Genomic DNA, 144,179 nt, shown 5'->3' on the forward strand with positions numbered 1-144,179 from the left:
AAGTAGTGTTAAGTATTGTTCAAACATAACCCTTTGAAAACGTAAGGCTATCCGACCAGATTTAGGATTTTCAGTGATCAGTACTGGAGTTGTGTCAGTTCCATGCGGCTCGCCCTTGTGCATCCCTCAAAGCCTTTTGATGCGTTGTATTCATTATTTATGGCTGTTGTTTTCTTTCAGTTTGGGTCTGGTTTGGTTCTGGGTTTCATTGATTTTGCACTGGTACAGTATTTTCAGTTCCTAATTTCTTTTTCTTTATCTTTGTATGATTTCTTCCCTTTGTTGAGCTTTGCTTTTTATGTTTTTCAGTTATCAGTTCTTTTGGTGTTGGACTGCTGTTGTTTGTATTCTTTGTGGGAAGCATTTCTAGCCTCTGATTGTGTCATTCTTTCTCTCTTTTCCTTTCTAGGAGGGGAATTAGTCATCCCCGTGCTAGTTGAGGACCCCATAGACATCCCCTCTGTATCCACTCGCTCTCCCTTCATCCCCCTCCCTCCAACCCTCCGCCCCGTCCTCACCATTATTGAGACCACCAAAGAGTCCCTGGCCATGGCCACTGAGGCGGGGGTACCTTGCTTGTCGGACCGAGGCAGCGATGATTGTGGTGATGGTGATGGTGGTGATGATGGTGATGATGATGATGATGATGGCATGGTGATTTCGGGGTTTGGCTCTGGCGAAGCTTTCGACTCTAGCCTGCCCCCGACTGACGATGAAGATTTTTACACCACCTTCTCCCTGGTAACAGATAAGATCTTGACCACATCGGCCTATGAAGGCGGCTACAAAGCACTCGCGCCCAAGTGGGAGGCCAAGGACTTGAGGCCTAGCAAAGCCTCCGAGGCGGGTAGGACTACACCCACCCCGCCTCTACCCGACATCCGGGGCACGCCGCCGGCGGCAGTCCCCTCAGACACGCTGCCCAAGCTGCCCGCCGGGAAAATGAACAACCGTGAGGTCAAACCCCCGCAGCCAGACATTGTCCTGCTGCCCCTCCCCACGTCCTTTGATCTGGACGGCACCAAACCACGGGGCCCCCTTATCACCTCGCCCATGCTGCGCACGGTGCCCGCTGCCTTGCCCACCGTGCCCGGCGTGGTGCGGCGGGTGCCGTCGGGGGCCTCGGAGGTGATCCGGGAGTCCAGCAGCACCACGGGCATGGTGGTGGGCATCGTCTCAGCTGCTGCCCTCTGCATCCTCATCCTCCTCTACGCCATGTACAAGTACAGGAACAGGGACGAAGGTTCCTACCAGGTGGACGAAACACGCAACTACATCAGCAACTCGGCGCAGACCAACGGCGCCGTGGTGAAGGAGAAAACGCCCAGCGGCAGTGCCAAAGGCAATGCCAGTAGCAAGAGACCAAAAGACAAGGACAAGGAATATTACGTATAGGAAAAAAAAAAAAAAATCATTTCCCAACACATAATGAAAAGAGTAAAACTGTGTGGAGCAATGGAATAAACGTTTTGACAGTACCATATTGGCAACTGTGATTGAAAAAGGAGAGAACTCAGAACTTCCTGAGTCACTGAAACATTTTCAGAAAGAACTGCGTGGCTCACAGAAGCGCACTTGCAAGGAAAAGCATTATGGAGAAACAATGCAGTACAACTGATAAGGACTCTACAAAAGACCTTTTCATGGAGTCCCCCTCCCCCCCTTTGCCCTCCATCACAGACATTTGGCAGTGTAAGATAACATCACTCTTACATACTCACTATCCCAAGTGACTGTCAGAGGTGTGTGGTCCTTGGAGTACTAATGACCTTGTCCATTGTAACCCTGTAAAATACGATCGCTGTCATTTCGGCCATTCTGAGCATGCATGTGAGGTGTATGTGACGTGGTGCTGGCGTCTGTGTAAATGAGGGACCAGAGGAGACAATGATTGTCGGGAATGTTGGAAGTCAAAACATGATTTGCATTAGAAACGGTTTTGTTAATGGTACCTTTCGAGGATGTGATGTGATATGAGGTAAGGTAAATGTATACTTCGAGGTGTCTTTCAAATTTGCTTTTTTATATATTTAATTGTTTTGGGTTGGGGTTGTTTTTTTTTGTTTTTGTTTTTTTTCTCGTTATTTTTGGTACATTTCTTTTTTTAGGGATGATATCCAGTCAAGGTTGACTAGGCGGTTCCCACTGAATGCCCAGCTGAGGGTATTACAGCAATGTATCTCTGTTTGTTTCTCTCTGTTTGTTTCTCTCTCTCTCTCTCTCTCTCTCTCTCTCTCTCTCTCTCTCTCTCTCTCCCTCCCTCTCTCTCTCTCTCTCTCTCTCTCTCTCTCTCTCTCTCTCTCTCTCTCTCTCTCTCTCTCTCTCTCTCTCTCTCTCTCTCTCTCTCTCTCTCTCTCTCTCTCTCTCTCTCTTCCCCGGGTATCAGCTAAGGATTGGAAGTGACATGACATCCACATTGTAGATGGTGTTCAAGCGTACTAGAGTGGCTCCACCAGGCAAAATGCTCCACTGTTATTTCTTGAATGTTAAATCTTGAATAGCATTTTCACCCTTCTGGTTTTTTTTTTTCCTTCCCAAGCTTTCTCATAGTCCAGCAGTTTTGGCCATTCATTACATTTTATGTCCAGTTTTCTTTCCGTCTCTGGAGTCTCTGCGGCAAATGCATTGCCATAATGTGTGTGTGTGTGTGTGTGTGTGTGTGTGTGTGTGTGTGTGTGTGTGTGTGTGTGTGTGTGTGTGTGTGTGTGTGTGTGTGTGTGTGTGTGTGTGGTGGAGATGGATCGGTGCAGGCTGAAGGAGAACCGGGCTGAAGACTCATTCCAGTGTGAACAAGTGTGAATTTTATCTGTTGTCACAGTTGACTGTGTCAAATACTGCAAATATGTTTACATATTTTATTACATCATAGCCGTTGTACTTTGCAATTCAATACTGTACATAACATTTTGGTTTCTGTTGCGTTATTATCATATTTTTATTTTTATCATTTTACTAGCGTACGTTACATGAAGAAAATCAAGTCTTTGTTCCCCTGCCAGGAAAAGCCTTGGTGATGAAGTGATGTGCACTGGAATACTTTGCTGGAAAAACCAAGAGAAACAACCGCTGTTAGATTAGAAGTGTAGTCTCTCTGGATGGTGTTTCTCTAAATCGCATGAATATTTGACTACTGGGAGCTGTCAATCAAACAGAAAACACCAACCTAAGATCTTGTCTAAGGGACTCCTCCTTCTCAAAATTACTTTTATGTTGTTTATTTTTTATTGGAGATTTAAAAAAAGAAAAGAACCTACAACGAGAGAATAAAGAGAGATAATGATGGCTTTGGAGAGCTATTGCTGGCACCTTACTGACTTAAAGCTGTGTTTACCCTCCCTTTTTTTGTTTTTTTTACTGTGATGTCATTGTTCCTGTCTGTTTATTCTTACTTTATTTATTTTCCTGTTTTGTGTATCTTAATTTCGATCCTCTTGTTTTTGATGATAGTTTCTTCTCGCAATACGGTGTTTTTTATTTATTTATTTAATTAATTATTTATTGCTCAAAATTATTTGGGTTCTCATTCATTCTGCATTCATTTCATGAAAATTGGTAAGTGTGTGCGTTCACTTTTCTTTGTGTTGGTACTTGACTTTTCAGCCCGTCAATTACTGTTTTATGCTCCTTTGACTCCAAACTATTCCCAAAAATAAAATGTTGTTCCCAAAGTTTTCAATGTTAAAATGCGGGTGGCTGCCTCTCATAATTCACGTTTAAGGACTGGGGAAGAGGGAGAGGATAATGCCTCTGCGAGACACACCTGAAGAAAAGAGCACCGTCTCTGCTGAATTCCCTTCCCGAAGGCTGAAAAAAGTGTTCATCACCTCTGATATCAGTTCAGTGATTTTCTTTTTATACCCTAAAGTAGGATCATTTCCATTCAAATGAAGTTCCAAGCACAGTAATCGCACACTCTATCACTTACCTATAGATGATTATGCAAATTCATAAACCGTTCATTGGTGCACTGAAAGAGCGAGAGAGCGAGCGAGTGAGTGAGTGAGTGAGTGAGTGAGTGAATGAGAGAGGAAAGGCCGGAGAAGAGAGGAAGAGAAAAGGTTATCGAGAGCATTCACAACTGTAGAGGAATCGCTTCAAGTGTCCGATGAGTCAGGCCTTTTGTGAGAAGTCACAACCGAATGAGATTCTTTGACCATAAGGCCAGGTTACGAGACACTGAGTTGCTGCTGCACCTGATTTCCCACCCTTTTTTTTGCACCGGCTATATTATGTGCAAATGGGCCTCCACAGAGCTGATCATTAACTTGCAATAGCCCGCTGATGTAAGATATCAGCGCTGCATGTGAATATATTCAGTTACCACAAAGAGTACATATGAACTCATTCATCCTGCCACAGGCAATGGGAACAACAGAGCCTAGACGAATTTTTGCCACTGCAAGACTATTTTTACATTCACCATAGCAGCCGATATGGTGCTTTTCAAGATTCAAAATCCATGTTACTGTTCACCCATGTGAAAAAAAATGGTACTGCTCAGGTCAGCAGGATCAAAACACATACGATCAAAGTGAAAACCATGTCGAAGAAGTTCATTCATAAAAATTTGATGACAACATACTGATGCAGACTATCACTCCAGTAACATTTAATCCACAAAATACCGCCTACAGTGATGTAGATCTATTGCATACTTGCATTGCATACTCTGCAAAGATAAGTAAACCTTGTAATGTAGTTCAAAAGAATTTAAAGCTATCAACACAGTCCAGTTGTTCATCCTCCAGGACGAGCACTCCTTGTCCAGCTCCTTCACTGATATTGCTCAGTATTCGTTTTGTTTTTTTTCCCACAGCTTTAGAGATTACATTGTGTACCAATGGCAAAGTCAGCACCTCAAAGTGAACTTCATCATAAAAAAAACCATCACCATTAGGTCCTCCTTTGTAAGTTGCATTGTTTTCCAAAGCCGTTTGTCAGAGACACTTTGCAACAGCCACACGGCATCAGCATATTCCTCTTTTTTTAGTTGTGTGCTTATGTTAATGGTCAGGTTGCTGGTTAGGTGGTGTTTGTCATTTGGATAATACCAAAATCCAACCCTGACGCGGAAATCCTTTGCTAACATGTAAATGATCCCATGAAATATTAACTTGATAGTGCGAGTTCGTCCATAATTGCATCTTGGTAAAAAGTAAAAGACCCAATCTTAGAGCAAGACAAAAGGAAGGAACGACAAACGGCGCGCTCAGTATACGACACACAGCAGCAAGGAGGGACGTTACAAACTAAACTGGTGTTTTTCCTATTGTAGCGAATTCGGGGACCAATCACAGGAACAGCCGCAGCCGGGACGCGAACCCTATTTCCTGCACCGCGGGAGACGTCGCTGACCGCTCGACTAACGGGCCTGAAAATTAACGTGTCTATTTATCCATTCACCTTACACTATGTTTATTTAGTGGGTTACCGAAGTATTTCCAAAAATCAAGTATTTCCAACCCCCCCCCCCAAAAAAACAAAACAAACCATACACCTAGACACAGTGGTGGGCTATCAGGGCCTTCTTTGCTGGCCCTGTCAAAATCATAATTTGTTTTTCATAGTTAAATTGAAGTGTGCCTGAAATGTGTTGGAATTCAATTACTTATTTTCCCCGTGGGCTGAACAGGGAATTCCTATGTCATCCAAATGCGCCACATGTTCTTGGTGCAGCACAATTGTTTATTGTTTGCCAGCCTTCTTTTTTTTCTCATGGTGCCGTGACTGACGCTAGCCCTTCTTTTTGCTAGCCTTCCATTGAAGCCGCAAACTGATTACTTTGAGTGACCGTATCATCAGCCAATCAAACGTTGATGTGTAGTGACAGAACGCCCCGGGGCCCTGCGACGTATCGGCGTTACACCTCAGCGTTATCGTCAACTTTGACCTTCAGCCTTTGGCGGGTTGTGAACGAGCTAAACGCAATGGCTGCCATATTCGCAGCTACGGGCGATCATGTTGCCGATCTACTTCGTGTTTTCTGCGAATCTGGTAGGATTATCTGCATTGTTTTTACACTTTTTCCCAAACGGACTAAATTACGCGACGAATTTTGTGAGAGAAGGCTGCCACGGGTTTCTCGGTTGAGGCGGAACTTCAACTGCAGGTTGGTGAGCGTTTCCTTACTGAACCAGAGGCGGTGCGTTTATCATACCGTGAGTTTGCGCGAGTGACTGGTGAACACTACATCCACTTGTTTCTTATCTCCGCCGGTAGTTTGGAGGGGATTGTGCATTTGGTCGCGCATGTGTTTGTGTGTGTGTCTGTCGACGGCTACCGGACCCATCAGCCTATAAATATATTTATGTGCACAGTTATGACCATGATCAAGAACTCTCGTGGTTGCGGTGATTAAAAACGTTTGTCCTCACTATCGCAACTTCCGCCCCTCATCCACTCTAGCGCGCTCGACCGACGCTGCGTCCTGTCGCTGCTGTGGCGTATTGCAACAGCTGCACGCATCACGCATGCGCACTGTTGATTTAGCGCTGGCAGCGACAGTGCCCGTTATGCATATGGGTTGAGTGCTGAAAGTAAACGAGATGTCGGTCGTATTTCTCAAATCAGCAAATAATTCACTGCTGATCTCAGCACAGTAGAACTGGAGGAACACTGGGTGAACCAAAAAATAATTCGCTTTATTCACCCCGCTGCCATGTTTGTTTAACAGACATCATGAGGGGGATTAGACGCGGAGGTGCCGTAGACTCCAATGTTAAAACTCCGCTATAAAAAATAGTTTCAGGAGTAGGATTAGTCTGTCACAGCTGAAAATCACCCCAGTAGCTACAGTAAATTATGAGCTATGTGTTCGTACCGTTGTCTTATTGCTTTAGAATAAATGAAAGTCATTCGACTACATTCATTTTATATCATGAGAACAGCGACGTTTTAACACATAAGGGCCCTTTTCCCGGGTAGACGTGAAAAGAGGTGGTTTGTGGCCAAGTGGGAGCACCGGAGAAGGGAAACGCGCCTGGCGGAGATCCGCGCTCTGCTGAGTGCGCTCTTCTAGTTGTGTTTGTTTCCGGGCCATGTGGTGAGCGTGTGCGATCTGGTTGTTGAGTGACATAAAGGAAGATCTGATGGTGATGCTTCAATAGCTGCTGTAGTGCACAGTGGTGTGCGTTGTGGTTGCTGAAGATCAGCTGTCTTGTAGGTGTTGATCCAGTAGTGCATATTGTGCGTGATGGTGTATTTTGTATGTGGCTGTATTGGCTGTATCGGCACCAGTATGAGAATGGGTGTGTGTGTGTGGGGGGGGTGCAGTTCGTCACTGAAGGTCCTGCCGGAAACCCCACGGTATGCTACTGCACACACACACACACACACACACACACACACACACACACACACACACACACACACACACACAAGAAAGAAACATGCACTATCCTACACGGGTGTATGTTTGGAATTTCACTGCGATCCTACTGAAGTGACCTGATGAGAACAGTTCATGTACTCAACATTCTTTCCAACCAAAAACTGGAATTAAAAACGGGCGCAGACATGGAAACACCACTGAAACCGGCTCGTCTCAGTACTGGCACAGACCCTGAAAAAGAGAGTAAGGTAGAAGTTTTACTGTACTCACAGCCATTAATCACATTCACATCTGCAATACCATGGTGCCAGAGGAGGACGGGTATCCATTTGATATTCAAGGCCCATTTGCACTCGGTTGGTGGCTGACAAAGTTTAATTGATCGGGTTTTATACGCACAAGCTACTTTTCCTTTTAGTCAAATTAGCGGCAAGCAGATTACATCAATCGTGCCGATGCAAGTTGGATAATGTATATCTTAATTGACAGAAAAACAGTTTACATCTGCTAATGGCTCCACCAAATGGATCTGTGTGTGTGTGTGTGTGTGTGTGTGTGTGTGTGTGTGTGTGTGTGTGTGTGTGTGTATACACTATGCCTTCTCTCTGTATAAAGGACCCTACAGTACCAACAACAAGGAGAGCTGTATTTTCCTCCATGTACGTTTTGTGGTTGCAGGTCAAATTTGAATATTACCAAGACTCCTAAAAACCATCATTATAGTTCACATAACGATACACGTTATAAGTATAAGGTAAGGGTGCAAACTAAAAAAATTATCTAGAATATTTACTTTTAATTATAAAACTGTGGTTCAGAAAACATGCTTACTTTACAAAATGCCAAATCAGATACATCATTTTCAGTAATGATGACAGGAAGACAGGAAGGGGAATACATGTTACCAGTATAAGACAAGATAAACTGTTCAAGGCTCGATCCCCCCCCCCGCTTTATTTATTTATTTATTTCATATCTGAACATGATCGGTCATATTGACATCTGTGATGTTGCACATTCAGATTGCTCTGCGTAAACCCAAAGTAAAACAAAAACAAAAACGCATAATGTCACAGTTTATTTACTAAATTAAAACTTTATTTTCGCTCCAAATAACAAAACGCATCTCACAGCAGACACCAGTTACAGAACTAACGCTTTGAAGAATACCTCAAAGGTGTGTGTGTGTGTGTGCGCGCGCGTTCGTTCATCTACATGCTCACACACACACGGATCACGCAGCGTTTGTTTGCATGAGTATTCCTTGCAAATATTTTACATCTGTAGTGAGCAGAGCTGTACTTTTGTCCTTGTGTGTGGGACCCCCCCCCCCTTCTCTTGCTTCCGGTTGAAGGTGCGCTTGAAGCAAACTCACCAGACTGGCAGAGGCATGGGGTTGAGGGAAGATGCTGATGCATTCCTGTGTTTAGATTCACCGGAGCACTCCCTGACTGTAGAGTTTTGCAACACGCTGTCTGGTGTTTATTTCAATCCACACCACAAAGGTGTGGTACTCCAAGACATCCAGGACATGATAAAAGATGGCCAATGGCCTCCGGGCTGTCAGACTTTTGTGTGTTTATGTGACAGTGACCTTGTCTGGATTGTCAACCCCCCTGCTTTGTTGTTGTCCTAATCCAGGATAACAACTGGCTTTATGTCCTCCCTGTTGCTCACTGCAGCGGAGTCTACTCATCATGATGACATTTTTGTTTTCCTGAGGACAGCATGACTGTCCCTTGTCCCGAGTGATGCAGGAAGAACCCCAGGTTTGTTTTTTCCTGATTGTCTCAAATGTCTGCCTCTTCTGCAGCAGTTGTTGGCTGAAGGCAGATATAAAAAAAGTGATCATGTGATGTTGTAGCCCACTCCCAAAGATCCACCAAGCACCAGACGCATGCGCTCATTATTTACGGCCATTTTACTGACTATGTATACTTACACTACATTTCCCAAGCTTAATTGTTCTTTGCATTACGTGCTGTCCAGATTTTAATTTCATATTTTTCAAGTTTACTTAGCTTGAGTTCCCTGAAAGGGCAGCAGCCTCTGCAAGCGACCAGCTTTTCATCTGCAGTGACGTCGGGCCCTCAGTTACAGATAGGTGGTAGGCGCTCCACCCATTTGTCCCATTCGGAGCAAGTTTGTCTTTGTGGTGACAGTCGGCTCTTGTTTCATTTTGTGAAGACTTTAAGTGACAGTCTGACCTGACTTGGCTTCTTAAAAAGCTGCAGGCAGCCTCATTACTGGATCTGTAAGCTCCAAGAAGCAAAAAAGACGCATGCAACCCTGTTTGCTTGAGCCCCTTCCAACTATTACCAGACATCCGTCTCCCTTCCATGTAAATCATCTCAAGCAGGATTTTTTTTCTAAATAGTCTGTGATATATATATATCTATATCTATCTATATCTATCCATATCTATCTATATATATATATAGCTATATATATATAGCTATATATATATAAACTCAAAGGCAGACTGTTGTTTAATTATTTATTTCAGACATAAAACGTTGCATTTCTAGTGGGGACTTATACTGAATATGTCTTCAGTTCTGTTCTCTGCCTTGCCTTTTATAGGGGGTTGCCGACCGGGATTTTTTTGGGGGAGGGGATTTTCCCCCCTCTTTTTCTCTCCAATTGTACCTGTCCAATTACCCCACTTTTCCAAACCGTCCTTCGCCGCTCCACTCCCTCTATTGATCCAGGGAGGGCTGCAACTACCACATGTCTCTTCCAATACATGTGAAGTCGCCAACCGCTTCTTTTCACCTGACAGTGAGGAGTTTCGCCAGGGGGATGTAGCGCGTGGGAGGATCACACTATTTCCCCAGTTCCCCCTCCCCCCTGAATAGGTGTCCCAACCGACCAGAGGAGGTGCTAGTGCAGTGACCAGGACACATACCCACATCCAGCTTCCCACCGGCAGACATGGCCAGTTGTGTCTGTAGGGATGATCGACCAAGCCAGAGGTAACATGGGGATTCGAACCGACGATCTCCGTGTTGGTAGGCAAAGAAACAGACCACTACGCTACCCGGACGCCCCCTGACCATGATATTTTGCCATTGATTGCATGAACATCATTCCTTTGAGTCCCTGTCTCATTAGGGCCCTCCTCCTCATCATGCGCATCATCAGAGCTCTCTTCATCATAGTCAGCATTCGACCAAACATCAAATTCCTTTTCCACCTGCTCTGTCTTCTGTGCCATTGTCATTATTAAAATATCAATAATCTAACAGCGAATATTTTGCTGTTGCTATAAAAAGAGGTAGTATGATATGAAACCTGGCCAAGATCTTAAAATGAGCGTTACTACTACTAGTGTCAAAAGAAATCGGTGTGCTGTTGTTCGTGCCATCTCCCATGCCACAACACTGTGCTCGTCTTTGGCCCAAATCCTTGCAGTCAGTTGGTGTAATGTTGAGTTGGAAAGAAAACCTGCATAGGCCTAATCCTATGTGCAAACAAACCTGCATCACTCGATCATGTGCATGCTCTCCATGGCGTGTGGTTGAACACCATTGGTATATTGGGACTTTGCAGCTGCCGTTTTTTTCCTCTCTTTCAAAAAGCTGTGGGTAAAGCTTCAAGAGAACTGCAGTATCCTCCAGGGAGAGCAGCTGTGAAGACGATGATGATCAGTCCTGACAGGTAAAATATGAGCCCACTGACCTTAACTCCTCGATTATGAAGGGCAAACACGTGCGCGCACACAGACATACACAAACCTTTTCAAAAACAACTGACTGGGTCTGTCTGAGGCTGCGTGAACATTTGACGTGTTAAGTCCTGCGCCCACATCCACAAAAACAGTGTTTACACTGTGTGGGTGTGATTATATTGGTTAAACGTGCAATTTATATCATGTTGTGCTATATGTGCATGCACAGATACACATTTTCAGGGTGGGCACATTCACGTAATTTACTTTTTGTGTCACCCAAGAAGGAACGCGCTCCCGTCTTATTGTTCCGCTCCGTCACTTAGCAGCCAAAGCTTCCAGTTTATCTGCCCGGCTCTAATTAACTGCCGAGATATGAGCACTCTAATCTGGCCTCAAAATCTTCACTTCCACTGACAAAAGCTTTTACAGGCACTTACAGCTGCATGACAAACAGTGATGGCTGCTTTTTTCCCATGTAATGGACACAGTGCCATCTAGGGACTAGGTCTAGCAGCTCAAGGATTCGCAGGGCTGCATGGATGCAGGCTTGCATTTTTTTTGGCATCATACTGTATGTATGCATACTGCATGTGCAGGACACTACTTTTATGTATATTAAACCAATGACATCTTAGTAGACTGTAATTTTCAAGCAATAATTCTGAGTATTTGTTTTCATTTACATGACATGGTTTCAGCTTTCCAAAGTACAATACAATTTTGGAAAGTTGTAAAAAGGTTCCAGTGATATTGTCTTCTAAGAAGAACTCGGGTTAGTCTAAGCTCGTGTGTTTGGGGGGGTAAGAATGAGCTGCACACCATAACACCACAACAGTAGTGTTTACTGGTGCTCTGCAGACAGAATGACAAACAGGGTTGGGAGAAGAAAAATAAAGGTCTGTATGATGTCTTTGGAGGGTGAACGTGTATACATCACTATGTCTGCAACTGTCTGCGTGCTTGCGTGCGAGTGTGTGCATGTGTATGTCTGTATCTGTGAGTGAGTGATGCTAAAAATCTTTCTTTCTCCATCCCTCTCCCTCCCCTTGTGTGTGTGTGTGTGTGTGTGTGTGTGTGTGTGTGTGTGTGTGTGTGTGTGTGTGTGTGTGTGTGTGTGTGTGTGTGTGTGTGTGTGTGTGTGTGTGTGTGTGTGTGTGTGTGTGTGTGTGTGTGTGCATGCGCCTGGCTTGTCGGCCACCTAGGAAGACAGCTATCTATCCTGAACCTGACTCTGCAGTTGGATCCAATGAGATTCCCAATGAACCAATAAGTACCTCTGCAGCAGCTTGCTACTCCCAGGGCCCCCAGTACAGGCTCACCCAGCCATAAAGGTTCACACGAGATGGAAAATGAAACGTTATTGTGATCCATGAATGAAATTTGGAAGCAAAGTTCACCCGTTTCTACTGGTGTGAAGGTGACGGTGCTGCAGTTGCATTAACAAGTCTAACAGTGAAATCTTGCGATCATATGCCATTGTTAATTAATGAGGCTATTTTGCAAAGACGCAATGGTTCAATAGTGCCTTCCTTCATCAGAATTTTAATCAGTATCTGTGTTTTGGCCAAATAAGTTTACAGAAACTTACCCCCGTGGATTGCTCACACAGAAGACTAAATCTACATAATTTATAAAAAGAAAATGTATGCAAGTAAGAAAGCAAGCTGAAAGGATTTTGAAAATAAATCGGCTCTTCTATAAAGTAATCAAACGGAGGATAAAAAAAAATCTGTGAGACTATGCGTGGAAGCGATATCGTCAAATTTACAAATTGCAAAACTTAAGTTTACAGCAGTGAAAATAAATTTAAATTAGTTCTTTGATACACCATGTGGCGCAACCTATACACATCGTCAGTAATGAACCTGGGGTCATCCGGTGTTTCAGGTCTTAACTAGGGATCGACCGATTATCGGTCTGGCCGATTATCGGCTTAGATATTTGTCATTTTTCATGTTATCATTATCGGCATATTTTTTTTTAAGTCACACGTTGAAAGTGTTTATTATTTCCTTACATACAGAAAAAAGGTTTTGAAACAATCACATGAAGAGGAGAGATGTGAAAACTGGAGAAAGGGGAAACTTGTAGAAAAACGGCAAGCAAGAATGGTCAGGGTGTAGGGTGTGTGTGTGTGTGTGTGTGTGTGTATGTGTGTATATATATATATATATACTCAATGGTAGGGAAAGTGCTAAACAAATGAGCAAAATAATCACTTGACTCACTGGAATTTATATATATATATATATATATACATAGTATATATACATAGCGTTTTGTGCAACATAAATTGTATGTTTTTCTTTGTTGAATCACATTGGCAGCTGATGTGTGCGTGACGCACAAAACAAGCTTGTACTGCTTTAAATTAAAAGTTTTTTTTCCCTACATCTATATTGATATATGAGAAGTTAGCATACATACAATTCAAGAAAAAAGGAGGCAAACTAAAGTTTTTGGTTAATTTACACATTTACATATCCGTGTATTCCTGTACTCAGTGATGGTTTTTGTTATTTCTGTAATTGTTATTTATTTACATATGGTTGCGTGTGTTAGTAGGCCATGAAAATATATATACCACAAGGGTGTATTTTGTTTTTGTATATTTTAGATACTGATTGTTGCATTTGTGTCTGATATGGTATCACACTCAGGTTTGCTTTGTTTTAACTGGCAGTGGCATGTAAGCCCATGTGGGCTGGGCGTCTCAATGATGTAAGACACTAACATGAATGAATTCAAATTCATACAGCATACGGTAAGTTAAGCTGTGAAATATTTACTGTACAGCTGCACAGTTGCTGCAAAGAGTGTAAATTATTGATGAAATGACAGAGGAAGCAGGTGTTGGCAACAAGTCCCAGTTAATGGGGCTGTGAGAGAGAAAGAGAAGGAGGGTTAAGATAGAGAGGGGAGGGCAATAAATTTAGGGGAAGGCAATAAATTTATGGGGGGGTCACCGTTCACAAGAGGAAACTGTTGTTGCTGGTGGTTTTACTTTTTACTGTCCAGTTTTAGAGGAATTTGGAATGTAGGGTTGACCAGACTGAGGGGGGAGGGGGGGGGGTCAGCTTTCTGTAGTCATGGAGGTCTTGATGGGGGAGGTTGTACTATATGATCTTCTCTGTGATGCGCAGGCTCTGTCCTATGAGATGACAGACCTAAGCCAGGCAGTGTCGGAAGTGATGAAGATAACTTAATGATTGCTGTGCCCAAATCAGATCATCATAATTTTGTCCGGCAAGCTGAATTTCTTTTTAGCTGCAGCAGGAAGTACTGCTGAGCCTTTGGGATAGTAATCGCTTTGGAATTATTATTTTTTTCTCCCGCCTTACGCTTTGGGTTTTAGGGACAGAGGTTTCCAGAGACTTGGATGATTTCACACTGCTAATTGTCGAGGGGGAGTGGAGAGGGAGAACTTAAACCATTATCTCCATCATCTCCGCTGTCTTCAGAGTATCCATTCTCAGATAATTGCGCTGTAAAGATGTACTGCTGGTGGTGAAGATGTAGAAAACATCAGAAGGGAGTAACCTTTCCAGCCAATTTGCGGCAGACAACAATTTTGTTGGTGTTCGCTGAACAGCTGTTCACACACAGTCTGGCCTGATAGGTGATTTACCCAAAATATCCCCACCGTCTTCTTTTGGCAAAACTGATAATTAATGATGAGTAAACATCGTCACATATACATAAACAAACTTCAAAACTGCTTCTTTATTGTTTGTGTGTGAGTGCGTGCATGAAATCCCTTATCGTGTGGTGATTATCGATAAAGTAACGATAGACCGCCTTTCTAAATCTGCACCAGTTGTAGGTGTGTCAGTCAATTTTGTTCCCTTGTATGTATGAGACATGTATATAAGGCAATGACAACTAAAAGCGGTCTAAGTCTAACCGGGTAATAATGTTCCAGCTGGCTGCCGGGAGGCTCTTACGGGGCCAAGTGATTCAACACAGATCTGTGAGGATATGTGATGACAGTCAAGTGTCACATACGGGCTGTGAGATTGCACTTCCCTCCTGCCACAATGCCAGAATCACTTCTTCAGATTTGCCCTTAGAAGGACAATTTTATTATCGGTGCTGACAGGCCAATCAATTAGTCCTCCACACCTGCACGCCGCTGCAAATGGAAATCAGTACCCGCAAGTTACACCAACTCATCCATGAGGAGACTCGACTTGCCCAGCCCCCTTCCAGCTCTGTTGTGCTTTGTGAATCCTTTCTTCGTTTCCTTCAAGTCCAAATTGGTTCTATCGACCAAATTTTCTCCTCCTTTAGTCTTCCCTTCCATACTTTTCTTCCCGAGCACTGTTTCCTTTCATTCTACCTTTACACCCATCAACCCCTCCTCTACCACAGTTTCTCATTCAAATATTTGTCCCTTCTCACGCTTGTCTCTGTTTTATCTCACCATCTTCTAAATTATTTTTGTCTTGTTTTGTTGTCATGTTCCGATTGTCGCTGCTTATGATGTTGTGTTATGTTGATACTACTGCTAAGCGACCTTGAGCTCTGGAAAGGAACTAAATAGATAAAAATTATCATTATTATCATTACTCAAATAGCACGGTATGCTACTGCCGGTATTAAAAGCGGCACAAAAAATAGCAGAAAATAGCTTTTTAAACCACAGCTAAACTGAGACTAACACAAGGATAAGCCACAATAACCCATTCGCCCACAGAACAACAGTGGCTGGATGCACCCCGAGCCTCTGGGCCTAAACGAAACACAGCAAGGCTGTCTGACTGAATGGGTTTGTAATGCAAGCCAAATAGGTCCGTTCTGATGGGACCGAGCCTCGGTGACGGTTGCAGCGGCTTATGCCAGCACAATAACGGCACTGAGCTGCAGCAGCAAATGCCCCATCAATGTTTGATTGGCTATGAGAGGCAGAACCAACGTAAAGGGATGGCTGTGTTTACTGATGGCCTGTTTTGGCTGTGAATTATTCAATGAGCCTTGACTTCAGGAATCACCATGTTAGTGGAGAAGGCTTTATCTCTGTGTGTGTGTGTGTGTGTTTCTGTTTCCAGCTGGGTGTTGTGAGCCAAATGTCCCCAGAAGAATAGAAAAGGCAGTCTTTCATGTCCTTGGCCATTCCTGGCTGTCTGTCTGGGGCTCAGACTCCTGCGACAGCAAGCATACACTTGGCTGATGTGTCTTTGAGCAGGACACTCGAACCAAAAAATTATTTTCACCTTGTTGAGTTATCAGAATCTCAGAAATAAATGGGCGTGTCATAAGGAGGGATTTTTGAGAGAAGCCGTAGGATGAGTTTTAAATTTGATGGTTTGGAGTTTAGACCAGGCTTGGATTTAAGAGTTATGTTAAGGTTATGATCAAGGTTAAAACCACCCTCATTCATGGGGCGTCCGGGTAGTGTAGCAGTCTATTCCATTGCCTACCAACATGGGGATCGCCGGTTCGAATCCCCGTGTTACCTCCGGCTTGGTTGGGCATCCCTACAGACGGACGAGAAGCTGGATGTGAGGGTGTGTCCTGGTCGCTGCACTGGCGCCTCCTCTTGTCGGTCGGAGTGCCTGTTCGGGGGGAATGGGGGAATAGCATGATCCTCCCACGAGCTACGTCCTCCTGGCGAAACTTCTTCTTTTCACCCGACAGGGTGAAAAGAAGCGGCTGGCGACTCCACATACTGGAGGAGGCATGTGGTAGTCTGGAGCCCTCCCCGGATCAGCAGAGGGGGTGGGGCAACAACCGGGACAGCTCGGAAGAGTGGGGTAATTGGCCAAGTATAATTGGGGAGAAAAAGGGGTGAAAAATCTGTGGCATCACTGATCTCAGATTAAAGGCATCTGAAAATGTTGGATTCAGAAAGGACATTTTTCTGACATTCTCTCCATCCTGGCCTTGTAAAATCGAGGCAGAGAGGCCCAAGGGACTCGGTGAAGTATGGTGAAGGTTAAAAAATTGGTTAGCGATTCAAAATACATGTGAGAAGAGGGTTGAGCAATGAGATAGCTTATCAGTAGAGCAGAGGATAAATTCAGTGGTGATATCAGAAGATTACCGGGGGCCAGGTCACGCCGGAGGTTAAGGTTTAAAGAGTGAATTGAATTCAAGCATGATAATGACACAAGGCTGTGTGTACACACATGTTTATAAGAACAGAGTACATTTCTGCGTTTTTGTGTTAACGGTGTATTTGTCAGTTTTGCAGGCAAGCCACTCGGCTGACGTGATTTCTCAGCAATCTTATGAAAATAATAGGGTCAGGGAACGGGACATTTCACAGGAGTTCCTGAATACATTTGAATACCATTGCAGCGTTTTACATCTTTGAATGTCATGCAGCGATACATGAAGCCCAGTTTAGACAAGATGTGAATAGAGTTTTTCATTCAGGCACAAATGCAGATTACACCCCCCCACCCCCCAACTCCTGCAAAATAAAACAAAAACGCACACAAACTACCAGAAAGCTCTGAAAATATTCAACGCCATCTCTCAATGTGACAAAAAGGAGTAAACCTAGAATAATGATGGGGCAAAATGTAAATGTAAAACCACTCCACCAGGTACATCAGGGCTGATATATGGGTTTGCTTCTTTTTTATTTTTATTTTCTTTTCTTTTTTTTAATCTTATTTTGCAACCTGAAATAGCTTTGATAAGTAGATATTTTGCCCTTGGCTGTATAACAAAACCACATTAGTGGACCAAGGTTATGCATGTGAGTGGGTTCATATGAGTAAAAAAGTGACACAGCGAGTGTCAAGGCTACCCTACAGCTGTGAACAGGCCTATAGAGGCAGATTTTGTGAATGTGGTTTTATTCATGCAAGTGCAAACATATCAATAATAAAATAAATGCAGAAAAAGCAACGCCTAGAAATTGCTCTGAGACCATCATCAGCCATGACTCTGAATAGGTGCCAGCCCCAGCAAGGGACAAATGTTGCAGCTAAATTTGCTTTAACCCAGTCTGTAATTTAACATACCATGTAAAAACGTTGGCATTGTTTGCATAGGAAATTCTTCCTGTCCCCATTAATCTAGAATAGGGAAAAGCAGAGACCAAATTGTCAAATTTCCAAAGTCATTTTTGAATTCCTGTCTTCCATTTTACATGTCTAATTACACGTGCCTTTTCTATGCGCTAGTTTTAATATTTTGTTGTTTGTGTTTGCTGCGACTTTTGGTATACCCATCAAGTCATATTGCTTGTGTGTGCAAACGTAGTGGGCCGATAACTCTTACAGACTCTGATGCCTGTAAAAATGTGTGTTAACTGTGGATTTCTCATCTAATCTTCTTGTCACACCTCTCCAGAGCTGCACTAGAGGAGGTTCTCCTGGAGCGTTTCCAGTCTCTGCCCATAGGCGGAGTTTGACCTTTTGTGGGGCAAACATTTTTTAACTGACGTCGTAGACAGTCCAACTATTGCGTGGCCAAACAACACAACGGGTGTAGTAATACCGTTATTTATATAGAACTTTTCAAAACAAAGTTACCAAGTGCTTTACAAGACAACCATAAAAAAACCATTTTAAAAGTTTAAAAGTTAAACAACTTTGGGAAGTATAAAAGAGGAGCTGCATATGAGGAAAAATAAGTACAATAAAATCATGTGAAATAGTTGAAATAATCAATAATAAATGGTAATAAAATATAAACTATATAAATTCAGACCACAAATCCTGAATAAGCACTTATAAAAGTATGTTTTTTAGAAGGATTTAAGAAGATAAGGAGCTCCCTAGTCTGATCTTCTCGGGGAGGTTGTTCCAGAGTGTAGCCTGGGCCCTAACAGAAAAAACGCCCGGTCACCCTTGGTCCTCAGCCTAGATTGTGGAATGGCTAGCAGAGCCTTTGTTGAAGACCTCAGGTTGCAACCGGGCACTTATGGTATCAGAAGATCTGAAATGTACTTGGGTGCGAGTCCAGAGTGGGCCTTAAAAGTTAATAATAGCTAGGGATGTCCCAATCCGATCTACTGCATTGGTATGGGGTCGATACTGGCACATAATGCTGGATTGGAGGGGAGGAAAAAAACATGATCCGATACCTATCCGATACAATCCATGGGGAAATCTAGCTTAAACCATTGCCTAAATGCTTTTGAATTATTTCTTCTTCTTCTTCTTCTTCGTCTTTTCCTTCTTCGGCTTCTGCTTCTTATTCTTCTCTCGGTTTACTGGCTGATCGCAAACAACTTTAAGGTGCATACCGCCACCTACTGTACAAGAATGTATAACAACTTCTTTCTTTTCTTGTTTTTTATCTTCCTTTTTTGGATCCCCCTCTTCTTTTTTCCACTCCAATTGTACTTGGCCAATTACGCCACTCTTCCGAGCTGTCCCGGTCGCTGCTCCACCCCCTCTGCCAATCCGGGGAGGGCTGCAGACTACCACATGTCTCCTTCAATACATGTCGCCAGCCGCTTCTTTTCACCTGACAGCGTGGAGTTTCGCCAGGGGGACGTAGCTCGTGGGAGGATCATGCATTGGGAGGATCGTGCATTGTTTTGACTTTAAACTTGTTCGCTTTAAGTACTGCAGTACCTGTTTTGTTTTGTTTTTTGGTAGTGTTTGAATAAAGGGTGTCAGTCTTTCATAACCAACTGTTGTTGTGGACTATACACTGGGGAAGTATTTGTTTGTTCTCCAGTTCAGTGAGATGTTTTTAGGTTGGTAATTGGCTATCATAAGCAAAGTGCTTCTGTACTGAATTCGGGGAACAGCCCGGGAACCGCTGTAGCCAGGATGCAAACCCGGATCTCCCGCACCACACGCGACAACGTTAACCAGTCAACCCATTAGCCAAGGGCTAACGAGTCTGTTTATCCATGCGCATTACACTACCCCCCTCCTTCGGGAAGCACATCCCCGCGCTTCAGCATATCAGCTCCCTCACGCCTCTGGGCCCATGCGCTTCCGATGGCCTCAACGTCTCACCATCCCACTTCTGACACCAATGTAGCAAATTCAGGGTGCAGCCCGGGAAACACCACAGCCAGGATGCGAATGCGGCTCTCCCGCACCATGGGTGACGCCATTAACCAGTCGACTAAAGGGTCTGACCCGTTAGCAGCCGGGACACGAACCCGGGTCTCCCACACCACGGGCGACTACATTAACCAGTCGACTAAAGGGTCCTACCCGTTACCCAAGGGCTAATGAGTCCATTCATCCATGGTTGTTATGCTTCCCGACGGAGGGGGTTAGTGTATCGGCTCCCCCATGCCTCTGGGCACATGAGTTTCCGATGGCGTCACGGTCTCACCACCCCACTTCTGACACCAATGTAACAAATTTGGGGGACAGCCGGGAACCGCCGTAGCCAGGACGCAAACCTGGATCTCCCGCACCACGGGCGACAATGTTAACCAGTCCGACCCATTAGCCAAGGGCTAGCGAGTCTATTTATCCATGCATGTTACACTTCCATGTATTTTATTATTATTATTATTATTATTATTTGTACATGCAGGTGGCTGGCATGACAGGACAGGAAGAGATGGAAACAGATGAGCTGCTGTGGTGACCCCTTACGGGAGCAGCTGAAAGTAATAGTAGTAGTAGTAATAGTAGTACAAGAGTAAAACAAAATATCGGACTGATCTCAATATCAGCACATAGCCAAAGCTGTGGTATCGGTATCGGAAGTGAAAAGTGGTATCGGGACATCTCTAATTAACATGTTAAAATCAGTTTCTAAAATTTAGTGGGAGCCAATGAAGAGAAGCTAAAAGAGGAGTAATGTGCTCTCTTTTTTTGGTTTTGGTGAGGATTCTGTCTGCTGCATTTTGGACAAGCTGTAATTTACATAGACTCTGTTGACTCAGACATGTGAAGAGGGAGTTACGGTAGTCCAAACGAGAGAAAATAAAAGCATGTATGATGGTCTCTAAATTTATACTGGATAAAATTAAGTTCATCTGATTCAACTTCATGTGATTTCCTTACCTGGATTATTGAGTATGCATAAAGTCACTTTTCAAGGAGTGATTTCCAGTATGCCAAGTTCCGCCTGTCCAGAATTGTGCATAGCCTGTTATAATTTGTAGCAGAGCAGTGTCACATTTCGATGCGGTTTGTTCACCTGTGCTTCAAATCAGTGTTGATTGGAATCAAATCCGTTTTATCAGCTCATACTTTATTTGATCGACTTTATTGAGTGAATTTGACACCCCACTTTTCTGCATTTAAAAACCCCATTTTGGCCTGGCAGCCTGTCCAGGGTGTCTCCCTGCCTGCCGCTCAATGACTGCTGAGATAGGCTGCAGCATCCCCGCGACCCTGACAGCAGGATAAGTCGTTTGGATAATGGATGGATGGATTGATTTTAGTATAACTATCTGAAATGCTGTGCTTAAAAGCACATGGACAAATAACCCTGATGAGTTCATCCTAAGAAATATTGAGAGGTTAATCAAGGGAACCTTGTAAATTTCAGACCAGTTGTATCAAGTAAATACGAGTACTACTGAGTTTAATAAAACATTGCGTCTAAACTTTCAAAAACTATAAACTTCACATCATTTATCGTCATTGATGTACCTGATGAAAAAGATGACATTGTTTTTAAACCGTACTTTGCCTTAAAAATCATTACAATGGCTGGTAGTTTTCCCTGTACGCGCTTCCGCAAGTTATGTGTACTTCTTGGCAGGCAGGCAGAACTCGACATAAGCTAACTGTCAACTAAGATGATTCTTACTGTGATTTTGTTTTTTTGTTTTTGCTTGTATTCGCTCATTTTTTCTGTATATTGTGGACTGTAATAGTCCATAATAGTCCAAAAGAAGTCTAAGGAACATTTCCTGGAGGGGATTTTGTTAACAAAGGCTGTGTCGGCCTCCTCTTTTCAACAGGTCAATGTTTACTAAACCCTGAAACACTTTTGTAAGTTTTAATTTTAGGAGTTCTTCACATTTAGCCACGTGACAAGTAAAAAATAAAAAGGAAAAAAATTATTAAATTATTTTGCTGTGGAAGTGATAAGTTGAATAGACAAGTCCTATAGGTCCCATAACAGGTTGTTTAAAACCTTATAAATACATTTTTTAAAAGTATGTATACATAGTAAAAGCCACTTTATTTTTTTCTTAATTTTATATGTATATATGTACACTGCTCAAAAAAATAAAGGGAACACCTAAAAACACAATATAGACCTCGATGAATGAAATATTTCAGCTGAAAATCTTTATTTATTAGACAGAGGAATGTGTTTAGAGCAAAATAACCTAAGAATGATCAATGGAAATCAAAATCATTAGCCCATTAAGGTCTGGATTCAGAATCATACTCAAAATCAAAGTGGAAAATGAGAACATAGGCTGATCCAACTTCTGTGGAAATTCTTCAAGACGATTCAAAATGAGGCTCAGTAGTGTGTGTGGCCTCCACGTGCCTGTATGCACTCCCTACAACGTCTGGGCATGCTCCTGATGAGACGACGGATGGTCTCCTGAGGGATCTCCTCCCAGACCTGGATCAGGGCATCGGTCAACTCCTGGACAGTCTGTGGTGCGACATCGCGTTGGCGGATGGTACGAGACATGATGTCCCAGAGGCGCTCGATTGGATTCACGTCTGGGGAACGTGCAGGCCAGTCCATAGCATCAATGCCCTCGACACACAGGAACTGCTGACACACTCTGGCCACATGAGGACGAGCATTGTCATGCATGAGCAGGAACCCAGGGCCCACTGCACCAGCATATGGTCTGACAATGGGTCTGAGGATCTCATCCCGGTACCTAATGGCAGTCATGGTACCTCTGGCTAGCACGTAGAGGTCTGTGCGGCCCTCCAAGGATATGCCTCCCCAGACCATCACTGACCCACCGCCAAACCGGTCATGCTGGAGGATGTTGCAGGCAGCAGAACGTTCTCCACAGGGTCTCCAGACTCTCTCACGTCTGTCACATGTGTTCAGTGTGAACCTGCTCTCATCTGTGAAGAGCACAGGGCGCCAATGGCGAATCTGCCAACCAAGATGTTCTCTGGCAAAGGTCAATTGGGCTGCACGGTGTTGGGCTGTGAGCACAGGCCCCAATTGTGGACGTCGGGCCCTCATACCATCCTCATGCATTCTGTTTCTCACTGTTTGAGCGGAAACCTGCACATTAGTGGCCTGTTGAAGGTCATTTTGTAGGGTTTCGGCAGTGCTCCTCCTGTTCCTCCTTGCACAAAGGACCAGATAGCGGTCCTGCTGCAGGGTTGTTGTCCTCCTGCAGCCCCCTCCACGTCTCCTGGTGTACTGGCCTGTCTCCTGGTACCTCCTCCATGCAGTGGACACTGTGCTGGGAGACACATCAAATCTTCTTGCCACAGCACGCATTGATGTGCCATCCTGGATGAGCTGCACTACCTGAGCAACTTCTGTAGGTTGCAGATACCGCCTCATGCCACCTGTAGTGGTGAGGGCACTAGCAAAATGAAAAACTAACCAAAGATCGGCCAGAAAAGATGAGGACAGGCAAATGGTCTGTGGCCACCACCTGCAAATCCATTCCTTTTATAGGGGTTGTCTTGCAAATTGTCTAATTTCCACCAGGTGGAAATTAGACAATTTACCAACAGGTGAAATTGATTCACAAATCAGTGTTGCTTCCTAACTGGACAGGTTGATATCTCAAAAGTGTGATTGACTTGGAGCTACATTGCATTGCTTATGTGTTCCCTTTATTTTTTTGAGCAGTGTATTAACAGCATACACAAATGTTGAAATTTCTACATCCAAAATAATGTCATATCTAGCCATTTTAAAATACAAAAGACCTAAAATATGGAATAAAATTATATTTTGCATGTTTAATACCATACCACTATGATCAGTGACCATATGACTGCGACTGGGTGTCCTGAGGTAAGGGATGAAGGTTATGCCTTCACATTTAGAATTTAAAGGAAACGAATTGGGAATTAAAACGATAAAAAGTAGGAAAATTATTCCAGATAGAAGGCTCCTTACATGATGATGGCACATTAAAAAGATCAAACTGGGCATTCCAAAAGGACGACTGTTGAGCAGTGTAATAAAGTTCTCCTTTAGTCAAAGGTATGACTGACACCGCAGAGTCCTTTCAGGGCCACTCAGCACTTCAGAGGCTCCAAAGTGAACTTAATGACATTCTCAGAGAGTACATTTCATCCCATCTACCAGAGTATTTGCTAGATCTGTGCTTTTCAATCCAGTTCTCAGCAACCCACAGTACTGCTGGTTTTCTATTCTGCCAGGTTAGTTATCTGTACCTGTTTTGTCAGGTATTCAGAAAACTGGATCAACAGGTGAGTGTATTTGACTACCTGAAAGAATAGAAAACCAGCAGTATTAGAGGACTGGATTGACATCTCTGTAACAGTTTGTCTAGTCATCCACAAGGAGTGCGCGTTTTGAAGAGCATTTGGTTCTTTATGCATGCACAATAATCCAGGTAAGGAAATCACAGAAAGTTGAGTCAGTTTCTCTGGACACAACATTTATTGGGAGAAACATTTCATCACTCATTTAAGTAACCTCTTCAATCTCAAAACCTCAATTCTTTTACTTACATAATGCTATGGATGGTACACATTCTTTGTCGCCTCAATAGGGAGCAATCCTTATAGCTAATGATGAGAAGGCATCAATCAGTTTCATATGCAAATATGAATGAATGCATATGAAACCGATCATTGTTTTCAGTCGTTATGCCACTGTATTGTTTATAAGTGTGGGAATACCTGCAGTCAGTTGAGACTGAATAGGTCACTTAGATGAGTGATGAAACGTTTCTCTCTCAATAAACTTTGTATCCAAATAGGGCATCCGGGTAGCGTAGCGGTCTATTCCATTGCCTATCAACACAGGGATCGCCTATCAACACAGGGATCGCCGGTTCAAATCCCCGTGTTACCTCCGGCTTGGTCAGGTATCCCTACAGACACAGTTGGCTGTGTCTGTGGGTAGGAAGCCAGATGTGGGTATGTGTCCTGGTCGCTGCACTGGCGCCTGTTCGGGAGGGAGGGGGAACTGGGGGGGAATAGCGTGATCCTCCTATGTGCTACTTCCCCCTTGCAAAACTCCTCACTGTCAGGTGAAAAGAAGTGACTCCACATGTATCGGAGGAGGCATGTGGTAGTCTGCAGCCCTCCCGAGATTGGCAGAGGGGGTGAAGCAACGACCGGCATGGCTCAGAAGAGTGGGGTAATTGGCGAGAAGGGGGGGGGGGCATTGTGTCCAGATAAACTGATTCAACTTTCTGTGATTTCCTTACCTGGATTATTGAGCATGCATCAAGACATATTAGGTTTATGTCTTTGAGGTCTACCAGTAAATTAAAAAACATCCTTTAGTAGGGAGGGAGGCTCTGAGTAGCCTTCTCCGGTGAAGGACTGTGGATGCTGGGCAGTGGGTATATCAACACAACCAGATGAAATTTAGAGGTTGCTGTAAAGCAAAAATTCAAATTGCTTCTGTAAAACCCAGACATTTAGCTATATGGAGATTTTATTTTTAGTCTATATGCATCCTCTACATTTCATAAGAAATATCCATTTATTGCAAGTTTTTGTACAAATACTGCATGAAGCAAAAGCTATAAAGTCAATACTAAAATAAAAGCAGTTGGAAGAGCTGTTAAAAACACAGCTGATTTGCTACAACTGTTCCATAACAAGCACAATACAATCCATATTGAATATAAACTTCAAAAGGCACAAGAGCTTTCAGAAAAATATAGATAAACTATATATTGAACCAAGTTAGCACAATCACATTGTCGTATAACATCAGAGCATTCATTGTTTTAAAAGCTAAACAGTTGATAAAACTACTTGTATAAATAGACAATTGTAGACTTTTTGCTAATTTCCAAAATGCTGAGTTTGTTGAGTGGTTAAAAATTGTGTAACAATGGTTAAAAAAAAATACAGTCCAGTAAAAAGAAAAATCTGTTAAAATGGCCACGTAGATGTTTTGGCGCCCTACTGAGTAACATTAAATGTGTCACTCTATTACATACATTCACATCAAGTTCTTATAAATAACATTTCAAATTCCTACAGGTCCTCCCTGTACTATCAGAACTTCACATTTCCCCCCATTTAATTAGTTCTGATAATGAGCTATTAGCGTAGCACCTTTAGTGTTTGCCAGGTTGAGGTAGTCCGGAGGATTCTGTTAAGTGCAAGACCTTTTGGTGAATTCAAGCTCTTTTTTGTTTTGGACAAGCACCAGGTACACAGTATCAGGTTTGGCTGTAAGCAGTGTCTTTAGGCATTTGGAAAGAAGGATGGGGGGGGGGGGTTCAGTTGAGATGGTCAGTGAAGGTCTTGCCCCCGTTGACGAGTGAGACGTCCAATTCTAGGCTGCCATGGTGTTTGTGAGAAGCTGAGTCAGATGGTTCAAGAAACAGAAAATGAGACAAAGAGTAAGATAGAAGGTGACAGAGACACAGAGAGCAATTAGCCTCTATGCTGTTAGAATCTATTAAACTAATTACTGACCATATTACTGACCATCTATCAGCTGGTCAGAGTAAACGGTGTAGAAAATGCCCACTCCTGTTTTCATAAGAATAAGTGCTATATTGTGAACAGCTGTTAATGCCACAACAACTTTTGATTTTTATCATTCATTACAACTAATTCATGGAGGTGGTACAGACAGCTGCATTATATAGGCAACTCACATATTGAGCCAAATATCAGTAAGCAGCTATAGAAGTACTACAATTGATCCTGGATATGATTCACTGAAGTAGAGCTAACAGTGCCACAATGCTAACTTTCCCTGACAAGTATTGGAGGCAAATATAACACTGATGAAAGTTGGCCTGTGTATAATTGTATATATCCTGATCAACCTTTTGGAATGTTAGAAAGGCATTATTTAATTTCCTTTAGTCTGTTGCAATTAAAAAGTCAGCATACTGACATGATGAGCAAAAAGTGAAGGTAATTATTTTTACTGCCCCAAATCTGATCATTTGGGGATAAGAGATTTTAATAACCTGGGGTTTGAGCCATAATCATATAGTCTCTACTATTGCATGATACCAAATATACCAATGTTTTCATGTAAAGTAAATGGCCATTAACAGTATTTCATGTAAAAAATTACATGGGTCACTATTGTAATATGACATTTAGAGCACTCTGTGCTATGGCTCAAGGTTTTTCAGTTTCAGTATTACTACAAATGAGGACTGTGTGACATTTAGTTCTGCGTTCATATGATTGATGTGATACAGCCATATAACCAGAGATTACTAACAATGCGGGACTGAACCGAGCAGTACTGTCAATAAAATCAGCAATGTCTGTTTATGGCTTTTTATTATACTTATGGAATATTCATATGTACTCACATAGTGTGTCAGACATCAGTGAACTACTAAGAAAAGTGCTCTGGCTTTTAATGGAGGACGAGAGGGCAGCCAGTTTCAGGCTCCTTGAGGTGGCATCCAACTTCTCGTCCTGAAAGACAGAGGCTGTACTGACTTAGGAAGAAAAAAAACACATTTCACACAAAACCAAATTACAAAAGTTTTTTTTATGTTTTGAGATTTATCTCACAATGTAAAAAAAACAAAACAAAAAAACGAATTGTTGACAGCCACCAAGTTTCCTGTGTTTTTTAAAGTACACATGCAAATGCAGGGCTGCCCCTACGCAGGACCTAAGGGCCGAAGATGGCTCTCCACAAAATATATTGTGGTCTTCTCAACCACTAAAAAGAATAATAAAATATTGTTGGGGAACTGTAAGAGGAAAAAAACTACAAAACACTTGTTGACTGAACAACAACGATTTTGTTTCCTGAACACTTTTGGGTGTAATTTATGGATTTTGGGCTGCTGATCATGAAAATCGCCTTAACATTTTCCTATCACATACCTATTTTTGTGATTTCCTGCCATATTTTATGTATATGTATACTGGTGTATTGCCCACAAAGCAAGCTGCCTTGTTCAGTCCAAGCATGCCTGGGCATGCTCTCAGTGTAGGTGCTATGCAAATGTTATCTTAGGCATGCCTGGGCATGCTTAGTCAGGTTAGATGCTGGCAGACAGGCTATAAAAGCTGCTCACATTTACAGATGCTGTTTGGATGCATGCTGATGCACATGTTCTTCAGGCAATGGCATAGTGAGTATACTTAACAATAGGATTTATTGTCTTCAGGACGATTTAATTCAACAGAAATGTCTTGTCAATGTTACAACAGCTGCGATACATTCTGTTACATCTGTGGCGAGTATACGCTTAAGGCTCCAAGACGCACCATGACTGCACTTATTAAGCAAATGCCTATGAGCTCTATTTTGGATATAAAATTGGTGACCAAGAGAAACCCTGGGCTCCTCAAATTTGTTGTGCAGCATGTGCAGTAGACCTGAGCACTTGACTCGGAGGTACTCAGAGGTCTGCCATTTTCAGTCCCAATGGTATGGCGAGAACTGAAGGATCACATGACGGACTGTTACTTCTGTCTGACCAATGTATCTGGCTCCTCTACTAAGATTAAGAAATCTACTGAATACCCCAATCTGCCTTCAGCCATGAGACTAGTGCCACATGATGACAGTTTGCTTAGACTTCTTTGCAGCACTACTTGGTTCAAGATTGCAAGGATGGGGTTTGCTGTCACCAGGTACAAAAATTTCTATCTTTCGGAACCGTCAAGAACATTTGACAAACTTATTTATGCAGGTTGACAACCTCCGTTTCTGCACTGACATTGATGGATTGTTCATGGCTTTGGGTTGTGTGCATGACCCACAACAATCTACTACTACTTTTGGCTGCTCCCGTTAGGGGTCGACACAGCAGATCATCCATTTCCATTTCTTCCTGTCCTCTGCATCTTTCTCTGTCACACCAGCCACTTGCATGGCCTCTCTCACCAAATCCATAAACCTCCTCTTTGGCCTTACTCTTTTCCTCTTCCCTGGCAGCTCCATATTCAGCAGCCTCCTCTCAATATACTTGTTCCTAATTCTGTCGTCCTTCATCACTCCCAACGAAAATCTTAGTCTTCCACCCTGCCACCTCCAGCTTCACCTCCCGTCTTTTTGTCAATGCCATTGTCTCAAAACCATCTTGTAAACTTTCCCTTTAACTCTTGCTGGTACCCTTCTGTTGCAAATCACTCCTGACACTCTTCTCCACCCTGCCTGCACTCTCTTCTTCACCTCTCTTCTGCACTCCCCATTACTTTGTACAGCTGACCCCAAGTATTAAAACTCATACGCCTTCGTCACCTCTACACCTTGCATCCTCACCATTCCACTGTCCTCCCTCTCATTCACACGTATGTATTTTGTCTTGCTCCTACTGACTTTCACTCCTCAGTAACTAAATAATAAAAAAAACTGCATGACCCACAATGGCATCTTTTTATAGATTTGCCAAAGTTAAGCCTGAAAGCTGTGCTGTTACACAGTGGCAATGTCCACCCTTCAGTACCCACTGGCTATGCAGTATACATGAAAGAAACCGACAATAACATGGAACTGTTGTTGAAACACATACAGTACAACAATTACGACTGGAACATCTGTGGTGATCTAAAAGTATTGGCACTGCTACTAGGAATGCAGCTCGGATATAGAAAGTACCTTTGTGAATGAGATAGCCGTGCTGCAGAGTCACATTACATTAAAAAGAACTGGCCGCTCCATAAGCATTTCATTCCAGGGCAGAAAAGTGTGGCGCATAAACCACTTGTCAACCCAACAGACATTTCTGCCTCCTCTTCATATAAAACTTGGATTGCTGAAAAATGTTGTGAAAGCAATGAACAAAGAAGGTGATGGATTTTGCTATTTGAGACAGATGTTTCCAAGAATAACTGATGCCAAGATTAAGGAAGGCATTTTTGTTGGTCCACAAATCAGACAGGTTATCAATGACAGGCTGTTAGAAGATCTGCTAGTGGGGCCAGAGAAAATGGCATGGAAGGCATTTAACACTAGAACCACCAGATGTTTTTGAGAATTTTCTTGGCAACTACAGCGCACCAAACTACATTGAGCTGCTTGACAACATGCTTATAGCATACATGAAGTGCAACATGTCATTGAAAATTCATTTTCTTCATTCACACTTGGACTTCTTCCCTGCTCATCTTGGTGCAGTCAGTGACAAACATGGTGAAAGGTTTCACCAGGACATTGCGACCATGGAAAAGAGGTATCGGGGCAACTGGAATCCATCAGTGCTGACCGACTATTGTTAAGACACTGACATGAGACACCAGATGCTGAGTACAAACGAAAATCACATTTTTAAGCTCAGTTGAACTAATGCAATGTGTCAGCATCATTATGCAATTAAACGTGTTAAATTCAATAAAAGTTATTTTATTGTTTCACCAAATTCCTACGTGATACAGCAAATCTGAAATTATTTTTGTGTTCAGCTTGACACTGTCTATCATAATCTCGTCTTCTTTTTTTTCAGGAAGCAAAACGTTTGAAAGAATTTGTTGTCCAGTGAAATTTAAATTACATAATCATTGCCTAAGCCATATGTGCATGTGGGATGTCTCGGCCAATATCCCCACTACATCAAGTATAGCTGTTCATGATCTAGCAAAGTTAAGAACTTTAAAATGGGTACCGCTTGTAAATCAATGTCTTAAATTCTAGCATTACCAGAAGAACATCATCAAATACCACCCTGTATTTCAGCCATCCTTTTTACTAAAGCAAATGTCTGGTAGGCAGCAGCTATTAAGCTAATGCACTCGTCACTTATCACTCGAGATGGGAGTGATTTGGCAAACCGATAGAAGAATCTGGCTGATTAAAACTGTTTAAAAGCGGCTGTGTCTCTGTTCAGGGGCGGTGTCAAACTGCTGATGGCAATCTGCTGTCAACAGTGATGTCTTGATGTCTCCCGTGACTGAGGAAGGGAGGGTGGAATGACAATTGTGTCAAATATTAGTGACTGGTAAAATTAAGATTCTATGTGTCTGTGAATGATTGAGTCAGGTTTCTTTCGCTCCACTAACTGTCCTTCACACATTATAAGCACATGCAAAAAATATTGATCAATTTATACAAGTTGCAAATTGGGTGCTGCAGTGCCAGTTGTTGACAGCAGACACATTGGCACTAGAGTGGGAAAGCTGGATTGTGAACAGGGTGATTTTATCCATATCCAAGACCCTGCTATATGAACAAAGCAGTGCAATTACACAGTGAAATAGAATTGTGGTTGTTGTTCTGGAGCAATGGCTCTTGTAATGTTATAAAACTATATTCTCAGGCATAAATCAATGGATTTGCAATTGTGTGTGCTCGGGCATGTGTTTTTTCTGCTTACTTTGTACTCTTGAGTCCTGCGTTTGGACTCATCCAGCTTGTGCTGCAGGTCCCAGACAATCTCTTTCGATTTAGTGTAGCGCTGCTGCATTATCTCGTTTTGCCGCTGAGACTCCTGGTGGCACAAAATGGAGGCCATGTCAAAACTCAACAGACACAAAATGGCAACAGGCATTGAGTTAACCATGTTTCTTATTACAGAGGAAAGGAAAGGAAAAAAAATCCATGCAGCTGTTTGGACAAAAATATAAACAAATGCTGCTTAAACATACAGAACAGAAATGTATACGCGTATATTTTTATGGCACTTTGGTACAAAGCACAAAGCATCCACCTTTTTGGGTGTAGGTTATGTTAAATTTTTAGTCTGAAATATTCCAAGAATATTCCATGTCATTTCCTGTGATTTTCATCAGCCATTCCATGTCTTGTCACCTGTTCACTTAATGCACCTTATAACGCATATTTTCTTGTATTTTGTCTGTTTCAAATATACAGTGGCTTCAGAGATTATTCACCCTTCAATTTGTTTTGCTGAGATTTGACTCCTTTGAAAGTAATTCTCTATAATGTAAAAATTAATTTAGAATTTAGATGTCATTAGTATTACATTAAAAAAATAAAACCGGAAAATACTTAATTCCAAACTATCCATCTCCTTTTTTATTAACAACTTAAGTTGGGCCAGGTGTATTCAATCTTCTTGAGATCCACATAAAGGTACTGACTCTAGGTGTCGAATGCTTTTTGTAAATGAGAAATGTTTAAAAACAATATCGAATTAAAAAAATATTTTAAAAAATGTTTCAAAAGATTAAAATCCAGAGGTGTTTAAAAAAGTGAAGATAATTTATGGGGGCTAAAAATCTATGTATTGTGTTTTAAACTTTGCTGCAACAACGTTTCCCATTTGAGTCAAATCAATTTTTCAACTTGTCCTTGAAATATTCTTTCTTAGGCATAATTTTAGCTGTAAAATTAGGTTGGCTTTGTCATTTACTTATTAAAAAGAATTTCATTCTACAAGTGCAATTCACCTCGAGATCCTTGAAGTTCTCCATGAGACTTAGTTTCTCTGGCATTGACTCCAGGTGGTCTAGGGCTACTTTGGTGCTCTGATAAAAAAAAAACACACACATGCACGGAAGACAAAGCTATTAGACTAACCTGGAATTAAAAGGTATTTAGCTGTAGATTTTCACAAAAACAATTTACAATAAGTGTTGTGGTTGAAAAGGTCAGGCACTCATGCACAACAATAGTCCCAATAAACCTAAACCCATTTAAGGCACTGCCATGGATCATGGGCTAAAATTAAATTCTAGGAACTAAAATGGAGATAGACAAAATGTTTTAAATGGGTGGTAAAATCAGTTCAAAGTGATTGCCTTTCATATCAGGTCTACAGCAGACACCGCCATGACGTGAACATCACAAGGGCCATGATTAATGCAGATGACTGCTGGACAGATCATCGTCTCATCCGCTCCATGATGTCCATCAAACTCAAGAGGAAGAGGAGGGTTCAAAAGAAGCAGATCTGGCCAAAACTGAACATTGAAAGCCTGAATGAAACTGCCACCCAGCAGTGACTTCAGGCCTCTCTTGGGGAAACCCTTCAACAAGAATATCCTGATGATATCGAGAAGCACTGGAGCCTGCTCAGGTCCACCATCCTTGACTCCTGCAAATCACCCTTGGGTACAAGTCCAGAAAACACCAGCACTGGTTTGATGAGAATGACACAGAGATGGAACAGCTCATCTCCATGAAAATGAGGGCCTTTAGTGACTGGTAAAATTATGTGGCCTGCAAGGCTAAAAGAATGGCTCACTCTAGAGCCAAGGTGGACATCCAGAGATGGGTGAGAGAGCTTAAAAACTCTTGGTGGACAGGAGGAAATCCAATGACTGGCAGACTCGGGTGACACCAGAGGCTTTTTTAGCACCACTAAAGCTGTCTATGGTCCAAGCAACCATGGCTTAAACCCCCAGTGCTCAAAGGACGGGCAAGAGCTGCTGAAGGACAATGAGTCCATTAACGCCCAATGGAACTCCCCAACCACAACAGCACAGCTGAACCAAACATTGCCAGTCACATTCCCCAGAGTCCCATCAGAGAAGACATTGGGGAACCTCCCACCACGACAGAAGTTCAAGATGCCATCAGGAACCTTAAGAACAACAAGGCTGCTGGTCCAGATGGGATCCCAGCTGAAGGTGGACCAGAGGTCTTGTACCACATCCACACCCTCCTCTTCAAGGTCTGGGAAAAAGAACTTCCCTCAGAGCTCAGGGATGCTCTAATAGTGGCCATATTCAAGAAAGGGGACAAGGGGGAATGTGGAAACTACAGGGGCATCTCACTCCTGTCAACATCAGGCAAAGTCCTTTCTCACATCCTTACAAACGGACTGCTACCACAGGCTATATGGAAACTACAGGGGCATCTCACTCCTGTCAACAACTGGCAAAGTCCTTGCTCACGTCCTCACAAACTGACTGCTACCACTAGCTGAGGAAGTATTCCCGGAATCTCAGTGTGTCTTCCGCCCATCCAGAGGTACAGCAGACATGATATTAACAGCACACCAACTCAAGGAAAAATGCCGTGAACAAAGGTAGCCATGGCTTTCATAGACCTGACAAAGGCCTTTGACTCTGGATATGGCTGCCCTGACAAATACATCAGAATATTGAGGCTTCTACATAATGGCATGTCAGTCACAGTGCTCAGCAACAGCAGCTCTGAGTCAGAACCCCCCCTCAATCCTATACAGAACTGATGGCAGGCTCTTCAACCTTAATGGGTTCAAGGCCAAGAGCAAAGTCTGCAACACTACCATCATGGAGCTTCAGTATGCAGACAACAACACCATCGCAGCACACTCCGCAGAATAGCTCCAGGACATTTTGAATGCCTTTGCCAAGGCATACACAGCCCTGAGTCTAGCATTAAACATCAAGAAGACCCAGGTCCTATATCTAACTCCACCCAACCAGCCATCTACCCAGCCCACCATAAAAGTGGACAACAAAATTCTTGAAAACATTTGATCACTTCCCCTACCTCAGCAGCCTTCTCTCCTCAAAAGTTAACATTGACTCTGAGGTCAACCATCGCCTGAGTTGTGCCAGTGGCGCTTATGCCAGACACAGGAAGAGTCTTCGAAGACCGAGACCTAAAGGCCCAAACAAAACTTATGGTCCACAGAGCTGTTGTTCTCTCTACCCTGTTGTATGGAGCAGAGTCATGAACCACCTACAGCAGGCACCTGAGAGCCCTTGAAACAATGCCACCAAAGAGCCTTACAAAAGATCCTGAGGATCAGCTGGAAGAACAGATGCACCAACATCAGCTTCCTGGAAGAAGCCAACATGACTAGCATCACCACCACAATAATCCAGCACCAACTCGATGGACAGGCCATGTCATCTGCATATCCAACACACGTCTCCCCAAACAGATCCTGTACTCCCAGCTGAAGGAAGGTCAGCGAGCTCCCGGCAGGCAAAAGAAATGTTTCAAGGACAATATCAAGACCAGTCTGAAGAAATTCAACATCACATCGAGCAACTGGGAACACATTGCACTGGATATGCACTCCTGAAAGAAATCCGTGCAGGAAGGAGCTGCATGTCATGAAATGGAACTCATCTGTGCCGCAGAGAAAAAGTGACAGCACCGCAAGGAGAGACAGAAAATGGCTCAACCACCACCACGTTCCCCTGTCCACACTGCACCAAAGTATGTGGATCGTGGATCGGCCTCTACAGCCATCTGAAGACCCACAAGCAGACAGCCCAACTGAGAGGTCAGTCATACTCGCTTCGAGTGATCACTGGTGATGATGATGAATTGCAGCATTGATTTACATGACAGTGTTTAACACGGATTCAGGTGTGGGCCTAGTTTTGCATGACTGGTGTGAAATGGGCATCACACCAGACATGCAAACGCTTCGCTGTCATTCCGCTGGCTCCTTGTTGTGAAATGGGCTTTACAATCACTCATGAATAAGACCCCAAGATACTTAAACCCCAAGATACTTAAACTCCTCCATTATCAACTAGAAAAACTATAAAGGATATCAAAAGTAATGCCCCTCCACTCTAATAAGAGATGAGCATTTTAAAGTCTGAATGAAAATTTTATGTGTGGAACTAACTGAGGGCCAAAAACTGCAGAATAATGTGAATAATTGAGAGAAAGGAGAAAATAAGTGGGCTGGCTACTTGCAGCTAGCCGACTAATTGTTTGAAAAAGACATGGAAACATCAAGGCCATATGTGGGTGTAGCACAGTTAAGATTTAACTCTGTCTTGCGTAGTTCAGTCTAATTCTAAAGACGTGGTATAAATGGCTCTTCTTTTTTTTTTTTACCATCACATAACACATTCAGGCTATCTTTCATGGAGTCACATAAGTCCCCGCCCTGTGCTATTCCATTACTGATTACAGACCCGTATAGATAGGGTTTTTAGACATCAAAAGAAAAGGCCGTTACAAGGCATTACAATGATTGCTGTGTCAATGCAAAAGTAGAACCTGCTGATTGATGATTCCCTGGCATCGATGACGGGACATGGTGGGCTGTGTGTGTTTGAGTCGATGTGGCCTGCCATTCAGGTGCTGTGGTCAGCAGAAATGATTTGAACTGAGGGCGGTCAAAGCCCCCCTCCCACACTCTACACTACCCTACAACTTCACCTGTCTTTCACATAACAGCTAATTGAAGGCAAAGCGGTGGAACGTGCTGCGTAAATGAGATGAATCGACAACAGTCAGAACCCTTAAATTCTCCTCTTGTCAATATGGCCTTTCAATAGCTTTAAGTAATACTTGGCATTGTTGCTGATGTCTAATAGCTGATTATGGATGACTGTGATGGACGTTTACATTTTGGTTGCCGAGGTCAATCTTGTGTTGTCAGTGGAGCCTAGTGAATAATGGCTCTTTAGTTCTTAACCTCATAAGCAAGATTTATGATGATTAAACAGAGCTCTGGGCCTTGATTGAAGCAATCGTTCCCAACCCACCTTTCCATGAGTGAGTCCACATGGATTCTTAAATAAACATGGCCTATGTTGAACCTGCTTACACGACTACACAGGTGCTTGGGACTTGCTTTGAATGGCAATATAAATTAATAACTCTATGGCACTTCAGAATATCACTTTTTCAGAATCTCAATGTAAACAAACAAAAAAATGTACAGTCAATAATCTAGTTCATTTTAAATTAAAGCAATCAAATCTTACCATTTCAAGATCCAACACACGATCCTGTTGAATAATAGATATCACAGGGTTACCTCACATGCCATCATATAAAGACTAAAAGTCAAGCCAAAGTAAGTGAACAAGAGCTCAGATGTATGCGTGAGTCAAGATGAGTGCTTAAAATGACTGCTTAAAGGAGAGAGATGAGAATGTGAGAAAACCGACAGTACAGAGGAGTAACATACTCAAATAAATGGGTAACAAGGAAGAAAAAAATGAAGACTACTGCACACACCAGATTTCTTATGACACACACAAAATAGACAAACTCAAGCCCAGTGTCTGATTGACATTCCGCCTCTAACGATGCATGAGTGATGCATGCCCCTTATGTGCCACTCAGTGGGACACCTGCCAGATTTTCCTGTTTCGCTGGCCATCTTGTGCTGCTTGTTGCTAGGACATTTGACCATATTATACCAATTCTTGCCTCCCTTCATTGGCTTCCTATCCATGTTAGATCAGAATACAAGGTGCTTCTGCTGACTCATAAAATTCTAAATGGGCTTGCCCCATCTTACCTGTCTGATCTCCTTAAACTGTACATTCCATCTCGAGCTTGTCACTCTCAAAATACAGGGCTCCTGTGTGCACCCAAAGTTAAAAAGAAGTCAGCTGGTGGCTGACTTCTTTTTAACTTTTTCTTTCGGGCCCCGTTCTTGTGGAATAACCTGCCTGCTGCCATCAGACAATCAGAGTCTGTTCAGTCCTTTAAGTCGAAACTTAAAACTCATCTTTTTGCCTTAGCTACAATTAGTTGCCTTTAAGTTGAGTGCTTCACAACCTGTACTGCATAGCGGGTCGGTTTCTGTCTCAATGAATTTACCAACCACTGTTCTGTCGATGAGATTATAGCGTATAGATTATGACTCATTGATGACTTATTTGATTATGACTATTGCAAACTGTTCTCTTCTCTCACATGTCTTTTCTCTCTCTGAATGAAGTCTTCTCCTTTCTCTTTTTCTGTGTGAATGGTGTCATGTCAGTCTCCCTTGTGTGCACATACAGTCGGTCCTCCCAGGTCTCCGTGGTGATGGTGATCACCACCTGGATGCTGCTTGGCATTCCTCTCATCACATTTTCTTTTTATATATCTTATAAATCCATCTAATTTTTTTTTTTTTTTTTACATGGTGATTGATGGTGGTCGCATGGCTTGGGTCCTGGGCTGTTCCGGTGGCGTCTGGGCACCGCTTGGCACCCTGTGCATCATATTCTTCATAAATTTTATAATTCCATTATCTTCGTTCAATGTTGTATTGTGTAAATTGTGTAAACACAACATCCATTGCATGTTCTCCATCTTAGGAATGAGAGCCCTCCTCTGTTGCTGTCCCTGAGGTTTCTTCCTATTTTTTCCCCCTGTTAAAGATTTTTTTTGTTTTTTTTTGTTGGGAGTTGCTCCTTATCCTATGAGAGGGTCTAAGGACAGGTTGTTGTGTTGCTGTAAAGCCCACTGAGGCTGTGTTTTGCACCGCTGGTTTGGCCAATAAAAATGGGGTTATCTCTTTTAATCCTCTTCCATACCTTTATGTGCATCTACTTCTCCCCCTATTCTTGCTTTTTTAATTTTCTGCTCATTTGTATTTACGTCCCTATTTTCCCATTTCTCTTTACATCCTTGATGATTTTAAAGCTTGCTTGATCGAGTTTGATAAAGCTGATTAACTGCACACAAGCTCAGGCAGACGTCATCACACAACCACAGATGGCCCAACACCCGAATGGGGCAACACACACAAACACACTTTGACTGTTTGTACAGGGTTTTGGAAGAGCGGCAGTCTGGAGAGACATAATTTCAAGTGCGTTTTGCTGTTTAATGGTGACTAAAGGGCCAGTGGTGCACTAGGGGCCAGTCCACTCCAGACTAGGTGGGTTGATGGCCTGCCAGCAGTTGATGGTGGCATATTGGGAGACAGAAAGCACGGTTTATAGCATTTTTTATTTTTTGTTGCAGTAATTAAGTACTTCTCCATACTGATGCAAAGCAGAGCTAGTTAGTATCAAGAGGCCAGTAATGATGTTTATACCACTGCCCAGCTATCAAACTAAAAATATATTAAAAAATAAAGACAATTTTTTTTCCACACAAGATGTGAAACAGAAAATATCCAGCAGCAGATGACAACCAGTGGTAGAAACCAGGCATTGAGCACCAGTCAGAGCAGGAGTATTGATCTGGTAAAATATGGAATATAAAAAAATGGGTTTCATAAACTGACTTGAAGGCTCCTCATCGTCTCCTCCTTCCTGCGACTCCTCTTCAATAGCTCTGGAAGAAAACGATAAAATTTGAGAATTTAGAAAAAAAAACCCACTGGCATTGAAGACTAGGACATACAAACACATACACATGTATCTGGGAGACCGTGGCAGCAGGTTTAATTAGTCCAATAAAAAAAAGAGCTAGTACATTGATAACAGGGTCACAGGTGAGTGCTTACCGGGTATTTTGAAACAATCAAACACAACCTTGGACCTGAAATCTCATTTTTGAAATTTATAACATCTTCTGAGACAAGCTAAACTAGAATGTCGGGCAGAAAACTCTTTTTTGCCTGAAACCATTTTTTGCCTGAAACCATTTAAATCTAACTGTCTGGGAATGTCTCCACATGTGTAAAGTTCAACAGACTGCAGTCATTGCCGTTCCATTTTTCTTTCTGTCTCACTCTCCGTTCTTAAATTCGATATTGAACAACCTTGGGATGACTGTGTAGCGCCTATTTGGTGATGATGGAGGTTGACATAATGCAAGTGAATGAGGACTAACCTCACAGTGAGGCGTTTAATACTAATAACAAACTAGAGCCAAAACTATTCAATAGACAAAGACAAAGCCCACAGTTGTATTTAAGTTATCGAATTTGCCCTTTTTAGAAAAGAAATTTGAAAATTTGCTCTGACTTTTTTAGAGCTATAGGAAACCCCGCTAGCATGGGGTAATTGCGAAATACAGTTGTTGGTTTTCTAAAATGTGTTATACGCCATTTTCTGTGAGCCTTTGATCAAATAATGCCTCATACCATATGTTGATTATTGGATTAATGTACTAATTAGCAATACATTTGGAAAGCTAACTTTTTATGCCTTCTAACCATATAGCATATGGTAAAATAAAAAAAAGTATGATGTTGCTGTTGTGAAATATCCAGTTGGCTGCCTAGAAGCACACCTTATGACAGACAGAAATAGGCTTTTACAGACCGTTTCTTTACCATGTCATGACAAGAAAGCTTAGGGTCTCAGCTTTTCGAATATACAGTGCTGCTTGAAAGTATGTGAACCCCTTGAGCTGTTTTACCATGATTTTCTTATTTTATCATCACCAGTTTTTATGTATGAAATGTCAGATATATGTTTATCAATTGCATGTACTTGTTTAAGTAGCCCAAAAACTACATGAAACATGGAATCAGTGTATGTGCAAAAGTAAGTGAACCCTTAGCTGCATTGGTTAAGTCAAGCAGGTAACAGACTCAGGTGAAACACATCTGGGTGCTTAATTAATCATTTAAGCAGACCAATGAAATGAGACATCCTTGGGAAAGGGTTTGGCCTGCACTAATTAAAAGAGAGAGGAAACCAACCAAACCACTGTGGTCCCATACAAATCAACAATGCCGAGAGCAAAGGAGGTATCCGAGGACATGAAGAAGAGGGTAGTGACAGCCCATCAGTCTGGGGAGGGCTATAAGACCATCTCCAAAAGATTCCAGCGCCATCCATCCACTGTAAGACAAATAATTTACAAATGGAGGGCCTTCAACATGACAGCAACTCTGCCTAGAAGTGGACGCCCATCAAAACTATCACCCAGAAGCACCAGAAAAATAAATCAGGTAAAGCAGCATTTCTCAAACCTCTCCTGGCGGACCACTTGTCCTGCTAGTTTTGTTGTTAGGCAGCTTCGGGAGATTATAACGAGTTGATCATTTGAATCAGCTGTGTTGGAGCACGGAGAGATCTAAAACATGCAGGACAAGTGGTCTGCCAGGAGAGGTTTGAGAAACGCTGAGGTAAAGGCCAACCCACACATCACCTCTAGAGAGTTGCAGACCTCTCTGGTAGCATCTGGGATAAATGTGCATACGTCTACAATCAGACAAAAGTTGAATAGCCATGACATTCATGGGAGGGTTGCTAGAAGGAAGCCTCTGCTCTCAAAAAAGAACAAAGCTTCCCGTTTCAACTTTGCCAGAGAGCACTTGGACAAACCAGAGGCCTTCTGGAAGTCCATTCGCTGGACAGACGAGTCCAAAATAGAATTATTTGGTCACAATCAAAACCAACATGTTTGGAGAAAAGCCAACACTGCATATGAAGAAAAGAACCTCCTCCCAACAGTGAAGCATGGTGGTGGAAATGTGAAGGTCTGGGGCTGCTTTTCTGCTTCTGGACCTGGACGACTCCATATTATCCAAGGAACCATGAATTCTCCAGCATATCAACAAATTCTTGACCAGAATCTCCTGCCATCAGTCAGGGAGTTGAAGCTGGGACGAAAATGGATTATGCAACAAGACAATGACCCAAAGCATTCCAGCAAAACTACAAAGGAATGGGAAAGAGAAAGAGGATTCGTACTCTGGATTGGCCCAGTCAAAGTCCGGACCTTAATCCAATTGAAATGTTGTGGCAAGACCTGAAGAAGTTGGTACATACCAGATGTCCCTCCAACCTCTCTCAACTGGCTGAGTTCTGCAAGGAGGAGTGGGCAAAAATCCCCATAAGCAGATGCGAGAGACCGGTTAGTGGTTACAGAAGATGTTTGGTTGAAGTAATGACTGCAAAAGGAGGAGCCACAAGCTACTAATGCAAGGGTTCACATACTTTTGCACGTGTTAAATTTTCAGTTTTTGTGAAATAAACCACCTTTGTTGAATTAAATAATGAAAATATATCTCTTTTGTGTGTGTGTCTATTATTTGGAAGGTGTGCTTTACAAATTGGGATTTGGATGTATTTATAATAAGCTTATTTTAATGTTTTTTACAAAAACAGTGACCATGGCTGGAGGGTTCACAAACTTTCAAGCAGCACTGTACACAAAAAGTAGGTTATTTGGATAATGAATGCAGCAGAAGGCATGTTTAATCATAGGGTCACAGAATTCAACAGATCACAGATTTTGGTGCGACATCCCCGGCAAGTCGCCTCATCTCACACTGTAATTTGAGCGATCTACGTACTTGTAAGTTTCTACTCCTGAGTTCAACTTGACAAGAATGGACTCCTCAAAAGGGAGAATTTGTATTTGGCGTGCTTGATGTTGACAAATATCCAGTTTAGCAGATTACCAATATTTATACACCATTTGTAGTAAACGAGCAAAACGAAATCCCGGACATTTTTAATCATTTTAATAATCTGGGCCAGACCGAAGCCTCAAAAAGAGGACGTATCTGGGAATAAGAAGGACGGGTCAGCCTAGTCTTTGCCATTGTGCCCCCACCATCACTACTACCCCCACCCCCACACACAAATAACAAGGTAAGTGGCAGAGAGGTGTCAGTGGGCCATTGTAATTGCCAAAATGCTCCTTTCACACAGAGCCACACATCATCTCAAATCTGTGCTGCAGTCGGTCACAAAGGGCAAAGTTGCTGTTCATTTTGTTTTGACAGCAAAGCCCAATAGGGTATTATAGAACAATCCTAAAGTTAGGAAAAGATCTGAAAGACATTAATAGGGCATACCAGTACCAGGGTAAAGGTGCTGGGAGATAATAAAATGTTCCTTTTGAAATCCAAATTCCAGGTTAAAATTTTGATTCAAATAACAGTTAATCTAATGTAACCGGGATAGTTAGCAATGTTCAATATTTATCATTCTACTGCTTGTTTGGGTGTGTTTTTGTGAGGGAAGCTGACGCTGTGTTCTTATGCATGTTGGTAAGCCACTGCTGACCAAATGTCATCTAAAATACAGTTTCCAGTACCTTGTTCAATCTAATTGAACTGGACAGATGTCAAGGAACTGCATTATTGAGGCAAACTGCGTTTCAAACTGGAGCAGATTGAATCCTAACCCCCACAGAGAATTGAAACAACTGGATTGTGTTGTTGTGAAACACAGATCATTCTTAAGCCTAATTACTACAAAGATCATAATGATGCTTCAGTCTGCAGTGCAAATAGACAGAGCTACTTCTGTCAAACGGCAGAATGGGTCCAAAGGTGATTAGTTAGCTATCCATGCATTTCCCAGTGGCATGAGGCGGTTATCATTAGATGCTGCGCTGAATGATGCAATGCTCCATCACTAAAACCACATAACAGAATGATGGAAAGCCTATTTTATCTTTATCTTTCTCTCTCCCTGAGCTCACTCAGCCTGTCTCTCTTTAAATGGACTATCTTTTCACCTCTCTCTATGTTAATGGGGCCCAAATTAGGCCGATTTCCCTTCATTGTTCAGTTGAAGCGCTTAAAACAAGCTGTTCTTCCTCCGGCAGTTGCAACTCATTACGAAAAATGAAGACGAAGAATATATCGGCATGGGAGGAAAGACCTTTTACTGAGACCTGTGGATGTCCTACAGTTCTCACACACACACACACACACACAAGTGCATGCGTGCACATGTAACATTTTTATCAAACCCAGGCACACCGCTGTTATGCGCTGCATTTAATTAAATGTTCCTCACTGTGACAGCATGATTAGATGTGAATGAACATGTCTCGAAGCAAACTCTATGCTTGGCTGCGACACGGCTAAAATTGACTTGCAGAGAGGGGGAGAAAGGAAGAGAGAGACAGAGGCAGATTATGTGGCTTGGTTTAACTAGGCTGTATCATTGTAAAAGGCATCACGAGGCAGTTACTGACTTATCTGAAAGTATTGCCTCTGTGAGTGCGATCATGTGCATGAGCATTACGTGTTGTTCCCCCAATTACATTCAAAAGTCATGGTGAACAACAGAGCCAGAATGCTGCCAGCACTAGCAGAGGAAATGTGAAACCTGGTCCCCATCAGCAGCGGCTGTGTGTGTGTGGTTTCTGAACTATTTGTGGCTCCCAAAAGGATGCAGTCTGTGTGTCATACTGTAAAAATTACCAGTGTTCGCACCTGTCTTCTCTGTGCTAAGGGAGTGCAGTAGCTTTTCCTGCTGGTCCAGGCGCTGTAGCATCATGTCCTGGTCAGAGTCCCAGCTCTGTGTCAGGGCCTTCAGCTCATCCCTGGTCTGCTGATGTTGCTTCCTCAGCCGTAGTTCCCGTGTCTCCCGTTCTCTCACCTCCTCGCAAAGCCAACGTAGCTTGAGCTATAACGGTTCCAAAAAAAAGTTGGGTTTTATCTGATGCAGAAACCACAAGCTATCTGGATGGAAAGTGTCTGCACAGGCTAAGATACTACGTTAAAGGTTTTACCCGACATCTGAGGTCATGATCTAAGGAGAGGGTTGCTTAATCTAGTTGATAAAATCACTTAAACCCACAGCAACAGACTATGCAAGTTTGCCCTTATTAAGGTCTGATTTTACCATCACACAATTTTCATATTGTGAACAGGGTGCATAATTAGAAAGGACAAATAGCACGGTATTTGATAAGTAACAGTATATGCTACATTGATTATAGTAGTAATATACTGACTTAGTAGTAATGTATTGCCTGGAGGTCAGCTGGCCATCAGCTACGTAGTTCACAGCCACCAATCACACAGTAAAACAGGCTTCGAGTTGTCAAGTCTGACTAGTCCCTCTGATTTCCTTTTTTCGTCCCATCTCACATGCTATAAACACAAAAGACTGTTAAACTCACACAGTCTGTAGAGGGCTTAAGGGAATTTTTTTGTTTCTTTAAAGTGTAACTTCTCCAGCCTTGCGCCTAACTCCACCCACTGCATAATTTTGAAAAATGCTAAAAAGTGGTCAAGGGGCTGAGAGGAGGGTGAGGGAGGGTGGATGTGTGAGGCAGGAGTAGCTGAGGAGATCTGCGAGAAGGGCCCAGCGTGCGTCCAGTCACCACCTCACACCACTGTACACACCCCTCCACCAGCTCGCTTTCTGGTACTGCGTCGAACATCACCCCACAAAGACGCACCACGGAGGTGGGCCGGCCACCTCTGATTAGATGGCGTTAACTTTTTTTTAATTTATTTTTTAAGTTTCATGATATAGATAAGTCCCAACTGTTCAACTCAGTCAGCATTGGCGTGCTGAGCAATTTTCAAACCACGAAATTCCAATTTTTATAAATTTGGTAAGAAATGTCAATATTAACACCAGCATTGATGTGTTTCATCACCATATGTTCATATCATTTAGTTTACAGCTCAAAAAACATGTTTAAGTGTTTAGTACTCCTTTAAAGTTTTACTTTTTTGGCTTTAAAAAGCATAGGGGCTTGCATTTATGCACATCAGAACAGACAAAAATGTAAAGGCAAGCAACAGCAAGGTAAATAAACACATCAGCACAGCATCCCAATATCAGCTGTGATACGTTTCTCTTGGGAGAAAGAAATCAGTGACAAAGTGATATATCCACCACATGGGGGAAAAAAAAGAAGAAAAAAAAACCTAACAAAACTTTTTTTTTTTTTTTTTTTAAGATTTTGCCCCCTTTTTCTTCCCCTTTTTGTATTCGGTCAATTACCCCACCAAGCCGTCCCAGTCGCTGCTCCATCCCCTCTGCTTATCCGGGGAGGGCTGCAGACTACCACATGCCTCCTCCGCTACATGTGGAGTTGCCAGCTGCTTCTTTTCACCTGACAGTGAGGAGTTTCGCCAGGGGGACGTAGTGCGTGTGAGGATCACGCTATTCCCCCCAGTCCCCCCCCCAACAGGTGCCCCCAACCAACCAGAGGAGGCGCTAGTGCAGCGACCAGGACACATACCCACATCCGGCTTCCCACCCGCAGACACGGCCAATTGTGTCTGTAGGGACACCCGACCAAGCCGGAGGTAACGTGGGGGATTTGAACTGGCGATCCCCGTGTTGGTAGGCCACGGAATAGATTGCTACGCTATCTGGATGCCCGCCAAAACTACTCTTACAAAACAAGATATTGTGATTACATTGTGATATATATAGATTTTAGTCCAATTAAAAAAAAAAACTTGCGAGCAAATTGAATCTTTGGTTAATAAAATCATAAAACATATGCTGGCTTGAATGTTTATCTGTTGGAGATTAAAACGCTATTATTAAAGATCAGATGACAAATTTATTTTCCAAATTTTTTTTTTTTTTTTTTTTAGAAGAAAACACTTGCAAGTGGATTTAGGCTGGAAATGATTGAATTCTTGAATTATTTGGGAAAGCACTGTAGCAGTCTAAATTCATGTTAGAGACATCTTTAGAAAAGAGCCTTCCTATCCGTTCCTATTTTCAAACTTCTAACTACTTCTTTCCTTCAAACGGCTAACAACTTTTTTTTTCCATCAAACAACTTTCAGCTGTGGCAATTGGTGCCGACTGAGTTTTTTACCGAAGCCAGCCACGTTGCTGGCTTGGTTCAAGCTAAGAGCTCTGACAGAAAGAGTACAATAATACACTAGTGAAATTCTAGTGGGCCGACCAGGCGAAACGGCATGGTGTACACATCCGAAAGAAAAGCTCCTGAGGGATGGGAATTATGTTATAATGTTTCATACTATAACGAGCAGTTGCAGCCGAGCAAAATCGATTGGTTAACAGGCATTTAAACCACGCTTCATGAGACTGCAAAGCACACTTGTGTTTTGCTGAGATAACGAGAGATAACTAGGGAGCTAATTATCTTCCTTGCTAATTTCACTTGTGTTTTATTCTTGTACATACAAGGTAACTTGACAGTAGACTAATATGCTATGAGTAATTATATTTTAAAGTTATTAAATCAAACAGAGAGCATTCTCTTTGTAATTATACCTTTTGCTCATCACTGCCATAGCCAATACTTTGTGATGAAATCATTTCACAATTAAGCGCCTATATTATTTGATATGTGTTTCCTCTTCTGAGACCATGTAGACAGCAAGTTAGATTAAAATTGCTTCTGACGTCCGCGGTGGCGTAGCGGTCTAAGCATAGGCTTGGTGTCGATGCAGTTGCCCACTGGGGACTGGGGTTCGCGCCCCGGTCTCTTCAGATCCGACTATGGCCGGACTCGATGAAGCAGCAGTCATTGGCAACGCTGTCTTCGGGAGGGGGGCGGAGTCGGCTTGTGTTCGTCATGTGAATGCGTCTCTGTGTGTGTCGGAAAAACAGTGGTTCGGCTTGGATTCGCCTTGTCACGAAAGTGGGGAGGCGCTTTCCTTCGAGACTGCCGGCCGGAGAGATGCAGTTGGCGAACGCATGCAATACGAGGGTGGGTGTTTGAATTAAAATAGGGATCAATTGGCCACTAAATTGGGAGAAAAAAGGGAAAAATCAGAAATAAATTAAAAAAAAAAAATTGCTTCTGACAACTCAGCTGATAAAAACAGACTCAGAATCTGGTGCTGGTGTAGAGTGAGAGGAATGTAAATTGACATTAACTTGAGTTGCACCTCTGAGGGCAAGATAAAACACAAGTGTCATTGCCAATGTAAATACTAGTGGTGACCACTAACAAATCTGTCTATCTGATACACACGTAGGACTCAAAATATATTCACTGCTGTGTGTCTGCTAGCCCAACTGAATAAACTGCTATTGGATCTTTTTTTTCCCCTTCAAGTAAAGACTGTTTTTAACAAACCTACAAAAACCTATTACAAATTCTGCAACTCAATAATTTTGTGGTTATAATGGCAAAATAATAGATTGTTCACTGTTCTTAGGTTTATCTGAAAGCAGTTTGCTCAGTTCTAATTTAATACACTTGATTTTGCTTTACTTTTTCTTTGGACCCCCCCCCCTTTTTCTCCCCAATTGTACTTGGCCAACTACCCCACTCTCCGAGCCGTCCTGGTCGCTGCTTTACCCCCTCTGCCAATCCGGGGAGGGCTGCAGACTACCACATGCCTCCTCCGATACATGTGGAGTCACCAGCCGCTTCTTTTCACCTGACAGTGAGGCGTTTCACCAAGGGGACGTAGCGCATGGGAGGATCACGCTATTCCCCCACAGTTCCCCCTCCCCCTTGAACAGGTGCCCTGACCGACCAGTAGAGGTGCTAGTGCAGCGACCAGGACATATACCCACATGCGGCCAATTGTGTCTGTAGGGATGCCCAACCAAGCCGGAGGTAACACGGGGATTCGAACTGCCAATCCCCGTTGGTTTTGCTTTCTGGCTAACAATCAAAAGTTTGGGGTTTTTAGGCACGCAAGCAGATTTTATTTCTATCCAGCAGAATGTGACCCAATTGAATATTTGGTCAAAAGAAAGTCTGGAACATCATCATATTCATCTGCCAGGTCATTTTACAAATATCAAAGTTGCGAGCTCTCAGCTCTCAACAGGATAATTGGTTAAAGAGAACAAAAATCTATCTGGGGATCAGAAACTGTTGCACATTAGGCTCATACCTTCGTTTCTGCTAGCCATCGATGAGGATCTTTGACCAGCTCAGGTTTCTGGGAGATGGCCTGTTATAACAGAAAAGAGAGCCAACCGTGTATGTACATTAACAGTTGTGTGTGTGTGTATGGTATGTGGGGGGGTGTTTAGAATAAACAGGGAAAGGAGTCTAAAACAAGAGCAAGATGAAAAGTGGTTGCTTACTGGGGGACAAGCCAAAAAATAACTGCGAATGTCAAAGCCTAAACTTTTGTAAGGAACTTCCCAACACTGATTAATCAAACTTAAATTGGTGTGAGTGTATGTGAATTAAACACACAGACAACAACGACACCACATACATGTGGGACAGCATAACCCCCCCCCCCCGCACACACATGAAAACATGCCTACTAGGAGAGCTAGTGTGTGTCATGAAAAATGAGCCGAGTATTCCATCCTTCTAAGAAAAGCATATTAGGATCAACAATACAAACTGACGACTTCTAACTGCTGACACACGCATGTGCACAGACTTAAGTAACCCATGCAGACAAAATAACACACAAAGACACAGACATGCATGCGCATGCACAAATACACACACGATCATATACAAAACAGGATGGCCTGGAGGTTCAGAAGATCTTCCCTGAATTGGAGGGCAAGGGTTGGATTCCCACACAGCCATGTCTGTCAGAGTATTCATGAGCAAAATACTTAACCCTACCCCCGCCCAGAGCCCAGGCACTGGCTGGCTGTCCAAGACAACCATTTTGCCCCCTTAGGGGATTCATAAAGAAACAACAAAAGCAGCTTAAACTGACAGAATATCCACGACAACATGAGTACAGCACACATATTCCCATGCACACAAAACAGTCCCAAGAATAGACACTACATAAAAATACCAACCATATTTACATTAGGTAATATGTATACATTTGGTGCAAAATTGGCCCCTTTCTATGCAAATGAGCCTCATTGCAAAAAAAAAAGTCCGGTTCACAAACACCAGCGCTAATAGCCACATGCAGTTAGAGTGAAAATTATTAGCATCTTCAGAGAGCTGGTGGTAACTGACACCCAGACTTTCCAGTGATCATGGCAGCAGTGACTAGCCAGGCGAAGGCATCGTTATGCCAGGTGTGCTTGTGAGCAGATATTTTGCAGAATACCAGTTATTGATTTAACTGAGACCGAAATCATTTACAGATACAAGTTGCCGGGTCAAACGATTCTTGCAACACTTGATGACATCAAGGATAACATGGAGCCTGCCTACTGTGTTCTTGGCACAAAGCCACCATTTATACTTTGCCACATGGATAATTGCAATCAGATGCAAAACAAGGGAAAATTGCACTTGACTGCTAAACTGTATGGGCGTGTTTGCGCTGTAATATCATTCACGCGATATATTTGTAAATCGCACCTTGAGACAGGGAAGATAGCGGTTGCAAGTAATGCGCAATTCATGGTGCTATCAGTAGCCACAATCCATTCTTTGTGAATTCATCTGTCGAAACAGAGTGAGTCTTATAAAAATGAGAGATATCCACAGATAGAAACAGATGGTTAACCGATAATTAGAATAGTTAAGAATAGGCTCATCTCATCGTCAGCTGCTTCTCTGGGGTTGGGTCGTGATGGCAGCAAGCTAAGTAGGGCACTCCAGACGTCCCTCTCCCCAGCAATGCCCTCCAGCTCCTCCTGGGGGATCCCAAGGCGTTCCCAGGCCAACTTGGACATGTAGTCCCTCCAGCGAGTTCTGGGTCTACCCTGGGGTCTCCACCAAGTTGGATGTGGCCAAAAAACCTCCAAAAGAAGGTGCCCAGGAGGCATCCTAATCAGATACCCAAACCACTTCAACTGGCTCCTTTCGACGCGAAAGAACAGCAGCTCTACTCCGAGCTCCCTCCGGATGTCCGAGCTTCCCAGAAGGCTGAGCCCAGAAACCCTACAGAGGAAACTCATTTCAACCACTTGTATCCACGATCTGCCCTTTTCGGTCACTACCCAAAGCTCATGACCATAGGTGAGGGTTGGAATGAAGACTGACTGGTAAATTGAGAGCTTTGCCTTCCAGCTCAGCTCCTTCTTCACCACAACAGTCCAGTACAACGTCCAAATTACTGCTGATGCTGCTAAATCTGCCTGTCAATCTCCCGTTCCATACTTGAACTCCCTCACTTGAGGCAACAACTCATCCCCAACCTGGAGGGAGCAATCCACCATTTTCCGGTAGAGAACCATGGCCTCAGACTTGGAGGTGCTGACTCTGATCCCGGCCATTTCACACTCAACTGCAAACCACCCCAGTGTGCGCTAGGTCGCCCTCTGATGAAGCCAACAAAACCACATCATCTGCAAAGAGCAGAGATGCAATTCTGAGGTTCCCAAAACAGACACACTCCTCACCTTGGCTGCACCTTGAGATCCTGTCCATGAATATCACAAACAGAATCGGAGACAATGGACAACCTTGGCGGAGTCTGACACCAACCGAAAACGTGTTTGGCTTTGTGCCGAGAATGCGGACACAGCTCTCACTTTGGTTATACAAGGACCAGATAGATGGCTTGTAGCAACTGCCCCAGTACCCCATACTCCCACAGTACCCCGCACAGAGTGCCCTGGGGTACAAGGTCGTAAGTCTTCTCCAAGTCCACAAAACACATGTAGACTGGCTGGTCAAACTCCCATGCCTCCCTCAGCACTTCCGCAAGGGTAAAGAGTTGGCTTGTTGTTCCACAGCCAGGACGGAATCCACATTGTTCCTCCTGGATCCGGGGTTCAACAATCAGTTGGAGCATCCTTTCCAACATCCTAGAGTAGACTTTCCCAGGCAGGCTGAGCAATGTGATGCCCTGACAATTGGAGCACACCCTCTGGTGTTAACATAAGAATAGTTATGATTACAATTGAATTAAGTTCTCATTCAAATCAAACATCCCAAGATATAAGTAGAAAATATTGTTCTTGCAACTGCATTTATAGCCTTTTTTTCCCCTAGTCAAATGTAGCTTAACCATGTCATGTGATATGCTACTTCAGTACACTTTTTAACAACAAATATTACTGGGACCCCTACAAAAAATTGCAGATGAACATGTTATATCCAGGAATTCACATTATAGACATTACCACTGACTATCCCTGTAACAAATTGGCCACAATTTTTCGAACATTGACCACACACAGTCCAGCTATATACTAGGTTTTGACCTAGTCTTGTTTTTAACTAACGCTTGTAGTGTGTTGTTGGTAAGCGTTTCATCAACAGAAGGGGAGAGCGCGCACACAGCATGACTTTTGGGGGCACTTTCTGTTGCATATCCGGCAAACAATACTGAGCTGTTACAGAGTTGCTTCAGAGGTGTTAGGCAACTTTATTTTTCTTCTATTAACCTGTCAGTCAAAGTCAGTTTCAAGTGAAGTGAATTTCCCAAGCTGTTGCCACAGCAGCTCAAATTATAGCAATGAAGAACTGCTTTGCAACAGCAGTACCCCCCACCCCTGTCCTCTTTGAGCATGCAGATGAGTGACAGTGCTTATGACTATGCGAGGGATGCAAAATGCTATTCCTCTCTCTTTTTCTGTCCCTCTACTCTGTCTTACCATCAAAAGCTGCTCAGCACCCATGCCAGATGAGTGGGGGTGGGGGGAAGAAATTGTAAGTGATGGAAAAGTGAACAAGTGGACTGGGAGTTTCAAGCACTGTCTGCAGGGATGAAGTGAAAGCAACATACTCTGCAGCAATGTGACGTATCTATCTGTTGCCGATTGTGTGGTTTTATGTAATTGTCTTTCTTTGTGTGTGTGTGCGCAGGTTATGATTGTGGAGTTGAAACCACAAACGGCTATTTGTTTGTCGTCACCGCCTGCTGAGAAAACTGAAAAGAAGTGGAGGTTTTGTGAGGGGTTGTGTGATGAGGTAACTGGAATCTAATACACCCTTTAACTGTTAATGATTCCCCTCATTAGGCCAATCATGAGCCAAGTCTCACTTTCTTTTTTGGTTTGACAGATTACAGATGAGGGGAGGCGTTGGCGGGGATGCCTGTCTGCTGCACTGTCGGACCAGATTGGGAAATCCATATGAGCAGATAAGAGCAGGCTGGGTTCATTAGCCTGGAGCAATGGAGGAAAACCAGCAGTGGTTTTGTGCATGCACGTGTGTGTGTGTTCTTAAGCAGCAGTGTTTCTGTGGTTACAGAGACAATCCTGCAACTGGAAGGCGTCATGCTCCTTAAAGACACTATGTCCTCTCGATGAGCCCTTGGACTAACTACCTGCACACTTTTCGTGTGTTGCTTTGGTCAAGAAAGTCAGCTAAAATGCTTGACATTTAAAATGTGTGCAAGTCTATTATGTGATACGTGGAATAGATAAGGGTAACAAAAAGTAAGTATGGAATATGGGAACTTTTGTTAGCTTGTAATTGGGTGTTTAACAGTGGGGGTTCCTACTTACTATCTATCAGACAGGTGTGTGTGTAGTTATGTGTATGTGTAAGCCGTAGTGCTGTCAAAGTAGTAAAACTGCTATTGGTGCACAATAGCATTGTGCCACAGTTTTAACACTAAAATGAGGCTCATAAGACAAACGGTAAATTAACTTGCAATATTCAAGTACACTGATTGATTGTACAAGCAAACTGTGTTTTAGACTGTTTAATACAGCCTCATGTGTGTATATAAAATATAAATACATTTTACAACAAACTTCATTTGAGAATGTGAATATTATACAGGCTCAGAGCAATAGATGACAGTGTAAAACACAATAAAACTGAGCAGCAAATATTCAAGTATCATTTCATAAGAGGATGCCGTTTTTAATTCCGGTGCATGCCTTTTCTCAGTACCAGTACACTACACAACTAAGCACTGCAAGCTAACCAACTGCTGAAATCAGGAACACAAATGTAACACCCTGCAGCATATACTCATTGAGCTCCCTACATTTTCCATATATTTCTACATACCCTCGTGCATTTCATACTATTGGGGGAAAAAAACTCATACACACTTAGGATCAATGGGATTTTCATATTCAATGCAAGCTTTCAGTCAATGTGACCTTCAGCACAGCATGAGTGTGGAAGCATCCATGCTCTGATGAGGGGAAGTGCTGGTTTGTATACAGATGCATGGGCTGTCATCATGCATCGCTTTATGGATTTGATAGATTGTGTGCTACTTCGGGTACTTTAACAAAGTCCAACCAGGAGAACAACGAAAGTAGTAGCAAGGGTTGGTGAAATGGTTAAGATTTCTACATCTTAAACCACATATATCCCTGCTAGCCTTGAGTCAAATACTCGTGTCCTGACTTTGGCTGCCCACTTTTTTGAAAATAAAGAAAAATCAGAAATTAATAAGATTAACATTCCCAGCATTCTTTGCTGTATTTTTACCTGCAGTTTGTCTTCCCCACCTCTAGCCAGGCTGCGGCACACTGCGTCTAACTCCTCCCCTACAGAAGAAAGGACCGTCTCTTGCTCTGCCTCCAGTCTCGACACTTGCTCCTGCAGCATGATAGATTCCACCTCCGAACCACGTTTCCACTCATATCCTGACCTGACCTGAAGAGTTAGGGAACATTTAGGGTGTTTGAGGGGTAGACAATGAAACTTACCCACTTTTCTCTCTCTCTCACACACACAAAATCATACACATTTGCATGTGGGTAAGACAGCTATGCAGAGAACCTTGGTTAAGAGAGCTTCGTTCCGTGTCTCCTCACACAAAACTGAAAACATTCAAGTTTCCCTTTTCTTCATCTGACCAGCCCTATCAATAGTTTCAGGGTCTTTACCAGGACACAGTGAATCAATATGGCCGTGGCACAGGAACCACCTGATCAGTGCTGCCCAGGGAGCGTAGATCATTACCCTGTCCCTGCAATAATAAACCACCCATGTTGCATTAATAAGGGCCCTTTTTACTCTTTACACCTGCCTTTAAATCAATACATGGATCCCCTAAAGAGCTTCTACAATTAATCAGGGACCTGACAGTGTGGTGAATCGGGGTTCAATACCTCATCTGCTGGTATAAAAACCCCGGGGCCATATTGATAAAGCCCCTTAAAAAAAGGAGTGCTGATTAGGCACCACTTAACCTTTGCAGCTGCACTGAATTCTGTATGAACACATGACCCCACCAGATATCCTAGATCAAGCTGTCATCAAGGAAGAAAGAAAAAGATAGAAGACCTTGTGGAAATGATGTTCAGGTAAGCTGAAAGGTTAAAAGATTTTAACAAACAGTTTGTAAATGGCGAGATGTGTAGGTTGGCCCTCTAGCTGGTTATCTGTGATCAGCCAAATGTTAACTTTGCATTTCTCATTTTGAGCCATTTAAAGTGATAAACATTACACTTAAAGGCCTAATATCTAAATTTAATTGCGTATTGCCAGCACTTTGAATACTGACTAGGCGAACTAAATGTTTTTTTTAAACAAATTATGTCTCATCATTCAATAAAAGTATTATCGCTTGTTTTCTTTATCAATATTGCTGTCCATTTGAAAGTGTCCTTGATAGTATTATCTGGTTTGCAATGTTATAAAATGTGAGACAGACCACTAGAGCATGCACTTACAAATTAGCTCACATTTGCGTTGTATGTTTGAGAGCGATACTGTTAAACTTGGTTAGAGCTTGTCACTGCTTCAATAAAGAGCCATTCTATGATCAGAGATCTGGAGTCATTGGAAGCTCTGACAGCACCGAATGAAACAGTCAAGACATGTACAAAACACGGCAGAGGAGACGGAGCTTACTTTGTCATCCAGTTCCTGTTTGAGTTGCTGGTACATCCTCTGGAGAAGTGTGTGCGCTTCCTCTTTGGTGCGCAGCTCCTCCATCAGCTTGTCGCACTCCTCCTTCATCTTCTCAAGCTTGACACGCAGTGCCCTACACAGTTCCCTGTCTGATGCGGCATCCACCTCATAGGGAGAAAATGCATTTAAAGCCATTTTTCTGCAGAAAGGTGGATGTCACTTTGCCAATTACTATGACACTGTTGTTTTTTGTGTCGAGTTCCTTTTAACCATTTGTGATTTTTGACTGGTTTTTTTCAAATCTAATTAATTTCCATCCCTGCTGATGTCAACACTACTGATATCCTGCGCCTCAGACGCTTGCATGTGCACGACTAATCATATATATAATATATATATGTACCCCACAGCACTTATATATATATATAGAGAGAGAGAGAGAGATTTATTTCTGATTTTTCCCTTTTTCTCCCAATTTATTGGCCAATCAATCCCTATTTTAGTTCAAACACCCACCCTTGTACTACATGCATTTGCCAACTGCAACTCTCCGGCTGGCAGTCTCGAAGGAGACGCCTCGCCACTTTCGTGATACGGCGAATCCAGGCCGAACCACTGCTTTTTCCGACACACACACAGACGCATTCATGTGACGAACACAAGCCGACTCCGCCCCCCTCCCGAAGACAGCGTTGCCAATTATTGCTGCTTCATCGAATCCGGCCATACTCGGTTCTGACGAGACCGAGGCGCGAACCCTGGTCCCCAGTGGGCAACTGCATCGACACAAAGCCGATGCTTAGACTGCTACACCACAGCACTAAATTTAACGATATGTTTGCGTCCACTGGTAAACATGGAAAAGAGTGAAAATCAGATTTGAAACTAGACACTTCATTTAGTAGAGGGTAGATCTAAGGATAGACGGTGTTGTGCATTATCATTTCCTCTATTTACATCTGTTGGAGGATGCAATGTGATTGTAAAGCCCCGTGGGGCTTAACTGTGATTTGATATTCAAATAAATTGGACTTGACACTGGACTAAGGGCTATTTGGTAATTAATCAGTTATAAAGAGTTTTATATTATTCAAATGATTGAAGTGCCACCTTACGAATCATATGTATGACGAGTTGAACGGTGAACCCACACAATTGTGAAAATGCCTTAGCTCAGAGTCTTTGAGGTATAAAGGTTTGCCAAAAATCAATATTAAATCATCCATCCATCCACCGCTTATCCTGCTCTCAGGGTCGCGGGGATGCTGGAGCCTATTCCAGCACCCTGGACAGGCCACCAGGCCATCACAGGGCCCACACACACGCACACACACACATTCATTCCTAGGGACAATTTAATACGACCAATTCACCTGACTTACATGTCTTTGGACTGGGAGGAAACCGGAGCCCCTGGAGGAAACCCACCCAGACACGGGGAGAACATGCAAACTCCACACAGAGGATGACCTGGGATGACCCACCAAGGTTGGACTACCCTGGGGCTCAAACCCAGGACCTTCTTGCTGTGAGGCGACCGCGCTAACCACTGCGCCGCCCAATATTAAATCAAACAGACACAATTCGCAATACCTGGAATCGGCCATTCTTTTCAACATTAAGAATGGGAAACTTCAGAATAAGTAGATCCCAATGTCAAGGATCAAATGGTAGTTTGAGCCCTTGCAAAAATGTAGAAGTGCAGTAGACATCAGGATTCAGCCAAATCCTTTAAGCACCATTTAGAACGGGTGGGCAACCTTATCCAGAAAGGGCCGGTCTGGGTGCAGGTTTTTGTTTCAACCAAGCAGTTACACACCTGATCCCACTAATCAACCAGTACAGTCACTGCTGAGGAACCTAATTAGGAGACACAGGTGTGTAACTGCTTGGTTGGAACAAAAACCTTCCCCCACACCGGCCCTTTCTGGATAAGATTGCCCACCCCTGATCTAGAATCATTACGTATCATCATGCAAAACTACAGATATGGTAAAAACAAAGAAAATACAGAACTAAAAATGAGGACTCAAGGGTGCAGAGGAGAAAGGGGCAAAGACAGCCTGTGTGTGTGCGTGTGTGTTTGTTGAAAAAGATCTTTGGAAGTGAAGGTAGAGGAAAAAGATCTTTGGAAGTGAAGGTAGAGGAAAAAGATATTTGGAAGTGAAGGTAGAGAAAGGAAGTTTGAAAATACAAAACTGGAGGGAAGGAGAGGGAAGAGAGCGGGGGATTAGGACAAAGAGTGAGGCAGAGAAAGAAAATAGAGGAGAAACGGAGAGTAAGAGGACAAGGACAAGAAAAGAATATTTTAAGTCAATTTCTTGACAGTTGAACATATCAGAATCACAATATAGCCTTTTGGCTATGCTGTATGGATATTGGGTGGGCTTCTTAGGGACATCTGCAGCACCCGCAGGCTAGCTATTTAAAAACATTCCACCAAATGCCCTTGTCCCCACTGCACTCTGAAACGACACCATTACAATGAGCTATGTCAGATATTAATGCTATTCTGCGCAGCTAATGGGCTAAACTCAACCATATCAGGGAGGACCATGCCCCTTAAGAAACAACGTACCCACAGGGGCTCATCACTAGAGATATGGGGGTTGGGGAGTGCCGAGGGTGGCGGTGTGAGGGTTGGGGGGTGAGTAAGTAGAGTACAGTCCCGTATCTCCACCGCTGCCTTGATGAGGCTTCTGGAGAGGATGAGAACTGATATCAGAGTTTTTAAATATTCAAGCCTGGAGCTTTGGAGAGGCCACAAGGACTCATGGGGCACCGTACAGCTCAGTTGTCCTCGCTTCACCCCTGCTCAGAGGACGGAGGCCCGACCAATGAGGAAAATTAAACTAAATGAGAATTTAGTCTGTGTGTCGCTGACTCGGAAATTTGCCAGATGTTTGGTGGCTGAGGCGTGTTACCCAGTGCAGACTTTCAGATATGTGCCAATGATACTTAAAATGTCAATTACAGTGCACCAAGGTCTGTGATCCATACTATGGCGGAGAGGGGAAAAGAAACTCTCTTTGGTTGACTTCTGACATTGAAATCTCCTAAGACTTTAAGAAATTAGAGAAGATGTCATGCATAATACATAAACCATGGGTTTAAAAGCCCCACTGCAAACAGTGCCCCAAGGTATGATTTTGATTTAAATTTTCCATAAGCAGCGGGTGTTTTCAAAGTAGCACATTTATAGAAGGGCCCCACCTTGACCTCCTGGATGTAGGCTTGCATCTCATCCCGCTCCTTCCTGCAAAGCCTGAGTGTCTCCTGCAGCCCGTGGTCCCTCTTGGCCTTGCTGTCCTCTACCATGGCCCTTAGGCTATCCAGTTCCTTCTGGTGTACCTCTCTCTCCAGCTGTAGCTGCTGGCCCAATGAGGCTCTCTCCTCCTGGGCAGCAGTCAGTCTGGCCCGTAGCTCCGACATGCCCCTTTGGAGCTCCTTCCTGGAGCTCTCCTCCTCAGACAGCTGCTGGGCTAGCTTGGCTCGAGCTGAGGTCAGCTCCTTCAGGGTGGCCTGAAGCTCAGCCTGGGCCGCCTGGTCCTTCTGGGAGCAGTGGGTCTGTTTGGCAGCTTGCTTGTCCAGCCTTTGGTTCTCTTCCCTAAGCTGTGCCTGGATGACAGTGTGACGCTGGGCCTCCTCTTCTAAAACTGCTGATGCTAGCCTCACCTAGTGTTAGGGTCACTGTTAGGGCTATTAGGCACTTTGGTGATTCTACATCTGATAGAATCTGACCTCTTTCGTTAGAAAAGAGGAAGAGTTTCATATGACAACCAAAATTGTTCATTCTGTGTTCTATTTTTCTGAAGTAGCTAATACAGCATCATAGTCATCCCTATTGAATAGGAAACGAAATAGCTGTTGGTTAATTTTTATCCCAAGGCCCTCACCTCTTGGATTTCCCGCTCTATTGACAGGTGACGCTGCCTGGTCTCAGACAGCTCCATATCCTTGCGATGGAGCTCCTCCTCACGCTGGGCCAATCGGCTGAGGACGTCAGTGAGCTCCCTGTGGACTGCCTCTGTCTGCAGACTCAGCGCCTTCAGCTGGGTCTGGGAGCTCTCCTTCTCCTTGGTTGCCTGAAGGGAACATTAGGAGGGGAGGGAGCATGGTAACGATAGAGAGAGAGAGAGAGAGAGAGAGAGAGAGAGAGAGAGAGAGAGAGAGAGAGACAGAGAGAGAGAGAGAGAGAGAGAGACAGAGAGAGAGACAGAGAGAGAGACAGAGAGAGAGACAGAGAGAGAGAGAGAGAGAAATTCAAGTTATGGATAAGGAAGGAGAAAGTGAGAAAAGAAAGGAGGGAGAAGGGGTGCAAGGAAGAGCTATCAGAGATAGTGATGAGAGAAAGTAAGAGGAAGAGAGACAGAGAGAGAGAAACATATGCAGTACCAGCTCTTGTGCTGATAGGAAAATGCTAGCACTCAGCTCCCCGATAAGGGACAATGGTCAGGTCTGTTCAAGGCAGATTGGTTCTAATACGCAAGCTTTGACTCGAATCTGCAAAGACTTTCTTGGAGCTCAGCGCCTAATCATTTAATTGAGCACTTAATTCTCCCTCCTAATTCATTAAGGGACCAGAAATGATTTTTGTAATTAATTCGCCTCACGTCGAGTGTGCCAGGTGGGAGTCTGTCCGTCTGTCTGTGAGGCGCATGGCTGCTGACTGTGAGTTTGGAGGTGACTCTTTCACTTCAAATGGAATGGCACTCAATGAGAGGTGACTTTCAAGTTAATTATAATAGGCAAGTTGTTAATAATTCAGCTACTGTAAGGACAACCACCATAATATGAATAAAATTGTATTTAAAGGTGCTACATACAAACTTTCGAACACTAATATAGCAGCAAACAACTATTTGCTATGTAAAGAGATAGTGGAGTAATGGCGTCCTGAGCAGAGAGTGACGTCACTCTCCCTCTGTGTGTGTTATAATCCCGAGTTTCTCTGTTCTTGTTTCACAGGCCGGTCCGGCCACGGGGGGGGGGGGGGGGGGTTCGTTTTGGTTTGGTCTGAGATGCTGGTGCCTAATCATAGCACCTTTAACAAGTCTAGCTGCACTAGTGCTCATTACTGTTGGTGCAGAAATGAAAAGGCATCATTAGATAAATGAGCAGAGGCATGGATGAAAAGAAAAATATAAACTCTTTCAAAGGAAAAGAGTGAAGCACTGATGGAGCCTCACATTGTGCATTCTTCTGCGTGGAGTTAGTGATACAGTTTTTTCAGGTTACACTATGACTGCTGATGTCCCTTCAGAACAGCAGTATAGCTGTGTTGCTACAGTATATAACAAATATGTAGCATTGGTAATATGAGACACTTAATATAGTATAGACCAGTGTTTCTCAACCCAGTCCTCAAGGAACCCCTATCCTGCATATTTTCTTTGCAACCCTGAATAGGGACCTGTTTGTAGTTATTTAACCAATCAGCAATGAATTTTGTCAGATGTTGCACACCTTGCATAATTAAGTGCTGCGAGATGATTGGTCGAGTAAGTACAAGCAGGGCTACCTATGCAGGGTTACAATGAAAATCTGCAGGATAAGGGTTCCTTGAGGACTGGGTTGAGAAACACTGGTATAGACCAACTAGCACAGACTCGCAAATTATTTAGTGACGATGACAAAGCAGGGGTTAAGATTGTCTGTCATACAGCATAGATAAAAAACAAATCAACAGGCAAGATACTCAGTCAACTTAATCTGAGCCTTCTCTGCGCAGTCACCAGATAAAACAAAAAATATATTCAATAAGATAAAGTGGCCACATCTTAGCTACAGTGTAGCCGATAATGTGGCGGAACTGTTATACTACCCTAGTACTGGGTAGGACCCTGTTGGCTTTGAGAACAGCCCCAATTTGTTTTAGGCAGCATGGAATTAACAAGGTGCTGGAAAATGTTACACAAGGAACTTGACTCATGCTGACTTTCTGGCAGATGTTTGGGCTCTCATTCATGCTGCAAACCTCCAGTTCTACCTCATCCCAAATATATATATATATATATATATATATATATATATATAAATATATATATATATGCCAGGTGCTGCCCGGCAGCTGCCCCCTGCTCCTAGCTACACAGCTAGGATGGGTTAAATTCAGAGGAAGAATTTCCCCACAGGGATCAATAAAGTGAAAAAGTAAAAAAAGTATATAAATCAAAATAGGGTAGACTGTGCCAGGTAAGCATACACGCAGTCAGCAACAATGCCTTGGTGCAATATGGCATTCATCAAAATGACTTTCAACTGGTATTAAACGACTGTTTCACTTAACCTTAAAAAATTACCTCATCAAATTGTCAAGAACTCCTGCTAGGATTTCAATGAAAACCAGAAGGCAGGACCATATCACCCCTATTTTAGCTTCCTTTCATTGGCTGCCTGTAGGTCTTAGAATATATTTTAGGTTTTACTAATTACTTTTAAATGCACTTCTTGGTCTGGCTTCTAGCAATATTTCTGACCTTTTAACCCTGTATGAACTAGCGTGAGTTCCTCTGGCAGGGTCCTCTTAGCTGTTCCAAAGTCCTGACTTAAGATTTAGGGTGACCAGCCTTTTGCTGTCAGAGCCCTGGCGCTTTGGCTAAGGATATCAGGCTAGCAAACTCAGTGTCCTCTTTTAAATCACTTCTGAAGATGTAATTTTATTAGTAGGCATTTCGTTTCTGGCTGTTTTTAATCATTCTTGTCTGGATTGCTCTATATATCTATATCGATATATCTATCTATCTATCGATATATACACACACACACACACACACATATATACACTCACCGGCCACTTTATTAGGCACACCTGTCCAACTGCTCGTTAACGCAAATTTCTAATCAGCCAATCACATGGCAGCAACTCAATGCATTTAGGCATGTAGACATGGTCAAGACGATCTGCTGCAGTTCAAACCGAGCATCAGAATGGGGAAGAAAGGGGATTTAAGTGACTTTGAATGTGGCATGGTTGTTGGTGCCAGACGGGCTGGTCTGAGTATTTCAGAAACTGCTGATCTACTGGGATTTTCACACACAATCATCTCTAGGGTTTACAGAGAATGGTCCGAAAAAGAGAAAATATCCAGTGAGCGGCAGTTCTGTGGGCGAAAATGCCTTGTTGATGCCAGAGGTCAGAGGAGAATGGCCAGACTGGTTCGAGCTGATAGAAAGGCAACAGTAACTCAAATAACCACTCATTACAACTGAGGTATGCAGAAGAGCATCTCTGAACGCACAACACGTCGAACCTTGAGGCAGATGGGCTACAGCAGCAGAAGACCACACCGGGTGCCACTCCTGTCAGCTAAGAACAGGAAACTGAGGCTACAATTCGCACAGGCTCACCAAAATTGGACAATACAAGATTGGAAAAACGTTGCCTGGTCTGATGAGTCTCGATTTCTGCTGCGACATTCGGATGGTAGGGTCAGAATTTGGCGTCAACAACATGAAAGCATGGATCCATCCTGCCTTGTATCAACGGTTCAGGCTGGTGGTGGTGGTGTAATGGTGTGGGGGATATTTTCTTGGCACACTTTGGGCCCCTTAGTACCAATTGAGCATCGTGTCAACGCCACAGCCTACCTGAGTATTGTTGCTGACCATGTCCATCCCTTTATGACCACAGTGTTCCCATCTTCTGATGGCTACTTCCAGCAGGATAACGCGCCATGTCATAAAGCTCGAATCATCTCAGACTGGTTTCTTGAACATGACAATGAGTTCACTGTACTCAAATGGCCTCCACAGTCACCAATCTCAATCCAATAGAGCACCTTTGGGATGTGGTGGACCGGGAGATTCGCATCATGGACGTGCAGCCGACAAATCTGCAGCAACTGCTTGATGCTATCATGTCAATATGGACCAAACTCTCTGAGGAATGTTTCCAGTACCTTGTTGAATCTATGCCACGAAGGATTAAGGCAGTTCTGAAGGCAAAAGGGGGTCCAACCCGGTACTTGCAAGGTGTACCTAATAAAGTGGCCAGTGAGTGTATATATATATATATATATATATATATATATATATATATATATATATATACATATACATATATATACATATATATATACATACACAGTGCACCCGGAAAGTATTCACACCCCTTCACTTTCCCCACATTTTACAGCCTTATTCCAAAATGGATTAAATTCCTTTTTTTTCTCATCATTCTACACACAATACCCCATAATGACAAAGTGAAAAAGGTTTTGTAGAAATTTTTGCAAATTTATTAAAAAATAAAAAACTGAAATATTGCATGTACATAAGTATTCACACCCATTGCTATGACACTCAAAATTGAGCTCACTTTCATCCTGTTTCCACTGATCATCCTTGAGATGTTTCTACATCTTGATTGGAGTCCACCTGTAGTAAATTCAACTGATCGGACATAATTTGGAAAGGCACACACCTGTCTATATAAGGTCCCACTGTTGACAGTGCATGTCAGAGCAGAAACTAAGCCATGAAGTCAAAGGAATTGTCTGTGGACCTCCAAGACAGGATTGTATCGAGGCACAGATCTGGGGAAGGGTACAAAAAAATTTCTACAGCTTTGAAGGTCCCGAAGAGCACAGTGGTCTCCGTCATTCGTAAATGTAAGAAGTTTGGATCCACCAGGACTCTTCCTAGAGCTGGCCACCCAGCCAAACAGCAATCAGGGGAGAAGGGCCTTGGTCATGGAGGTGACCAAGAACCCGATGGTCACTCTGACAGAGCTCCAGCGTTCCTCAGTGGAGATGGGAGAACCTTCCAGAAGGACAACCATCTCTGCAGCACTCCACCATTCAGGCCTTTATGGTAGAGTGGCCAGACGGAAGCCTCTGCTCAGTAAAAGGCACATGGCAGCCCGCTTGGAGTTTGCCAGAAAGCACCTAAAGGACTCTCAGACCATGAGAAACAAGATTCTCTGGTCTGATGAAACCAAGATTGAACTCTTTGGCCTGAATGCCAAACGTCACATCTGGAAGAAACCAGGCAAATCTCATCACCTTGCTAATACCATCCCTACAGTGAAGCATGGTGGCGGCAGCATCATGCTGTGGGGATGTTCTTCAGCGGCAGGAACTGGGAGACTAGTCAGGATCGAGGGAAAGATGAATGGAGCAACGTACAGAGAGATCCTTGATGAAAACCTGCTCCAGAGCGCTCAGGACCTCAGACTGGGGCGAAGTTTTACCTTTCAATGCGACAACGACCCTAAGCACACAGCCAAGACAATGAAGGAGTGGCTTCAGGCCAGGTCTGTGAATGTCCTTGAGTGGCCCAGCCAGAGCCCAGACTTGAACCTCATTGAACATCTCTGGAAAGACCTGAGAATCTAACCTTAACCATCTAACCTTACAGAGCTTGAGAGGATCTGCAGAGAAGAATGGGAGAAATACCCCAAATATAGGTGTGCCAAGCTTGTCGCTTCATACCCAAGAAGACTTAGGGCTGTAATCACTGCCAAGGGTGTCTCAACCGAGTACTGAGTAAAGGGTGTGAATACTTAAGTACATGCAATATTTCAGTTTTTTATTTTTAATAAATTTCTACAAAACCTTTTTCGCTTTGTCATTATGGGGTATTGTATGTATATTGATGAGAAAAAAAAAGGAATTTAATCCATTTTGGAATAAGGCTGTAACATAACAAAATGTGGGGAAAGTGAAGGGGTGTGAATATTTTCCGGATGCACTGTATATGTATATATATATTATTATTATCATTCATTCATTATCCAAACCGCTTATCCTTACTCAGGGACACGGGGATCCTGGAGCCTATCCCAGCAGTCATTGGGCAGCAGGCGGGGAGACACTCTGGACAGGCCGCCAGTCCATCACAGAGCCGACACATTTACACCTAGGGACAATTTTAGTACGGCCAATTCACCTGACCTACATGTCTTTGGACTATGGGAGGAAACCGGAGCACCCGGAGGACACCCACGCAGACACGGGGCGAACATGCAAACTCCACACAGAGGACGACCCCCAAGGTTGGACTACCCTGGGGCTCAAACACAGGATCTTATTGCTGTGAGGCAATCATGCTAACCACTGCGCCACCATGCCGCCCATTATCCGGGTGCTCCAGTTTCCTCCCAGTCAAAAGACATGTAGGTCAGGTGAATCGGCCATACTAAATTGTCCCTAGGTATGAATATGTGTGTGTGTGTGTGTGTGTGTGTGTGTGTGTGGGCCCTGTGATGCACTGGCAGCCTGTCCAGGGTGTCTCCCCGCCTGCCGCCCAATGACTGCTGGGGTAGGCTCCAGCATCCCCATGACCCTGAGAGCAGGATAAGTGGTTTGGATAATGGATGGATGGATAACATAATACTTGCTAAATGTATGTGATCGTTCTCAAAGAGTGTGTTTAAGATGACAGAGAATTTATCCACATTGCCTCAGCTATAGCTACAATCTGGTTAGTTCAGTAATAGTTCAGTAGTGATGCACTTATAATACAATGTGTTAAATATATCACTTTAAACCGACCTGTCGGGCCTTATCACTATGAAGCTGAGTCTGGGCCTTCATCTCCTCTAGCTCCTTCTGCAGTCTCCTGCACTTAGCTCTCCACTGGCGCACAGCATCCTGGGCCCTGGTCTTCAACTCATCTTTGCTCCTCATGCTCTCCTGGAGCAGTGCCTCTGCCTCTTTTCTCTCCTCCTGGCCTCGGCCCTGGGAGAAGTGGAATATGATGTATGAATGGGTGCATGAAAGGATGAATTAATTAATTAAAAAATGACTTGAGGTATATTTTGTTTCATATCATCTCCATTGGAATTTCTTGAAATAGTGGTTGGGGCCCAAATTAGGGCCACCGGCCCAACTTAAATGGGTCTCCACACCACAACATTCATTATTTTGATTTTATGCACAGGGGTCCAACAGGAGGGAACTAATTAAATTTCTTATTTAAGTCCCAGGCTGACACAGATCATGAACACCTGCTTTAAATGGCCCCTCTGCCTCTCAATAAAATTATGACATAACATTTAACCTCTGCTTTTTTCTTTTTAAGAAAAATAAATAAAGCACAATACCTGCATTTCCTTTAACTGTGCCAGAATGCGCAGCTGCTGTTGCTCTCGGCTTGCCAGGTCTGATGACAGCTCCTGAGATAGAGTGGAATGAGGGGAATACAGTTGAGGGGGTATGGTACAGCTTAATTCTAAAAAAAAAAAAAAAAAATACATTTTTTGGTTGGTTGCTCAACATTTCAAATTGTGAAAGGAATGACACCTTGCATTCATTCAGAAATGTCTCATGTTACAGATCCTAACTGTCGCACAGTTTAAACTGTCAAAATAGCTGGCACGTCCAATAGCTTTGGATTCCACTGAGATGACAGAATCATTTGCGAAAGCATAAATGGGAGATGTTGCTTGACACTTTGATTTCTGTCGTTGGCTGGCAGGAGTATTTATCTACTAAGCATTAATTAACCTTAAAGGTGAAAAGCGGAGAGGGCGGATGAGAGAGAAGAGAGCCAGAAGGATGAGGAATAAAGAAGGGAAGGGGAGAGGGAACGATAGAGGGTATAGATTGGAAGGACGAAACAAGTGAGCACAGAATGAGGGAGGGAGAAGGGAGTTCGAAGAATGAGACAAAAACAGGGAGACGATGAGAAAATAGAAGGGTGAAAATAGAAGGGCAGCAGGCAAAGAGAGGGAGGTGAAAGAAGGTTAAGGCAATGTTTACGCAACGGCTACAATTGGATTATATGCCAGGCTGAAAGAGGTCCAGGAGTTGCACTGGATAAACTGTTCATATCCACAGGAAAATCACTACCACTCTTAAGTTACAAATTTGATTGAACTTTAAAACCAGGGCAAGTCAGCTTTCTGTCCTCCTCTTTGAGGTATTTACATATAGTTTCATCTATGAGTAAATTAGTCAGAAATTTAAGAATTGCTGTCACATATAAATATAGTCACAGAGAAACTGAATTTTCTACCTTACTTTCCTCATTATGCTCTGTTCTTTCTCATTTGCCTTAGACATGGGAATCATTCCAAAGCTCTGTTTTGATCTTGACATTAAAACCATGCGAGATGCCCCAGGTGGTACATGCAAACCTCACTTCATCTTATAACACCTACTCGGCAAAAGAGGATGCGTGGGAGTATAAAAAATACTTTTCAGTGAAAGAAACATGGCAGATTGGAGAAATGTGCCAATGCTTAAAGCGCAGCTATTTCTACTAAGACTTTATTGATGCCCGTCATAGCCTTGAATACCCCAGCTTAGTGAAGGGCTGGTTTTGTGTTGGGGGAGGGTTGTGTCTCGTTACAGTGACAGAAGTGACAGATCGCACCCTTGTGAGGATAAACGATTGGTGGCTGACTTCTGATCTCCGATTCAGACTGTCACTTCATCTGACAATTCTAAGAGGATCAAGTGGCGAGGAGTTGGCTGAGGATGCGACCACGGATGAGATGAGCCCAGACAAACTGAAGTATCCCCTGCATGTGTTCACACGGCCACACTCACGCAGATCCCCGTGTGTAGACAGTACGCAACTCGTCTGTGCAGAGGTTGAGATGTCCACGGTTACTCCGATCCATTTTTGCTATGAGGAATTTTTCACAGTATTTCTATCTCTTTAGAATGTAAATAGCAAAAAGAAAAAAAGAGAGGCAAGATGGGACAGGTTGGGGGATGATTGTCAAAGTAGATTTGATCCAGCCAGGGCACCTGCTGAAATGCTAGAGGTGCCTAACTCTTTTTAACACAAACATACTGGCTCACAAAGTCACACACCTCAACCTGAGTGCAGAGCTGGACCCGCTCCCTTTCTTTGCGTTCCAGAGCCCTCCTCAGATCATCTACCTCACTGAGGATGGAGGCCTTGCTCAGCTGGGCTCGCAGCTCTGCAACTTCTTTTACCAGATCTGAGCGTTCTATAAGATACATACGTATGTATGCATATACATACACGGAAAGAAACATTGCATTATCAAATCATTTTAAAAGATGGCAAAAGCTGGAGGTAATACATTGGAAAAAACATGAAGTAGGAGGAAAATTATACAGGAGAGATGAGAACAAAAGTCCGAGAGTTTTTCAAGAAAAAGCAATTAAACCCACTTTATGCATAAAGGGTGTGTGTGGAAGATGTGAGGTAATTCTTTTTCTTAAGGTAAAGGGAAAATTTGGGGGGAAAATTCTTATTCAAGTATCGGTTCCATTGTCTCCTAGCATTTTCTTAGTGCACATACATGTTATGTATTTAATCAATTAATTTTGGGATTGACTAATTGCTAGTAGAAAAAATGAGAAAATGGAAACCTTTATAAGATTTAAATGATGTGAACTTAACATAACTACTATTTTGGTAGAAAATTTAAAGACAACATACATAAATACATGTGATTGAGAAGGTGCTGTCATTCATTAACGTGATTAAATTTCTATGAAATCTGCATGAATGAAAATGGAATCTAACTGCATAAACATGTCTAATCAGCTGATCCTGTCAGAAGAGTCATTCTAAAGCTTTTCACTTCCTTTTGACAGTTTCTGATGCTCTAAAATCAATACTGATACATAAAAAGCAATGGTACTAAAAGGTATGATTTTTAATACCCTCCCCTATCCTCATCACTTTCCTCTCTCCTCCTATTCTAGAAATGCCCTCGCTCCTCATCTTCCACGACCAAAGCTTAGCCCCATCAATCCCCTGTTCGCCAGATAGCGTCTCTTTCCTTACTGCCCCTCTATCTTGAGCTGCATCGCTCCATTTCAACTCCTTTCCAGCCAAATCCTCTCCACCCATCCTCACTCTTACCCTCTTCCCCTCACGCCTTCCAATGTATCCCTACTTACTAATCTTCCCTCTCAGAAAATACTGCTCCTGTCTTCCCTTCATCCACCATTGCCCTAAGACCTAATTTCAGTACCTGGCCCTCCTCGTCCTCCTCTGTCTTCCCTGTTCATGTGCTGGGCATAGGGCAGCACTGAGAGTTGGGAGACCTCCCTTTGCAGGTCCAGATGGGCGCCCTGAAGCTCCAGCTTCTCCTTCTCTGTCCTCAGCAGCTCGCCACGCATATCTTCCACCTTGAGGGTGATGCACCCGCGAAAGGGCACAAAGGCATGGCCATTTAACTGTCTGACTTTTGGTCCAAACAGCGTTTTGAAAATGACCATTTGTTCATGTACAGATACATGCAGGCACACAAACACACGTGCACACACACACACACCTGTTGCAGGAGGGAGTCTCTGTTGTTCTCTGACTGTTCCAACAATCCCCTGGCTTTCTCCAGCTCCTGTTCTGTCTACAAAATATAACACGGTGATAATACCAGATCAGTCAATAATACACTAGCGTTCTGGAAATTAAAATATCAACAGCAGGAAGCTTTTTTAATTCGAAGTTTCAGCATTAGATTCAAAACGAGATTCACCTATCAGTAATACTTTTAGGTAGGCCTACATAAAATGTTACTTGAAAACAACGTTATCTCTTAAGAAGTCATAATCTGAGTCTATCTGGTTATTGTACATGGGTTGAGGAAGAGTTATGAAACCAACTGAAGTGAACAGCATGTAATGTTTCAGGTCAATGGTTTTGTGCTGCATTGAATTGCTAACAGCTAAATAGCAAAGCTGCCCATTTCAAAATTGACAAAACCTTTCAAAACCTTGAATTTGCGAATAAATTCTTGTGGAGATCTTTGAGACTATTCACTCACCGCAGCTAAAACCCACCTTGGTCTTCTCTCGCTCCGATTTTAGTAGTCTGGCTCTGATGTTTTCCACTCTCTCCTGCCCATGGGCTTGGGGTGTCCTTACAGCCTATTACAACACAGACACAAACAAAGGGCTCAGAAAATGCTACAATCGCCTGGACAAATAAAAGTACTGCGAGAACAACAATAGAAGGGGTGCTATTGAGTCACTACTTGCTACGTAGCATCCATCTTGTCGTCTTGGAACAGGAGACTGGCATCATGGTGGATTTGTAGAAGGGCTTAAAGATCAATCCTGCTCTTTCTGAGCAGGCTGCGGTGATAAATTACAGACTGCTAGCAATAACATTCACCCGAGTGACTCATCATCTATTTGATTCACATCACAGTGGGCCCACCGGTGGGGGAATAAACACACAGGGTCCTCCCTCTTTCCTGCTCTTTAGTACTAAAGGAGATTATTTTCCTCTTCATTCCCTCTCACTTGTTTATTTACCCTTAATTTTGGGACAAATGCATTATTTCCCATTGCTACGAGCCCTGCTGGTGTCCCATTAGGGCACTGCTGTGGAGAGGGACTCAAATGAATCAGCAGCTACTATCATCACACTGTGGGAAAAAAAGATCACTTTCTGAAAGGTTACAGGTCTTCATGAAGCTACGGTGCCCCTCTGTGGTGAAACCATAAACTGCAGTGGTTTGGACAGTGGTGAGGTTAGAAGGTCGCGTGAGTAGTGTCTGTATTGCCAAAGTGCACTTAATGACAGTGCTTTTTCAGGCTTTCATAACTAGCGGTCTGTCTGAGACATTTTTCAGGTAGCAACCAAACAGTATTTGAAAAAAAGCAGAAATTGTTGAAAGGTCTCATATAATAGCTTCCTGAAATACTACATGATTGTGACCAATTCCATTTTTAAATAAAGCAAGTAGCTATGTGCCCTTTGCAGTCCCATAAAGCACAGCAGGAAAGGTAGTTGCAACCGCATGCATTGCAGAACATATTATCTAACTGACAGAGAAAATGACAGTAGTGTAATGAGGAGCAAAAAAATGTGAAAAGATGTTGAGGTTGATGGTTGAAGTTGGGGGGAGGGTGTAGTGGGGAGGATGTTGCATTGAGTGCTATAAGCAGAAGAGGGAGGAGAAGCAGGGGAAGGACACAGAGGAAAAGCATCACCTCCTGCAGATCATCAGACATGGCCACCCGCTGCCTTGGCCGTCTCGCTCTCTCGTCACTCTGCCACTCGGAGTGCACCTCCCTCTCCAGCTCCTGCAGATGTTGCTCCACTCGAGATTCTACCGCCTGACAGTCAAACAGAGACAGACAGAAAAACCGACAGACAAATCAGAAGATGCCTTGCAGTAGGTCACACAAACTGCACAAATGCAGAAGTGTCAGAAAACGAAACCAGAAACATTAAGGCGTGGTAAGAGATCTTTATATATTTCTAGAGTGATTGGGAGTATAATCTGCAAGTTGCAATGATACCAAGTTCAATCTAGGAAAAAGTAAATCCCTTTTTAGAAGACTTTAGCTGTGCCCGAAATCACATACTATTTACAACATACTACATAGTATGTGTATTATCTTCCAGTGTACTATTAGTATGTGAGTAAAAAGCACAAGGGCTTTTCCAACACAATACTTCATCATAGAGCCATGGCACTTCCTTTCAGCTCTTGCCAGGTTAATGATGACAAGCTGTACACAAACTTCTACTAGTGTGGGGACCTACAGCTTTAAAGAAAAATAAATAAACAAGGTTTTCAGCACTTACTGCTTAGCAAATTGAAAAGTAATACTTAAATTTAAACTGTTCGGCCGTTCTGCCAATTAGGTTGTGGAATGCCCTTTGCTATTTTTTGTCATTGTCATGAAGTATCGCAATGCATTGTGGGATATTCATTGCAGCATAGTGTCAAGTGTTTGCATACGTCGATGTCATGCATGTAGTATGACATCCTGGCATTTTTCATGTACTTTTTGATGCATAATGTGATTTCAGACATACTTAAAAAACTCACATACTACTTTGGAGTAGTAAATAGTGTGCTAGTGTATGACTTCAGATGCAGCCAATGACTACCTCTTACCACTATATACGAACTGCCATAGAAAATAAAGCGATTAAAAAAAAAGTGTTTTTTGTACATTTATAGATAACTCTTTGTTTTAGTATTGGTGAAGGGAGGAACAATGCACCTTAATATTTTACTCATATATACACTCACTGGCCACTTTATTAGGTACACCTTGCTAGTACCGGGTTGGACCCCCTTCTGCCTTCAGAACTGCCTTAATCCTTCGTGGCATAGATTCAACAAGGTACTGGAAACATTCCTCAGAGAGTTAGGTCCATATTGACATGATAGCATCACGCAGTTGCTGCAGATTTGTCGGCTGCACATCCATGATGCGAATCTCCCGGTCCACCACATCCCAAAGGTGCTCTATTGGATTGAGATCTGGTGACTGTGGAGGCCATTTGAGTACAGTGAACTCATTGTCATGTTCAAGAAACCAGTCTGAGATGATTTGAGCTTTATGACATGGCGCGTTATCCTGCTGGAAGTAGCCATCAGAAGATGGGAACACTGTGGTCATAAAGGGATGGACATGGTCAGCAACAATACTCAGGTAGGCTGTGGCGTTGACACGATGCTCAATTGGTACTAAGGGGCCCAAAGTGTGCCAAGAAAATATCCCCCACACCATTACACCACCACCACCAGCCTGAACCGTTGATACAAGGCAGGATGGATCCATGCTTTCATGTTGTTGACGCCAAATTCTGACCCTACCATCCGAATGTCGCAGCAGAAATCGAGACTCATCAGACCAGGCAACGTTTTTCCAATCTTCTATTGTCCAATTTTGGTGAGCCTGTGCGAATTGTAGCCTCAGTTTCCTGTTCTTAGCTGACAGGAGTGGCACCCGGTGTGGTCTTCTGCTGCTGTAGCCCATCTGCCTCAAGGTTCGACGTGTTGTGCGTTCAGAGATGCTCTTCTGCATACCTCGGTTGTAATGAGTGGTTATTTGAGTTACTGTTGCCTTTCTATCAGCTCGAACCAGTCTGGCCATTCTCCTCTGACCTCTGGCATCAACAAGGCATTTTCGCCCACAGAACTGCCACTCACTGGATATTTTCTCTTTTTCGGACCATTCTCTGTAAACCCTAGAGATGGTTGTGCGTGAAAATCCCAGTAGATCAGCAGTTTCTGAAATACTCAGACCCGCCCGTCTGGCACCAACAACCATGCCACGTTCAAAGTCACTTAAATCCCCTTTCTTCCCCATTCTGATGCTCGGTTTGAACTGCAGCAGATCGTCTTGACCATGTCTACATGCCTAAATGCATTGAGTTGCTGCCATGTGATTGGCTGATTAGAAATTTGCGTTAACGAGCAGTTGGACAGGTGTGCCTAATAAAGTGGCCGGTGAGTGTGTGTGTGTGTGTATATATATATATATATACACACACACACACACACACACACACATACATATATATGCATATATGTATATACACTCACCGGCCACTTTATTAGGCACACCTGTCCAACTGCTCGTTAACGCAAATTTCTGGAGACAAAGCAAGAGAGGCAAGATTGAGATGGCTTGGACATGTGTGGAGGAAAGATGCTGAGTATATTGGGAGAAGGATGCTAAATATGGAGCTGCCAGGGAAGAGGAGAAGAGGAAGGCCAAAGATGAGGTTTATGGATGTGGTGAGGGAAGACATGCAGGTGGCTGGTGTGACAGAGGAAGACGCAGAAGACAGGAAGAAATGGAAACGGATTATCCGCTGTGGCGACCCCAAACGGGGGCAGCCGAAAGTAGTAGTAGTAGTAAATAACTTTTTCCCGGAAACCATCAATGGTGTTGATAAAAGTGCTCAACAAGTGAGGAGCGGAATATATATATATATATATATATATATATATATATATATATATGTGTGTGTGTGTGTGTAGTTTTATTGACAGCTGATGATTGCTTATAGCATGAAACAGACTTGTACTGTCTCATAGAGAATTTACTAGACTAACTGGATTTATATATATATATATATATATACACACATACACACACACACATATTGCAATATTAAATTTCAAGATTACTTTATTTGTCCCAAGAGAAATCTGTCTCGCACATAAAGGCTGCCACATAAAATTACACACATTATAGTGCAGTAACAGACATAAAGTGCATAAGCACAGATAAGTGAAGACACAAAGTGCATTCAAATTCATGCAACACTGCCTCTCATTTCACGCCCTCTGAGTTTAGGAGATTCCCTGATAGAGGGACGAAAAAGTTTTTATTCCTGTTCAGGTATCTTTTCTTGTATTTAAGTAGCATCTACCTGATGGAAGCAGTTCATCAGTGATAATTCTCCTAGCCTGTTTAGCTATTGTCTTCTCAAAGAGCATTTGGAGGAGGGATGCCCCCCCCCTCCCATCACTTTAATTGCTGTGTGGACAAGTCTGTTTATTTGTGATTTTAACTAAACTGATATGTTACCAAACCAAGCTGAATTCCGTAATGGAATATACTCTCTATCACAGCATGATAAAATAACATCATTACCCTCTGTCCAACCCCAAACACATTGAGTCTGTGTAAAAAGTAGAGTTGCTGTTGGATCCTGGTACATACAGAAATCACATGGACATTCCAAGACAGATTACAGCAAATATGTACACCCAAGTATTTGTAAGAATGAACCTGGGTAATACAACCGTTATGGATCAGTAGTAGAGAACGATCCTGCAGATGTCCTGGATCAAAAATCCTTCTGTTTTCTTAATGTTTACAATGACATGATGCTCATGACACCATTGTATAAACTTTTCAGCCACTAAACTAAAGCCAGAAATGCCAGTGTCTGGATCCATAAGTCCCAAGATGGCAGTGTCATCAGAAAACTTGCCAACAAAAGTGCTGGGATGACTGCTTGTATAATCATTTGTATATAATGTAAACAGAAGGGGAGAACTCACACATCCTTGAGGAATGTCTGCGTTAATGACTTTAGACTCAGATAATATCTGGTTCACTCGGACCTGCTGGGTCCTGTTGGTCAAAAAGGAGTGATACCACCTGATGACATATGGGTTAACAGGCATCTGTCTGAGCTTACTGAGAAGGATGTGAGGCTGCAGGGTATTAAAAGCAGAGCTGAAGTCTACAAAATAGCAGTCTGACATCGGCCTTGGGGTTTTCAAGGTGTTACAAACTAAAGCGTATTATGGTTAGTATTGCATCATCAGTGCGGCGATTGTCTTTATAGGCAAACTGATAAGAATCTAGTTGTCATTGTTTGACAGCTAGATTGTTATGTTTGACTTCAGCTTCCACATCATCATCTTTTCCAAGCACTTCATTACAGTAGAGGTCAGGGCTACTAGTCTATAGTCATTATTTTCCTAGAGAACAGGGTTTTTTGGAAGAGAATTGCCTTTTTCCAGAGAGATGGAACTATGTGAATCAACAGACCTTTGAAAGACAGAGACCCAGGCTGGTGTAAGTTCCTCTGCAAATGTCTTCAAAAGGAAAGCTGAGACACCATCAGGGCCTGTTGCCTTATTGGTGTTTGTTCTTTTAAATAGTCTTGTGAATTCTTTGGGACTAATGTCTATCCTTGGAACACAATCATCAGTTGTTATGGTGTTAATGACACTGTCACGTTCTAAAGAGAAATCATGTAAATCAAACCTAATGTAGAAGTTCCATCCATTATCCGAACCGCTTATCCTGCTCTCAGGGATGCTGGAGCCTATCCCAGCAGTCATTGGGTGGCAGGTGGGGAGACACCCTGGACAGACCACCAGGCCATCACACCGGGCCAACATACACACACACACACACACACGCACACATTCATACCTATAGGCAATTTAGTATGGCCAATTCACCTGACCTACTTGTCTTTGGACTGTGGGAGGAAACCGGAGCTCCATGAGAAAACCCACGCAGACACGGGGAGAACATGAAAACTCCACAGAGGACGACCCAGGACGACCCCCCCATAGGTTGGACTACCCCGGGGCTCGAACCCAGAACTTTCTTGCTATGAGGTGAAAGCGCTAACCACTGCGCCACTGTGCCACCCAATGTAGAAGTTGGTCAAGTCATTTTCCACAGTACTGTCATCTGTTGTGCATAATATTTTCCTGGTGGGAGTCATATTTGTAATAGACTTCATAGTGGCTCACAGTTTCTTCGTATTATTTGCAGCGAAGTCCTTTTCAATGGATTCCCTGTATTGTCTTTTTGTCATGTTGAGTTTCTGGTTCAGCTCCCTCTGTGCTGACCTACTTGCACTTAGTCCTTATTCCTGAAAGCAAGCCTCTTTCATATGATACAATCCTTGATGTCCTTAGTAATGTAGGACTTGTTTTTGGGATACTGTCTTATTGTCTTTTGAGGTATCACAGCATCCACACAGAAGTTAATATAAGCAGTGATGACTTCGGTGGATTTATTCAAATTGTTGTTATTCATGTAAGATGTCCCAGTCTGTGCTCAAGTAACATCCCTTCAGAGTTTCAATACTATCAGCAGACCAGACATTAACAGTTTTAACAAGAGGTTTGTTCCTCTTAAGAACTGAACGGCAGATGGGAATGAGCTGAACAGTATTGTGATTAGAATTGTATAGTGGAGGTTTGGCTCTAGCTGTATATCTACTACCACTTTCAGCGGTTCCCGTTAGGGGTCGCCACAGCGGATCATCCGTTTCCATCTCTTCCTGTCCTCTGCATCTTCCTCTGTCACACCAGCAACCTGCATGCCCTCTCTCACCACATCCATAGACCTCCTCTTTGGCCTTCCTCTTTTCCTTTTCCCTGGCAGCTCCATATTCAGCATCCTTCTCCCAATATACCCAGCATCTCTCCTCCACACATGTCAAAGCCATCACAATCTTACCTCTCTTGCTTTGTCCCCAAACCATCCAGCCTAAGCAGTCCCTCTAATATACTCGTTCTTAATCCTGTCCTTCTTCGTCACTCCCAATGGAAATCTTAGCGTCTTCAACTCGGCCACCTCCAACTCCGCCTCCTGTCTTTTCGTCAGTGCCACTGTCTCTAGACCATATAACATAGCTGGTCTCACAACCATTTTGTAAACCTTCCCTTTAACTCTTGCTGGTACCCTTCTGTCGCAAATCACCCCCGATACTCTTCTCCACCCACTCCACCCTACCTGCACTCTCTTCTTCACCTCTCTCCCGCACTCCCCGTTACTTTGTACAGTTGACCCCAAGTATTTAAACTCATACGCCATCCTCACCATTCCACTGTCCTCCCTTTCATTCACACATATGTATTCCGTCTTGCTCCTACTGACTTTCATACCTCTTCTCTCCAGTGCATACCTCCACCTCTCCAGGCTCTCCTCCACCTGCAACCTACTCTTGCTACAGATCACAATGTCATCTGCAAACATCATAGTCCACGGAGACTCCTGCCTGATCTCGTCCGTCAACCTGTCCATCACCACTGCAAACAAGAAAGGGCTCAGAGCCGATCCTTGATGTAATCCCACCTCCACCTTGAACCCATCTGTCATTCCAACTGCACACCTCACCACTGTCACACTTCCCTCATACATATCCTGCATCACTCCTACATACTTCTCCGCAACTCCAGACACCCTCATACAATACCACACCTCCTCTCTTGGCACCCTGTCATATGCGTTCTCTAAATCTACAAAGACACAATGTAACTCCTCCTGGCCTTCTCTATACTTCTCAATCAACATTCTCAAAGCAAACCTCACATCTGTAGTGTTCTTTCGTGGCATGAAACCATACTGCTGCTCGCTGATCCATCTCTATCTATATATGCGTTCTGGATATTTCCATAGCATTTGTCAAAGATTTTACTGTGTCTAGAGTCATATTTCATATACTGTTCAAACCCAGGTAATGACAATTCAAGTTTTCAATGGTTGAAATCCCCCAAAATGAGCAGGGGAGCATCTGGTGTATGTTGCAACCGTTTATGTACAGTCCACCATCTGGGCCACAGCTCTCCCTGCATTTCCCCTTGGGGGCACATAAACATCACAAATCACAATGTTCCAAACTCCCTCAGAAGGAAGAATGGCCTGAAACTAAAGCATAATTAGCTTAACGTCTGGGTTACAGATAGTCTATCGTGTGGTGTATTGCCTACACCAAAGCCATCCAACTCAATGAGTGAGCTAGAAATGTCCTAATGCAGCCAAGTTTCTGTAAAAACCATGATACATGACTCATGGTACTTGTAGCGGGTTCTGGTGTAAAGTTTGAGTTTGTTCATCTTATTCCTCAGTGAGCGCACATTGCACAGGATCATCGATGGAAGGGGTGGCCTATTCCCTCTTCTTCAGAGCCTCTGTCTTACTCCCCCTCATTTGCCTCTCCGCTGTTCCGCGGCCTTTCCCCATTCTCGGATTGGTTGTCTCACCATCAGCACCTCCGAGGTCTTTGAAGTTCTTTGGGCAGGTCGGTAAAAAGCTGTATTCTTGCCCCGCTGGAGGGTCACAGTGACAAGAGCTTTTCCCTGTCGTAAATGCACATTTCCTGTTGTTTCCGCAGAATGTTGTTGTTTAACCGTGGCTTACTGCGAAAAGCAGTAAAAGCAGTCCTGTGCAGCGAAATCTCCAAAAAACTCACCATTTCGCAGTGTTACATAACATTGATGCAAAAACAGAAACAAAACAAGGATGTATTAATCGCTCAATCACAATTAAAACACAATTTATACAGCAGCACAGTTGTCCGAGTCGCCTACAGAGTAACAACGTACTAAATTAGAGTATTTATTAAGCTATACCTTAAAGAATGCTGTCCTCTGTTGCAAACGCCATATGGTAGGGCGTCACTCAGCAGTGACTTCCGAAGAACACTTTTAAAGTCAAGATACTTCCACACTTCTACTGATGTTTACAAAACTAATAAAAGGTGTGTTTTTTGCTTGCTTTTTCTTTTCTTTTGAGGGTGGTGGTGAGGGGATGTGTGTTCGTAATCGATGACTGTTATTGTGATGACACATATTTTTCAATGAAATAAAAATAAATAAATAAAAACTCACCAGCGCCTGTTTCGGGGAGGGTGTCAAGTAATCTGTGAGGTTCTCCATTGCCCTCCTAGTATCAATATCAGACCTACAAGAACAAGAGCAAGAACAAGAAGAAAAAAGCCACTTAATTTTGTCATTGTACCTTACAACAAATTATATACACTACCGTTCAAAAGTTTGGGATCACATTGAAATGTCCATATTTTTGAAGGAAAAGCACTGTACTGTTCAATGAAGATAACTTTAAACTAGTCTTAACTTTAAAGAAATACACTCTATACATTGCTAATGTGGTAAATGACTATTCTAGCTGCAAATGTCTGGTTTTTGGTGCAATATCTACATAGGTGTATAGAGGCCCATTTCAAGCAACTATCACTCCAGTGTTCTAATGGTACAATGTGTTTGCTCATTGGCTCAGAAGGCTAATTGATGATTAGAAAACCCTTGTGCAATCATGTTCACACATCTGAAAACAGTTTAGCTCGTTACAGAAGCTACAAAACTGACCTTCCTTTGAGCAGATTGAGTTTCTGGAGCATCACATTTGTGGGGTCAATTAAACGCTCAAAATGGCCAGAAAAAGAGAACTTTCATCTGAAACTCGACAGTCTATTCTTGTTCTTAGAAATGAAGGCTATTCCATGTGAGAAATTGCTAAGAAATTGAAGATTTCCTACACCGGTGTGTACTACTCCCTTCAGAGGACAGCACAAACAGGCTCTAACCAGAGTAGAAAAAGAAGTGGGAGGCCGCGTTGCACAACTGAGCAAGAAGATAAGTACATTAGAGTCTCTAGTTTGAGAAACAGACGCCTCACAGGTCCCCAACTGGCATCTTCATTAAATAGTACCCGCAAAACACCAGTGTCAACATCTACAGTGAAGAGGCGGCTGCGGGATTCTGGGCTTCAGGGCAGAGTGGCAAAGAAAAAGCCATATCTGAGACTGACCAATAAAAGAAAAAGATTAAGATGGGCAAAAGAACACAGACATTGGACAGAGGAAGACTGGAAAAAAGTGTTGTGGACGGATGAATCCAAGTTTGAGGTGTTTGGATCACAAAGAAGAACGTTTGTGAGACGCAGAACAAATGAAAAGATGCTGGAAGAATGCCTGACGCCATCTGTTAAGCATGGTGGAGGTAATGTGATGGTCTGGGGTTGCTTTGGTGCTGGTAAGGTGGGAGATTTGTACAGGGTAAAAGGGATTCTGAATAAGGAAGGCTATCACTCCATTTTGCAACGCCATGCCATACCCAGTGGACAGCGCTTGATTGGAGCCAATTTCATCCTACAACAGGACAATGACCCTAAACACACCTCCAAATTGTGCAAGAACTATTTAGAGCAGAAGCAGGCAGCTGGTATTCTATCGGTAATGGAGTGGCCAGCGCAGTCACCAGATCTGAACTCCATTGAGCTGTTGTGGGAGCAGCTTGACCGTATGGTACGCAAGAAGTGCCCATCCAACCAATCCAACTTGTGGGAGCTGCTTCTGGAAGCGTGGGGTGCAATTTCTCCAGATTACCTCAACAAATTAACAGCTAGAATGCCAAAGGTCTGCAATGCTGTAATTGCTGCAAATGGAGGATTCTTTGACGAAAGCAAAGTTTGATGTAAAAAAAATCTTATTTCAAATACAAATCATTATTTCTAACCTTGTCAATGTCTTGACTCTATTTTCTATTCATTTCACAACATATGGTGGTGAATAAGTGTGACTTTTCATGGAAAACACAAAATTGTTTGGGTGATCCCAAACTTTTGAACGGTAGTGTATATATATATATATATATATATGGTGCAACAAAATAGAATTTTGTTTAAGGTATTGGAATATGGTGTTATGACAGATTTAGAAAGGTTTGTAGGCCTGGAGGGGTCAAGATCTGTTTGGGCAACCTCATTTGATATCTAGAGACTAGGGCTGTTGATCGATTAAAACAATTAACTAATTAATCGCACAATTTGTTATGATTAATCATGATTAATCACTTTATTCTTAAGAATGAAGCTTGTAATAACGGATATTTAAATGTAAATCACAGAATGTAGAATCAACACAAAGGAAGTATATTTAAATTCAAATACTAATGTTTAATAGCATCTTTTTAACTTTGAACACAGATTCTCTCATGTGAACTATAGATTTCCAATAAAACCATCAGGGTCATCAAAATTGACTGTCAGCTTGAAAGGCATATTTCTTATATGCACTAACAGAAATAATAACAAAACCCTGGCCTATATGTTAAAGTGCCAATTGAATTTCAAAAACATCAAGGCCATTAAAATTAGATATTAGCTTAGAAGTCTTAATTTCTAGTATGCACTAAGATAAATGATAATTAACAACAAAAAATGTGTTCCATGTTCAAGTGCCAGGTGAATTTAAAGTGTCGTGTACGTGTTCATCACAGAACCCCATATGTGCCCTAATGGCACCGCATAGTAGAATATCTAATATTCTCCATGGGGGGATGAGGGCTGTGAGAAAGCTGAAACAACGGTTACGCACTGTAACAGTACAGCGAGGAGCAGAGTAGGGGAAAAAGACAGCTCTCACTCTGCATTATGAGTTACGAATTACAGACACAGATACAGATCAGATACGAATCGATACGAGACTGTATTAGCCCCATACACAACCAAATCCCCCGATATGCCTGTGAAACAGCCTTGCAAAGCCGGCACGGGAAGTAAACAAAACGCAGCTGCGCTAATTACGTTAATTTTTTTAACGCGTTACATATTTGAAATTAATCGCAAAAATTAACACGTTAATTTTGACAGCACTGCTAGGGAGGGACCTTTGAGCAAAGGATCTGTAGCCTTTTGATTTTCCAGCAACATTTTAAAAAAATTTCAGTTTTACAATTTATTCATTTTCTTAGTGTTTCCCACTTCCAAAACAACTATGCTTAAATTTTCTAGATCTAGTCATGGAAAGCCTGCACATATGCCCTGTCTGACTCAAGGTACCAGACAAATACACAAGTTTTGATATGGCTTTGAAGTGGCTGGGGAGTTTGGGAATGTACCAGCTGTTGTGCCCCAAAGACTAAATGAATAAATAAAAGCAAGAATTTCTACTCATGCTAGGTAGCTTGGTTCTTGTTGGGATACCTGTTCCTCCTGAGGATCTCTCTATCCAGATCATCTGACAGTCTCTGCTGGTTGCTCTGCAGGTCCCTCAAAGACTGGTGCATGCTGTGGATCTAGAAGGCAATAAACAACAACAAACTGACGTTGGACAGAGGATATGATACATGTGCAGCATTATTCAAGTAATTGTCATACCCAAATTTGAGGGGTAAAAATGGAAGAGGATCACCCGCAAACATAATATACCACTTGATTTCATCAGTGTGAATAAAGTGACGACGTTAACTAAATCTGACCAGAAGCCCTTTTAGGATGCAAGTGTGCACCCTCTTGTGGCAACTCTTTGTAACTACGTAGGAAACGAGCAGAGAAGCGATGATTGGCATTTGGTTTCAGTGCATTCCTTACATCCTCGCCTGCCAAGCTGGTATCCGTGAATCGAACTGTTGCAGACTGAGACCTCCTTCTTCTTCCAGGAGGACCAGTATAGTCCTTCAGAGGAGAAGTGGGGTAGAAACGTGGGCCCTCTGCAAAACCAGACAGAAAGCGGTCAAATGTATTGGAAATCCTGTTCGTTTTCTCTTAGTATCTGATATATAAAAAAGATGGGAGAGGAAAAGGTCAGGGAATTTAAGACGAAAAGATGAAATAGGAAGAAGGGTGGCATGTCTTGAGATTTACCAGCCCCTCTGATATCTTGGACTGTATCTTAGAATATCTTGGACTGCACTCATATGCACAAACTGCACTCACATGCACAAACAGTGTAATATATCAGTGCAATATGTCTTTGTGAATTTAGAGAAAGCATATGAGAGAGAGAAGGTGTGGTATTGTATGAGGAAGTTGGGACTGGCAGAGAAGTATGCAAGAGTGGTGCAGGATATGAATGAGGGCAGTGTGACAGTTGTGAGGTATGCAATAGGAATGACGGATGGGTTCAAGAAGTCGGTGGAATTACATCAAGGATCGGCTCTGAGCCCTCTCTTGTTTGCAATGGTGATAGACAGGTTGATGGACGAGATCAGGCAGGAGTCTCCGTGGACTATGATGTTTGCAGATGACATTGTGATCTGTAGTGAGAAGGTTGAAGACAGCACGGAGAGGTGGAGGTATGCACTAGAGAGAAGAGGAATGAAAGACGGAATACATATGCCTGAATGAGAGGGAGGACAGCGGAATGGTGAGGATGCAAGGAGTAGAGATGATGAAGGTGGGTGAGTTTAAATACTTGGGGTCAACTGTTCAAAGTAACGGGGAGTGCAGAAGAGCGGTGAAGAAGAGAGTGCAGGCTGGGTGGAGTGGGTGTAGAAGAGTGTCAGGAGTGATTTGCAACAGAAGGGTAACCAGCAAGAGATAAAGGGAAGGATTCCAAGATGGTAGTGAGACCAGCTATGTTGTACAGTTGAAGATGCTAAAATGTTCGTTGGGAGTGATGAAGGAGGACAGGATTGGGAATGTAGTATATCAAGGGGACAGCTCAGGTTGGGTTGGACAGTTAAGAGACAAAGCAAGAGGCAAGATTGAGATGGTTTGGACATGTGCGGAGGAGAGATGATGGTATGTTGGGAGAAGGATGCTGAAGATGGAGCTGTCAGGCAAGAGGAAAAGATAGGGGGGCCAAAGGAAGTGGTTTACAGATGTGGTGGCTGGCATGACAGAGAAGATGCAGAGGACAGGAAGAGATGAAAACGGATGTTCCGCTGTGGCGACCCCTAACGGGAACAGCCAAAAGTAGTAGTAGTAGTAATAATAGTAGTCTCTAATATCTTAGAATATCTTAGATTGCACTACACACACACACATGCACAAACAGTGCAATATATCTATCTGTCCTACTGTGCCCTCTGTACATGGACACTTTGCATAAAGACCGCACTATCCTGTAAATAACTCTTTAAATAACTCTCATTTTACAGAGTAGAATAAGACATACGCAACACCATCACATACATGGCGTGAGTTTCAGAACAGTTGAGACGCATTTTCCAAACACTGCATCTCAGTTGCTTTCAAACCCCAAAACACGCTGTGCCAGAAATTGTGCCAGAAATTGGTCAACCCCAAGGATTAGGTCCCCTGACACAAACAGAGCAATATAGTGTATGCTGTTAAGTGTCGGGAGGATTGTCGTAACTTGTACATTGGGGAAACCAAACAAACGCTGGGCAACAGGATGGCACAACACAGAAGAGCTGACGTGTCAGGCCAGGACTCCGCAGTCTACATCCATCTACAGGCCAGTGGCCACTCCTTCAAGGATGAGGATGTGCACATCCTTGATAGGGAGGAACGCTGGTTTGAACCGGGAGTCAAAGAGGCCATCTATGTGAAAAGGGAATGACCATCGTTGAATGGGGGGGGGGGGGGGCTAAGAGTACATCTGTCACCATCTTACAATGCTGTGATTGCAACCATTCCCCAATCCTCTGTGAATAGTACTCATACCCATTGTAATTCTAGTTAATGGTCTTGGCAATTTGCATATGATACCTGCAGTCAGTTGCGACTGAAGAGGTCACTTAGATGAGTGATGAAACTTTCTCTCAATAAACAGTGTCCAGATGAACAGATTCAACTTTCTGTAATCGTATTCTACAACTTTTCATTCTGTAAATAACTTATTTAAAAAACCCTGCGAGCAGGATAAGCGGTTTGGATAATGGATAATGGAAAAATTCTCATTTAACATTTTGTAAATAGAGTACTTGTCATATTCCCAGTGTTTCCACATTATTATTATTTTTTTGGGGGGGGGGATTTTCCCCCCAATTGTACCCAGCCAATTACCTCACTCTTCCGAGCCGTCCCAGTTGCTGTTCCACCCCCTCTGCCGATCCGGGGAGGGCTGCAGACTACCACATGCCTCCACCGATACATGTGGAGTCGCCAGCCGCTTCTTTTCACCTGACAGTGAGGAGTTTCACCAGGGGGGACACAGAGCGTGGGAGGATCACGCTATTCCCCAAAGTTCCCCCTCCCCTCTGAACAGGCACCCCGACCGACCAGAGGAGGCGCTAGTGCAGCAACCAGGACACCAACCAACCAAGCCAAAGGTAACACAGGGATTCAAACTGGAGATCCCCGTGTTGCTAGACAACGGAAGAGACCGCTATGCTACCTGGATGCACCTATTTTTATTTTATCTTGCATATATAGATTATTATATTTCATTATTCTTTTAACTTTTACTTTACTGTTGCCGTTAATTTTTCCTCTTGCACCAACATACCAAGTAAAATTCCTTGTATGTTCTTGAACTACTTGGCAATAAACATGATTCTGATTTTCATAGAGATAACTCCCTTTTTTATTTTATGCATTATCACCCAAGTGTTAACAACCTATATATTATTAACATACTTGCTCGCTAACTACGTAAAAAGTGTTATGAGTGTCCCCACCATGATAAAAATGAAAAGATTAGCTGAAATTCAAACAGTGGCTGGGATTCTATCCCAAAATGTCGAAAACTGACTGTCGTGTCTGTGCTAAGTCCAGTACTGGGGAGGGAATTTGGCATATGCCTGAACAGTACTGCATTTGATGAAGGTTCAAGGATTGCACTAAATATATGGGATGCATTGACAAAAGTGAGAAGAATGAAGTTGTCGCTGATTCAATTTTTCTTCATACATTTTTCTGGACTGTTACTAGTTCCAGCTAACAAGTTGATTAACATTTTCATTGGTGAAAAAATTGTCCATCAAAGGATTGACTCAAATTAGCAGTTTGAGCATTTTTATCATGTATTAAAGTAAATACTACTTTGTTTCTCAACTTTCTGTTTGTATTAGTCTTGCGTATTATCACAGTCATCACAGCTTGCTTGTAATTCTCAACACTATAACAACTGCCTGAAACTAAAACTAACTATGAACTAAGGTGTCAGAGGTAAACAGAATGAAAACATTCCTTTGTCCTTCTCTATACTGTACCTGAGCCAGAGCCAGTTTCCAGGTCACTTGTATGCAGGGTGGAGGCCGAGGCACTCCGAGCACCATTGGACCTTCTCAATCGCTGTGCTTGCAGCTGGCTGATCGACTCCTCCAGGTTCTCCCTCAGCTAATGTAGGAGGGTACATATGTGACAAATATTTTTATATATATATATATAAACGGATTAAAGCTGCCGTAACAAAAATCTTCACTGATAAAAAAGGGATCAACTGAAAACCTGACAAAAAAAGAAAACACATGGGTAACGATGGAGGATGGATGGAGGGGAGGGCAGAGAAGAAATAGAGGGGATGAATAGAGATACAGAAACAGTTTTGAGCAAAATTTAATGACCATCAATGTGAGATAGGTGTGCTACAGATTCTTTGAATGCCATGGTTATTACTATGTTTAAAAATATGGACTTACTAAAAGGCTAACGTGATATCTCAAGTGCTTTCCTTGAATTCACCTCTGTTGGTGGGCCACCAGAACATTACAACAGCTACTTCATAAAAGGTGATATTAAAGTTTAGAGACTTTTCGTCAAAATTTGAAAGACTATTTCAGCTGATACCTTCTTCTTTTTTTACAGAAATTATTAAAACAAAGCAACAATTTTGCGCATCCAGATGATTAAAATAAACAGTTGTGCATCTTAAGAAATTACCCCCAACAAGTGTGAAAACACTGCTCCTTTAATTGGTTACAAGTCGGTTGTTAACTGCCTCACCAGTGCCATTGCTTCAGCCTGGTCATCTGTATGACCTCTGTACTGGCCCAGCATCTGGTCAACTTTGTTCAAGTTCCTACTGGTGTCCTACCAGAGAAGACAAACAATCGGTCAGATAAAGATACAATGTGAGTTATCTCTGTGACTCCGCAAAGACTTAAAAACAATTACCTGTTTGTATTCATTAACTTATAGGAATGTTCGCCATCCACATGACATGGCAGATGGAAAAGTGGCTACTACCTGTAAAGTGCTGGCCAGGTCGCTGATCTTCTCCGAGATAGCCGCTTCAGGAACACTCCCGTTCACTCTTCGGCTGTCCCGTCCATGTCTCCGTTGAGCATCCCGCCCCCTCGCCCTGTTTCCCCTCGCCCTGTCGTACGAGTCCGACTCGCTGGACGAAGCCATAGTTTTCGACAGGGGAGGTCTGTGAGGGACAAACAAACAAAAAAGAAAGAAAAAAACAGCTGACGGTGCAAATCTGACGATTACTCGGCAATGCGAGCTTTGCCTGCCGAACCTCACCGCAAACGGCTGCTACATTAATCAGCTTAGAAGAGTGAACGCCTTAGTTGTACGTTTTCTTGGTTTTGATATGTTTTGTCATCGTAAGCAGACAAAAATAGCTTCGCCAAAGTCAACCAAACAGAAAAACAAAGTCAGCGAAGCACAACAAAGCAAACTACTCCCACACCTGGTAATTTTCTATACCACCCAGTGTTATCAATGATGCCGCTATGGGCTGCCGACGAGCGACAACTTATGCTAACCCCAGCTAGTAGCTAATGTAACGCTAGCTAACTCGCCGGAAGACAACGCCATGGATATTTTAAAATATGCTGGTCAGTCCAAAACTTACTAAGTAATGTACATTGTCAACCGTTCATACCAGTATATATTTGCTACATAGGAGCCGCTGGCTGGTCCCTTTTCGAGCGATAACAACAGAATAGCAACTCTCAGCCTCCCTCTGCTATGGCAACTTAAACTAACCGCCTCTGAACAGGAAGACAACAAATCACGTCGGCGTTTAAGCAGCCGGGAATTGTAGTTTTCCCAAGGTGCCAGAGTATGGGAATTCAAAACGGTAGAACTACATTGTCCAAAAGGGTTCAAACGCGCCACTGCTGCCGCGCTTCAGTGGAAAACAAAACAAAACAAAAATCAAAACAAAACAAAACAAAGAAACCAGAAAGTAATTTCTTTTTATCTTTTTTTTTTTGTTGAACCACACATGCCTCGGTCACGTTTCAAAGACCAAAGCAGAAACTTCAGTTCTCAGGTCTGACACAAGAGTGCCTCAGAAGTCTGCCCACCCCTCAGACGAGACCACCTCCAAAATCACAGAGCTGCAGCTGTCCGTCCTCACAGCATCCCTTTCTCAGTGCATGAGGCTCTTATGTTGCCAGTAAGACAATTAAGCAATAGCACTTCAGTTCCAGTTTGCTTTTGTTTCTACGTGAAGATTACAACACTTGGCACACTTTTTGTTTTGCAAAAGCAAACTTTTCACTTTGTGGTGTGGATTGCCTGGACACAGAAAAAAAAGAGGGGAAAAAAGAGCATTAAGGAATAATTTTGATACTGACAACAAACATCACAGCATGCAAGTGAAAGCGTGTGCGTTGTTTACTCTCATCACGTTACCAATCCTTGCGCTGGCGGAGCCTGAATCTTGCCCCTCTGTCTGCGAATGCTCTGAGTGGAAGGCTTACACCATCTCCTGTTTTGATATAGATATTCTTCCCAGATTCCCCGCAAGCACGGAGATCCTGTAAGTACTCTACGAATATAAAACGTGTCTGTAAAACTTTGCACTTAGGTGTGTCGCTTAACTGTTTGTGCTCTTTTGCAGGCTGAGGTGCAAACACCTCAGCCTGCAATGATACGGTACAATGATACGTCCGAAAGGGGCTGAGAGAAAATATCATTAAAAACGCATATTTTAACTATCGAAATATTTACACACCATAGTCTAGCCTCTCTTCAATCGCTGAATGGCTTGTTTGATTTCGAATTTGAGGTTTTTTTTCTCTTCAAAAAATACAAAAGTGGCTTAAAAAGAAAGACAATGAAGATAAAGATATGGGGGTTCATATAGGAGAAAAGAACGAAAATGAGTGCGAGAGAGAGAGAGAGAGAGAGAGAGAGAGAGAGAGAGAGAGAGAGAGAGTGTGTGTGTGTGAGAGAGAGAGAGAGAGAGAGAGAGAGAGAGAGAGAGAGAGAGAGATTGTGTGTGTGTGTGTGAGAGAGAGAGAGAGAGAGAGAGAGATTGTGTGTGTGTGTGTGTGTGTGTGTGTGTGAGAGAGAGAGAGAGAGAGAGAGATTGTGTGTGTGTGTGTGTGTGTGTGTGTGTGTGAGAGAGAGAGAGAGAGAGAGAGAGAGAGAGAGAGAGAGAGAGAGAGAGAGAGAGAGAGAGAGAGAGAGAGAGAGAGAGAGAGAGAGAGAGAGTAAGTAAAGGAAATCCAGAATAGATATCTTTAGCCTATTGGGATATACTGAGGCTTTTGGGACGTTGAGCTCTTAGATTTGGTCCTTGGACTGCTCAGGCTCCTGTCTGCCGAACATCCATATACCTCATGGTAGGGGGGATGAACTCAAATGTAGTGTTTGTAATCCTTGTTAACAATAACTTTTGAGGTAGAATGAAAACAAAGTCCAAAAAATGACCTGTTCAGTATTATTCATGTTCAATTTTAACAATTTGTAATTACATATAGAGTTTACACAATTGTGTACATGCGTTTATAAGCTTAGTTACCCTTGACATGTACATGTGCTCTGTTTGGATGATAAAAGGCAATATTGCCACCTTTTCATAAATGTGCCCTCCCCTTAATTGCTTAATTGCCTCTAACACCTGTCACGCTGTATAGGATGCTTCAACAGTTTTGCCATAGTCTACCAAACCAGTACACAAGTGGATCTATTCACTGTGCTTTCTCGTACCTATCATTGTATACATGACAATTTTAAAGAATGAGAAACAAAGACTTTATAGATGGGCAGCACGGTGGCGCAGTGGTTAGAGCAGTTGCCTCATAGCAAGAAGGTCCTGGGTTTGAGCCCCGGGGTAGTCCAACCTTGGGGTCGTCCTCTGTGTGGAGTTTTCATGTTCTCACCGTGTCTGCGTGGGTTTCCTCTGGGGGCTTTGGTTTCCTCCCTCAGTCCAAAGACATGTAGGTCAGGTGAATTGGCCATACTAAGTTGTCCTTAGGTATGAATGTGTGTGTGTGTGTGTGTGTGTGTGTGTGTGTGTGTGTGTGTGTGTGTGTGTGTGTGTGTGTGTGTGTGTGTGTGTGTGTGTGTGTGTGTGTGTGTGTGTGTGTGTGTGTGTGTGTGTGTGTGTGAACCCTGTGAACCCTGGCGGCCTATCCAGGGTGTCTCCCCGCTGCCGCCCAATGACTGCTGGAATAGGCTCCAGCATCCCCGCGAGAGCAGGATAAGCGGTTCAGATAATGGATGGACTTTATAGATATCAGTTGACCAGCTTATTCAAGGGCGTAGGCATGCTCTTCTTAGTAGATGGGATAGGAATTGGCTATTTTACCAGAATAATTAAAATGGAGCCGAACCAACTGTTATTCTTCACTAAAGTTTTAGTCTCATTACATGGCACCCGGAGGAATCACAAGAGGATCAGGAGAGCAGAGATGATGTAATATGAAGTCAAGATCACTCCATGGGGATCTATGCAAATTTCGCGGGGCCTTTACACCTCCCAGCGTACCAAATTATTGACGAAAAGTTATGCAACACAGAGCAACCAGTGTGCCATGGCCTTGAGTGATGGAGACACATGCTTCTGAAATGCACCCATTGGCAGATGTGGAAGCCTAGAAATGGAACAGATAGGAGTGGTATCCGTATCTGTAATCCCTGCCTATCTTATCAACACTGCTGAACGATTTACTAGCTGGTCCTCACAAGATGGTAACCATAAATATTTGGGGTGCTGGAAATATGTAAGCAGGTGTAAACACACACACACACAAAAAAAGAGTTGGAGAGCCCAGCGGGTCAAGCAGATGGGTGCATTCTGTCTCTTCACTCTACACTTTCTGTTTACTATTCTGTCCAATAAAGCGAATAATCATAAAAAAAAGACAAAAAAAGAAACCCTTGACTTGTTATGGCAGAGGCTGAACTTTCTGTTGGCGGTCTTGTTTAACATTCCAACTTTAAGATGTCTTATCCGCATATGAGAAAATGGGATTAGATATTCACATATGGAGGCCATGCTCGGCGGATTTAACATCAGGAAGTACCTTCTCTATCCATTTTAATCTGATATGTAATCCTACGCGTTACTATGTGTTACCTTTCCTGCTATTGATTAAAGCCAGGGGATGGGAATACATTTATGGAAGGAGGACGACAAAATGGAGTCAACAAAGGAACACAGGAAGACGTGAAGGAGTTGAGGAAGTCTGCCGGGGTGCAGAGTTCAGGCTTGACTGCTAGAGGACCGGTCTTATACATAGGCTTTATGGGGGGGGGGGGGAATAATGCTGCCACATCGTCCTTCAGATGATGATGTTAAACTGAGGTTCTGGCTCACTGGGGTCATTAAAGATCCCATGGTACTTATCACAAAAAGTAGGGGGTCCTCCAGTGTCCTGGCAAAATTCCCAATCTGGCTCTCTCCATCTGGCCATCTAATCACCCCCCCCTCAATGTAATTGGCAATTATTCCTCCCTCAAGCTGATGTGTGGTGAGTGTTCTGGTGCAAAATGGCTGCCGTGCATCACCCAGGTGGGTGCTACACATTGGTGGTGGTTGAGGTGAGTTACCCCCTTCAATGTGAAGCGCTTCAGGTGTCTCGATAAAGCGCTATATAAATGTAATCTATTATTATCATCAGCCCACCATATTAAGTCCACGTCAGAAACAGAGATGAACAGTAAGTTTGTTGATCATGAGCAACTGAAGCATTTTTTGAACAATTTTTGAGGACTGTGTCCGCTTAAAACATCTGCTTAATGGATTCTAAAGGAGTGCCAAACTTCGACTCCCTCTGTCAATTTGTATTCGGTAAAAAAAACGAGGCAAAATTGCTGTTTAATTTGGGTTTTTCTCAATCATTGGACTGGTTGAGAAAGGGTAAAGATGCACACATAAAAAAAGGAGGTCATAATTGAAAATGTCTGGTGAAATTCCCGTATCGATATATTGATATTTTGGGGGATGGGGGGGGTAACACCGCCCCCTGGCCGCTCACATGGAACTCCACACAGGCTCGTGCGCAGCGTACAATGACTCCTCAGCCGGTGGGAAATGCTCAGCGCGGTAACCAACAACGTCTATTCCAAGTTTGTTTGGGGCATCCCTGCGCCGATCCCCTCAATCCCCAAAACTGCACCTATCAAATGAAATTATCTCCCAATCAGTGCTCCAATTCACACCTAGTCATACCCAGACGTCCCCGCGATACCGCCGCATTCCTGCCTTACACTAATCCAGGACAAAGAAAGACATGAAAGCTGGGGGCCAAGCACAGCCCTGATAAAAATATCTCTAACGCAAGCCCAAAATAGACCGGGGCTATCCCGGCTACCTGACCTTTGTATTTGGACTGGGATGTTCTATTAGATGAGGCGTGAGAAAGTCTGAATGAGCTGTGCACACACTGAGGAATGTGTGACCCTGCCGTCGAGGTCATACCAGCGGGATTGAACCTCTCTGATTTAGTCCAGGCCCATTTGGCAGTCCACTGGGTCGTCGCCTGCTGCTGCCTAAATTGATTTTATCTGTGCGACTGACATTGGTTTTCCCAACGTTTATAGCAGAGACTTCGCAGCTGTTTGCTGTTAATTCTGCCATAAGTTTGGTTCAAGTCTCTTCAGTAAAGACGCCCAACACGCTCTGTCTAACGAACAACGAACTTGATTTCAGCCGGAGTTCATGCAAAACGCTGTGCGCGTGCCGGCGTGTGTGTGTGTGTGTGTGTGTGTGTGTGTGTGTGTGTGTGTGTGTGTGTGTGTGTGTGTGTGTGTGTGTGTGTGTGTGCTGAAGTACAAGTGTCTTAAGCGCACACGTGCACACTTGTCCTTTGCATGCCAATGTGTGTGCGTGTGATTATGCGTTTATTTGCGCAGGTCTGTCCCTGTGTCAGCGCGGGCCAGAGAAGTGGAAAGGAAAGCACAGACACTCTTTAAAGGCCCGTGTAGCGTGACTGCTGGCTGCGCCTGGAGTATGCATTCATATACTCTATTTACCTTTTGCAGTACGTTTCTGAAGAGCCCAAAGAGGGAGCTTTCCATTTGAGAATAATCAGCAGGGGGAAAAAGAGAGCTCCACGAAAAAGAAAAAGGAAAAACACTGGGTCTAGTATTTTTGAAAACTGCGGGATTCTTGGGTTGTAGGTAAAACACGATTTAACTACTTGGACTCAGGTATCCGTTGTCACCAAACAGCTAATCGACTTAAATCAGGGATGAAATCGACCAATTAACCTTTAAGAGTGAAACCCAGATGCTATTTCCTGAATGGTCTCAGATGAGCAGTGGAATTAATTGGCAAATGAGAGGAGGGACATTGAATTTGATGGACCGTAACAGCAAAGAGTGGAAATACTGACATTTCCCTCAGCTAATAATTTGTACCGATGGATGGTCCAGTGGAAATGGTTACAATTACTTGACATTCTACAATAATTAGGTCATGTGTTTATGAGAATACACACTGGAAATGCAGCCCCCGCGATCTCTTTTCATAACCCAAAATAAAATTAATACGAAATACGAAGGCTGTCCCTGGCATGAAAAATAGAAAGATAAAAATACACACACACACACACACACACACACACACACACACACACACACACACACACACACACACATACACAAACATAACTAAGTGTTTTAATGAGGAACATGTTACGGGCTTGAACAGACACGATTCACCTACAAAAGCAGTTTAATACAACTTTAGCTGGTATAAGATCACAGGTTGAAATGCACAGCTGTTGCGGTGCATTGTCATTCCTCAGAGTGTGTGACTCGCCTGTTCGAGGACACGCCACCAGCCATTTTACATCAGAATGAGAGAGAGAGAGAGAGAGAGAGAGAGAGCACCATAAACACAGCTTTGTTTGTAGGCACATCGCTGACAGCATTACGAATTACTTCAAATTCAATTTCTGATCCTGTTTGTTTTCGCAGCTGTCTATCCAACATGACAAATTGAGGGAGTGATTTTACCCCACAGCTTGTGAGATGGGCTTGTCCCCGGGGCTTCCCTCTCCTGCCCGTCCACGGAAAAGGCCTGCTGATTATTTGGGTTTTAGTCTGCCGTGAAATGGCATGGGCTGTCAGGGGTGTTTGATGACGGGGTCTGCACTATGTACCCATGTTTATTTGAGTTTGTCAAAACGTGCGCAGGGTGCCATGCTCCTGCTTCTACTGACTAACAAGCCGCCCTCCAACGCCCCATTTGATTGTGATCCAGATTCATATGAGCCAGATCTCAGGCCCCTGAATTAGTCTATTGTTCCCCAAATGGACAGGGGGTGAGAAAAGATGGCGACCTCCTGGCATGAGGTCATCCCCCTTTGTTTTTTCATACCTGCCACAGCGTACAAAGCCCCCAAACAGCAGCATTTTCTCTTTCTAGTTCGGACAGAGCGAACAAACCGGGTTTTGTGCATCCCACTGCGGCTCGAACGTGGAGGACAGAATGACTTCAACTTAAGTGGTTAATGCACCTTGTCTGTCAGTCTCTTCTACCTCTCCCACCGATGGCAAAAAAACAGTGTCATTCTGCGGGGCATCCGGGTGGCGTGACAGTCTATTCCGTTGCCTACCAACACGGGGATCGCCGGTTCGAATCCCCATGTTACCTCCGGTTTAGTCGGGCGTCCCTACAGACACATACTTGGGCGTCTGCAGGTGGGAAGCCGGATGTGGGTATGTGTCCTGGTCGCTGCACTAGCGCCTCCTCTGGTCGGGCTGGGGCGCCTGTTCGGGGGGAACTGGGAGGAATAGCGTGATCCTCCCATGCGCTACATCCCCCTGGTGAAACTCCTCACTGTCAGGTGACAAGAAGCGGCTGGCGACTCCACATGTATCGGAGGAGGCATGTGGTAGTCTGAAGCCCTCCCCGGATTGGCAGAGGGGGTGGAGCAGCAACCGGGATGGCTCGGAAGAGTGGGGTAACTGGCCAAAAATACAATTAAGGAGAAAAAAGGGGGGGTCATTCTCCATCATAAAGATCATCATCAAAGAGTGACGTAACCTAGTTTCACTGTTGTGCAGAAAACACAGGGGATTCAGGCGTCCAAAGTGAATGGCGCACGAAACTTGAGTTCAATGGACCAGATGTAGCCTTCCTCCTTACATGTGATGTGATGTTTGATTTTTTTCCCCACTAGAAACAAGAAGCCATCACAACAGATTGAGGGACATGCGTCTCCTCTGGTGCTTCAAAATTCCCAATTATCCCTCCGGATTATGACAAAGACTGTTATATCTGATCATTATCTCTCGCCGCAAAACCTCAGTTACGTTATTAGGCTTGCTTTTTCATAATATAGACACTTGTGTTGAGTCCCACTTCCTCAAGAACAATTTGGGGTTTGTTCATAGTCTCAGTGCATCCCACCTTTGTGTCCCGAACCACAGTTTTGAAAACATTGTGCTAAACAGACCCAGACCTTGTTTGGCTTGGCTCACGGCTCATGTCCAGTTAGATCTAAGGCTGTGTTTTCTCCTATCTTAGAAACGCCGGTTCACACCACCGACTTCAAAGACACCTTTCATCTGAGAGAAAACTTGAAGCACACAATTCAACAATGTTGGACTTTTGTGTATGTGATGCAAGCTGATAAATTCTGTTTGATTTCGTTGGACTTTGCTGACAGCTCTCTCTCTCTCTCTCTCTCGCTCTGCGCATCTCTGTCTCTTTCTCTGTTGAAAGCCTCAGATTAGGATGGAGTAAACTGAACGTGTCTTTATGTGGAAGTAATGTCTTAACCTACCTTTGCTTTAACCCTGAATCCTAAAAGAGTAGATCAGCCTTTTATGTTACTCTCACTTGTTCACACTCTGAAACCTGACCTGAACCGAAAGGAACCATTTCTTTGATGGCCATCGAAAGTCAGAGCACCCAGACGGTGTGTGGCGCTCTGTGACTCAGAAGATGACAAAAAGATACAAGGCGCCAAAAGATACAATACTGAAATTTGTGGTGGTAAAAATGTTTGTCTATATCTTTTTGACCAGATGGCTTCTGGAGACCCGGCTCTCCTCCATTCCAGCAGATGCTTTCAGCAGCATGGTCAACATCTCCAGAATGTGAGTGGAGCACAAATGCACCTGAGTAACCACACTCTCTTCTCATCCACCTCTCATTACCTTCTGCACAGAGAACAGCCATTCGAACTCACCCCAAATCCACCTGTTGTCTTTAAACCACAACAAGGACACAGTGAACAGAACGATACGGGATCATTGTCTTGAGTTTGTAATTGGAAGTGGGCCCAGTATTGACTGCACACTTTCAGCTGAGTAGCTAACATTACATATTAGTTATAATGATATCCTGATCTGATGCTTAACACTGACACTGTCAAATAGATGCTTTTACACCGGTTCAACAGAGCTAAAGTTAGCTCGTCCGAACCGTGTTTTTAGCTAGCCGACAACCCAGAAAAGCAAGCTAACACATCAGAAACACTTCAAAATTCTGATCAAATGACTGATTTGTTGGAGCAGGTTAAAGGTGATAGAGGAAATCTCATCTCTGCCGATGGCGTTTCTGTGAAATCCAACCTCGAATCAAATCGTGTGGTCAATACCAAGTGACAGAATACGAGGGAGAAGCTAAGAGAAAAAAGTGGTGGAGGTGCAGAAAAAAATTATATTCGCCAATTTTGTAACCATTGAGGATTATAATGTAAATTAATAAAATGCAAAATCTTTAACAGTATATATATATATATATATATATATATATATATATATATATACACTACCGTTCAAAAGTTTGGGATCACATTGAAATGTCCATATTTTTGAAGGAAAAGCACTGTACTTTTCAATGAAGATAACTTTAAACTAGTCTTAACTTTAAAGAAATACACTCTATACATTGCTAATGTGGTAAATGACTATTCTAGCTGCAAATGTCTGGTTTTTGGTGCAATATCTACATAGGTGTATAGAGGCCCATTTCAAGCAACTATCACTCCAGTGTTCTAATGGTACAATGTGTTTGCTCATTGGCTCAGAAGGCTAATTGATGATTAGAAAACCCTTGTGCAATCATGTTCACACATCTGAAAACAGTTTAGCTCGTTACAGAAGCTACAAAACTGACCTTCCTTTGAGCAGATTGAGTTTCTGGAGCATCACATTTATGGGGTCAATTAAACGCTCAAAATGGCCAGAAAAGAGAACTTTCATCTGAAACTCGACAGTCTATTCTTGTTCTTAGAAATGAAGGCTATTCCATGTGAGAAATTGCTAAGAAATTGAAGATTTCCTACACCGGTGTGTACTACTCCCTTCAGAGGACAGCACAAACAGGCTCTAACCAGAGTAGAAAAAGAAGTGGGAGGCCGCGTTGCACAACTGAGCAAGAAGATAAGTACATTAGAGTCTCTAGTTTGAGAAACAGACGCCTCACAGGTCCCCAACTGGCATCTTCATTAAATAGTACCCGCAAAACACCAGTGTCAACATCTACAGTGAAGAGGCGGCTGCGGGATTCTGGGCTTCAGGGCAGAGTGGCAAAGAAAAAGCCATATCTGAGACTGACCAATAAAAGAAAAAGATTAAGATGGGCAAAAGAACACAGACATTGGACAGAGGAAGACAGGAAAAAAGTGTTGTGGACGGATGAATCCAAGTTTGAGGTGTTTGGATCACAAAGAAGAACGTTTGTGAGACGCAGAACAAATGAAAAGATGCTGGAAGAATGCCTGACGCCATCTGTTAAGCATGGTGGAGGTAATGTGATGGTCTGGGGTTGCTTTGGTGCTGGTAAGGTGGGAGATTTGTACAGGGTAAAAGGGATTCTGAATAAGGAAGGCTATCACTCCATTTTGCAACGCCATGCCATACCCAGTGGACAGCGCTTGATTGGAGCCAATTTCATCCTACAACAGGACAATGACCCTAAACACACCTCCAAATTGTGCAAGAACTATTTAGAGCAGAAGCAGGCAGCTGGTATTCTATCGGTAATGGAGTGGCCAGCGCAGTCACCAGATCTGAACCCCATTGAGCTGTTGTGGGAGCAGCTTGACCGTATGGTACGCAAGAAGTGCCCATCCAACCAATCCAACTTGTGGGAGCTGCTTCTGGAAGCGTGGGGTGCAATTTCTCCAGATTACCTCAACAAATTAACAGCTAGAATGCCAAAGGTCTGCAATGCTGTAATTGCTGCAAATGGAGGATTCTTTGACGAAAGCAAAGTTTGATGTAAAAAAAATCTTATTTCAAATACAAATCATTATTTCTAACCTTGTCAATGTCTTGACTCTATTTTCTATTCATTTCACAACATATGGTGGTGAATAAGTGTGACTTTTCATGGAAAACACAAAATTGTTTGGGTGACCCCAAACCTTTGAACGGTAGTGTATATATGCACAATCCTTTTTTGCACCCCCCCCCCATACCAAATCTGCACAGATGGTACAGCTAAATGTGAGGCTAAATGCCAGTTTAGGCCCTGAGGTGCTTTGCATTTAAAAACAAAAGGTACAAAAGCTCCAAAATGGCCACGCTTCCCCCCATGTTTTTGTCTCCCACCCAAGCAGATGATATGCTCTCTGTTTAGCATCACTGCTGTCTGGTAATCACAGTTGGAAGCGCTAATGCGTTCCTCTAACAGGAATGTTAGCCTCAGCAGAAGGTTCTGGACAGCCGCTAGGTATTTCAGCAGAGCCTTTTGGGTGTGTGGTGATTTGTAGGCTTTCGCCAGAAGTAGAGGCTGCGGTAAAATATACACTCGAGCCTTGATCCTGGGCCTGCGAGTCCATCGTCTGCGTCCAAGTCATGCGTGAAAGGAGGCCGTGGTGCCTGAAAAACTCTCTCTCAGCCTCACACCAGCAGAGATTGCTCACATCCATTTGGCTCCATATCCAGATTTAGGGATAGTTTCCCTTAGATGAAAACCCTATAAAACATGCCAGTCAGGTCATGCAGAATTCCTATTTGTTTATCCACTTTGGGAGCGCTGAAATCCAGACATATTTATTAGTTGTTTGTAACTACATTTGGCAGTGGCAAATAAATAGTGTGGAGCTTTACACAAAGAGGAGATCTGGTGATGTTTGTAGATGTAAATTCGGAGCTAAGGACTTGGTTTATTTTATGAGCAATTAGGTACGTAGTGGTTACCAAGTAATAACAGATGGGAAGCGCAGTGACTGATGACTAACTCGTGTATATGCAGGGTGCATACCTGTAAAATTACTGGCGGCTTCAGAGGCTTTAGCTAAGGACTGAGTTTCAGGATTTATGAGCACTTTCGGAATCACACAGTCTAATTCGTTTATAAAAAACAGCTTTTATGCATTGTGCTTTGGTATGCGAGGCACTCTAGATTAACCTTCTCAAATAGACTGGGGGGGGGGAGAAGTGTCATTCTGCCATAGTGCACAACTTGGATGTTTGTTTTGATGGGAAATGTTGTAAATTCGCTTTATGTCTTTCAGATATGTGTCAGTCGACATGACGCTGAAAAGGTTAGAGAAGAACTCGTTCTACAACCTGAGGAAAATCACCCACATGTGAGTAGCTGTGCGCGAGCGGCCGGTACTACTTTACGCACCTTTACTGATCAAGCCGCCGCCGCGTTCTGCTCGCTGGAGAGAGAAATACTTCACTTTGAGCCTTGCTGATAGCCAAACCAAACACAAAACCAAACACAGGAACACAAAAGAAACTTTGTTGAGTTGTGTTTATGCCTGTGACTCATGCTGTATTGAACGTCACTCCAACATCAATGCATCGCAGAGGAGTTTGGGCCTCTTGTCGTTCACAAGCTTAAAAAAAAGATCATCATTGTTTTTGCGCGCTGCCCTAAACTACTGTAGTTCGCCTGTTAGGCAAGCTGGGATTCCGTGTAAGCTTCCGGGGAAAACAATTTGCTGTATTTGGTTGTTTAGCATCGGGCCCTGAGTCATAACAATCATATAATGTCTGCAAGGCTCAACACCAGCATGTATGTGGCTCCTCTCGTCATGCTCCAGCTCGACTCGTAGCAGCTTGGGGGAAATAACTAGCTGCACCATATTCTCAATAATGGGATAGAGATTTATTGCTAAGTTGTTGGGTGGACGACACATTTGTCAGCAGAACAGCTTGGAGTACTTTTGTACACACATCTCTGAGTGCTTCATACGTCATTGTAAGGTTTCCTTCCCTTGTGAACTATTTGTACCTTGTTAAGCCATCATGTAACACAACATTGTGTGTGTGTGTGTGTGAGAGAGAGAGAGAGAGAGAGAAAGAGTTATTAGTGTGTATGTACACGACGTGTGTATGTACACGAGCATGTGTCAGTGTGTGTATGAATACTTACACACATTAACACGTTTGCGACCTAACCATCTATCTGTGTCTGCATAGTGTGTTTAGTCAGTGTGTGTGTCTGCATGCTTGGGTATCTGTGTGTGTGCATGTGAGAGAGAGAGCGAGAGAGAGTAGAGAGAGAGAAGGGAGAGAGAGAGTTATTAGTGTGTGTGTGTGTACACGAGCATTTGTCAGTGTGTGTATGAATACTTACACACATTAACACGTGTGCGACACAACTGTCTATCTGTCAGCATAGCATGTTTAGTCAGTGTGTGTGTGTCTGCGTGCTTGCGTATCTGTGTATGTGTATGATTAGATTATTACTCTCTTCTGTTTCCCTCCCTCCATTCTTACTAACACCCTCACTTACAGACACAGACAACATGTCAGCCCACTGGCAGTGGGTGGTACCTGTTTTTTTTCCAGGGTCTATTTGTTACTGATTGGTGCGGTATAAAGTGCCATTCCACAGATAATGGCATCTCTCTCAGGTTTCCTTTAGGGGTCAGACACAAATTAATGTTTTGCTTCCTGCTGGCTGCTTGCGGCTTGCTGCAGCAGCTGGTGAAGCTCAGGGCTGAAACCTCGGAGGACTGTTTCAGAACGCCAGGCAAAGTCAGCGCAGTAAGCGAGACCGTAGCATAGTGTGATAACCTTACGGCTCTGACTTCGGTGATTTTTAACTAACCTACAGGTTCGCACAAACCGTTGTTAGTTCAGCCCGTGGTCAATAAATACCTGATGAGCACCGCCATGTATATTTTCAAATCGCGGGCCGGTGTCAGTGGGAGAATCAGTCTCTCTTTCATTTATGTATTTTCTCAATTCGTTTTTTTCGTGCAACAGCCGTGGGGAGCGGTTCGGTTCATGCACTCCGGGGCCTCAGTTGGCCTGGATATACTTGTCTGTTGAGCTGTTGAGTGCGGTTTGCCAGGTGTGTGAAGATGGTCCAGGACACACGTACCGGAGCAACCGCATGGGTTATGAAAGCAGAGGGAGTTGTACCGTACTGGACCCTGGCTCCCCCTCGGGCCGGCCCAAGGCGGACCAGAGTAAACACACTAATGAAACACTAAGTGAATTCCCCTTCCGGCCTTGGCTGTGAGCTCTGAGAGTTTCCCTGCTCTCGGTCCCAGACATGCACCTTACTCCGTTCCCTCCGCAGGTTACAAAACTGAGCAGTGTGCGCTTGTGAATATTTGTGCAAATACTATGTAACGTCAGGTCAGTGAGCCAACCTCTGGCCTCGAGCAAACATGAAATGGAGTTGTTATTGTTATTGTGTGTGTGTGTGTGTTTGTGTGTTTGTGTACTGATAAATCAAGTCCACATATCTGTCAATGGATATAGCGCAAGCGTGAACTGCAATCCTCCCGCCAGTGAGTTAACATTACAACAGAAGTTGTCTCACTTTTACTCTTGGTGAACATGTTTTTATATCTGTGTGTGTTTACTTCCTTGTTGTTGTTGTTTTTGTTTCAGTGACATACGGAATGCAAAAAGTCTGACTTACGTAGATCCACAGGCCTTTAAGAACCTCCCAAGCCTCAAATATCTGTGAGTATTTGTCATGATTATACAGCATTATAGACAGTAATATCTCCTTCGCTCTAAAATCCACATTTGAATGTTTTTTTCCCCTAACCTCAAACCCGTCTCGGCATTGCATACTCATAATAACATACACTCATAATTTACCTTCAGTGCGAAATGTAGGACACTGGACAATTTTTTCAAAATGCTTGGTAATGATAATAACTTCTGCAGTACCATCAACGAATTTTAAATATTCACAGGCCAGCTTGGATGAGATTTAATTCGTCTTTATTTGGATGTAACAAGCTGGTCTGGGCTAAATTCTGAGTCCTAACACACGTTAACTAATTGCTGTAGCTAAAAAGTCAACATACACGGCGTCCGGTTGGCGTGGCGGTCTATTCCGTTGCCTACCAATATGGGGATCGCCGGTTCGAATCCCCTTGTTACCTCCCGCTTGGTCGGACGTCCCTACAGACACAATTGGCCATATCTGCAGGTGGGAACCGGATGTGGGTATGTGTCCTGGTTGCTACACTAGCGCCTCCTCTGGTCGATCGGGGCTCCGGTTCAGGGGGGAAGGGGGAACTGGGGGCAATAGCGTGAGCCTCCCACGCGCTATGTGCCCCCGGTGAAACTCTTCACGGTCAGGTGAGAAGAAGCGGCTGGTGACTCCACATGTATCGGAGGAGGCATGTGGTAGTCTGCATTCCTCCCCGGATCAGCAGAGGGGGTGGAGCAGCGACCGGGATGACTCGGAAGAGTGGGGTAATTGGCTGCATACAATTGGGGAGAAAAAGGGGGAACCTCCCCTCCCAAAAAAAAAAGCTTGGTACTGATAGTAACTTCTGCAGTACCATCTATGAATTTTAAATATCCACAGGCCAGCTTGGATGAGATTTAATTCGTCTTTATTTGGATATAACAAGCTGGTCTGGGCTAAATTCTGAGTCCTAACACACATTAACTAATTGTTGTAACTGAAAAGTCAACATACTTGGCCACCATGACAGACATTGATCTGAGCCAACATTTCAGCCTGGCGGCGGCCTGTTCAGGGTGTCTCCCTGCCTGCCGCCCAATGACTGCTGGGATAGGCTCCAGTATCCCCGTGACCCTGAGAGCAGGATAAGCGGTTTGTGTAAAGATGGTATCTTGTTGTTATCCTCTGGTGGTTCATCTCTCAGTTATGAAAATGAAGGTAACTTGATACTGCGTGGTGTCACCCTCCACTCCAATCCAAGCTCGTCTGAGCAAAACCACTAAGTCAAAGCAGGACAGCAGGGACTTCTTCTCCTCAGCCCAATAAGTTCCTCTAGTTTATCGTCACATCACTTGGGATAGTGATTATGAGTATTGCATTCTGTAATCTCTACAAGCTCCCCGCTGCTTTTGGTGCATAACTTGGCTGTCGAACCCTCCTCTGAACACTCATGTTTACAAGGCGCAGTCCAAGAAGTAAATCACTGGGGCTGAAGTTTACAAGAACAGCAGTCAACACTTTTGTGCATCAAGATTTGTCACAGCAACTTATTTCCCAACACTCCCTCTGACTTGAAAAAAAATCCTCTCACAGTTCATGGTTGTTTTGATCTTGGTGTCTTTCAGGGGAATTTTCAACACCGGCTTGACTCTCTTTCCTGTCTTGAGCAACATTCAGTCAAGTGACATCAACTTCATTCTGTAAGTTGGCTTAACTTTTTTTTTACCTTTTTTTTAACAAAGCACGCCAATCAAGTTTCTCTCTACTTAATGCGTGTGTGTGTGTGTGTGTGCGTGTGTGTGTGTTCGCACAGGCGTCTCCAACTGCATCTGTGTGCATGTCCGATGAAATGAGCTGTCATTATAGACATTTTTACATCTTTGCATTGTACCATTCTTTAGACAGCAGCTTTTGGCAATTTAATTTTCCTACCTTGTCAGAGCACTCGGGAGTATGTTCACCAATGCTGCGTTCTCCTCTTCACCGCCCACAGATAATGTTCCCAGGTTCGAAAACGCCACTTCATTTCCTCTCCGTCTCCTCTTCACAATTGTGTCTTCTGTTGCAGGGAAATTGTGGATCACCCTTACATAACGGAGATCCCAGCCAACTCATTCCGGGGCATCACCAGCGAGTTGCTGACAGTGTAAGGATGCGCACGAGCTCCAGCAACTGTTCACACATGCACATGAGCAGATCTGCAAAGACACACACACACACACACACACACACACACACACACACACACACACACACACACACACACACACACACACACACACACACATACACTGGCACACACATGCAAACCAACCATCCCCACATGCCACCACTGCAGACTGCATTGAGACATGGTTACCTTGACAAAAAAAGCAAGACACACAAATAGCACAAAAAATGTAACCAGTTAGGTTTAGGTGTAAAGGGGGCATCCGGGGAACATAGTAGTCTTTTCCATTGCCTACCAACACGAGGCTTGCCGGTTCGAATCCCCGTGTTACCTCCGGCTTGGTCGGGCGTCCCTATGGACACAACTGGCCGTGTCTGTGGGTGGGAAGTCGGATGAGGGTATGCGTCCTGGTCGGTCGTGGTGCCTGTTCGGGGGGGAACTGGGGGGAATAGCGTGATCTTCCCAGGTGCTACGTCCCCCTGGCGAATATTTTTTTCCCTAGGATGAATCTGGAAAGTTCCTGCCCTCAGGCGCTAGACTTGGCCAGATCCTCCTGTCAGTCAAGGCCGATGCGAATGCGCAACAACCCTAACCCTAACCCCAGCCACGTTTGCTAGCTAACTGTTAGCCATTAGCCATGTTTGCAAACAAGCTAACTGTGCCAATGTAATTGTGTGTACGGTAACAACGTTACGTTCCAGAACAGCCGTATCAGCGTTGACTTACAAGCAGATCTGGCCAATCCTAGCGCTTGAGGGCGGGAACCTTCCGGATTCCTCCTAGGAAAAATATATTGGCGTCCACCTGGCAAAACTCCTCAATGTCAGGTGAAAAGAAACGGCTGGCGACGCCACATGTACCAGAGGAGGCATGTGGTAGTCTGCAGCCCTCCCCAGATCAGCAGAGGGGGTGGAGCAGCGACCGGGACGACTCGGAAGAGTGGGGTAATTGGACGGGTACAACTGGGGAGAAAAGGGGGGGAAAATCCGAAAAAAAAGTTTAGGAGCAAGTAAAAGGGAATTTATATTAAATTCACATAGAAATATGTTACAGAAAAGGTTTCACTTATGACTGCGAAATTGCATTGTGACAAAACCTCAACAGAGAATGTGCAATAAATAGGTCCTGCTTAACTCTGATATAACTTTTTGCAGTATTACACTAAAAGAAAAAAGCGATATGGGGTCATATTAAATTGTTGCTCTTTCTTTTTCTTTTCCAGGATGCTGGATGGCAATGGCTTCACTGAGATAAGGAATCACGCATTCAATCAGACCAAGCTAGATCAAGTGTATGTCCACGGGTTAAGTGTTATTTTTACTCAAAAATTCAGTGATTTGTGACATGCACACAGTAAACCGTGAAACAAAGTATCAAATAAGTTTAAATTAACTTTAAAATTAATTTATATCAACCAGCAGTGATGTGAAAAGGTCTTAAATCAATTAATTCCAGCAGTGTGGCGGTATTATTACTTTGTATTGATTTCCTTTTTTTATTTTCTATTATTCGCTTGATGAGCTTTCATAATCAACAGTTTTTGTGAAAGCCAATTCTGGGGGACACAGTAGTTTTATCATAATAAGACGGATATCTGTCACGGGATTACTGAAAGCAGTCAATTTAGATGCCTTACATTGCTGTAAAAATCAGGTTCCTCAGTATTTTTCCAAGATTAAATGAATTCTGACATCTGGCATGTGTATCCCCTCACTGGAAATTACGCTACACAAGCAGCAGGATCACAGTTGTGTTCTCCGCTAGCCGTCTCAAATGTGCTTATAGAGGGCCTAACCCGGGATCTTGATTAGAAAGCTGGAGTTCTCATGGGAAAATATGTTTTCAAAAGTTGGTACCAGGAAGGACCAGGAAGCCCTCTTCAAGAACACCCCCCCCCACACACACACACACACACACACTTGTATTTCTATCTTTGTGAGTATCCCTAATTGACTAAATTAATTCCCTAGCCCTACATTTAGCCATCAGAACTACATGTCTACCCTAACCTTAACCTAAACCTAATTCTAAACCCAAATCCCAACCCTAACTCCAAACGAAAATGTCCTCACTCTGATGGCTAAAAATTCAAATTGGTCCTCACAAAGATAAAAGTACAAGTACTCTCACACACACACATTCTTGTATTTCTATCTTTGTGAGTACCCCTCCTTGACCACATTGATTCCCTAGCCCTTGACCCTAAACTTAGCATTCAGAACTACATGTCTAAACTAACCTTACATGTCCACCCTAATCTTAACCTAATCCTAATTCTAACCCAAACCCCAAAACCCAAGTCCTAACCCTAAAATAGACCCGTAAAGAAATGAGGACCTACCAAAATGTCCTCACTCTTATGGCTAACAATTCAAATTGGTCTTCACAAAGATGCAAGCACAAGCGCACGCGCACGCGCACACACACACACACACACACACACACACACACACACACACACACACACACACACACACACACAGTCCACCACCAGCACCTCTTTGGCACGTAAAATGAAGCCATGCAGGCTTGAAGAAACCAAGCCTGGATATGTCGAAAAAAAATATTTAAAAAAAATGTAGGCAGGATAGATAATAATTTTTTCCACTTTGTCGCAACATGTTTTCCCCCTCCTCTTGTCACCCCCTGGTCCTGATTCCCGGACAGTCAGGATATGAGATCTTAATGAGATAAATCTAACCCCCGTCTCCTCCTTTACAACTCCCCCACACGGCCCAGGTCTCCTTACTAGGGTCTAATTAAGCCGTTGGTCAGTGACTCTAGTACGTTTTACCACAGGGGTATTTGTGTTGGCGCAGGGGGCGCTCTGAAAAGGAGAGCTGATCCCTGCACAGCCTGATCAAGACAAACACTCCCCTTACAGGTCTATTATCCTTATTAGATTTAAGGGATTCTGGGGGATGTGTAGCGAGGGCCTGCTGGGTTTGAGGAGTACTCTGTCTCACCCTACGGTGTCTAATTTGAATCAACAACATGGATACGACCTTTTTCTGTCATGTTTCAACTCTGAAATGAGAGAAAATAAACACAGGAAAGCATGGTGATGAGGCTTTGGGAGGGGGGAAAAAATTGCCATGCCATGTCTCAGTTTTATCAGTCTGATTGAAAAGAGAAGTATAACTTCCCCATCAAGAAACTCAAAATGTGTGTTTTCCTTTTCCAGGTACCTCCACAGAAACAAGTATTTGACCAAGATGGATGAAAGGGCTTTTGAAGGCGCCATCAGAGGCCCCATGCTGCTGTATGTATCTGAAAGGGCAAAGATTTTAAAAAGCTCTGCCAAGTCCTGCCTGTATCTACACCCACACCCTCACACACATGTTCAGTTTGGAACTTTTCTTCATCTTTGGAGAGGAAAAAAAAGTCCAACGCTCGAACCGCAAAGATTAGCCCCGACATTCAAACCCTATTGCTCAAAGGCATCAATGTGCAATGTCATTTTTTGTGTGATACTTTCCAGATCACAACTTTCATTCGTCTGTTATAATTGTGCAAATACACAGAAAAGGAATTTTGCAAAATTTGCCACATTTTTGTTCATCCCACGAGGTCTAATATCATCAGTGCATCTGGTAGACTGTTATAAACGAGAAATAAAGCTTAAAATAATTACTATTAATTGCTATTAATAACAATAATAATGGTAAATTCTACATGCATAACACCTTTCCAGAGCTCAGTTAGTAGAGTAAAAGATCTGTATAAAAAAGACTGTAAACATAAAAAGAAAAGGACCATAATACAGTAAAAAAAAATCAATTTTACAATAAGTTAGCCAGCAACTGACAAGTAAGTTAGGACAGAAAACAACAACAACAGGACAAACAACAACAGCAAAACCAACCCCCCCCCCCAAAAAAAACAGGACAGAAAATGGGGTGTTGGAGAGATTTGAGGGGCGGGCCTTGAGCAAAGTAGATGAATGAAAATCTGTGCTTGCAGGATTGGCATTTCTGTGCAGCAACTAATTTCAACACCCCTATTTTGTTACCGTCTAAATGACAGCACCGGGTTGACATGCAGCGTGTACTAACCATTCTGGTTGATCACATGACCTACATCGACTGTTCCTCCACATAGCAGGTCTGCAAGCCCTCTCCTCGGACTTATCAGATTTAAATTCGCAGGCCTGGTTTGGTAATTACATTATTCCCATCATATCCACACTCAGGCAGATTTCGACCATTTCCGCATTCATAATGTGCAGGCTGTGTGAGAAACTTCCCTGGGAAACACGATAGCACACCATCAAAGGGTGTAAATCACTCCTGCACAGCTGCGCCTTTGACCAGGAAATCAGGCGTGGATAGTGTGCGAGCCTGAGAGGGCGAAACATCCAACGTCTCCCCGATAGCGTAGTCTCTCTCTCTCTCTCTCTCTCTCTCTCTCTCTCTCTCTCTCTCTCTCTCTCTCTCTCTCTCTCTCTCTCTCTCTTTTTTCGCCCCATTTTCGCAGTCTGAAAGTCCCCCCTCTCCCTATTTCTGAGGCGACCGACGCCAAAACCCCTTTGCCACGGTTATCTAGTTCTGCTGCCGTCTGGTCCGTTAGGTAGACGTGGTCGCCGCTCTCCGTTTCCTCCACGGTTCCACTGGGGGAACATGGCTTTGGGTGAGGTCACCTCCATGAGGTCACGGCCAAAACATCTGGGAATGACAAAATCAGACCGACCGTTGTTGTAGTGCTCGTTTCTTCTTCTTCTTCTTCTTCTTCTTCTTCTTCTTCTTCTTCTTCCTTTTTTTTAAACCCTTTGACAACCTTTCCCCATGAGAGAAGAAGAGAGCAGAGGGGGGGGCGGCTACGGGGAGTGCAAATGGAGCTAAAAAAAAAAGCACTTAGCAAAAGTGAGATTAATGCATTTTTGTTTTGTTTGTGTTTCTTCCATTTTAATCATATTATCTGGTCAACGTGATGACTTGGCGATATGAAGGGTTGAGAAAAAATTAGAAAGCAAAACTGCGCTTGGCCCATACTTGGCGCCCGGACTGCGTGCGTGTGCGTGCGTGCGTGCGTGAGGAGGGGGGTGATGGCGCGAGGGGGGGTGTAGCGTGCTGCTGTTTAACGCTGTGCGGAGCGTGCAGATACCGGGATCACACAGGACAGTGGCGAGATGTCAGTCCGCGCCGCATGCGTCTGTCCCAGCGGCGTTGAGCTGGCTCTGGCGTGGCGGCCGAGCAGCAGAAATACCGCACGTAATTGCTTAAAGATGATGGAGGATAAGAGAGCTCACTCTGTAGGAAACAGATGGAGGGGTTGTGTTGTTAAATCCCTCCATGGGGCCCTCCGGTCTGATCATGTCCTGCTCTATCGCATATTCACGGACACCACATTTTGCTCCGAAGTCAGCGTTTGAAATGTCCTAGCAGCCGACTATTTCCTTTTTACCCCCCCCCTTCCCCAAAATAACCAGTCAGATAGAGTAACACGTAAACGTGTCTATTTGCATGCAGTCCACGAAAGATAATGGGGATGGAATGAAAAATACAATCTCGTGTAAAATATTTCAAATAGTCATTCAGCCAAGTGTCATAAAATCTTTACATATTCATACATTCCACCACAAATCAAAATTTTCTCAAAAAAAAATGTTTTTCCCCTGACGGTGATCCGGATTTTTTTTCCCTGTCTCGTTTCAATGTATTGACACTTGTCTAGAAATTCCCTCCAGGAAAACTGCATTTGAAACAGAGTATTTAAAACACATTAAGTTAAATTGTCCTGATTAACTTTAAGACTGGACAGTGACAAAACGACATCGTTGCCACAAATAAGCCTATATAGCATCTCTGTTGATGTTAAATATCCCCACTTAGTGGGGGTCTTGAAATCTTGTGTACAGCAAACACTGGGTATACTTGGGTAATATGTGTTTACATGGGGGGTATCTTTGTCATGATCTCTCTCTCTCTCTCTCTCTCTCTCTCTCTCTCTCTCTCTCTCTCTCTCTCTCTCTCTCTCTCTCTCTCTCTCTCTCTCTCTCTCTCTATATATATATATATACGTATATATATCTGTCTGTCTGTCTGTCTGTCTGTCTGTCTGTCTCTCTCTCTCTCTCTCTCTCTCTCTCTCTCTCTCTCTCTCTCTCTCTCTCTCTCTCTCTCTCTCTCTCTGTCTGTCTGTCTGTCTGTCTGTCTGTCTGTCTGTCTGTCTGTCTGTCTCTGTCTCTCTCTCTCTCTCTCTCTCTCTCTCTTGCCCTCACAGAGATGTGTCCCTGACAGGGATCGCCTCACTGCCAACCGTGGGCATGGCGTCCGTTCGGGAGCTGATGGCACGCGACGCCTGGGCTCTGAAGAAGCTGCCCCCCATCAAAACCTTCAAACACCTCATCAGTGCAGACCTCACCTACCCCAGCCACTGCTGCGGCTTCAAGAACCTCAAGAAGAAACGCGGGTGAGCTTGACAAAACCCGAGGACGACTCCACAGAGAGTCAGAAAAAGTGTGTAAAGGGGGGAAAAATAAAATAAAATAAAACACAGTCGCAGTCAGACAGTCTCAGAGCAGTTCATTTACAGTTTGTAAATAGAGTGAATAAAAAGCAAACAGCCTTTGAATGGAATTTCTCTTGTGGCCTGTGTTGTGAATGATTAATGGATGATTTGCCAGTTAGCGGAGCAGTTGTACTTATGAGATGTGGATGTTGGCAGGGATTGAATCAACGCCCTGATGCATTTACCTATGACTCCCTACCATGCCGCCATAATTACTGTCACTCAATGCTGTTATTGTAGGAAGAGGACTGAGCCACACTAATAATGACTCTCTCAAAACAGGAATCACTTTTCATTGACTGGATATATAAATAATTTCATTGCTCGGCAAGTTCCTGTAGGGACATGTTTTGTAGTCAGGCCTGTCTGTTTGTTAGGTTAGGAACGTTGTTTGATTTGGTAGTGCAATTTTGTTTTTATGATCAGTCTTATTTAACTGTGTGTGCGTGCATGTGCGTGTGTGTGTGTGTGTGTGTGTGTGTGTGTGTGTGTGTGTGTGTGTGTGTGTGTGTGTGTGTGTGTCTGTGTGCATTCTTGTCGTGGTGTGTTTATATGCTTTGGGTATGTATGGATTTTTTTTCCAGCTTCTTGGAGTACATCATCTGCAACCTAACTGCGTTCTATAATCAGCACCACAAGCGCTCGGTTGGGCCACTCCGCATGCCGCACTTAGAGGGGGCCGACGTGTCCGAGATGGCCCAAGACCAGGAGCCCCACGACGGGAGTCTCAGAGACTCCCAACAGGACTGGAGGAAAGGGGACTTCCATGGCAGCCTTCATTACCACGCCTACTTTGGGGGCCAGCCAGACGAGGATGTGGGTTTCGGGGAGACCCTCAAGAACCCCCAGGAGGACACCAGCCAGGATTTTGACAGCCGCTATGATTATGTGGTGTGTGAGGAAGGAGAGGAGGTGACGTGTTCGCCAGCGCCTGATGAGTTCAACCCGTGCGAGGACATCATGGGGTACAGCTTCTTGCGTGTCTCCGTGTGGTTTGTCAGCCTGCTAGCCGTCCTGGGGAACGTGGTGGTGCTGCTGGTGCTGCTCACCAGCCACTACAAGCTCTCCGTCTCCCGCTTCCTCATGTGCCACCTGGCCTTTGCTGATCTGTGCATGGGGATCTACCTCCTGCTGATTGCCTCTGTGGACCTGCACACACAGGCGGAGTATTTCAACCACGCCATCGACTGGCAGACGGGGCCTGGCTGTGGCCTGGCAGGGTTCTTCACCGTCTTTGCCAGCGAGCTGTCCGTTTACACCCTGACGGTGATTACGCTGGAGAGGTGGTACGCCATCACCTTCGCGATGCGGCTGGATCGCAAGCTACGTCTGCCCCACGCCGCTGCCGTGATGCTCGGCGGCTGGATCCTCTGCCTCCTCCTGGCCCTGCTCCCGCTGGTCGGTGTGAGCAGCTATCAGAGGGTCAGCATCTGTCTCCCCATGGACACCCAGTCCACGGTGGCGCAGATCTACATCATCTCAGTGCTGATCCTCAACATCCTGGCCTTTGTGATCATCTGCGCCTGCTACATCAAGATCTACTGCGCCGTGCACAACCCGCACTACCGCTCCGGTTCCAAGGACACAAACATCGCCAAGCGCATGGCCATCCTCATATTCACGGACTTTCTGTGCATGGCCCCTATCTCCTTCTACGCCATGTCGGCCGTGCTGGACCGGCCGCTCATCACCGTCTCCAACTCCAAGATTTTACTGGTGCTCTTCTACCCGCTCAACTCCTGCGCCAACCCGTTCCTCTACGCCATCTTCACCAAGGCCTTCAGGGGCGACGTGTTCATCCTCCTCAGCAAGGTAGGGCTGTGCCAGCGGAGGGCGCAGCTCTTCAGAGGCCAAACGGTCTCGTCGAAGGGTAGCAGTGGGATGTCTCCGGGCCATAAGGACAGGGGCAAAGTTAGGAAATGGGGAGACGGAGTCCCAGAAGAGGTGCCCATCCACTTGAGGGAATGCTCTGGACATACCTATCACCAACCCGTCTGCCAGAGATCCAACCCCGAGAAGAGCCGGAGCTTGGACACGTGAGCCAACCCAGCCGGGAGAGGTGGAAGAGAAGTGGCCACGAGACGTTTGTGGATCGACCTGTTTGGGTATTTAACAGGGCGCTCCAGTAATCCGTAGCTGCGACAGGTCAAGTTCAGCTGTTTTTACAATTATCGGCTGTGATGATTTTAAGGCCCCGGTTGTTGGAGAAGATCATGTGTCGTTGAAATATGAGATTGTCTTCATCCCACTTTAAGTCTTTTCTATTATGAGGTTTTACAGCTTTAGCAGAGAAGTCATTATAGGAAAGATAATTTGCCAAACACATAAATAACCTCAAGAGAAAAGTGTTGAACCTCTTCTCTTTTTTTTTCTTCTTCTAACGTCTTCGGTTACAAGCATCAATTTTTTAAAAGGACACTCAGACCAGCATTGAGAACTGAGATACAAGGAAATTATAGTAATGGACACTCTTAAACACTTCATTTTCCATTGAGTGTGTGTTAAGATGACATTTTCTGAGGCACACCAGTCGTGCCATTCTTCATGTTTTTTTTTTTTAGTTGAAGGACAGCCTGCAGGTCCATGGCAGTCCATGGTGGAAATTTTACCCAGCCAATGAAAACACTTTCTTTTTTTTTTTAACGTATGACCAAAATCTCTGTACATAATGTAAACAAGCGACGGTGTGTTTCAATTTATGACATGAAAACTTGCCTTTAGTGCCTTGGAGATTCCTACATGGACCTCTGAGGAGTTTTAGTCTTGAGCTGGGAAGAAAACGTGAGACCAAGCGAGAGGGAAGCGAAGTCCCAATGCACAAGGCGTCACGTTAGAGACGTATTGTTCTTTACTGCGATGGGGAAAACAGATGCACGTCCTTTAAGAAGTGGAAGTGGCCTGGAAGTGCATTTAACAGTAAGATCGGATCGGTGTCTCTACTTGACTCAATCCCCAAATGCATATATCCCATCTTTTACATTCATTAAAGATTTGTATGCTTTTCATGTCCCTGTCGTGTTTTTAGCAATGAAGCAAATCATTGCAGATAAAAAATAAATAAATCACCAACTGATCCAGAACAATGCAAAACATAATTTTCCCAAAATAGATCTTCGTCCCCTGAGAGCACGTGATCCTATTACCGAAAGTAAACAGACATATTTTGTAATTGTAATATTAGTAACCCCCCCAGAAATTACAGCCAGGCTATGATAATAACAAATCTGTGCTTTACAAATTTTTTTTTTTACTCTCTCACTTGACATATCATGGTTGGGTTTGATTTTTTTTTTCCCCCAGTAGGAATGGGAGTATTTTTTCCAGCCCTTTATGGAAAGAAGTGACTCCTACAAGCGGAGGAGATAGCCTCGCGGAGAGCTCAAAGCAAACACAGCCGGGTCACGTGTGAGCCGCGGCGCTCTAACTTGTGCGATATTGCGCTATTATGAGTTAAAGGACACCCTCTGCCAATGGCGGCTTAACATCTGGTTAGCATTTCTTCTGTTGGGTGACAGTTTTTTTTGTTGTTTTTTTTTCAAGGAGCTATACAGACGAGCCGGGGAATTTTCCTGGAAAGAGGGATCATTTTTAGAACCCTTTTATTCCCTCCTCCCCTCCCCTCCACTCCTTAATTTCACTCGCAAAGACGCCTTGAAGATATGTTACCGCGCCATTAAAGACTGCAGGACAGTTTGTTTCAATTTTGGAAAATATAGGAGAACACTCCCAACTGCGTATCAATCTAATCCACCTTTTTCCCAGAATCAGTGTGTCTGAGATGGTCGAAACCGCAGAGCTGGAATGGGTTCTAGTGTTATGGTTGAAACTATTAAAAGTGGCATCTGCTCGCTATGTTCCAGAACTGGCTCGAGCCGGGAATTCCTGAAAAACAGACAACCGGGACATCGTTTTCGAATGAATGTTTTCCATAAGTCCATGTCTGTCCATCTCTTCCAGTCACCCATTAACCACCGACCAACGGTTGACTCCTCACATGCTATACACGCGTCGCCATTAGGGTTAACAATGTGTTAGGGTGTTACCGCTTTGGGACCTTTCTCAAAACATGTTGATGTCAATTCGGAAGTCTTTTACGCATGTGTGTGGGCGCAAGTGCGCACGTGTGTAAGCGTCAAACCAACGGATGTGTGTGTGTGTGTGTGTGTGTGTGTGTGTGTGTGTGTGTGTGTGTGTGTGTGTGTGTGTGGTGTGTCTACCTTGCATCTTACACTTCCCAAAACATTACAGAGTCGCTGCCACTCCTTGGTAATAAACTAACCCCAAAAAGAACAAGGACACGGTTTCATAAATGCAACGTACAACTGTTGCGCGACTTTGTTGTGAACAGACCGATACGGGATCATTGTCTTAAGAGTTGTAACTGGAACTAGGCCGAGTACTGACGGCACATTTCATTTTCAATTGAGAAGGTAAAATTACATATTGCAACGCCCACGGACGAGCAGACTCGCTACTCGGACGCTTAAATCGACTGGTTAACCTAGTCGCCGTGGTGCGGGAGACCCGGGTTCGAGTCCCGGCTGCGGCGGTTCCCGGCTGCCCCCTGAATTTGCTACAATACCATTAGCACATTATCCTGATCGGACATTTAACATCGACATTGTAAAACAGAGGCTTTTTGATGCATGAGATTCGACAAAGCTAATGCTAGCTCATCCGTATCCCCTTTTTTGTTAAGCGACAATCCAGAAAAGCAAGTTGACACATTGGGAAACATTTAAAATCTCTGATTAAAGGGCGTCCAGGTAGCGTAGCGGTCTATTCCGTTGCCTATCACCACAGGGATTGCTGGTTCGAATCCCCGTGTTACCTCCGGCTTGGTCGGGCATCCCTACAGACACAATTGGCCGTGTCTGCGGGTGGGAAGCCGGATGTGGGTATGTGTCCTGGTCGCTGCACTAGCGCCTCCTCTGGTCGGTCGGGGCGCCTGTTGGGGGAAGGGGGGAATACCGTGATCCTCACACGCGCTACGTCCCCCTGGTGAAACTCCTCATTGTCAGGTGAAAAGAAGCAGCTGGTGACTTCATATGTATCGGAGGAGCCATGTGGTAGCCTGCAGCGCTCCCCGGATCGGCAGAGGGGGTGGAGCAGTGACCAGGACGGCTCGGAAGTGTGGGGTAGTCGGATGGGTACAATTGGGGAGAAAAAGGGGGGGACATTTAAGATAAGATTGATATTGACTTGCATCTCTATCGATGTCCTTTCTGGGAACTCCTACCTCGAATGAAATCACATGGACCAAGTGACAGAATACGAGGGAGATAGTGGGGTGGGGGTGCAGACAAGTATTTTGCCAATTATCTCACCAAAGAGGATTATAATATTAATTTTAAAAAATGCAAAATCTTTAACATCTTACAACGGTATATACTTGCAGATGTACATGCGGACATTTTTTTAGGGGCCACGGTAGCTCCCCTCCTGAAACTATGCAGATGGTCCAGCTAAATGTGAGACCAAACGTCTGTCTATGAGGGAGCGAGTGAGTGAGAAGCCAGGTTCATGAGGCGCTTCACATCTTAAAAAAAAAGTGTCACAGTCCAACCAATCGTAGAAAGGGCCAAACAAACTGATTGAGACTTGGACTGAGTTTATTTCGACATTCTTCCTTTCTCTGGTTCTCAGGCTTGCCTGATCATTCCTCTCCTGCTATTTCAAATAAACCCATCTCTGAGCCGCTCCTCAAATAAGCAGGGCAGGCCCCGACGATGCACCAGCTCCACCGCCAGATTAGGTCCCTGGACTCGCATACGTCGGGGGAGAGGGCAAATGAAATGAGAACAGAAGCGGCTGACCGCTGAAGCAGCTGTGAAATCTGTCAGGGGATTGGCAAACGCCTCGGTCTCTGACAGAGGGCGAAATTTCTCAAGGCTCCATCCAGATCTTCGTAGTGGAAATCACAAGACCGTTGCATTTACACCATGATTCGCTACGTTTGCTCCACGGGTCAGCAGATGTCGACACTCCTCTCCAAAGGTCAAGATACCCCTCTCGCTCTCTCCGTCTGTCTCAGAGAACTCTCTTGTGGCTGCTAGAATAAACCGCAGAGTCATTGGCAGTAAAAACATTCAGCCCCTCTCTGGTTGTTGAAGGGGTTCAGTCATCCATAATGTGAACAAGTTAGAAGTTCCAGCCAGACACTGGTTTATGGTTTCCCATTTCACCTGCACCATCAAATGTAAATCGCACAATAAATATCTTCGCAGCATGCGCCATTGCATAGTTCTAAATCACACCCCATTTCAGGTCAGGGGTGCAGAGCCCCTTGCCGTGTACCGTCTGCCATACAGCGAAAACTCTCTTCACCCTCCATCCATTGACTGAAACACTCCCTCTACTCTCTCTACTTGTGTGCTGTAAAAAAAAAAACTTTCTCAATTTTTAAGCACTTTGCTCTTACACAGCATATACAGGAACAAGGCAGTGGTTGTCAAAACTCAGCAACCAAGGACCAGCGAGTATGTAGAGTACCTTTACCTAGTTCTGAACAAATGAACCATCTCCCCATGTGCAATGTGTAACAAGACTACATCATCAAAGATGTTCTACTTATCAGTGGAAAAAATCCAACGATTCTGTTTCCATCACTCCACCAAATCAGATCTCTTCCTCAATGCACCAACCCATCCACCTCAGCCGAGTGCAAAACCCTCGGTAACACTGAATCTTACTTGAAATTTGTGTTTCAGTCTGGTTTTCTTACTTGCAACGTCCAGATTTGCACTGAAAAAAAAAACTGATGGAAATATCAAGTTGCTTTGAACAACAGCATCACCCCAAATGCCTGAAATGCAAAGATGATTGGTCCTATTCCACTTCCTATCACAGGTGCAAAGGTCCATACGACCTTACGTCTCGAGAACCTATGACCCTAATGAACTTCAAACATGCCGGAATATGTATTAGACACACATGAAAACAGGACAAGGAATAATGGAGATGGAAAACCAGGAAACGGAGAAATCTCCGTTAGAGATGAATGGGCCCTTTGTCTGTCAAAACCTGCAAAAATCACCTCTTCTGAGCCTGCTGAGATGAACCTAAAGGGGGAAACTCCTTACATGTCATAACTAACCACTGTGGCAGTCTACGGCACTCGGCTGAAGTCTCTGTGCCATGGAAATCGACTGGGCAGTCACCGTCAGTCAGCCGGTACGCAGATAAATGTTTTAGGGTCTCGGCTAGACGTCTCCGGGGCCTCATTAGAGGCCTCATTCGTCAGCAGCTCAGAGCCTTTTGTCTGTTTGAGTGCCCAAGAGTAGCAAGAGGGCCCACTTCATATGAAGCTGCCTCGGATCCATTCTCCGCTCCACTCACAGCTGAATAGCTCTTTGTGAGGCATGAGAAGTCGTAGGACTGACAGCCTGCCTCAACTCCATTTACAATCAAGGGCGCAAATCTCCCCGCAATTCCCGATTCGGCCCAAGTCCCAGGCAGCACCACACCTTTATCTCATAATTATGCTAGGGAAAACACGCTGGGATTGTATCAGTTTGGGTAGGAATTAGGGTTAAGGCCGAGAAAACGCCTCCAGTGATAGAATTGCAACCCCAGGAAGTTTAGTCCAGCACAGGCTGGAGCAGATTCTGGGTCATACTCATGTAAAAATCGATTGGCGAGTAGTCACTGCTTAAACATTATTATGCTTAAGAGGCATTGCCATGGATTTACACTTAAAAAGTCGAAGACGTAGGAGGTAAAGTGTGGGATAGAAGGAAAACGAGTGACAGGTTTTTAATTTTACGTTTTTAATAAAACATCTCAATGCCTGCTCAATAAAATATCTCCTGTCCTTATTCAAATTAAAGCACAGCCTTCCAGGTTATGATTACAAACATTCTGATTTAATTTAAAAAAAAAGAAGTGAACAATACATTTCCTTACTTTTACCAGCATTAGAACGCACCACACAGAACAATTAAAAATGACATTACATTTTTGAGACATCCTCTTTGAACGATCACCTGCTATGTGAATACCACAAAGCCAAAATAAAACCCAAAAAGGCACACGAGAAACAGCAATATGGAGGTCGACATGAAATTACGCTATGGACTTAATCACTAACTGCCGAGAGCTACCGAGTTTTGCTTGTTTAAAGCCCCAGAGACAGTGATGTTTATTCAAACAGTGTTCTACTTCAAATGTCTTGGACTACATTCCCTTGGCACAAGACATCTCGTATTTTGAGTGTGGTGTCAGGTCACCGAGCTTTTGGGATGGGACCAATATCACTCTACCGCTGCCGATCGAGTACCAATCCGATTCGCTTCGCTCAAAAACATCGAGTTGGACAACCGGCAAGTGGGGCAAAAGAAAACAGATATTCATTTTCCTCCCATTAGAGGGTTCCAACTACATACCTGTGAAAATGGCAAAGTAGATTCGCTTTGCATTCTCAGCGGCTCTTGGTATCATTGCTATGAAAACAACTGCCATCCGTGCATCTCGAGTGTCTACGCAAAAAACATGCTACAGTAAGCCGTAAGTTCTGCCAACAACAAGCGAAGCCACATAATAGCTGAAAACATACTTTATTTGAAATTGTTTCAACAGGGTGACTTTAAAAAAAAGAAAGAGAAAAAAATCCTGCAGAGGAAACACTCTGGGGGAACTCACTTCAATAGAAAACATTGGTTTAAAAGCGATGATTAAAACAGAAACAAAGGAAAACTTGTGGTAGACGCAAACATTTCAAACACAGCATCCTCGTTCAGTCAACAGGTGGGGAGAAAAGGAACACTTTAAGATTTAAGATCATAAGAGCACAGTTCGGTGCGGCTTTCCAACCCTTCAAAAATAGAACATTTCACGAACTCTCAGGAATAAATAGAAAACGAATGACCCCCCCGATAAATCATCTAAACTTCAATAGTACTGTAACATGTGGAAGCATGGGGTGTCGGAGAAAATGTAAGCCAATAAAAACCCTTGTAGAATAAAAGACCAGAACTGTGTAACACACACACACACACACACACACACACACACACACACACACACAGATTTAAGCATCTACCAACTGATTTTACAACACATTGATAAAATGACAGTGCAAACTTTAAAACGACTTTAAAAAGCTGAATTAAGAGCGAGAGATACGCTAAACTGGGGGGGGGGGGCAAAGAGACTGACAGTGATAACATTTTGTACAGTTCTTTTTCAGAAAGATCATTGGTTTTTTTGTTTGTTTGTTTTTTTTTGTTTTGTTTTGTTTCTGTTTTTGGAAAGTCTCTGTTGGAGATGAGGCTCCGTAGTAGCAGATGGGGGTGAGACAAGGACAGTATTTTTGGATTCAGCATTCTTTAGAAAGAAAAAAAAAAAGGAAAAAAAAACATGCCATCACACAAATATTGGTTAGTTGTCAATAGTGTTGCTTTGTCTTCTTTGTTTACCCTTCATAAGAACAAGAATTAAAAAAAAATCTCTTAAAAAGGTCTAAAATTGGGTTAATTACACGGAACATGAACACTACTATTAAATGGATGAGCGGAAATTTAGATTTGATCCAACTAGCTGACAGGAATCCGTTAAATGGAATTACGATGGGAGAATAACACCATTCGGGGTTAAAAGTTGATTCCAGCCATTCTACAAAGGCAGCGATCTTGGTTGGCGGCACTAAGCTTTCACTTAAGATGTAGACACGAGTTAGCCCAGTCAACAGACTACAGTGCATCACAGAAGTGTTCCTTTTTGTTAAATTAACGTGGATCTAGTGGATGACAAGGCAGGACACGTCAACCTGGTCCACTACACCTGCACGGATGAGAAATGAGTGAGATCCAATGGAAGTGACTTTGGACAGGAGAAGGCTCAGGACACTTGGAGAAAAATTAAAAGAGGACAAAAAAAGATAGCCGGGGGCAGTGGTGGTGGGTGGACATTTGTGGGTGGGTGGGTAGGTGGGGTGTTCCCAAGTTTTTTTTTTCCCTTTCCCTGGAGGTCTCTCATCCCACAAGGCCAGTTGGGTGTTAGTGACAGCACCCAGGTTGTACAGTACCTCACAGTCTTTTTGGGTTTGTCAAAAGTTCATTATTGTTGCATTTCAGACATGGAGCAGGTTTTCTAAAATGGATCCAGTCACAGGATATGGAAGGATATTGATGTGTCTATGTGAACTGGACCTAAAAAGTTCCAGAGTTTCCTGCTCCTGCTCTTTTATGTGTATATTCTTTTCCTCTCTTTTTCTCCCCCGACTTCTTTCTCACCATTCGGCGTCCCCGATGGCTTTGGAGAAGACATAGTCTCTCCCATTCAGGTTCATGATCCCGTCTTTCAGGTGGAATTTCCATTTGTTCTTACTTCTGTGGATCTGGGGAGGATGAGGGAGGAAATGAACGACGTAGGCGTAAACGGTAGACAGACACTATTCCAATAGACACCAGGCTGTACTGGCCAAAAAGCTATTCTGTGCCACTTGGATATTGGCCATTTTGCCAATGACTTTTTTAGTCATATCAATTCAGTATGACTATAGAATTAAAAATACTGTATTGATATTACAGCGGCCCCAATATATCTTGTGATAAACACTTGATATTGTGACCAAGTATATAAATCACACTTTTTGTTCTTGATTTGAGGAACAAAGTGGTTTGGTTGTGCTTCTTAGTATCTTGGTAACAGTGAAAAAACAATTCATTGTTAAGTGCCAATATACTGATAAGATGACTTTTTGATGCAAATGTGTGAGGACGGTGCAGATCAGAGTGGAGCATCTTACAACTTTCTGAATAGTAAATTTGAGTAAGTAATATGAAAAAGGATTTGAAAATTCTCTGCTGACGCGATCAAAGTCAGACTGTTTCAAACCTCAACCAATACACAAGGTGAGTATACACAGTCGTCTCTCAGGCTCCAGTTAACAGTCTGCTCAATGTGTTACTCTCAGATGGAAATTTATTCATTTCAACAAGAGAATCTGTTATGCCTGCATCATTCCATTGCAGATGAGGTTGTTGTAGGCACCGGATATATTTTTTCCAACTTAGCTAATGCTTAAATTGAAACGAATACTATTTCCCCAGGCTTTTTTGCTAAGCTCTCTGTGAAGTGGTCAGAGCTCAAATCAGCACTGTGACAAATGTGTCAAAATCAATAGCCACGTTTGAGGCAAAAGATCCCTGTGTAGAGCTTGGTACAGTGCAAAAGGACAAATATGTTAAGTGTAATTCAATGCGTCACACAGCACTCCTGATAGCTAGCTGTGTTTTTTTTACCTTGTCGTACTGGCACACCACTACATTCTCTGTATCAAACAGTTCCTGGTCTTCTTCATCGCTCACATCATCCCCACTGTTCAGTGGCTCCTAGTGAAGGTGAAAAAAAATCATGAGCATACACACCAGATGTTTCTCACTCACGTGGAACAGCCTTTAAAATTAGATTTAGTCCATGTGACCCGACAACACATTGCTATAATCAATAATTTTTTTGTTTTACTTGAGTGGCTGCATTCTAGACTGCCAACCCTGACTATTGTTTGGTAGAGGGTCTGCTTCACAATCTAATGACCCATCATGCAGATTCACCCATCAGTATAACATTTTGTGTTTCTTCGTCCACCAAGTTCTCACTATGGTACACTTCTTAAATGCAGATTGGAGCCAAATAGGAAGACTAGGCAAATGATATCTCACAAGAGAAATTTATAGGACATTGCATCAGATCTATTGTTTTGTAGTACTTTTGCAGATACCATAAAAAACAAACAAATCATTGTAGAGGAACAGAAATTGTCACAATATGGTCAACTATGGTATCCGCTGCATTTCAGGGTGTTTTAGGGAGCTTTTCAGCATTTTATTTATTTCTTTTATTTTGAGAAATTCAACTTGTGAAATGTGCTGCAAAAAGTAAGGATTTTCCACTAGTCCTGGTTCATATCAAAACCAAAGTTGGTCTTCAAAATAGGATGACATCCTCCAAAACCTACCTCTTCCACCTGCCCATCCTCCCCTCCATCCTTGTCCTTCTCCTCTTCATCATCCTCATCATACTCCTCCTCTTCATCCTCATCCTCTTCCGAGGAGGTGTCGCCAGCTCCGTCCACCTGCAGCATCATCGGGGGCTGTTGAGGCTGAGGCTGAGCCTGGGGCTGAGGCTGAGGCTGTGGTTGGGCCTGGGGCTGCTGTGAGGCCTGTGGCACAGCTGTGCCCTGAGCCTGCTGCACCTGCTGCACCTGCTGCACCTGCTGGACTTGAGCAGCTGCCTGACCAGGCTGAGCTGCCATGGCAGTTGTTGCCTGCATCACCTAATTGGAAGGGAGGCCCAGATAACCAGCAGTGACCATATGTAACTTGATGACAAGGAGGATAATGTGAGTTCTGTTCCCTGCATATGGTGGAATTGGTATGAATGGCCTACCTTTTAATTAACCGAGAGATAGGACTAGTTATGTGTAAATCAAGAACATATGTTTTCTATTGGCAGTTTTCATGGTTGGTTGACTAAGTTTGCAATGAGGGGGAAAAAAGCATATCATTCTTATGATTAAACACCATTGGTTATTGGTAGCCGATTATGTTACCATGCACATTAACTTTCATATGTTGCATTCCACCACTTGCCAGCAATCAGGCACAAACAAACAGGCCTATTACCCCCTTTCCACCAATGCGAACCTAGTTCCAGCTCTGGGCTGGTGCTAGTGCTGGTGGGCAGTTCGTTCAACTTGCGAACCTTGTAAGAACCGATTTGCTTTTCCACAGGCTAGAGCTGGCTAGAGACTCATGTCATTACGTTACTGTATACGTCTGTATACATACATCTCCGCATTCCCAGCAAGATGAGGCAAGAGATCAGCTGTGTAGATTTTGAACTGTTTTACAATTTTTGTATGCTATTTCATCATTAAATTCACGTCTGAGAATTTTTGAGGCATAAAACCAACTGTGTAGATTTCAAATATTGACAGTTTTACAAAAATTTATGGCAGGGGTGTCCAGGTAGCACAGCGGTCTATTCCATTGCCTACCAACATGGGGATCGCCTGTTCGAATCCCCGCGTTACCTACGGCTTGATCGGGCATCCCTACAGACACAACTGGCCATGTCTGCAGGAGGGAAGCAGGATGTGGGTATGTGTCCTAGTCGCTGCACTAGCACCTCCTCTGGTCGGTCAGGGCATCTGTCTTGGGGGGAGGGGGAACTGGGGGGGGAATAGCATGCTACGTCCCCCTGGTGAAAATGCTTCACTGTCAGGTGAAAAGAAGCGGCTGGCAACTCCACATATATTGGAGGAGGCATGTGGTAGTCTGCAGCCCTCCCCAGATCAGCAGAGGGGGTGGAGCAGTGACCGGGACGGCTTGGAGAGTGGGGTAATTGGCCAGGTTCAATTGGGGAGAAAGGGGGGGGGGGGTTGATGGCGAATTTAAAATTTGCTCCAATGTTTTTGGAGTTGAGAGGCTCTACAAACTGGCGACCAACAGGTCAGTCACGCTGTGAGCTGGCTGGAGCTCTCTCAAGAGTCCGGTCTGTTGACAGATGGTTTGTTTAAATATCATAATACAAATGTCCATTATAAAATTAACAGAACCCTGTGATTATTTGCCTTGTTTTCCTGTGGGCTATTTGAAATTTCCTTGATTAATCTCTCAATATTTCTTATGGTGAACTCTTCGGTGTTCTTTGCTGATGTGTTTTTAAGCATAGGATTTCAGAAAGTTACATTAAAATTAGGTTTTTAAATGCGGGAAAATGAATGTGGGGTGTCAAATTCACTCTGTCAAAGTCAATCAAATAAAGTATGTGCCAATAAAACCAACTTTGATTTGAACTGCCATTAGTGTTAAGGAGCGCATGCATTATTTGGCAGAATTGGTTGTTGCTGCCTGCACCCGGCCCCTGACGTAAGCGATTCTTTCTTCTAGCCCAGCAAAGAGTTGGTGCCGCGCTGGGACCCGTTATCCTGGCCGAAATTCGGTTCTTTGGCTGTCAAAACACTAAGAGCTGGTTCAAGATTTGGCACCAGCTCCGAACCAGCCCTCGAACTGCCTTGGTGAAAACGGGTAAGAGTAAATATCGACACAAGTTTAAATCCTTTAGTTTAACACAAGTACAAACTCAAGTTTGCTTCTGTGACATTTTCCCATCAGTCAACTGATGAAAATTCATCAAATCACTATTTCAAATTAATTCAGGAGTTATTTACAGTCACTCATAAATTTATTAAGCATGTGACCAATATTATCTACTGACATCACAGGAGGCGAGACAGTTCATTGTCTTTAAGATGTGACATATCTTTTTATCGTGTGATTGTGCAGGACAGACTTCAGGACAGAAGGGACCAATAGAAATTAAGTTATTCATGAATGTAGTGTGTACTGACCTGTGTGTTGCCCTGGACTTTGTTTCCAGGGGCGAGGACAATCTGCTGGGGCTGGATGATGACTCCTGTTTGCTGGGGCAGGCCTCCCTGTAGAGGAGCCAGCACCTGGACAGACAGCAAGAATGACCCATTCACAGCAGCTCTCAATTCAACCCTGGCAGGGATAAACATTTTCTAGAAGACTTTTGAGGTAATGATCTCCAAAAGTAAAAAAGGCACATATAACCTAGAATGTCCAAACATAAATAAATAACAAAAATAATTGTTTCACAGGTCATTATACAATTACTGTGAACATTTAGAGTGGGACGTAATAAAACATCTGATGCTGTGCTACACTGAAAAGGTGATTTATTTTATTTACATAAGTAGTATTAATAAAGTGGTGAAGCAGTAGTAATAATAATTATTTAAGATACAGGCTACAATGTGACTTCGGTTACAGATAATAGTCCGTGTCACAAACAGAGGTAGACAAAGAATTGGTTAACAAAATATTCTAATTTTGTTAATAAATAAGTCAAAGGGCAGATGTGAAGGGAATAAAAGACTGCTTTGGCTCAACTTTAATATCAATGCGAATTCTGACTGTTATTTGACTGTACTTTTTCAACCCTTCCTTTCTTTTTCTAGCGTAGACCTCCACACCCTCAAAATTAGAGGGGGCACGCTTCCCCTTCAGGAAGTGATCCTGGAAGACAAACGGTCAAATAGCAAATCATTCAATACATTTGAAATCAACCCTGAAAGCAATCATTGTAATTTGTTTGCAGTTTCATCATCTCTGTGAAGAAACATTATGACGAGGTGGTCTATGATACTTAGAAGGCTTGAGGTTGTTTTAACACATTCAATCACTGCAGACCGGTTCACAGACACGGTCATTCATGAGAGTTTTGGGTTGTACGTTCAATCAAGGAGAATTTCCTTTATGAAACTTAAGTCCTGCCTGCCAATTTGTAGTGACCTTTTGGGAGGATAGCGTGTATCCATATTTTCCACGGCCGCTTCTCATGACACCTCATAGATTTTCCCTTTTTTCCATAACTAGATACAAAGTCGTGAAAGTTTCCAGGTTTTTCCAGGATGCGTGGGAGCCTTGCACAGGCCACTACCACCTTGCTCCAGTGTAGCTGTGCTGGGCATCTTATGTTGATAAGCCCTGGTGTGACGGGGGCGTACCTGCTGTATGACGGGGGCCTGCACGCCACCAGGCTGCATCTGCTGCTGCAACAAGATTTGCTGCTGGGGCTGCTGGATGATGTACTGGGCCCCATTTGGAGCACGTACCACCTGCAAGATCTGGCCTGAGAAAGGACAGAGCATGAGAAGACAGGGAAACAAAAAAGGCAGGTGTTAGGGTTAATACTCCTGCCTGTGCCCCTGAGCAAGGCAATAGAAAGAAGAACTGGAGTTGGTCCCTGGGCACTGCAGCTGCCCACTACTCCTATCCAATAGGATGGGTTAAATGCAGAGAACACATTCAATGTAAGAATACAATTCGAATACAATGACAAATACAGTGGCTTTCTTTCTTTCTAAAAAAAAAAGAGAAAAGAAAAGCGCACTTCTAAAGCAACTTTTAAGTATATTGAGGGGGTTTGAAATTCCATCATTTGGGGAAAGCAAAGCACATGATTTTTTTTTAAACTAAACCTATCACTTGGGGTATTTCAACCTGTGAAGATAAAGCTTTTGATGAAGTAAGCTGGGACATTTCTTTGGTCAAAATTCATGTCATGACCTCAAGTTGTTATCTGCTGACAGACCTACTATGTCTGAGGAAAACCAGTCTCAAACAAGAACTTCTATTTTGAGAAATCTGTAAGGAAAAATGGTCACAGTAAAAATAAACAGTCTACCGCCATTCAGGCATTGAAAACTAACAATGGCTGAGTTTGTCATATGACTGTGATGATGATTCAGTAGATTTCACCCCAGCGAGATAAAAATTAAATCAACTTTATTGCTCCCCACGTGAATATTGTGTCATATCAGCAAAAACGACTGAGACTGGGGACATTCGTGGTAATCTGAAAACATCAGATCTTCATCTGACTTGTTGTGGAGCGTTAATTTGCCCTGACGCCCTTTTGAAACTGTGATGTGTGTGTGTGTGTGTGTGTGTGTTTGGGGGGCGGGGGGGGGGGGGGGACGAGAGAGAGAGAAAAGAGAGACAGAGATGTTTAAATATATACACACCTTGGCTGGTGATGAGCTGTTGGTACGGGGTGACTCCGGTGGGCAAAGCGAGAGTTGCTGCAGTGGCTGCTGCACTCTAGAGGAAGAGTAGCAAAACACGGGCATGCAGTTATCAAAATGATGCATAAGGACCTGAGGCAATTTCCAAATACAGCCTTGAGCATAATTGCAGGGTTAAGGAACGTGAAAGAGGGATCTTTTAAGAATAAAAGACATGTCAAAGGTGAAATGCTCAACAGAGGCGTTAAAAGGTGTCTCGATGTAAGGTACAAATTTCACAATTATAGGGACATCTCTCTGGTGAGACAAACAATTATACAAATTTGGGTATGTCTGACCATTTACTTTTAACAATGAACATCTTAATCACCCTCCCCTGAATGATTTAGTTAATAGGAATTAAATTATTCATCGAACTGGGTTTGTGTATCTTCATCCCTCAATTGAAATTTACTGCTTTTGTTTAATGCTGGGAGGGCAAAAATTGATAAGAGGCTCAAAGGGAACAGGCTATTCATTTTTTTATAATGGTGGATAGAGAAAAAAAAAACCATTGTGTTTGAGCTAATGCTTAGACAAGACTGAAAACAAGCAGGAGCAGGACGTGCCCAGCTACATTGGCACAGATGCGACTTCTGACGCTAACAGTTGGCTTTGCAGAACGCAACTAATTTAAAGAGGAAAGAAAAAAATGAAGACACTGCGTAGGAGTTAAACCGACAGAAAATGGAAAATAAAAACTGCACGTATGCATGTGAGGAGAGAGAGGGAGCCTGTTTATGGATGAGGTGTGAGCCAGTCCAAACTTAGGGCCCTTGCAAAGCCATGCCTGAAAGACATCTCCTCCATTCTGCTCTCAGTATCTCCTTTGCCTCCCCACCTTTTCATCTGTCCCTAGCATGACCATTCCTACACTCTCCAGATTGTAGGCATCGCGGGTCTAAAGATAAAGGGTGTCATCCATTGTCGCACACAGTAGCTCCCCGTTTTTCAGTGCATGATTATAAAGCCCAGAGACTGCAACTGTAATTTAGGCCTACAAATACATCCATCCATTACCCAAGCCACTTATCCCAATTGGGGTCACGGGATGCTGGAGCTTATCCCAGCAGTCACAGGGGGGGGCAGGTGGGAAGACACCCTGGACAGGCCGCCAGACAGACCATCACAGGGCCAACACACACACACACACACACACACACACACACACATTCACACCTAGGGAAGATCAAGTATGGCCGAGTCACCTGACTTACATGCCTTTGGAAGGAAACCGGAGCACCCAGAGGAAACCCATGCAGACGCGGGGAAAACATGAAAACTCCACACAGAGGATGACCCGGGACGACCCCCAAGGTTAGACAACCCCGGGGTTTGAACCCAGGACCTTCTTGCTGTGAGGCGACAGCGCTAACCACTGCGCCACCGTGCCACCCGCCTACAAATACAGACGTGCTCAAATTTGTTGGTATCCTTAAAGCTCATTGAAATAATGCTTCATTCCTCCTGAAAAGTGATGAAATCAAAAGCTATTTCATCATGTATACTTGCATGCCTTTGGTATGTCATAGAATAAAGCAAAGAAACTAGAATACATAATAATTCACCTTTTCACAAAGATTCTAAAATGACCTGGACACATTTGTTGGTACCCCTTAGAAAAGATAATAAATAATGGGATTATAGTAATATTTCAAATAATAAGTTTATTTAATTAGTATCACACGTCTACAATCTTTTAATCAGTCAGTCTATTCAAATGGAGAAAAGTAGTCACTGTGCTATTTGGTATCATTGTGTTCACCATACTGAACATGGACCAGAGAAAGGAGATCAGAAAGAAAATAATAAACAAGCATGGTAAAGGTGAAGGCTACAAGACCATCTCCAAGCAGCTTGATGTTTCTGTGACAACAGCTGCAAATACGTTTAAGGTCCATGGAACTGTAGCCTTCCTCCCTGGGCCACAAGGAGAAAATCGACCCCATATTGAACAGAAGGACAGTGCGAACGGCAGAAAAAGAACCAAGAATAGCTGCCAAAGAGATACAAGCTGAACTCCGAGGTGAGGGTATGTCAGTTTCTGATTTTTGAACGAAAGCAAGCTCCACTATTTTTTCCTTTTTTTTTTATTAGAAAATATGGCACATGAGAACATGAGAAGACAAAACAATGTCAGTTTAACAATGAGAGTCACAGTTAAAACATAGCTACATAATAATAGCAACATAATCAAAGTACTTTGCATCTCAATGGATAAAAAAAGCCATATTTTCTGCCTTTTTAAAGGTGTTTTCATATTAAGGACTCAACTTTTGAAAGAAAAACATAAAAAAGCCAGAGTGGAATTTGCTAAAATGCATATTGACAAGCCACAATCCTTCTGGGAGAATGTCTTTTGGATAGATGAATTAAAACTGGAGCTTTTTGGCACGTCACAGCAACTCTTATGTTCACAGATGAAAAAAATGAACCTTTCAAAGAAAAGCTCACCAGACCTACAGTGAGACGTGGAGGAGGCTCGGTGATGTTTTGGGGCTGCTTTGCTGCGCCTGGCACAGCATGCCTTGAATCTGTGCAGGGCACAATGAAATCTCAAAAGACTATCAAAGGCATTCTGGAGCGAAACATACCGTGCGGTGTCAGAAAGCTCTGTCTCAGTCACAGGTCATGGGTCCTCCAACAGGATAATGACCCAAAACACACAGCTAAAGCACCCAAGAATGGATAAGAACTTTGGACTATTCTGAAGTGGCCTCCTATGAGTTCTGATCTGAATCCTATCGGACATCTATGGAAAGAGCTGAAACTTGCAGTCTGGAGAAAGCACCCATCAAACCTGAGACAGCTGGAGCAGCAGTTTGCTCAGGAAGAGTGGGCCAAAATACTTGTTAACAGGTTAAGAAGTCTCATTGAGAGCTACAGAAAATGCTTGAGTGGAGTGATGGCCTCTAAAGGTTGTGCAACAAAATATTAGGTTAAGGGTCCCATCATTTTTGTGTATGCCATTTTCATTTGTTTAATTTACAATATTGTGTTGAATAAAAAAAATCAAAAGCAAAGTCTGATTTCTACGAAATATGGAATAAACAATGGTGGATGCCAACTACTTGTCAGTTTCTTTCTCTTTTTTAAAATTTTTTATTTCTTTCTTTCTGATTTGTCCCCTTTTTCTCCCAATTTAGTGGCCATTCGATCCCTATTTTAGTTCAAACTCCCACCCTCATACTGCATGCGTTCGCCAACTGCATCTCTCTGGCCAGCAGTCTTGAAGGAGACGCCTCGCCACTTTCGTGACAAGGCGAATCCAGGCCGAACCACTGCTTTTTCCGACACACACAGAGACGCATTCATGTGACGAACACAAGCCGACTCCGCCCCCCTCCCGAAGACAGCGTTGCCAATTATTGCTGCTTCGTCGAGTCCGGCCATAGTCGGATCTGACGAGACCGGGGCGTGAACCCCAGTCCCCAGTGGGCAACTGCATCGACACAAAGCCGATGCTTAGACTGCTACACCACCGTGGACTTACTTCTGTCAGTTTCAAGTTATTTCTGAGAAAATTGTGCAGGGGTACCAACAATTTGAGCACGTCCTGAAAGTTGACTAACAGTGCTGCGGTGACACATTGCCTGTAAATCCAAACGTATGCATGTGTGTGTGTGCATTACATTACATGCATGTGTGGGTACAGTGTGGATAGCAAAGTGAAATTCTTCCTTCTCCAAGCACCAGTACTGTGCTTCTATAGATATACGTGTTAATACATTGAGGTGACAGTGGCTCACAGATAGAGCAGATCGTCTGGTAACTGGAGGGTTGCCGTTTTGATCCTCGGCTTCTTCTTCTGGTGTGTTCCCTGTTTCTCAGGGGTCGCCACGGCAGATTCTATAGTTTCCATTGGTACCCAGTGAGGGCACAACACCATTGGCGGCCGCTGTTCAACCCGGGCCTTGGTCGAGCTGATATGGAGCCTCAACCGATCCGGTATGGTCTTGTCAATCCGCATACTGATTTGGCAAAAATGTTACGTCGGATGCCCTTCCTGACACAACCACTAACCCTATCGACGGGGGCCCAGGTAAAGCGCTGGATGCCATCTCAGTATTCATGGACTTGGGCCCAAGCCTGTTGTTTTGATCCTCGGCTATTTCTTGCAAGAAGGGCGGTATCCTTGAGCAAGACACCTAACCCCTATCTGCTCCCGATGAGCAGTTTGTTACCTTGCGTGGCTGACACCACCATCAATGTATGAGAGCGTGGGTGATTGTTAGGCGTGTAAATCCCAAGTTTCATCACAATACGATATTATATCAATTCCTTGGACAACAATACAATATTTGCTGATATCACAAAGTCTGCTGCGATACAATTTCGATTCAGGGGCCTGCGATCGATGTGAGACAATGTCATATTAACGAAATCAGTTACATTTATATCAACTCACAAAAAGCAACTAACATATGATTTGAACATTTTATTACTGAGCTCTTCCAGACATTTACATGAAAAACAAGCTAATCTTTTAAATAAAAGATCTGTTTACTATAAAGTGCCACATTTCTTATGTTTAAGTGCAAATGTTTTTTATCAGTTAACTTAAAGAGCTCTTGATGACCTTACAATTATAAACATAAACCCTGTACATATATGCTTCATCGCCTTGGATTTACAAGGTTCTATCTGTGTGCTCAGAGGTTTAGAGATATTGAGCTCTAAAATTTTCACATTCGAGGTATATCTTAAAGATGATGATATGGATCAATGTTTTCACTTTGCATCAATGATATTGGATCACTGATCACTGAATCGATACATTGATCCAGATCGATGGATCGTTACACCCCTAGTGAACGTGGGGCATTGATTGATTGTAAAATGCTTTCAGTGGCTGTTGCAGCTAGAAAAGCACTATATAAAATGCAATCCATTTACAATACATCTCCCTCACTGTCCAGTCACCTGCCAAAACCCCAATAATATTCTCCCATTGGATCTGTATGGTCTCAATGGACGTGCTGACATGATTTAAGAAACAACGCAGCTCTAGTACACTTCTGGCATCTTATACAAACATTCCTACTTCCTGTTAAAAGCAGTTTTCATTTAAAATAATGTTCAGGATGACCGAACTACCAATGGTCTGTGATTGCCCACAGTCAAAATCAATGTCCTGATATGCAATTAAATGTGCTGCCCTTACATAAACACACACAACGTAGACAGTGTTTACTTACCATCCCTGTGGCATTCATATGCTGCAGAATCTTTGGATCCTGAACAATGACTTGCGGCTGGGGAGCTATGGAGAGAGGATGAAAAACAACATGAAATGCAGCACTGCCATCAATAACATTCTCTTAAAAGGAAAACAAGAAGGGCCTATCAAATGTCTAATGCAGTGTGACCAACTGCAAGGATACACCCTCTCCCTTGTACTTTTTTTTAACTCCTGCTGACGTATGCGCTATTGTTTATTGTGTTTTATTGTTGATTGCTCTGATTTTTTTACTGCTTTTATTGTATGTGATGTAAGGTGACCTAGGGTGTCATGAAAGGCACCTTTAAATAAAATGTTTATTATCATTATATTATTACCATGAAAGGCTCCGGGCCCAGTGACCTGTGTGAGCTGCAATACATGGGTCAAAGAACCTTGGTATTATTTCTACAAAACGTCTTTCCTGCTTTAGCTTTTAGAATTATATTGCTGTCTATTCTGCAACTGCTGTTGTCTGTCTTTTCACAGCTGTCTGTCTTTTCACAGACACCTGCATCTGTGAATATGGTATTCACAACCTCTGTCACTGACCAACACTACAGTTACACATATCATAAGTCACTCTGGAAATCCATGTGACTAAACAATGATACCTTGCTGCTGTGGTGGCAGGAGTACTTGTTGGGCCTGTGCTGGCTGGGTGACTTGCTGCACCTGCTGCACCTGTTGGGCCTGCTGCTGCTGCTGCTGCTGCTGCTGCTGCTGAGCGGCCTGGAGGGCTGCCTGCTCTTCAGTAGTATGGAAGCCCTCCACTGCCTTGGACTGCATCAGCTTATTCTCCCACAGCTAGTGACAGCAAAACAACAGGACGTTTTTTTTTTGCCAAAGATATGCCATTCTGCAGTCTTCAATTATGAAGCTCAGACAAAAATCAAGGGACAGACACTGTCGATGAGACACTGGCCAAGAAGCTATGTTGGCATTATAACACTGAGAATATGATGGAAAATGGATATTGTAAGCTATGTGCCATTCAAAGCTTTCTCTCCCACCTTATATCCCTTATAATCCAAAGACAAAATGGGATAAAGATGAGGAAAAAGACTAGAAACAATTGTACAGAATTTCCTTGTACCTCCAGCAACTAGGACGCGAGCCAATGGGATGTGAGGTTTGACAGATAATCATGTTAAGGTTTTAAATCTTATTGGTTCTAATTATAGTAGCATAGTACAAGCCACTCAGACCATTACAGGGCAACTGCAATAGGAGAAAAATCCATTTAAGCCATGGCACATATAAATAGCGACCCAGAGGCATTTACATACAAGCATAGCCACAGGGGTTATGCAAACTCTTGATATTCCAGCCTATTTTGCCTACACTTACAATTGGCCAAGAGGCATGGTACCCACATATCCTTAGGGGCTGGCAGGTTTTTCCAGTCGATTTACTGCTGAAATGAGTTACTCTCCAGTATATTGTTTAACACACCTCAGGCACATCATTGAGAACATGTGGGATTCAACTGTACTGTCAAATAAAATAATCACAGTCTTCAATTGCCTTATTTGTAGGGTTGGGTATCATTTCCGATATTGATTCAGCTTATCGATTCCGGTTCTTAAAAGATTCTCAATTCCCTGGGTCCGCGGTGGTGTAGCGGTCTAAGCATCGGCTTTGTGTCGATGCAGTTGCCCACTGGGGACCGGGGTTCACGCCTCGGTCTCGTCAGATCCGACTATGGCCGGACTGGATGAAACAGCAATAATTGGCAACGCTGTCTTCGGGAGGGGGGCGGAGTCGGCTTGTGTTCGTCACATGAATGCGTCTCAATGTGTGTCGGAAAAAGCAGTGGTTCGGCCTGGATTCACCTTGTCACGGAAGTGGCGAGGTGTCTCCTTCGAGACTGCCGGCCGGAGAGATGCAGTTGGCGAACGCATGCAGTATGAGGGTGGGTGTTTGAATTAAAATAGGGAGTGATGGGCCACTAAATTGGGAGGAAAGGGGAAAAATTAGAAATAAATTTAGAAAAAAAAAAGGATTCTCAATTCCGATTCTTTGAAGGGCGGGATCAAAACAGGTCACACTTATTTCACAGAAAGAAACTTTTCTTTTTAAAAACCTTTACACAACTCATATTCGGTCATATTTACAATTGACTTCTTAGGAGATGGGAAGACATGCATGCATACAACTTGCTTAACTATAGCTACAGCCGTGCAGATGGCTAGCCAGGTCCTAGTACTGAAACTAGCGCGAGTGAGTTTTGTATAGGATCCGACAAGCAGAATCAAAATTAAAATTTCTTAATGACTCCATTGGAATTGAAATGTTGGAACCAGTTCTAACTTTGAACCAGTTCTCGATGGCCGACCCTACTTATTTTGTGAAAAATTATACTGATAAAAGTAATATTCCTGTAATTGTAACTGCATAGGCAAGTAAGCAAGAAGTACTTTTTGTTAGGGTGTCAGGATTTCGATTCTAAATTGAAAATCGATCGAAATGAGCATTTGATTATGACCTTCAAAATCAAAGGTAGGATTGGTGATTCTCCAAGTATTTTTTTTTCTCTCCACTCCCTTCTACTTGCACGTGCGTCCAGAAAAAAACCAAAACAAAAACAGACAATACAGCTTTCCGGTAGCTTCACAATTGACCGGTAAAATAAAAGTTATTGTTATTATCTCAGCCAGGCAGAGTAATGGTTGAATGTAATGTGACACTTTCTGGTCCCAGAGTGAAAATGCTATCCGTGCCTGCCTCCTTTTTAACATAGGTCAGAGCGCCCCTTGTGCTGGTAGGAATTTTGTCTTGCTCAAGGACACTTCAGTCGGGTAGATGTTTACTAACATGTGGTCATGAACCCAGGCGCTAATCCCAGGGCCGATTTCCTTACTCGTTCCTTCACTATGCAACTCTAATGGTTCTCGATGAAAGATTTACTCTTACAAAATTCAAGAAAAAAAAAAAAATCAAAGCTCAAGAAGGCAGGTTTATGATCCATCCTTCACTTGGCCTCCACAAAATGCCAAGAGCTTACTAGGTATTTAAGCTAACTAGGTATTTAGTACTGGGTATTTAAGCTTACTAGGTATTTGGTGTATTTGTTATGGGTTAGTGGAAGATGTGCTGGTTACCGTTTTCAGCTCCAACAGCACCTGCTCGTCCACTCCTTCATCGAGAAATAGCTCCCGCACCTCATTGATCACATCCTCAATCACAGACTTATACAGTTTAGGCTACAAAGAAAGTGAGAAGAGGAAAATCAGTTGTATTCCTGACAATACTTTAATTCTGAAAGTGCTTCAAGACAAATTAAACACGTTATTAGTGGCACTGTTCATGTTTATTAGCAGGGGTTTCTTTACCATGAAAAATACGGTTTAATCCAACCTAAAACTGACATTAAAACTAGTTATAAGACATGTAATAAAACTGTCGTCCAATCTGCAAACACATTACCCCTCGCTGCATATAAAAAAAGCATCATGTTTTGATTTTGATTTTTTTAATAAAAATTCACAATATTGGCTCTTTTGAGACCATTGCCGATAAAACAGGGTCAATACGTTGGAACGCTGCATCACCAATCATCCTAAATGAAACACTGTAACGATATGGTACATGCCAAATCACGTTTGCACCAATAATTGAACCCTCACGCTCTGTTTATTAACTAGCAATGATATCGCCAATCACATGGACCTTTGTATTTTCGGGCAACTGTGAAATGTTACTAAAAGTACTTTTTTTTTAAGGTTAATAGCTGCGAGTCAAAACGCGTCAATTTGACCGGGACAGAAGGGGTTAACAACGAATGTGGTTGGCGCAGTCCACCGGACCACCGCTGCGTTGTCACCGCACGCACGGCGTCCAGGCGTTCATGCGCAAAGCTCGGTGACCCGGCTCGTATTCACAGTCACACGGCCACCAAAGGACATAAACAAGGCAAAAGCAAAATTAAAAAAAAAAAAAGGACCGTCCTTGCTCCTTTATGAAATCACGGGCACGCACTTACGAGCGCGGATGAAATTGGGATTTAAAAACGGGTCTCGTTTAAATTTAAAAAAAAACCAAACTATGCACAATAAGCGACGCGGGCCACACCGCACTGCGCAGCATCCCTCCCCCGCGCGTGTCCGCAGCCTCTCCCTCCCCCTCGGCCTGTCCGTTCTCCACTATTTAAAGCACAGTCTGGTGTTTATATGTAGAGTCGGTGACGTAACGTCGAGTAGCACCTTCCCATCCCGGGCAGTCTATATTAGAGAGCCAATATGGCTGTATAAAACCCAGGCTGCGGAAAGGAGGAGGGCCAGAGAGCGGAGAGAAGAGACGCGGAGGCCATTTTACCGAGCAGCGATCGGACGCCCTGCGGCAAGCCTTGCAATTTGGGGCGACTGGATATATTAGATATTTGTGCTGAGAAAAAAAATAAAATAAAAAGGCTTATGGGTGAATTTTAAAAAGTTGAATGGTCGTGACGTAGGGGCAGGTTATAATTTGGTATGGAATTGGTAAAAAGAGGTGGCTTTTTAGGGGGGAGGGGGACAGCTCTCCGGCTTTCTGTGCGTGGAATGGTGGACAATGAGGCACTTGATTTGAGCGTCTGAGAAATCACAAGACGGCTTCGTACTAAAAAATAAATATATATATATTTGTTCAATTTCCCAAACTGCTATAGTTTATTCATGGTGGATGGAAAGGTGCTTGACGTACATCTGTAATTTGACATCTGTAAACTATTTTTTTCTACAACCTTAACTATTTTCTCCCCAGCGCGATAATGTACAACTACTTCAACCAACCAACGCAACACTACTTGGACTTGACCATGAATTACAAGCAAAAACCAACAATCTTGATTAAAATTGCAATACACAACTAACCGTTACCAACTCATGATGGAAGCTCCATTCAAACAGCACAGATTAGTTTAAACAATGCATTTCCAGTGAGATTCTGCACGTGAACACCTTAGCAACCCTGTAAAATTACTCGATTTATTAAGCTTCCCTAGTCTCCCATTCTAACCAAAGAGGTTTCATATGACGGAGCTGTGTAGTTTAGAAAACTGATTAAAATGGCCGATTGACTACCATTTATTTATTAGAGAAAACAGCAGGGCGATTTTGCTCTAAATGCACATCCCTTTTTACTACAGTCAAATAAAAGTAGCTCGTCGTCAGTTTCACCCCCCTCCCCCATCACAAATTTACCCGCAATTTCCCACTGACAGTCCTTAGAGATTGATCCTTACCACTGGGTTCGAGTTAGCCGAGCTCGCCATTATACGCGTAGTGTGAAAACCACACGAAAAATAGGCGAGAAATCGAGCCGAAAAACAACAAAAAATCGACTTAAAACAACTGGGAACGGTATTTTAAAATAGCCGGCATCACTTTTTGTAAATAAAACACAGTTTTAGGCGGTCTTATTTACAATCCCGGGCTGTGCTTTCCCAGCCGTCCTTCCTCCTTCGTTGTCCTCCTTTATATACTGAGCGATGGTGCTGCGAGTGCGCGAACATAGGGCAGGGTCAACCTAAACGCCACGCGAGACTTCGTACGGGATTTCTTATTTTTTTTAAACAGTTTCCACGCCCTGCTGGGAAATGTAGTTTAAATTCAACTGACAAATTTAAAATGAAAAAAAAAACAACCGTAAAACTATCAAGAAGGAATAGTTTCAGTCAACAAGGCAAAAGTGTGAATGCAGTGCTCTAAACTCTTATTGATATTTATTTGGTATACAATAAATTGTTAACTTTGACTTTTGAGTGCGGGTTACAGCCGCAATTGAGCAACCTAGTGTTATTTATATGCAAGAGTTGCAAACGTTGACAGTGTAATAAATTCCTCCGCCCACTCGTCTAAAAAAAGGACACTGAGAGCGTAGATTATTTGACCGCATTACTTTAGACTTTAGCTCACCAAGAGTACCTCATAAAAGGCCCGAAATATATGTCAGTTGTTACTGATGACTTATTATGTCGTCCTTGGTCATGGACTTTTGTCGTCGGTGGTCATGGACTTTTTTTTTCTTTTTTTTGGTCATGGGATCGCTTACCTGTCTAAATGGTTGTGTTTGATGTAGTAACTTAGTTGTGCCACAAGATAGAGACCACACTACATCATAGCTCAACCAGAGAAGAAAATCGGTTTTTTTTCATATCACACACACACACACACACACACACACACACACACACACACACACACGCACGCACGCACGCACGCACACGCACGCACGCATCCACTTGCGCCCCCCCTCCACACACATATACTTCTAGGTTTGCGTACACTACCTATAACAAAGAAAGCAGAAGAAAATCGTTGGATAAAATTCAACTATAGTTATATGCGTTCAAAAAGATACCTCTATCCAGGCCACCCGAGGAGCATCTCTTAAAAAAAAAAGAAAAGAAAAAAGACTAAGCCTTGCAATAAATGAAAGCTGACAAGAGGACCTTACCCCCACTTCTGTCTCCATGGAAACTTGCCTCATTGGACATTTTGTGGGTATGGATGATATAGACCATGGAGCACACACACAGCTCTCTCTACATCAATCAGCTTAATACTGCACTCCATCCTCTCCTTCTCTAATATGGTGCGTATGCGTGTGTGTGTGTGTGTGTGTGTGTGTGTGTGTGCGTGCGTGTGCGTGTGCGTGTGCGTGCCATAACAGCTGAATTCGCTTGATTTATTTCATTTAAGAGGTAATTAAAGGCCTTCCTCCCATTCTCAGGAATTTATCGGAGCCACGTGTTACCTTAGTCTCTATTGCAATGGGGGGGGGGGGTTACTGGCGTAACAAAAAGCATGGTTGGTGACGAGTTGAATTATGCTTTTAAAATCGAGAGACCACGGCAGACGTGAGGCAGTGTTTCCTGATGGCGCGCTACCTCCTTTGACTCTTACTCTCGGCAACTCAGTGGAATGATGCCCCCTAAAGATGTACAGAATACATACTTTTCTTCTCCTCCTTTTCTTCGCTGTAGTTGCATAGCAACAGAGGAGCTGCCAGCTCCAGTTGTGTTGGTGGTGAGAGCAGTCTGCACAGGGAGGCACTGACTCGTGGTTAAGCCTGTCTTGGCTTCAATTATGAATGGGCTTCCACTGCCACATGGCTCCAACATGGCAACACTCAGGCCGATAAGGCATTAAGGAACTCTATAGTACACTTAACCCTTTTTACTTGTTTCCATTAAGGTCAAATCAAGAGTTTGACTTTAATCAGAAGTATATTGGAATTTAAATGATTAGAGGAAGCAAATGAATAATTAACTGGTTGAAGAGGCCTGGTTATGATAAGACCCTTGTTGATGAGAAATTGTAAGGTTAATTATTGGGGTCAGTCTTGAGAGTGAATTAAACACTCTGGTCTCACAAAGCTTGCACTTCACAAATACATTAGACCGGATATGTATTCAACTGTTGTGTCTCATGTCGTGGGGGGGGGGGGTTTAAGGAGAACAAATAATAAATGATATATGTTAGATAATGTAGGCCTAGTACTGCCCACTCCTCTGTAATCAGTTATGTTGCTATCTCACTCGGCCTTAGTCTTTCAGAAAGTTTAGCCAAACTAATCGTTTGCAACTTGTATTTTTTTTATTATTGCAACCAACTGGAAGACAATACATCACATAAACATTGTAGTTTCTCAGGAAAAAAAAAGAAAAAAAAGGAAAAACAAAATAAAAACGACATTTATTTATTTATTTTTTTGCCACGGTATTGGACAACGTTGATATTTACACGTACTGATGAAATAGTTTTGAAATCGTTCTTTGGCAATATGATTGCACAATATGGAGAGAATCGGAACATTTACTGGAAAAACCAACACCTGGGTGCACTCCGTATCACATCTCACAGATCAATAACAAGTTTTGCATTTTGACATCTCTAACCTATGGCTTTCAAAATACTCATCTTACATAGTCACCAAAAGTAACGGCAGTATTGTAGATATTTTTGTCAGAGAAAACAGAAACACGAAATGAAAGCGCTCAACGTCAGAAATAAACAAAACAAAAAACAAAACTAAAAAAAATAAAATAATAATAATATGGCAACCCATGTAAAGAGTGCTGTACTGTATGCTTGCTTGGCAGGTTTGAAGGAAACACTCGCTATTTTGGGGGGGGTCGCACGGGGGGGCGGGGCTTTTCAGGCAGCAAAGCTCTGCATCTGCTTTGCTTTAAATGTCCCACTTGTTAGTGTGCGCGTGCGCGTGCGTTTCCCCAGAACCCGTGGGTCAGGAGTTCATTTTTCCTGCATGTCACCGGGTGAGTCAGAGGAAAAAATGGCGGTCGCTGAAGCAACACGTGTTCCCCTCGACATGCCTCTGCCGACTTGAACACGTTGTTAGTCACCGCAACGGGGGGGGGGGGGATTGCTACCGCAAATACAGCAGAGTGCTTGACCTGGGCTGTGGGTGCACTCAGACACGTATCAGTCGTTAAGACAGATGGCACATGACAAGGACTCAGACAGGCAGCGTCTCCTTAAGCTTTTTTTTCCTTCTTTTTTTTTAAATGGACACCATACAAAATGCAAAGCCGGTGACGCGTGCTACAGGTGGCAAAAGACTGCGCCCATGGATGGGATATGCAGGAGGTGTCCGCTTTTGTTTGCTTGCTTGCTTCACTTAGTCACATTTCTTTCCGTCATCATCTCTGACCCAGCCTCCATCCCATAGCACATATTCTCTAACCAAAACCCAGACAGTTTTCTCCTACTATAAAGAGGTATTTCCGTTCACTTGGTAAATCTTCACCGCATGCTTTTTCTCGCCTGAACTAAGGGAAAGTAATGCTACTTGAATGCACTCTTTATTATATCTTAAACATAGCAAATAAGAAGTGGCAGTGCGCTAACTGGAACATATGAGTTGTGGATACAGAGATCGTCGGGGGTCACCTCTGCTCTTAACGACTCTCCGCGACCACAGTAAGTGAGACAAAACACGGTAGCTCTACACGAGGGCCCTCGAATAAACCATCAGCACTTTGGCAAACCTCTTGCTTTCAATGACTTTTATAGTGGGAAGACTTTCTAAACTTCGGCGTAGAACATGGCACAGTTTTTTTCACAGGAAAGCCGATGCCAACCCGCCAGTCCACCCCAAAGCCTGGCCATAACCCGTTGGAACCATCTGGGGAAGCACCTTACTAAAGGACATGATGTTTGAACCAGAGTATCGTGGATACATCATCGCTTGTGAGCCTTGATAAGCAACACAGAGGTGAGGACTCGGGCGTCGTGCTGGACATCTCCAGCATCACAGAGAGAGATGAGTGCCTCGGAGGTGAGACTCTCCTTCTGAGACCAGATGCACCTCCGTCCTTCTCGGCTCAAAGAAAGAGGGGGGGGGGCAAGACCTAAATGAGAGGATTCACTAAAGGATCAAGAACTGATCACTACTTTTGAAAGCAAACTATTGAGTGAGGTGTGTCAGCAGGTGAAAGAGCAGATGTTCATGACCTATGAGGAACATGGCCATGGGATGGAGGCAGGTCTACATGAGCTGTCTGAGGTGCTGGAGAGGAGCAGCCAGCTCAGCTCAGAGCTGCAGGAAGCCAGTCAACCCCTATCAGCTATCATCACAGGCTTACTGCAGACACTAGGGCCATCAGAGAGGCTATATGAAGAACTGATAGGGAATCAGCTATTATAAGCCTTTCTGCCATTGTTGATGATCCAGCTTGTTGTTGGAAGTGCTTATAACTATCTAATATGCATGAATAACACGTGTTTTCCACGAGTTATGTTTCAATTCATGTACTATGATAATTTAGGTAGGTGAAAAGTGGTCCTTGAGCAACGTGCTACCAGCAATGTCCTTGAGCAACACTTCATTTCTGTTTACAAAATGTTTTTGCCATCTTTGTGTAGATAAGATTCTGTTGGAATCTCAGCTTGTAATATGCACTAGTATGTGCAATGGCATTCTGCTCAATATCAGAACCACGTGAAAAGTTATGCTTCAAGCAAATCCTACAATATTCACATTAACTTTGTTCATAGAAGAGTTTTCATTTTGACTCATCGTTGTGGCCCCGTTCAGCCCTCGCTGTTACCTTTTTGATAGTTTGACAGACATTTGACATTACAATGACTGTGTGTAGAGACGTTGGATTATTAAAGCATTAACTACAAAAAAACAAAACAAAACCTCTTAATTGCTGTCAAAAACATGTGGGCATAATCAAGCAGCCAAACCCATTTTCATTTAAAGAGCCGTCCTCCCTTCCCCTATTTCCGGTCTCAAAAGGAGATTTGGCCCCTCCGCGCTACCGTACATTTACAGTCTAAACAACGCTAACGAAAAATTAGGACAGGTGTGTGTATACGTCAACGCACGGGAGAAATAAAACTAATTTTAAGACATGCGACACCCCGTCGAAGACGGGGAGACGGAGGTCCAGAGGGGCAGGCAGGTAGGCAGGCACAATGTTAAAGTGGCCGTGTGTGCTCACGGACACACAGACTCACATACGCGACTGACACGTTTGGATGGAACACCGGGACAGAACGCCGGACGCCGCGATCGCTACACAGGCGGAGGGATACCGGAGCCCGTCCCCTTAGCGCTGAGTGAGCCGGCCTACGCAGCCTGAACTAAAAGCCCAGGGGTGAAACTCTCGGGCTTCCGGTCGCAGAGTGATTCCCCCGCCACACATTCCTCCCTGAAGATTTGTCTTCGAAAGCCCGCTCGGAAAAAAACAAGAAATAAAACAAAAACCCCAAACAAGTAAACAAACAAAACATCGATTCAACAGTTTTCAAAAAACAAAATTTGAAACAATCAAGGGTATAACAACTGACGGCAAAACTTTTTTTTTCTCTTTCCTCTAGGATCAAGGTTTATATGAAAATAAGTCATGCTTCATGCTAAATACATTGTTTATCTTACAGGATCTTTGAATAAAAAAGATTTACTTTTTATCTTATTTACAAGCACCCATGCAATATAACTGAGAAAGTCCTGCAGGTCAAATTGCTTCAATTAAGAAAAGGAAAAAAATAAAATATTTTCTAACCTTTTTACAGAGTTGTCCGCGTGGGACAAATTGCTTATATCTTTATGAGGGTAGAGTTAGGGTAAACAGATAGGAACAGAAATTCAAACCCACAGTTTATGTTTATAGTTGTCTGGTAAAATGAAAAGGCAGGTGTGGTAGCTACTGATAGCTACTGTATCATACCAGCTGTCTAAGTCTATGGAGAGAAGAACCGTTTTAGGGACTTTTATATTATGCAACAACAACAACAAAATGAAGGAGATATTGCCTCAGACCCGGCACACTATCCATCTCTACGATGTTAAACATGACCATGTTTTTTTTGTTTGTTTTTTTTTAATATATATATATATATTTATATATATAATATAGCTATTCTTAAATACTATGAGTGCTTTTTGAAATAAACCATGTTTTTTTTGTTTGTTTTGTTTTTTTACCCAAGACGCTTTTTAGTATAAGTGGCGTAAAATAATCTGAAGTGCATGAACATATCACATTGGGTTTTACAATGACTTTGACACATAGGGTCATTTTCTCTGCTCTAGCTCTCTGACTTTACTATGCCTTCTGGTTTTTTATTTTGTATTTTTTTTTGTATTTTTGTTAGCTGTCACATTGGCTACATAAAGCAACCCTGGTCACTTATCTTTGGCACAGTCTCACATTTGTGCTCATGGATGTAAAGAGTGATGCCAGTAAGCAGCCAAGAGAGTTTCCAAGTGTTAAATAGGCTTGTCTCGTTGGCTAAGCCTCCTCGTTAGCATCACCACAAGATTGCTACAGATTCACATATAAACAAACGGATGAGACAAACGGCTATCCTCTGTTTGCATGCGCTCCTCAATGTGATTCCGTTTTAACACGTCCAACCTGTCCAAATTAGTGACAAAATGTTGTTTTTTTATGGCTTTCATCCCCTTTTAGACAACAAAAACAGGAAAGACACATGAAAATTAATTAATCACCCATTTATGTTAGTGTTACGGAACATGTAGGAAAACAGAGATTTTTGATATTGCCACAAATAAGTAGGATTCACCTAATGCCCTGCAGATATACAGAAATAGAGGGAGATGAGAAGTGTCCGTTGAGACTAATGCTTTAGTAATGTTACCTGTTGATGAGTGAGAGTGTGTGTGTGTGTGTGTGTGTGTGTGTGTGTGTGTGTATTACTGTATACATGTAATTGTGTGCGTTCGCCTAACTAGACTTAATGTATGTCTAAATGCATGTTTGTCCGTGTGTGTATGGTTGTCTGTGTCTTAGTTTCTGAGGGCCTCTTT

General features: G+C 43.4%; 5 protein-coding genes across 6 annotated transcripts in view; 2 read left to right on the plus strand and 3 right to left on the minus strand.

Annotated features, from left to right (window-relative positions):
- The window catches only part of LOC130125441 (neurexin-3b-like), a 412,131-nt gene extending 410,632 nt beyond the window's left edge, over positions 1-1,499 (plus strand). The window contains exons 21-22 of the mRNA XM_056295020.1: positions 410-768; positions 844-1,499. Of these exons, the coding sequence (XP_056150995.1) occupies positions 410-768; positions 844-1,395 (911 nt within the window). The 3' untranslated portion in view covers positions 1,396-1,499. The remainder of the gene's footprint in view (positions 1-409; positions 769-843) is intronic.
- A 23,960-nt stretch (positions 1,500-25,459) lies between these two features.
- Positions 25,460-86,761, minus strand: LOC130125273 (centrosomal protein of 128 kDa). Its single transcript, XM_056294801.1, has 25 exons — positions 86,591-86,761; positions 86,348-86,434; positions 85,615-85,741; positions 82,085-82,203; positions 81,698-81,789; positions 78,583-78,655; positions 70,670-70,795; positions 69,512-69,598; positions 69,004-69,078; positions 68,701-68,857; positions 67,562-67,701; positions 65,842-65,913; positions 65,291-65,476; positions 58,691-58,879; positions 58,008-58,469; positions 54,795-54,959; positions 53,424-53,591; positions 48,031-48,090; positions 43,663-43,855; positions 38,812-38,861; positions 36,563-36,586; positions 32,339-32,416; positions 31,303-31,416; positions 27,340-27,448; positions 25,460-26,360 (listed from the first exon to the last, which is right to left on the minus strand). Exons 1-25 carry the CDS (start codon positions 86,753-86,755, stop codon positions 26,278-26,280), a joined length of 3,201 nt encoding a protein of 1,066 aa, XP_056150776.1. The 5' UTR covers positions 86,756-86,761; the 3' UTR covers positions 25,460-26,277.
- A 1,175-nt stretch (positions 86,762-87,936) lies between these two features.
- tshr (thyroid stimulating hormone receptor) lies at positions 87,937-112,148 on the plus strand. The gene is made up of 10 exons (XM_056294033.1): positions 87,937-88,121; positions 95,573-95,644; positions 99,016-99,090; positions 101,360-101,434; positions 103,022-103,096; positions 103,465-103,542; positions 104,789-104,857; positions 106,751-106,828; positions 109,789-109,977; positions 110,661-112,148. The coding sequence occupies exons 1-10, from the start codon at positions 87,952-87,954 to the stop codon at positions 112,114-112,116; spliced, it is 2,337 nt and encodes a 778-aa protein (XP_056150008.1). The 5' UTR covers positions 87,937-87,951; the 3' UTR covers positions 112,117-112,148.
- Positions 112,149-119,214: 7,066 nt separating this feature from the next.
- gtf2a1 (general transcription factor IIA, 1) lies at positions 119,215-137,257 on the minus strand. The gene is made up of 10 exons (XM_056294034.1): positions 137,119-137,257; positions 134,999-135,100; positions 132,509-132,701; positions 131,872-131,936; positions 126,635-126,710; positions 125,615-125,739; positions 124,433-124,537; positions 122,036-122,353; positions 121,320-121,409; positions 119,215-120,412 (listed from the first exon to the last, which is right to left on the minus strand). The coding sequence occupies exons 1-10, from the start codon at positions 137,146-137,148 to the stop codon at positions 120,305-120,307; spliced, it is 1,212 nt and encodes a 403-aa protein (XP_056150009.1). The 5' UTR covers positions 137,149-137,257; the 3' UTR covers positions 119,215-120,304.
- A 2,203-nt stretch (positions 137,258-139,460) lies between these two features.
- The window catches only part of ches1 (checkpoint suppressor 1), a 63,446-nt gene continuing 58,727 nt past the window's right edge, over positions 139,461-144,179 (minus strand). For both annotated transcript variants that reach the window (XM_056294665.1, XM_056294666.1), the window contains exon 6: positions 139,461-144,179. This exon is cut by the window's right edge and continues 529 nt beyond it. In XM_056294665.1, the coding sequence (XP_056150640.1) occupies positions 144,159-144,179 (21 nt within the window). In that variant the 3' untranslated portion in view covers positions 139,461-144,158.

This window comes from Lampris incognitus, chromosome 15 (genome assembly GCF_029633865.1).
Source record: "Lampris incognitus isolate fLamInc1 chromosome 15, fLamInc1.hap2, whole genome shotgun sequence".
NCBI lineage: Eukaryota > Metazoa > Chordata > Actinopteri > Lampriformes > Lampridae > Lampris > Lampris incognitus.

Coding starts and splice junctions, on each gene's coding strand:
- LOC130125273 (XM_056294801.1), bottom strand. CDS start 86,755: ATGGCTTCGTCCAGCGAGTCGGACTCGTACGACAGGGCGAGGGGAAAC. Junction 69,079..69,511: donor CGGAGCGAGAGAAGACCAAG/GTGGGTTTTAGC, acceptor TATATTTTGTAG/ACAGAACAGGAGCTGGAGAA. Junction 67,702..68,700: donor AGGAGGACGAGGAGGGCCAG/GTACTGAAATTA, acceptor TGTATCTTATAG/AACGCTCAGATCTGGTAAAA.
- tshr (XM_056294033.1), top strand. CDS start 87,952: ATGCAAGTGAAAGCGTGTGCGTTGTTTACTCTCATCACGTTACCAATC. Junction 103,097..103,464: donor AGTGACATCAACTTCATTCT/GTAAGTTGGCTT, acceptor CTTCTGTTGCAG/GGAAATTGTGGATCACCCTT. Junction 104,858..106,750: donor CAGACCAAGCTAGATCAAGT/GTATGTCCACGG, acceptor TTCCTTTTCCAG/GTACCTCCACAGAAACAAGT.
- gtf2a1 (XM_056294034.1), bottom strand. CDS start 137,148: ATGGCGAGCTCGGCTAACTCGAACCCAGTG. Junction 124,538..125,614: donor AGGCCCCCGTCATACAGCAG/GTACGCCCCCGT, acceptor CTGTCTGTCCAG/GTGCTGGCTCCTCTACAGGG. Junction 120,413..121,319: donor TGGTGTGCCAGTACGACAAG/GTAAAAAAAACA, acceptor CATCCTCCCCAG/ATCCACAGAAGTAAGAACAA.